A 144,179-nucleotide genomic window follows, 5' to 3' on the forward strand; every position below is an offset into this window, starting at 1 on the left:
CAACTTGAAGCAATGACGCAGCTTGAACCTTGGTGAAGGGTATATTTGCTGTGATCTTTGTAACTGTGATCTTTGTAATTCCTTGTGAGTCTTGAAGGTGACTTCTGCCTGATGAAATTGCACACTATATTCAGTAAAAATCGTCTTTAAGTTATTATAATTCTGACTCTGGGTCTGGTTCTTCTGGGTCTTTGACTGTAAATCCCCTTAAAGAAGCGACTGTCATTAAATCCTTTACTCAAGTGATCTGCAGCCATGACCTATTCTTGCTTATATGATATCGCTTTAATATTTCATTTATTTATTACATTGAGGGGTTTTTTTTTTCACATTATCTCCCTGCGGCCTAGTTTGCAATTCCCTGCATGCTTTAGTACACCAATGGTGTTCGTGGTGGTGTTGACGTGAGGGTGAATAAATGATGACAGAGTTTTCATTTTGGGATGAAGTATTCCTTTTAAACACCATTTACACACACAGTCATTCAAACTAGCAAACAATTTCGTAATTTGCCGGATTTGTTCGTAATAGCTTTTTTGTCACAGGAGACGTTGTAAATGTTGTTTTTTCACAGTTGACTGGATTGGGAATATTCTCTGTGTCTGTGGACAAATAACCAATTCCTTAAAGCTCAGTCACCACCGTAGGGCTTAAACAAAGCCTATCAAGCTTTCCAGGAAGACAGAACGTGATATAAGCGGCATTCAGACGGCGTGGATTACTTCCCCTCATGTGAGGGAAGAATAAACAAAACTCGGGCATGGCTTACTATATTCACGCCTCTAATTAATGAAGAGGCGTTGTGTGGCACACATGTTGTTGTGACAGGTAAAAAAAAAAAACCTTCAGGAAAAGTCTTTGCCAAGTAAGTGCTCAAGCCTGCAGGGATGAGTAGGAGGCCTCCATTTAAATGAAGTAATCTCAGTGAGCTTATTCATGGCTTTCATTCATCCGAAGCTTCTCCTTGCGGCTTGTGTTGTAGAGAAATGGGGAAGGGTTGTCGTCATTGTTTAGCTGTCATTTATCAACTACGCCATGCTATTTATTACAAATAAAAGGTAACACTTTACTTGAAGGGGTGTGCATAAGACTGAAACGACACTTCATAATCATGACAGGACACAGGTCATGAATATCAAGGAGGGTTTATGCATGTTTATGACAACTGCCATTAAGTGTCATTCGCTCAATTATGACATTTTTATAGCAAATATGATTGTTTAACTAACTAAAATGTTCTTTGTGAAAATCCAGCCTGTGCCGTAACGAGTTTGAAAGGGAAGTGATGTGCTATGAATAGACTATTTTTAAAATATAAGGCAAGGTTGGCATTGCCCATAAGGCTTCTCCATATTTCTATACTATATTATAATGTATGTTTTTTCTTGTCTGCAGTCTTTTTGTTGTGAGTTCTGTCTAAACTCATCCCTGACCCCTGAAGTGACCTGCTCAATGAATCAAGATTGCTGCTCTTCAAGGAATGACAGACTCATATTTGTGCTGTCTGGGAAATGTCTGGTGCAAGTCTGACAGAGAAACATGAAGTCGACCCATCGTTCAGAGACACTGTCATTCTAGTGAGATACCTTTATTTTGTTGGACAAAAGAATCTGAAATTCACTGTACAGTGAGCAGTGACTGATATGACAGCTAATGCCTTCTGGTTCCTGGCTGGAGCAATAAATAGAATTAAACCAACAAGTGTGTGTCATAGTTTATCTATTTATTGTTTTCGATCTAGTTTTAGCTATACAGGGCAAATATATTGTACTACAACAGGCCGATACATCGAAAGGAAGAAACAAATTGATGAAAAAAAATTGAATTAGGTAGTGTTTTGGATGATGGAAATACATTTTTATTAAAAATCAGGTTTTCTAATCCTACCACTAGAAGATACATTCACCTAAAGGATTATTAGGAACACCATACTAATATTGTGTTTGACCTGCTTACGCCTTCAGAACTGCTTTAATTCTACGTGGCATTGATTCAACAAGGTGCTGAAAGCATTCTTTAGAAATGTTGGCCCATATTGATAGGATAGCATCTTGCAGTTGATGGAGATTTGTGGGATGTACATCCAGGGCACGAAGCTCCCATTCCACCACATCCCAAAGATGCTCTATTGGGTTGAGATCTGGTGACTGTGGGGGCCATTTTAGTACAGTCAACTCATTGTCATGTTCAAGAAACCAATTTGAAATGATTCAAGCTTTGTGACATGGTGCATTATCCTGCTGGAAGTAGCCATCAGAGGATGGGGACATGGTGGCCATAAAGGGATGGACATGGTCAGAAACAATGCTCAGGTAGGCCGTGGCATTTAAACGATGCCCAATTGGCACTAAGGGGCCTAAAGTGTGCCAAGAAAACATCCCCCACACCATTACACCACCACCACCAGCCTGCACAGTGGTAACAAGGCATGATGGATCCATGCTCTCATTCTGTTTACGTGGAGATGAGTGGTACCCGGTGGGGTCTTCTGCTGTTGTAGCCCATCCGCCTCAAGGTTGTGTGTGTTGTGGCTTCACAAATGCTTTGCTGCATACCTCGGTTGTAACGAGTGGTTATTTCAGTCAAAGTTGCTCTTCTATCAGCTTGAATCAGTCGGCCCATTCTCCTCTGACCTCTCGCATCAACAAGGCATTTCTGCCCACAGGACTGCCACATACTGGATGTTTTTCCCTTTTCACACCATTCTTTGTAAACCCTAGAAATGGTTGAGTGTGAAAATCCCAGTAACTGAGCAGATTGTGAAATACTCAGACCGGCCCGTCTGGCACCAACAACCATGCCACGCTCAAAATTGCTTAAATCACCTTTCTTTCCCATTCTGACATTCAGTTTGGAGTTCAGTAGATTGTCTTGACCAGGACCACACCCCTAAATGCATTGAAGCAACTGCCATGTGATTGGTTGATTAGATAATTGCATTAATGAGAAATTGAACAGGTGTTCCTAATAATCCTTTGGGTGAGTGTATAATTCCCACCATGTGATCTAAGATTTATATATGTTTCTAATATATTTTACACATTTTATTAATATATATATATATATATATATATATATATATATATATATATATATATATATATATATATATATATATATATTTATGTTACAATGCAGTTAAATTAGTTAACATCAGAGCTTCATGAACTAACAAAGAACAACAAAGAACGTTACTCTATTAGTATATTTAAAAAAGCATGTTTTTAATGTTAACAAATTAGCTGCTAATATTAGGTATATTAAATATAATAATATTATTAAATGTTATTAGCATTAAAGGGCCTGATCTAGGAACACCGGAAGCTCTCTTCTTGTATTATCATCATCATTTCGTGCCATTGTATAGATTAAAGTGTCAGCCAGAGGTTGAAAAGTTTAGTTTCAAGTGTCCTTCTCTTTATTTCAGGGCATTTAAAATGACCCAGACATCATTAGCTTTGCTTACCTTGCTAATCTCGTGAACCACAAAACAACTTTTCAATTTTCACACTCATTGAGTATCATAATAGACTATCATAATAAATCTTCTGTTAACAAGTGATGAGCTGGCCCTTCAAGCTTAATGCGTTTCTTTGAACACTGTGTCGAATTTGATTTAACATTCTGATGATGTGTTGCATGAGCACCCTCATTTATGCTGCTTACAGATATTCTGCTAACAAACACCCAACACATACATCGCTGAAACAGTCCAAGGCCAGAGGTGAAGGCAGAGAACACCACCACCTAATAAATGAATAAAACAAGTTAATGGTGTGTTGTAGAAAGCAGCAGTGTCAGTGAAGTTGACCTTTGAGAATATACCGCCTTGACAGTCCTACAAACGAAGGCTATTTATTTGAGTTTTGCAGCAGGAGGACTATTTTATACTCCTTTTAAAGGAAACAGTAGATGCAAGCACAATTTATGTAAATATAAGACCTCATACAGTCCTTCACACAAAACAGAAATAAAAAGGTCTTTCTGAACAAATTGAATCTGTATTTTTCATTCACAGTTTTTGGCATGCTTGTATTAAAATGATCTAAGTACACACTGACAATATGTCTAATGTCTAATAGCAATATGAATGCATTTTTGAGCCAGCCAAGTCAGCTTTACTTGAGCTCAAGTCAAGACACCTTTATTTACAGTGCTTTATTCAATACAGATTGTTTTACAGAAAGCAGCTTCACATTCATAAACAGGAAAATAACAATTATGCAAGCCTCATCGACAAATTCTGATGTACAGAAGCTCTAGGAAAAAAAAACAATAGTTTTAGAATGTAAAGATCTAATAATTAATTAACATAAAACTAAAATAATTTTCAGATATGGTGAAGGTTCCCAGCTTTGCAGGATAACGTAACAGCATTTGTAATTGCAAAATATGGATTGCAAGCTACAGTATCACAAAAACACAATGCATAGCTTTTTTCCTAACAGAGTGTATTCAACTGCAACACTCATACACTGCTTGGAATAAATTAACTTTGAGATCTAACGTCCCAAAGGAAACATGAATCACCATAATAGTGACTTCTAACAACACTATACAGCTAAAAACTCTATTAATTTTGAATAAAGTACACATCTTCATAAATACCCAAATGCATTGCTGAAGCGTAAAGAATACAATATAATTGTGTAATTTAATGTAGTTAATTATAAAACTTATGCATAAAATTCTGAAATCGCATTTTGAGGAATGCTGAATGTTTTTGTGAAGTGATTAAACACAACACTTCACTTTATTTCTCTCAATACAAAAAAAGTAACTAGCTTACTTATTTGAAAAAGTTACTGTTATTTTGTTGTAAATTGAAAAGGAATGCGTTAATTTACTAGTTACCTGAAAAAGTAATCTGATTACTTAATCCAATAACATCATCCCAAGACGTCATATAACTGACTCTTTTGACCATGTCAACATCCGCCTTTTTAGGGTACCCTTAAATGTCAGTTTGATGACGATCCTGGGGCCTCATCCAATTGATGCATTACCTTTAACGTCAGTTAGGTGACGGGGTAGGTTTGGCTGTGCGGTAGGGTTAATATTAGATAACGTCATCTAACTGACGTTTAAGGGTACCTCAAAAGTGTCAGTTGTACGACGTCTTGGGATGAGACTGCGCTGAATCAGAAGTTTTAATGAGTTACCCCCAACACTGTTCAAGAATTTTGGTTGTGTGAATATTCCACTAATTAAGCATCCCACAGTTCAGCATTGGTTATTTTTGTAGTAATAGCCTGAATGGATTTCAGAGTAAAGTTATGAATAGAGTATTTATTGTAACAACCTTCTAATTTAGCCGTAATTTATTTTATTGTCACGTTTGATGTTCTCCATCTGTGCATCTTCAGCCCATTCTCACTCCCAAGGCGTCACCTAACTGACGCTTTGGGAAGCATTTGGACATGCTTCAATATCTGACGCTTTAGGCGCCCTTTAGCTTCAGTTAGATGACGCCCTAGGATCGCGTGTACCCTACCCCCACCCCACACCTAAACCTAACCGCGTCCTCTAACTGACGCTTTCCTTTAGCATCAGTTAGATGACGCCGTAGGATCGCGTCATGTAAGTGACGCTAAAGGGCGCCTAAAACGTCAAATATTGAAGCATGGTCAAAGGTGACGCCTTGGGGTGAGAATGCGTTGGCATCTTCAACAGTCCAGCCATCCAGTCAGAAACTACATTTCCCAGCATCCCTCCTGTCCCTCACCTGCATTCATTCGACTATCACCTGCACCTGTTTCAGCACACCAATCTACACCAGGATAAGAGCACACACCTCAAAGTCACTCTTGGTCTGGTCTCCATTATGGGTTATAGATGACTTACCCGCTCTATTTACCTGTGAAGTCTCCTTGTGATATTCCCTCTTTAAGCTGTTGTTTGAAACATTATACTTACCTGTCTACTCACTCTGCAAAGAGGTGTGCACTCTCTCCACTCTTCCCGTCACCACCAGTCCTCCTTTACCCTGGTATAAAAGGAAACCGACATTGTAATTCATTTCAATGTAATTCATTAACTTCACCCGCTTTACTGCATATCACCTCTGTCAATAAAGAACTTTTTGGGTTAAACTAAGTCTCTGTCTATGAGTCTGGTATTCCCTAACAAAAAACAGACCTACAACATCATGAACCCAAAAGCATATTCACCCGCTGACCTGCTCCTCTTCCTCTCACAAGATGGCCACCCTCTAGAAAAATAATATGTGGAGAAGTTCCTCAAGCTTTCCCACCTGGCGTCCTGGGGCTACAACACTCTGAAGACCATCTTCTGGAGTGGTTTGAATGATCAACCCTTTCCCAGCCTCACCAGCCCACGCCAGTCCTCCTGGTGCCGTCGGTCTTCATCTCAGAGACACTACCTGCCATGAAACCCCTCCCTAGTCCACTCTCCTTACATTGAGCCAAACCCAATTAATGCCAGAAACCCCAAGCCCAGACAGTCCCTTACCTAACACACCGTTGTCACAGAACCAGAGCTCACCGAAGACCCAGAACCTGAGCCAGAGCCAGCGCCTGCCAAAGACCAGCCAGGAATGGGAAAGGTCACCAGTCGTCGTGTCTGACCATTTGCTTCCCATGAGTACAATCAATATATTGGACTCTTTGGTTACTTCCTATTCCTAAACCAAGTCTCATTCATCTCCATTTGTCCTGCCCAGATCCAAGCCTCCTTCATTTCCGTTGGTCCTGTCCAGACAAGTCTCTCTCATGCATCTTTGCTGGTCCCTTCCTGCATAATGTCTCCTTTTTTTCTGATGATGGCACACCCAGCCTCCTCTACCAAAGCAAGCCAGTCCCTTGACCCCACCTCTGCTTCTTCCCATTACCCCCTCAGCTCCTCCTTCAGTGGCGCAGTACAATGGTTTGGATCTACCTTGGGCCTCCTGGTGCCCAGCTCTGCCTTGGTATCACAATACCCAATCCCCACCTCTTGCCTCAGAGCCCTGGATTCTACCTCAGCCCGTTTGACCCATCGGAGGAGCCACCTTGGCTCCATGCTCCCTCTTCTTTACCATGGACAATCATCCCACTGGGTTTCCAGGCCTCCGGCTAAGCCTTAGGTAGCCATCCCTTCAGGCTCCACCTTCCCTCTGAATCCACCATTGACCTCAATCACTTCAGCCCCACCGTTTTCCAGGTCCCCGCCTCAGTCCCATAAGCCGTTAGCTCCGACTTGGCCACCCAGACCAGTTGTGTCACCCTGGCTCTTTGTCTCCTCAGCTTTTCCTGTGTACCCACCTCCCACGCTCTAATCACCACCAGTCCTCTGATACCCTGGTAAAAAGGAAAGAGATAGTCATCATTCATCTGCTCAACATTACTCTGACAGCTTCATTACTCACCTGCTGAACTACGCATATCTCTGTCAATAAACACCTGTTTGGGTTAAAATGAATAATTATATTATTTTAATTATTTTAGATTTTGCTATTCCCTGACATGTATTTATTGTTTGTTTGTTGTTGAAGTGGTTTATAAATATGCATATGATACATTTAGATAATTCTTGCCTTTTATGTAGGCTGAACTGCAAAACTGCTTCACAGCAATTCACATTATCATTATTCATCCGGCAGATGCTTTAATTCAAAGCAATTTAGAAACTTGGCAAAGAGGCCCTTCAAAGAATACATTTATCAGTTCTGGGAGTTGAACCCATGACATTGGCATAGTGCCATGCAATTGTGCTATAGGACTTTAACTTTCAATGGTGCTCCATCCAGACAAACTGCTTTGTCTGCAACACATGTGTTTGGCCTTTTCTGTTGTGAAAATGTCAGTCACCCACATTGCTATTCAGTGTTTGGAACCAGAGGGTCTCAACGTCATAATTCAGTCAAATATCTCTTAGATCAGACTGGGGGTCACCCAAATGCAGAGGTGGAAAGTAATGAATTACATTTACTCGCGTTACGTAATTGAGTAGTTTTTTTGTGTACTTCTACTTTTTTAAGTAGTTTTTGAAATCTGTGCTTTTACTTTTACTTAAGTACATTTTGTTTGAAGTATTGTACTTCGCTAAATTTTAAATCATATCCATTACTGAGTAAAAAATAATAGTACACGGGAGAAAAAAAAAATCACACTCTGGAAACTACTGCATTGGTTCAAGGGCGGGAGAACAAATGCGCAAGAAAGGTGACGCAGACCCATAAACAGACCCAGCTGAAGCTGAAAACGAATCGCGCTCGAATTCTTATGAAACGAATTATGGCGCCCGTATGAAAATACTTTGAAGGAAAAAAGCGTGGTTGTATCTTGAGGATAGATATTTATTTGCAAAAAATGTGGACGCAAACTCCTGCAGATAAAGGTATGTGCCGATTATAACTTAAGGTCTCGTCAAGTGACTTGTCAAGAGGGAATCCCGAAATCCAGTCATGAAAGTGGATTTATTCACTTAACGCAGATATCACGTAAAACATGCAAAATAATGGATAGATACTTGGAAAGTAGAACTGTGCAATAAATTTTAATAAACAAAACAAACAAATGGTTTCAAGTTTATTATAATTAAAAGCATTTGTTCAACCAAAGAAAACCCCCGTTTTCATAATCATTTGAACTGATGATGATAATAATAATAATAATTTATTTAATAATTGATTAATACTGCAAACCATGGTATTTTCTGAGACGTTATCATACTGTGAAAATCTCATACCATTACAACCCCACACGGGGATTCCCCCACCCCGGTGTTAAAAAAGTAACTCAGTAACTTTTACTCTGAGTAAATTTTAAATGAGATACTTTTTACTTTTACTTGAGTAGATTTTTAGACCAGTACTTTTACTTGTACTGAAGTAAAATTTTATTGAAGTAGTAGTACTTTTACTTGAGTAGCATATTTTATTACTCTTTCCACCTCTGCCCAAATGTATCTCCAATGTCATTTGTATGTCCAATGTCATCACTAAAATTGTCATTTCAATGAATCGACAATAAAAGCTACAATGAAAAATCGACGCTGCATCATGGAGTTGATACAATGGGGAGAACACCATCAGTGTAACCGGTGTCTGAAGCACATGTAAACGCACACCAATAATCAGTGGTCAATGACAGTCCAGGATATCACAAGCGAAGCTTCTCTTAGGACAGGAGATTCTAAAGGTCTCTCCAGTTAATCGGTGATCTAACTGACGAGTAGTTATTGTAGCATTCTATATATTGGCCATTAACCAGTGGTGGAATGTAACGAAGTACAAATACTTCGTTACTTTACTTAAGTACATTTTTCACGTATCTTTACTTTACGTTGTCATTGTACAATAAATAGTGCCTACTTTTTACTTTTACTTCGTTACATTTTGCAGCAATTATTATACTTTCTACTCCACTACATTTCTACAACTTCTGTTACATTTTCGTTACATTTTCTGATCAGTTTTTCCCCTGCCAAAACGTAATCTGACCGTCCGTTCATTGCACGTTTGTCTCACCAGTGACGTTTGGTTGCCATAGATACAGTATATCAACCCGGTCACATAAAATGCGTCTCACACGCAGTGTGTTTATCATGCAACTCATACGCGAAAATTTTTTTTTACGTGCATAGGAAACACACCGTGTGTAATATATGTTTGGTTTGGTTAGGATTATGGCAAGCCAAGAGGTTCAGAATTACACCATAAATGAATCGCGTTTACTGCCAAACATAGTTATTAAAATATAGTAAGGATAAGCATGATATTGCCTAATTGCAAGCTTGTTTCAGAAATGGTGACATTTTTTTTCCATCATTATTGAACATCATTATAGGAGTAGGCTATTAGGTTGAATGAGTTAGAATTAAATGTTTTATTAATCATTAGAAAATAGACATTAAGATAATAAATTGTTATGCAAGTACTTTTACTTTTAATACTTAAAGTACATTTAAAATAAAGTACTTTTTACTTTTTACTTAAGTATGGTTGTCATTGTGTTACTTCTACTTTTACTAAAGTAAATATGTATCTGGGTATTTGTACTTTTACTTAAGTACTGAGATTCAGTACTTCCTCCACCACTGCCATTAACTATAGAGAGTGCTGGAGAAATGCCTTTATTCGAGTCAGGAATATGAGCTGCTCTCCCTTAATTAACTAAGGGTGTTTAAGTACAACGGGAGCCCACCTGTGGTGTGGTAACACTGAAAGAAGCTCCCTTCGGTAGGCTGCTCCCTAGTAAGATATACAGTACCTAGCATATAGCTAAGGGTCTTATAGCAATAAGGGTCTTATAGCGAAACGATCAGTCAGTTCAAAAATAAATAAAAAAGTTAAACTTTTATTAGCACAAATGCTCACCTTGCTCAGTTCTGTGATGCGCGTTCGTGATTCTCCTGCTCAAACTCGTTCATCAATGAACAAATCTTTTTTTCGAGTCATGACTCGAAGGGTCCTAGATAAGACCCTTATTCATCGTCTGGTGTCGTTTAAAGCCCTTTGAAGCTGCGCTGAAACTCTCATTTGGATCTTGAACTGTTTGGTTCCCAATGAAGTCCATTATATGGAGAAAATCCTGGAATGTTTTCATCAAAAACCTTAATTTCTTTTCAACTGAAGAAAGAAAGACGTGGATATCTTGGATGACGGTGGTGAGTAAATTATCAGCACAATTATTTTTTTTAAGGTGAACTACTCCTTTAAAGGGGGGGTTGACTGCTTTTTTTCTTTGCATGATTGTATTCATGGGGTGTAATATAACATGTATTCATGGTTTTTCTTTTTTTAAAAGTCTTATTTTTCATAAACTTCACCTTTGTCAGCCACGCTCTCATCTGTCCTCGAACGAGCGGTTGACTTCCTGATTCTATGAAACCACTCCCTCAGAAACAGGCAGTGGGCTCAGATTGGTTAGTTTGGCCCGGTGTGTTGTGATTGGCTAAACTGTCACTCAAGTTGTCGGTAAGGTTAACGCCCATTACCTTTACGGGCGAAACGTGCATGTCATGAGCTCCGGTCCAGATGTAAATAATGGAGTCGAACTGCAGTATCAGTTTGAGGCAGAATCAGACCGAGTAAAGCCGCGATGAAGAGAGGCAAACAGAACCTCACCACACACGGCTCTTAATAAACGTTTCTGAATGATAATTTGCTAATTTTTTTTTTAACTTTATACACGTTTGTTTTACACAATAGCATCTGACTGGCAACAATAGCAACTGACTGGCTACTAATGTTAAACACAAACAGCGTTGGCAAGTTTACGTTCTTGATCAAATCAAAAATAACGTCATAAAGCATATATACATAAAAAATACATTTACAACATTAGTACTTATACAAAATTCAGGTCTATAATGTTTGTACGCGTTTGTCGTAGACACAAAATAGCATGACTAGTAGCCTAGTGGCTATGAAGCCAGCGTTGGCATTTGAAAAAAATAAAACACGATTAAGGCTACGTCTGGAATTATACATGCAAATACATTTAAAATGATGAAGTCTTAGCCTACTTACAGGTTGTTGCCTAACAACTGCTGCCTCTGGTTTTAAAGTTGGAACTTTAAACTACGTTTAAACTACTTTCATGACAGTCTGAACGACACAGATCCGATCTATTCAAATGCGACCCAGGCCACTTGGGTATGTGGTCTAAATCCGATATGAATCCGATCTTTTGAAATGCGACTTCAATCTGAACGGCCAGGTCACATATATCCGACCCGCACGTCATTGCACGCACCTGTAGCTAGCCAATACACGCTAACTCCAACGCGTTTCTGCACTGTTATGGGCCGCTGCAGACGTGTCTCTACCTCAGAGTTGTGCCTGAACGCGTTCAATGAATGATAGTGCATGAACGCGTTCATATACTGTATTACTGCCTGATGAACATTACTGTGAACATGTTCATTCTGGTGTCTGTGAACGTGCGCTCTCTGTCAGTTTAACTTCGTACAGTAGGTTGCCAGATTTCTATAGAGCCTTCCAGGCGAAAACCTGGCTAAAACACATGTATACATGCCTTAAAATGTAGCGAAAAAACACCCAATCTGGCAACACCAGCCACCAGTGTCGCACCGCGGCCGCGGGTGACAAAGCAAGGAGCGCCGAGGATGCGCACTATCAATTAAACAGGTTTTATGACGAGGCCGGTGAGGATCAGAAAAATCTTACATTTATGCGCAAACTTTGCCCGTCGATAAAAAATTGTTTTCTGTGTTTGTATATGGGCTGTGGCAATAATAATAATAAAACAAAAGCTCGCAACAATGTGGAAAAAAAACTATTCCGCAAACAACAAGTGACGTCGTTGACCGTTGATTACTCCTCTGCGCATGCGGGTCACTTCTGGGTCATTTCACGTTCACACAGGAGATCTCAAAAGGTCACATTTAATTGGAAATGTGAACAGCCTTGCAAAAAAATCTAATTTTTTCAAAAAATCGGAATTGAGCATTAAGCCCTGCAGTGTGAACGTAGCCTTATTCATGTTTTAGTAACAGTTTCTTGTTGAATCCGGCATTGAACTCGTGGAGATTGTGGAAGCTGTCTTCCGTAAAATGCGCAGATTGTCATTTTCAGGAACATAATCAAACATAAATTGTATCCATTGTTGACGAAGTACAGCGTCTGTGGGAAGCTCGAAGACAGAAGACCTGACAGCTGGGTGAACAACACGCTCGACGTGCCGCAGAAATATGCACATGCCCTTTTTCGCATATTCCGGAGGGAGGGTTGATGCAAATGTGTGGGTTAGTGACGTCTAAAACCCAGCTGTAGTCCCAATCGAGTCGTTTTTGTAGGTAATATTGATTTTTAAAAGACGATATCTCTGCCTAAAGCAAATATGTAATATATAAGTAATAATACAGAATACATATACAATACCCCCCAATAGCAAAATATTTTGAACACTTGAACACTATTTGCTTGTCCCTAAAAAGCAATAATTTGGTGTGAATGGCAGTCACACAACTTTCTTAATGTGATGATCCCTGTGTGATCTTGGCTTTTTAAATCTATTCCACTTTTGCAACAGCCTCTCTTTTACCCTTCAGAAAATGTGCTCATCCAATCAACGAGGGCACACTCAAAGGGTTATGGGAGCCTGTGTGTTTGCCAACACACAGCTTTCATCTCATCAGGAAGAGCAATATCATCTGAAATCTGTCCAAACTCATAGCCCAATCAAATTTAGTGCAGGGATAGTCTCTACACTTTAAAATATCTACCCAATTGAAAAGTGATTTGTGCATTATAATAGTTGGTGTTGATGATAATAATTATTATGACAATTACTCTAAAAAAAATGTACAAAAAAACAAAACAAAAACATTGCACTGCATTATGGATTAACAGTGATAGTGTTACAGAACACAATTGCTTCAGTGGTTTTAGTCCTCATCTATTTTGGCTGATCTTAAAGTATCATGCCTTCCTCTGTTCAAAGTCAAAGTCAACTTTAATTTACAACTTTTGTCATTTTTGACAAATCACATGATAATGTATGAAAACGAAAAAGTGACACATAGTAGACAGCCAAAAGGACTAAAAAGACAACAGTAAATATGAACAAACAATACAACACAGAATTAACAGTTACTGTTAGCTAGCCTTAATTTTAATCGGCAGTATTTCTTATACAGGTTATCATTCATTTTGTACATTTTGTCATTTTTTTTATAGAAGTCATGTGATTAATTCATGTCATTAATTCAGGTTAAGGGTTTTTTTGCCAAAGGATCAAATGAAAATATAACATTTTTGATACATTTTTCCTTGTAGACGAAGCATTAAATTATGGAAAGCTTAATCATATCATCAAGAAAGAGCGCTGCCTGAGAGAATAGCGTGTGCACATCACTCTTACTTAATGCAGCCTGAGTCATGAGAAGAAAAACATAATTAATCCAGTGATGTCTCAAATGTGTTTTGACTAGAGGAAATGCACTGGTCACAGAGGTTTGAATCAAGATCTGATGAAAAAAATAAAAATAAAAATACTCTAAGCATTGTCACTATGTTATCTCAATTCCAATGTCTAATTAAAGAGCTGTGTTCTGAATAACAAAGATCCTCTTCGAAATTTTTACATTCAAGTTCCCTCGTTATGTTAATTACAGGAGTACCAATCTTTCCTGATCAGGTCAAAAGCCAGTTAATGCTTTATTAAGTTATGCAGATATCTAGAAATTAACTGGTCTTTGATTCAGTTCTGGAGAGTTATTAATTAGCAGGTACTTGGGCAAGAGCCCCTGTGAGAACACCCTGGCCCCATGTACACCCAATCCTGTGAGACTGAAACGTATTGCTGAAAGCTAACAGGGCTCTGTTAGTTCATTATTTTTGATATAGATTTGTACTGTCTCTGGCTAAGTAGACCGTGTAGTCTCTAATTGGTCATGAGTCACTTTGGGGAGCAGTAATTAGCATAATCGTGAAATATTAGAAATAACCTATTTCAAATCTAATACTTAGAACTTTTCAAATCATTTTATTGCCCAGAGATTTTCCACCTACCTTTTAAAGAATGGCTTCATTGACACTTAGCGGGCATTCCAGGGTTCTCAGGATGCTTAGAACACATCAGTGTTATCTGGCAACAAATTCAGTCAGCTAAAAAGGAGAGGAAGGAGCTTCATGTGACTTTCCTGGATTTGGCTAATGCATATGGTCCAGTGCCACATGAGCTTCTTTGGGCAGAATTAGATTTTTTTTCAGAGTACCAATGTCAATGACAAATTTAGTGAAAGCCTCTTTTGGAGATTTGCAAGCTTAATAGATAAAACATTCTTCATTAATGGCGAGGCAATACCAACAGTTTCTGAGAAGCCAGTGAAGAGTCTTGGGAGATGGTACGATGGGGATCTAAGGGACACAGTTCGAGTGGGAGAAGTTAGATGACAAGCAGTGGAAGGGTTGAAGAGCATAAACAGCTGTGCTCTACCAGGCAAACTGAAATTCTGGTGCTTTCAGTTTGGTCTACCTCCGATGTTGCTGTGGCCACTGACTGTGTACGAGGTTTCTTTGACAACAGTGATAAGCTGGAAGTGTTAATAAGTTCATACATCAGGAAATGGTTGGGAGTTCCATGCTGCCTCAGCAAAGTGAAGGACTATTGCCAGTAGCGGAGTGGCAATCGGGAGAGTCGGGAGTTTTCCCGGTGGGCCGGTAGGGTTTCGAGGCGGCGAGGGCCGGTCTGATAAAATGTATTTATTGGAAGTTCGCCATGTGCACTTTTTTTTTTACATTTTCTTTAACGGAGCATATTAAGTGCCTGTCTTTACAGCAAAAAGACGCCTGTCTTGAAACAGCTTCAGTGGCGTAGGTAGGGCGTGAAGTGTTTGAAAGCACGTTTTGATGTGCTGAACGCGAGTTCGAATCCGCCTTTTGCCGTAACACATATGTAAAGATGCATGTAAAACCTAACATTAAGATCTCTAGCGTTATATTTTGCCAACGAACTAAAATTGAAACCATGATATGGCGTTGCGCCATTATAATAACTGACATTAGAATAGCATCCAGTTTGTGCTGCGTGATTACTTTGCTCTCGCGATCATCTGGTGTTTTCTCCTAAATAAAAGCTCAAGGGTTTATTTCTTGCAAATGAAAAAATTAGGACAAAAGTATTTTAATTTTCCTATATTATAGTGTAATGTAGGTTAAAATATACTTTTGAAATACTCATTTTCATTTACAGTACATAGTAGCCTACATTTATAGGCTAAATGGATTTTACAGTACGTCATAGGAATAATTATAAATCATTATTACATTATTATAATAAATGTTTGGCATCCCAAATCACCATTGAAAATGTAACGCAGACTGAGACTCTCATAACTAAAAAGATGTTTGAGCCCTCTTTATTGTCCTGGTACAAATTAATACTTTTTCTTTGTTCAACGAGCAGTTCATGAGTTGAAGCTCTTAATTGTGATCTCTCAGAGAGCACGAGGTTCATGCATTTAACCTTAAAATGTCCAAAATTTTCTTGTGGGGGAGCATGCCCCCCGAGTCCACCCAAAATAGTTTTAGAAATTACTATGGGAAAGAACGACCATTAATGAACTTTACTCCAGCATAGTACAACAAAAGTTCCTTTTAAATCAATAAAACTGTAAATGCTATCGGCTATTAAAATCGTGCCGGCGACGAGGGCCGGTGGTCTACCAAATTTCCCGGTAGATTTTTTGGTCCCACTCCGCCCCTGAATATTGCATCTGCCAGACTCTGCTTTAACCGATGAGTTTAAGTGTGCCAAGGTCAAACTGGAAATGACCTAGTAGAGTCACGCTACAAATGTGTAAGGGAAGCGAGGATCCCTCTTGTCCCTTGTGTTCATCACCTGCCACATTAAGGCACATTTTGACAGGATGTAAGGTGGCTCTTAGTCAAGGTCGGTTTACTTGGCTGGCGCCATGACCAAGTACTGCGATGTTTGGCTTTAGCATTGGAAGGCAACCGTAGCATGAACAATAAGTTGCCACCTGTTCTAGCAAAACATTACATGCAGAAGAACAATATTCCTCCCCCAGGCGAGCAACCAACAAGAAAAGGTGTTAACACCAATTCTCGCCTAGGACAACTGGAAGCTGCTAGGGACTGGAAAATGCTGGCTGATCGTGATCAATGGCTTATTTTTCCACCTAAGATTGCCATCACTGACCTTCGACCAGATATTGTTTTGTGGTCTGAATCATCGCGCATTGTTCAACTGATTAAACATTGTTAACAGTGCCGTGGTAGGATGCTGTAGATGAGGCGTATGAGAGGAAGAAACTGCGGTATGCTCATCTGGCCACTGAAGCAGAACAGCGAGGATGGAAAGTCCAAGTTTATCCATTGGAAGTGGGTTGTTGAGGATTTGTGGCACACTCTCTACAACCCGGTTCCTCAGAGACGTCGGATTCAGTGGTCAAGAGTTGCGTCGCACAGTAAAGAACTTATCTGAAGCAGCAGAGAGGAGCAGAAACTGGCTGTGGTTCAGACGGAAATGTTCTGGGAGGCTGTGTACAGGCCGCCACGCTATGTTTTTTAAAAAAAACTCGAGTCTGTTGGTTTATTTGTATAGTTTGAAAAGTAATTACGTTCCTGTGTATATTGCGTGAATGAGGGTTGGTGTTTGGGCAGATATTGTGTTTTGTGGTAGGTAGTATCCCATACGGAACTGTTGCCACTGAACCTACTTTAATGAAGACAGTAGGGCTCGACAGCCTTAGTCAAACGGGTTGGCGCGTATGGTTGGGTCGCGGAGAGATTGTGAGATTGTGGTTACGTCACATGTGAACTAGAAGGAAGGAGAAACCTCAGCAGCAGAAGGGATGTAAAGGTCAGTAAGCTGGGCTGAGTTGAGTGGGGGACGGAGGGGGGTGACCCTGGGACGCCAGAGTCACTGTCGAGCCCTCTTGAGGTGTCGTGGGCTAGTCGACAAAACACTGAGGAGGGAAGGAGCCCACTTGAAGACCCTAGACATGTCCGCTACGCAGCTCGAATCCAGACGGTTGTGGTGCTGGTCCACTGGGGAGACCATACTGTAGTTGCAGCCTGTCGCGTGTGCTGACGCGCCAAGTACACTGCAGTCATTAACGCCGGACAGAAGGGGAGTCACACCACCATATGGAAAGAAGCGTAAATGGATATAGAAGCATAGGTTACTGTAAAGCTACGTCTGAGTTTGTGCTTATCTTAGCCAAAGCCGAGTACAAATCAGCATGAAGTTTTAACATCTACTCTCGTGTAATGGAAATCAAATCAATATCATTTCAATACTACTTGGGACTAAATTAGACCACTTTTAAGTGTATAAAAGTATAATTTTAGGTATACTTCAAGTGTAACAGTAGTAAACTTTAAGTACACAACTAAATGTTTTTTGTTTTTACTGCTGTTGCTTGAACTGTTTTGTTTGTTTGTACTACTAGTCAAAGTGAACTACTAAAATACTTGTAGCACTAATTTTTAGTTTATTAATAGCACACCTATGTCAACTAACTGTCATTATAGTATTAGTAGACTGTCAGCTTAATATCTTCTTACACTTTATTTTGTTGGTCCCCCAACAGACATTCAAACTTGGCGACTACAAGTAAACTTATTCTCCTAACCCAAAGCCAGTCTACTGACAGTCTACGATAATATACTAATACTCTAATGAGAGTTACTTGACATGTAGTTGAAAAGTTACTTATAATTAGTAGAACGTCTAAAGTGACTATCGAAATAAAGTGTACATTTATTTATTTTGTTAGGGATGTTTTAAAAAGTGAGACATCAATTCTGATATGCTTTGCATCTTATTCTAACAAAGAATAACCCACTTAGTCAGGAAGATACCAACATGTACAACAAGTTTGTTCTGTTTTTTAAGTTTCATTTAGTGATGGAAAAACCTTTTTTTATAAAAAAGGTATAAAAACAACCTCTAAATTTCCCAGACGGTTCATGTCATTTTTTCAACAAGGACAATAATATTTATGATAATTCCAAAAGTACTGTATGTGAAAGCAGCATGAGCAGTTCTTACGAAAACACTAGCGTTTCTTACTAATACAAATTATATTGTATGAATTCATACGTATTAGCCACCAATTTGCCAAAATGTAAAATAGTTACAATTTGTGTTTTGGGATACAAAAAAAAAAAAAAAAAAAAAAAAAAAATTGCGTCTCTCCGGCAAGGGTTTGACTTTTACTTTCACTTCAAATGAATGTGAAAAAAAAAATGTTTTATTCAAAGTTAAACTGTCTTCTTTATAACGTGGAATGGACTGTCAGTTGTCCTTGATCATGCAGAACAAAAAAAAGAAGAAAAACTAAATACAAATATAGATATGTTAACAACGGACAAGCCATGATGACAAACTGTGCAAACATTATTATGAGGCAAAGACTACACACACATGTGGGCACATTGTTTGTCATGGTTCTACAGTCCATTGATCGACCTACACAGTATAGCATGATTAAGAGCTTATGAAGAGAAAAATGGAGGATCATCTTGCAGTTGTGACCTTAGGGCACACTATCTTCTCTCTGGGGTCTGATTGGGTGAGGAATCATTAGCCTCTTCTCCTCTACTACCACCACAGAAATTGCCTCTTGAGTTTCAGAGGGACTGGAGATCATATATACTGTAAGGGGCTATATTAAGAACTGACAACCTATCCAACAGTTGTGGCGAATCAAACTGTTGTTCAAGAATCAATGTAGTCTGGGACGTTCATGTTTAGAGTCTTTACTTGTGATTAAACATCCAGTGTTGGGGAATAGCTAACTAAAAAACGCTGTAAGGTTTAAACCAACACAAGGGAGTCAGGAATACACTCAAATAGTCTTTAACTGTGGACAGAATTGCTCGGGAGAATAAACACGACTGAAGCAAAGACAATAATCGACAGAGAACTGAACAAAACATGAAGTGTATTTACACAGGTTTAACAAGGGAACTAAACAGGAAACAGGTGAAGATAATCATTGGCTCACACTAACAAATATCATTGGCTCGTACTAACAAGGTTAAGGTCCAGATTTAATAGGAAACTGTTACTAAAGCAAACAGTGACCATAATCATACTGAGGATGTGCAGTTTGAAAAGTTTGTATGCATGTATGCAAGTTATCTCTTCTACTAGTAAATGCTGTTTCTCCTAATCTACCCCATATCGCTTTTTTCGTTTGGGGAGGTGCAAGCGCAGTCAGCGGAGCCAGGTGAAAATATAAACAAGGCTTAAAGTCAAACAAGACTTCATTCGCCCCAATGGAAAGCATATCTGAATCGTTCCCTATCCCCTATATAGCACACCATTCATCATATATAAAATATAGTGATTGTTTGAACAAGTGACTAATTTCAGCTGTAGTGTCAGCGTCTAGTTATAATGTAAGGGACTCTAGACAGCATTTGATTAGTCAGGAAATCTGATGAGAAGCCAAAGTGCAGAGTGATGTCCCCAAAATCGTTGATCCCAGTCGGCAGAAGTGAGTGACAATAATCAATTTGGTTTTAAACCAAAACATGGTACGGATATGTGGATATATGTCCTGAAGGAACTACTAAGCAATTATAAGAGAAAAAAACTCAACTGCTTTTATGTTTTTTAGATGCATCTAAGGCAGTCGATCGGGTGAATCATTGGAAATTATTAAAAAAAAATTGGATTCCCTAAATACATTGTCAGAAACCTATCATATTGGTATGCAATAGACCATGCAAGTGAAATGAAACAACTGTATGTCGGCTTCTTTTCATATCAATAATGGAGTAAGACAAGGGAGCATCTTATCCCCCATTTTATTCAATTTTTACATGAGTGAGTTATCATATAAATTAAACCGAGGTAAAACTGGCTGTATGGTCGGTAATACAGTAAGGAACCATCTTATGTATGCAGATGATTGTGTGATTTTTAGCCCGAGCTCAACTGGACTGCAGCATCTTCTTAGTACATGTTCTGTATGGGGAAGAACATGATGTAAATTACAATGACCCTAAAAGTGTTATCATGATTTTCAGAACAGCAGAAGACAGACATTTAACTTTTCCTGTTTTTAGGCTCGCAGGTAATGTTCTTAATATCTGCAGTAAAGTGAAATATCTGGGTCATCTGATTACAGATCAGCTTACAGATGACAATGACATTAATCGTCAGTGCCGTATGCTGTATGTGCGGGCAAATGTTCTGGTACGTCTTTTAAAAACGAGTTTGTGTTGTGTATTTGTACTATTGTATTTATTTGTATTCTTTATTTGTATGGATGGACCATGTTTAGAATGATAAAATATTTTAAATGCAAATTCTGTCATTGTTTTATAACACAATAGCTTAATTAAGGCTAGCATATTCGTACTAAAACACAAACCAATACATCATAACCTGTCAGTGTCTTTGTCATGATAACTTGACATTACTCAGACAACACAACCTTTCATAAATATGTCATAAACATATGACATAGCAGATTAATTATCAAACTTAAGAAACCACTTAGCTTTATGGGTTAACATTACATTAATATTCATAACACAGTTATAATGTCAAAGCCAACCACATGACAGTTTAATGTAATGTTAACCCATAAAAATGGTGTGTTAAGATTGATTAATCTGCTATGACATGTTTATGGCATATGTATGACAATTTATGTTCTCTTGGTAATGTCAATTTGTCAAGACAAAGACACTGACGGGTTATGATCTATTGGTTTATGTCAAGGTGTCATTACAAAGACATCTCAAACAATGTCATATCTGCATTCAAAATGTCATTACTGAGTGAACAGTTGTCACAAACATGCATAAAACATCCTTCATATTCAAGACACGATTATTGGCAATATTGTTCTATATTGAGTCAGAAAGTTGAATTCTTTGAAGTGAATCATTTTGATTGGATAGTTTATGAAAAAAAAAAGGAATTCACCGACAATTCATAATTGAATAATTCAGAGTTTATTCATTTAAAACATCACATTGTTTTGTTGTTGTTGTTTTGCCAGCAAACATGATTCTGACTACATTATTAATTACATCATTGATTATTTTTTTAGGAATTCATACATTTATTTAGCATGTAGAAATCACTCTGCCCCATGAAATATCTTCTGTTGGTAGCTTATAGCGTAAGCTAATTAGCTAATTGATTTTCAAAACAGTAGTTTAACTCAAGTTTAACTAATTCAAATTATGATTAGCTTGAAGGAAAGCAATGCCGTTTAAAGAGGCTTTATGCAGCTTTTCCCCCAAAATAAACGTAACAATACCCTTTTTATTTTACCATTTATGACACAAACATCTCCTGAGCATACTGACAGCTTAACCCCTCACAGTGGGTGCACCTATAAGCCTGTATCCTATTTTTCCTATCTTCTGTCGAGTCAGACTTTTCCCGCGCTGTCTGCGGATGTGACGTCAAGCGTGTTCATGTTAAGCCCGAACACATCAAGCCGACAGCTGAAATGAGTCCTCATCGGCTTTGTTTCGCCCAATTCAACATGTTGAATCAGCGTCGGGCCGTTGGGGAAAGAGATAACTCTGATTTACTGTTCAGCTTAGTGATAGAATCAATGCCTAGAATAAAAGCAAAAATAGAAGGCTGTTCCTATGTTACGTCTTCTTACCTGGGGTGCGCTTCCCGTACAACGACGTAGTTCGCTGATTCACTAACATAGTACGATGCATCGTCGGAAAAATCAACTAGCTAGTCACAGCTGTTTCCCGAAACCCACTGTCGCAAAGTATCGTTCAACCACATGGTTTCGCACGTGGTGGAGTAATAACTACTTTTAATGAAACTGTTTGAGATACAATTAATGCTAGATTTGTTTTATATAAATTACAGACATGCCATCTGAGGACTATTTCTAATTGTTCTCAGTTGTTTTGCTTTATTACCAGACTCAATATTTGGCTCGTTCTTACATAGTAGAGCACGTTCGCACATGCGCACTCTTCAAACACGGTACTTCAAATCTTTTGACAAACTAAAAGACGTAAACTACATTTGTATATATTCTAAATAAAAGACACCGGTTGTACTGAATGTCAGCTTGCTTATTTTGCTCAAGATAAGGATTTATTACCTCCAAATGTCATGCAATATAGAAACGATGCTTCTAACCACAGGTCGAGAGCTGTCGTTCAAACCACACAACTTTGCGATGCTGTTTGCGAATGTTCGTTGGAACGATGGTTTCGGGAAACACCGACTCGTTGAACTATGCTGATAACGACGGAACTTGCGACCATAGTTGCCTAACGATGCTTTCGAGAAACGCACCCCTGAGTGTTCCTTGGTGAATATTTCAATATTAACATTAGCGGAGTGGGTTTAGCAGGATTGATGTTCAAAACGGTAAGCACGCGCTGCTTTGTTTACGGTGTATCTTTTTGAATGACGAATATAGACTAATATATCTACAGAAATACAGTTGGCTCATTACACGCAGGTGCAGAACACACATTATAGCTGGCAGTCGCCTGTAGTTCTCTCGGTGTGTTCAAGTGCAGCTTTTTACCCCGACGAGAGGCGACAACACAGTCGGCTTTCATCAGCGCTGGTGTGTTCCAGGCTTTAAACATTTCAGATCACTCTGCCACCACTGCTAGTCAGCAAGTAGCCTACAATCACAAGCAGAACACTTATCTCAAACAATATATGTATTTGACGGTTCTTACCTGTGTAAACGTAAAGTTGACCTCCTTGCAGCAGATGAGCACGTACGAGCGTGCGAGAGCGAGCAGAAAGGAAGAGCAGTTCTGTTTTTTGGCCACAGGTGTCAGTCGTGAGTTTCAATTTCAGGAAAACGCATGTAGCCTCTTTAAAAGTAGCTTCACCAACATAGTAAACATCCAGTTTTTCTTTCATAGAATACTTTTCCAAATCATTACAATCATCTTTATTAGTAATGTTTTTTGTCCTAAAACTGCAATACAACAAAATAACACTTTTTAATGGTTTCAGTCAGTTCAGAATCTCAGTTCATAAAAGTTTGAGTTGTGGTTCCTTTGGTGGTCTGTGGCTGATCTGACAGGACTGGGCTGAGCACTATTCAACTCCAATTCAATATGTCAGAATTTATTTGTTTCATTATTTATTTGAGTCAAATTAGGTTAAGATATACCCTTCTAATCCGCTTTGACTGGCTTATTATAGATCGGATTGCATTTAATTTATACCTTCAGTTCGGCGAGGGTTTGTAGAACTGAGTCATACTGAATTGTCAGAAAGAATCATGAGTACGCTCTCCCTTTAGGGGAACCCTCACCATCCGAACGTGTGTGATGCAATCATCTGACGGCCTTCAACCTCACGTCTTCTTTATTGCAGACATTACATCTCCCTATCAGCAGCCCACTTCTGTCATAAGAGCTCATTGACCGCCATCTGACAGCAGACAGGGATAAGACTGTGTTTTAGTACGATTCGTGGGACCGTCTGACACGATGAAGGACGGTTTGCAGATTCTCGTGTTTAAAAAATGGTGTCATTACAGGATTTGAGGCCAGCTTTGTTCCTTTTGTACACTAAGCTATTAGATTTCCTGTTTGTTGTCCCAGGGTCATCATAAAGATATTGGTCTCAGGACAGCTCCCACTTGGCAAAATCAGGACGTGCTTAAAGACACTGTAATGTTGGTATTGTAATGTTTAATTGCAATACAGTATAATTATATAATGTGTAAAGGAATTGTGAAATGGATCATTTAGTTTTTATATGGTCAAGTTTTCCTTTCTTGATTAGCCAAGAAAAAAATTAAATTAGGATTTATTTCTTAGGATAAAAAAGTCAATGAGGTTATTTATAGAAACTGTAAAAGTACAGTAATGCTGCACATTTGAAAATGAATGATGCAGCAAAGGGTTATATTATTGGCAGTTTTAATAATGCAATCCATTCACACCATTCACACACAAGGGTCTGTGACAAATGAAATGAATTGCTTTATTGGATACATTATTGATTGTTTTCAGAGTGTCTTACATCGACTTGAATGCATCCATAGCCTATTTAAAATGATTTGTACTGGTTATTGATCAGACCTTGGAAATTGCGAGTCTATCATGGGAGGCCCCGTTAGATCCATCTCCCTGTAATAAACCTGTCCGCTGACCCAGGATCAGTGCCGCACTTTTGCCTATAACCGGAAAGATAATGACCAGCTGGAGTCATTGATGCCAGACACACTGGTATTTCTCCCAGACAGGATTCCCTGTGAGTGTGAGATGAAAAGGGAGCATGATTAGCCAGTCGGATTTACAAATGGTCCAGTGGGGTTCCTGGACACGACATGAATACCGGCTCATTAGATCCAGAACGTTTTCCCACTGATGAATAGGAAAGGACTGTAAAAAAAAATAATAATAAAAATAAATAAATAACTTTTAATTGGTTAACTGTAAGTTACCTTACCATAAACTTACTGTGATTTTTTTACTGTTTAACATTACATTGTGTCATTTTACTGCGTGATACTTTACAATTTATGTTTTTTTGCAAGTAAAAATTATGAACTATCATATCATTTATGGTGAAAACAGTAAAAGTCCCCGAATGACACATTACAAATGATTATATTGTATTTCAATTGTTTAGTTTAGCAGCAATGTACGATATATTGCTTATCTTGCAGTTTGGACTTTATAACTCATGATTGCAAGTTCAGAATTGTCAGATGCAAGAATTATATCAAAACTACCTTTTTATTTATTTTTTTACATGGCAATAGCAGTACATTTTTATGTAAGAAGGAAAATTTTGGTAGTTAGACACATTACCATTACATCACTTAATAAAATATACAATTTGTACAATTTTGTAAAATATACAGGCACAAATATATAATCATAAGTCAAATTGTCACAGTATTTCTTACAGTGAACTTCTGGCAACCACAGCTGGCAGGTTTGTAACGGCTGTTTACATGACACCGTTTTCAACAAAATGTTTCAACGTCCTACGCGTTTTGGCCGTTCATTTACACCACAACGGCATTTTGGGTGCCTGAAAATGCAAACTTTTGAAAACGGGTTTCAAAGTGCAAGGTTTTGAAACTGTCTCCATGTAAACAACAAAAATGCAAATCTCTGAAGACAATCTGGACTTCTCAAATTGGACTCCGTAAAACTTCCAGGCTTCACTTGGAGGTCTTTTCCCGTGTCCCAGCCCCCTTCGAAGCGCCAGTCGAGCCCCCCAAATGAGTTCAGCGGGCGCCCCGCGTTCGATTGCTGGCGGGGCTTACCCATCTGCAACCCAGATAGCACAAGGCTGTTTCATCTCCTATTTACATCTGGAAGACGTATTTTAAAGAGTGTTTGCTCATCTGCAATACGTCTATAGGACGTTTCCTGCAGATGTCAAATAGACGTTTAGAAGATGTCTCTAAGATGTAATGATTTAGAATGCATATTAAACTGACATCTTATAAACCTCTATTTGACATCTTGACAGGAAACGTCCTATAGACGTCTTGCAGATGAGCAAACACTCTTAAAATATGTCTTCCAGATGTAAACAGGACATCGAATACCCTTGCTGGGAAGCATCCAAGTTCCCGTCGGATGCTGTGAGAGCCCTCCCGGTCGAACAATTAAACTCGTTCGCGAATCACGATCACATAAAATCTTGCGCCGTATTCGAGCTTACAGTTCAACCGCTGGCGGGGCTTAACCGTCCGATGCCACGAGCATCCAAGCTCCCGTCCGATGCTGTGAGAGCCCTCCTGGTCGTACTGTTAAACTTGAAATCTTATAAATACCTTTGCGTGCCATTCACTTTTTAGGGGGGTTAATTTTACATAATTTTACGAGTGCTGTCCTAAGAAACCAGACATTTATGGGGGAGTACTAGGGTTCGGGCCGAATTCCGAGCTCAAAGCCCTTCCCCAGGACAGCACAGTTTGGCGTACGCCAAACATGCATTAAAATTTCTCCCTCTAATTTTATGTAAGTGTGAACTAGTGAAATTATGTTTTTTTATTAACAAAGTTCGGGAGGAGCATGTGCAGAAAATTAAGCAATGAGCAATCAACGAGGAGAGGTGTATATATATTCCAGCGGCCTCACCTCGTTGCATTGGCAGCTTGCAGCATTCCTCCACTGCCCCTTTCTCCTCACTTCTTGTCATAAGCACTTACACACCGGGGGGAGTACTAGGGTTCCGCCGAATTCTGAGCTCGAAGCCCTTCCCCCGGACAGCACGCCAAATATGCATTAAAATTTCTCCCTCTAATTTTAAGTAAGTGTGAACTTGTGAAATGTATTTTATGTATTCAAATGAAATACATTTATAACTAGCATTTTAGTCTGTTTTTCGTTATGCTGCATAATGGTTAAATTGATATTCCCGATTATTTTGCTCAAATTTATAATCATAACAGTTGTTGTCTTTTCAGAATTATTGCACTTTCACAAGCACAAATCAAGAGAATGTCAAACCATACACATGGTTTATTTTACCTTATTTTCTGATTTATTATGCTATTTATCATAGACCTACTGGTAAAACAAAAAAAAATATAGCTGCGAGCAGCGATGGCGGGCCCAAGCCGGAGGCACCGCAACCCCGGTTCCTTTAGTTACCTAAAGGCACCCGGGTGGCGGTGCCGAAGGCTTTGGCCCTTTCATGATTAAATGTTAAAGCGGCTTGCCATACTCTGTCATTTCGACTAGTCACAATTATGTTACAGATATCTTAAATGATAATACAAACTATCCAAAGTGTAACGACTAGACAGAAAGACGTTGTTGATATCTACAATGTTAATTCCGGACAGGCAAACTTAGCTTTTAAATGTTAAAAGGGCTTGCCATACAGGGACGTAGGCTCAGAGAGAGGCTCACCATATTCAGACCAAAATATCTGACTTCCTCTTGGTCCGAGCTAATGACTATGTATTAGAAAGTTGTACGGCTTGAGGAGTACAATGTATATACCGATTTTTGTAACTGTAGATAAAACTAACAACCAATGTAGTAGCACTTCTCTTTTTTTGATTGGCTGATGCGTAGCAGGGTCGACTGCTGAACTCCAGGCGAGACGCGCTTGATTCTCACGTGAGAGCGGCGCGGCCAGAGAAATTGCGTATATTAAATATATTATTAATAGTTTTTCCGCATGAGAAATACAATGTGTGACGGGAGTGTGAGACAAAAGACTGAAACGAGTGACTGTCATGCTCAATGCGTGACACACTATAAAAAAATATTTCACACTGACTCCACATTTAGGGGGCCACAAGGGGGTCCAAGCTTGTTGTCGCAGGGGCACTGGCCCCCCCAGGCCCCCGCCTAGAACCGCCATTGCTCACACACACACACACACACACACACTTTCTCTCTCTCTCAAGAAGCAAAAACATGACTGCTAAAGGTTGTATCAGCGATGGCGGGGTAACATCACTTAACATCACGAGTGCTATTCCCTTAGGCCACGCCCCCTTGTCTCCCCAAAGTATTATAAGCAATCATGCGCATCCCGTGTGCAGAATGATGCACTTGAAGCAACACCAAGTCACAGCACGCAACGCTTCACATTGAAAAGAACATAGCGAAGGGATGGTATCTATAATCTATGCTTAGTAGGGCTGCACGATTTGGGAAAATGTCATATTTGAGCCAATATTGCAATTGCGATTTGCGACTCCGATATAATAAAATGGTTTCATGAGTCCAACTTGCTTGGTTCTAAAGTAAAATGCACACACAGATTAATGTTTATTTCTCAACTCAAACTAAAAACAACAACAACAATAAATGATTGATAACACCTATAATGATCAATAAACCATCAACCAAACCAACATTACAGTGATTCCATCAATTGAAAGCCATCAACTTTTTAAAAAATTATTACGCTTAAAAAAAATATATAACAGCTTTTAAATTAAGTGAACTTCAAACAATCCCCACATAAACCCATAATAAAAAACATATTTACCTGTGCCCTTCCTGTCTTAACAGGTACAGAAATTGAATAAAGTTATCAAACAGTCTGCGCTGCCTGAATCATAAATTATATATATAATAATCCTTATTAAAGCTACAAAAGTTCTTTACTCAAGATCAGTGAGTAATTTTCTAATTTCCCTTTGTTCTTTTAACTTTACTGAAAGAACGCTTTATTCGCTGCTGGCCCTTTAAGAGCACCCGTTGCCGAGACGCGGATCTCACACGCGCCTCATAGCACAACTCTTTTCATCCATAGACTTTTCTTATGTTATGAAGATACTAGACAAAATCACATTTTGGCATAATTGTGTGTGCTATTGTTCGTTCAAGCTCGAAAGAGAACTGTTTATTCTGGGCTGGCACACGGTCAGTGCATGCGCATTATGCGAGTCTCATCTATTCTAATCTAGGGCACTCACAGGCAGCTTTTCACTTCTTGTCGTGCAAAATGCGAAAAGGCATTTGAACCAATAAGAGGGGGATCTTGTAACACTAGTCAAAGGATGACAAAAAAGAAGAGATGCTGCGCTAATAGCCCTACTTTGTTTATTTCATATAAAATCGCGGCATTTTGCGTTATATAATTGCATAGGTTTGAGATCGCTATTACGACTGTGATATAATTAATCGTGCAGCACTAATGCTTAGTGTATTCTAAAGGGCAATAAACTCCACTCCAGCAAGATAGTCATTTTATGCAAATCATAGACCTTTATGCCTTATCTACAAATAAAGTATAATATTGGGAACATTGATCTTGAAGAGAGTGTCGTCGTGTTACTGTCGCAACCGAACGCGACGCGCTAATGCTGATGCATGGAGAATGACTGAGGCGAGATGACTTTCCGTTAACTTTAACTTAGAGACTAAAATATTAATTTTACCACACATTAAGCTATTGAATGACTTTAGAAGTCTTGGAATATAGTGTGAAAACTTGATTGTGCTTTACAGTTTTTTATGCCTTTAGTGGGGCTTAACAAAATAACACAATATGCAGAATGTCGGACGTCACTTATAGGCTAAACTGTTTTTATAGATAAAACTATTTACATTCGGCAGTCATGAAAACAAATCTCAGATAACGGTTGACTAGGTAACAATGTGTAATTTTGCGCCGGAGTTCTCCTTTAACTTACATTAGCTAGCTAACTACGAACGAGCTAACCAGATAACATTAACAAATTGACAAGCACTTACTGGGCACAGTGGGCAGAATGGCTCTTCAAATGACGGACGAAATTGGAGGTTGTCATCTGACTGTCCGCGATCTTAACGTTGCATGTCTTGCAAAGCGCTGTTCTTTTGCCATCTTGTTGTAAGAAATTCTTGAATCCAAAAGCGACGACGACCCTCGTTATCCCTCCGGCTGACATGTTGATGTGATCTGATGTAAGTGGGCGTGGTGTGCGCGTAAGGTATGAGAGGGCATGACTGATGATCTCGTGATCCAGTCATGACAGCGCTATTCTCAGCCTGCGCTCCAGCTGGATCAACTTTATTTTTTTTACATAATTTATATATTTTATATTCAAACTGAAAACATGATGTGATTAACACTCAAGTCATATTATTACATGCAAGTGTGTTTGATTTATGGACCAAATTTTCAGATCAAGTTTATGGACCAAGTTAATTTAATTAATAAACCTATAAAACTATTAATGCACTACAATTAAACTGGTTATATGCCTTTACTTATAAAAAATAAAAAACTTATTAAAAAAAATACCAGGCTTAAGGCATTTATTTTTTATGCAGGCCATACACACAGGAGTGAAATGGTTAAGACCCCTCCCCCTACAAACACACACACATACACAGACAGGCAAAGACAGAGATGTAGGCTCAGATTAAGCAAGACCACATTCAAACAAACATATCTGACTTTCTGTGGGTCCTAGCTAATGAGTGTCAATTAGAAAGTTGTCCGGCTCGAGGAGTACAATATACATACCGATTTTTGTAACTGTAGATAAAACTAACAACCCTACTTTTGTCAAAAGGTGGCGCTACTGAGCCCTCACCACGCCCGTTTCTGAAACATTGCACGTGTCTACTGGCTAATAAATGTGATGTGTCTGTCGAGTTTCATGCATTTTGAAGCATGCTAAGGGTCTCAAAAGCATCCTAAAAGCATCCTAAAAGAAGGGTAAAGTTTGATGCGTCGCCACGGCAACAGTTTCAAAGATATCAAGAATCCATTCACAGGTCTACATCTGCCGTATGTTTACATTATACATATGAAGTTTGAAGCAAATCGGGTAAAAATAAAAGGGTGATATCAAAGCATTTTGAAAGTGACACACTTCCTGCTGCCAGTTGGTGGCGCTATAACTTTGACTCACAATAGTCACATCCATGTGATCGTCCTCTTACAGCGAACATACTGCTGAAGTTTCATCAAGATCAGTTAATGTATGCTGAAGTTATAACAAACTTCCTGTTTCACGTTTCTCGCCATGATTTCGTTTCCTCGCCACGGCCAAACCGTTCGAGATATCAAAAATCCCCACACAAGCTTTCATCCTCAATGTCTTCACTTTACGCTGACCGAGTATCGTCGAATTTGGATCAAAGCTCTAGGAGGAGTATTTCAAATAACATTGCGAGCGTTTTACAAACAAACCTCAATAGCCGACTTCCTGTTGGGCTGGGGTAAAAAGTAAAAGCGCGAGGTATAGATGAAACGATGAGATCAACATGCGTACCGAGTTTCATATTATTACATGCAAGCGTGTTTGAGTTATGGACCAAGTGTTCGGACCCCATTCCAGGGGGCGCTGACGAGCCCCCCTGCCACGCCCGGGTACCATCTTCAGCCCGGCTCTGATGGCCGCGGGTTCTGACCCGTGTGCAAAGTTTCAAGAGTTTTCGAGCATGTTAAGGGCCCCAAAAGTGCCCGAATAGTCGTAAGAAAAATAATAATAATAATAAATATAGCTGCGAGCAGCGATGAAGGGCCCAAGCCGGTGGCACCGCAACCCCGGTTCCTTAGTTACCTAAAAGCACCAGGGTGGCCATGCCACTGGCTTTGGCCCTTCATCGCGGATCACAGCTATATATATATATATATATATATATATATATACTGTATATACTGTATATATACATATATATATGAAGCCGGTGGCACCGCCACCCTGGTGCCTTTAGGTTTATTGTGCACGACATGCAAAATGTAACCCTGCTTTGACTGATGCAAGCTCTACAGCACAGTTTATAGTAAGAAAGAATATAGTAAGAAAGAAAAGTAAGCTGTTACTCTGAGATGGTTTGGGAAACAAACATTCATCATGTCGCATTGGTTTTAGTTACTTGTCCTCAAACGGAGCCCTACTCTGTTTATATTTCAGTTACACATTCTACATTGATTAAAAAAGAAAAATCAAATGTGTTTTTAATTGATACAGAAATAAAATATTTATAATTCAGCTGAGAATAAAGTTAGTTCAAATTTTAAGAAAAACAAATATATGATCTGAAATATAGCACATTCATTTTTAAATTCATTCAGGTTCAATTACCAAAAATACAATCTTAATTTAATTTAAAGCAAATAATAAATCTAAAATATATGGGTTATATGCATATTTTGTAAAAAAAGAAAGAAAGATATATATCCAAAAACACAAGGCCTTAAACTTTAACAAGGGTGCTACTCTTTTCACTACAACAAACATAGTCACACACACAAGTCAAGTCACTTACATTTTATATGCAATATTGACTTTTTAGATGCAATATTGACTTTTTTCTGTTTCAGCAGAGAAAATAGTTAAACAAAGATCACAGCGACCCATCGCGCATCTCAAAGCAATGTGTTTTCTCATTACTGAATGATTCAGCATTTTGAATCCATGACTCGTTCATTAAGACGGTCATCTGGCGACACCTTATGGTGATTTAGGGTTATGTTTAAAAGTATCGTTCTTTACAGCGATTTTTAATTGACTCCTGTTAAACCAATCTCGTAACATTATTGTGTAACCGATTTAATTTGATCAGCCTTACCTAGGGTAACAGCCCTATAGTGTCTTATTATTCTAAATTATTGAATTTATTGATCAAATTTACTAATGAAAAATGAAGCATACATTTATTAAGACTAGGCTGCCCTGCAGATATTAGGCTACAATATGCAGATTTAAATATACCATTTATCAAATAATCTGTTTATTTTTAGGTTACACATTACATTGTTTAAAAAATAAAAATCAAATGTGACCCGCTCTGGCGAAATGAGTCGGAAGTTGCAACCTTCCATTTTAAGATATGGGCCGATTATGTGGAAAAACCATGAAATAACAAAAAAAATAAAAAAATAAAAATAAATTTTTTTTTGCTAATTTCAAAGAACAGACATTCAAAAATAATCTCACAGGGTTTCGTAGTCGAGATAATTGAGTAAAGGTATTTAAATAACGATTAAAGTTGTCAAAGCTTTAAATTCGCTGAAATAAACATTGCTCTTCTCAACTCCCTTCGTCACCTCTGAGCATTTCCTATCCCCTGAAACGTTGAACTCACTGGAGGCTTCTAACCTAAACTGCGTGAGTATATTTATCTGCAAGAAGAATATAGCCTATGTAAGGCTGTAACGATCGCGACACTCAGATCCACGAACCTGTGTCGCGGTGTGAGAAGACAGAATCACGACACCGACACGTCCCTTCAACTCCCGAAGTTATCCTTCACGTCCAGACCCAATGCTAGCTACAACATCTTTAAATTACTAGGCTATTAGTATTATTTGAAGTTAACATTATAAAATACGTAGACTTACACCACAAAACTTAAATTATTACAAATTTTTTTTTTTAAATTGGGCAATTTCAGCATTATGGAGGAGATCCAATTCCCAGATAATTAAATATTTTAATAAATTGGCCTATGTGAACCACACTGCACAAACCAAAAGTAATACTCACCCGATGAAGAAGGGTTGACTCTCTCCAGAACATAAAATCTTTATTTTATTTTCCGTGTTCGCATTTATGAGGAAAAACAATCCGAACGTGACCGTTCTCTGGAAGCAGCACTAAAACTTTCACATAGCTTAAACATGCAAGCACAAAGCCTTTCTTTAAAGTAAATTTCGTTTTAAAATAATTATCTTAATTTAAATCAATGTTTCATCAACCAATTACTAGGATTTAATAATAAGAAATAAATTGCAGACAATAGGCTAGGCCTAATCACGACGCGGAGACGCGCGGCACGTGAACTGAAGCTTGTCTCATGAACCGAAAGTCAGCGTATAAGGTATCCTCACAGACATATATATTGAAATGTCTACTTTTAAACACAACCATTCAAAATGAAAGAAAACAGACTGCTCTCTGCTTATGTGGGCTAATCCGTATGAAAACTGAATTTCTCTCTGACTCCTCTTTAATCTTTCTGATTTTAGAACATTTTTGTAAAAGTGACTTTTTAATTATTTATTTCAAAAAAATTAAAAATAAGTTGAGTTTCAGCCTCGTTAAATTGCATTTATATATGTTAATCTATTTGGTCAAATTAAGCTATATAAAATAAATAGTTTATCCCTTAAAATGCTATGGATTTTGAAAGATATCAAAAAAAAAAAAAAAAAAAACGGGCAAAAAAACTTTAAAAGCGATTTTCTTAGGTTTTCAATTGGAAAAAAAAGGGCAGACGACCAGAATTCAAATCTGTATATCGTTACAACCATTCAAGGTATGACCAAGGTATCATTTGAAAGCTTACAGTGTCCTCTTTCCATTAATATCAAAATCTCAATTTTTAAATTTGGGTCACTGTGACTAATTTTGCTGGATCAGGTCGGTCACAAATGTGTTTTTTATTGTAGTATTATTTTATACAGAAATACATTATAATTATATATAATATACAAAATATAACCGTGGGCGCGATTAAACAGTGTTACAATAAAACTCAACATTGTGTTTTTTAAAAATAAATTCAAATAATACAAATCCCGAAATTGCGCTAATTTTAAAATTAAACTAAAACTCATGGCTGCACAAGCATTCATAACTGTGCGCGCCAACAGCGAGGAACCAGCAGAACAGAGTGAACGTTCATTCTGTTTAGTTCAATCCTACTTAATAGGAATTTATTTAAAATGCTTGCTCTACTCCACAACATTAATGTCTTGTGCGGATATCTGTATTTTGACTTTCGGTTTTAAGTAAGCGATTTAAAAGTTCCCGAGTCCCAGCGGAGTCACACGTTGATTAACCGGTGGGAATATACACAATAGGCCTACCTGATATTGAACACAAGAGGGCAGTATAGCACTACGTATGACTCAGATTATTTTTTCTTCTTCTGAATTTTAAAACCATTCTGGCTGTTTTTGAACGTAAACATAATTCTTAAATGAAAAAAGGGAAAAACTGGTTTAATTATAATATTTGTATAATTTAATTTAGAAACAAATGATGTATAATTACATTTTTAGAAGATATGAGGCTTTTAGTGTTTACTGTTTACTTTTTTGACATTACTTTAATCTTTTGCCAAAGTTGCACATGCCTACTGGCTAATAAATGTGATGTATCTGTCGAGCTATCTGTATCTATCTGTTTCAAGCAATTTCAAGCATGCTAAGAGTCCCAAAAGTATCAAAAAAGAATGTTAAAGTTTGATTTGTTGCCACAGCAACAGTATCAAAGATATCAAAAATCCATTCACAGGTCTACATCTGCTGTATTTTTACATTATACAGATGAAGTTTGAAGCAAATCGGTTAAAAATAAGAGGGTGATATCAAAGCATTTTGAAAGTGACACACTTCCTGCTGCCAGTTGGTGGCGCTATAACTCTGACTCACAATAGTCACATCCATGTAATCAGCCTCTTACAGTGAACACACTGCTGAAGTTTCATCAAGATCAGTTAATGTATTCTGAAGTTATAACACACTTCCTGTTTCACGTTTCTCGCCATAATTTTGTTTCCTCGCCACGGCCAAACCGTTCGAGATATCAAAAATCCCCTCGCAAACTTTCATCCTCAATGCCTTGACTTCATGCTGACCGAGTTTCGTGCCGTGTGTTTGAATTCTCTAGGAGGAGTATTGCACATTCCATTGCGAGCGTTTTACAAACAAACCTCAATAGCCGACTTCCTGTTGGGCTGGGGTAAAAAGTAAGAGCGTGAGGTATAGATGAAACGATGAGATCAACATGTGTACCGAGTTTCTTATTATTACATGCAAGCGTGTTTGATTTATGGACCAAGTGTTCGGACCCCGTTCCAGGGGGCGCTGTCTAGCCCCCCTGCCACACCCAGGTACCATCTTCAGCCCGGCTCTGATGGCTGTGGGATCTGACCTGTGTGCAAAGTTTCAAGAGTTTTCAAACCCGTTAAGGGCCCCAAAAGCCGCTAAGAGTCTCAAAATCATAAAAAAAAGAATTTTAAAGTTTGATGCGTTGCCACGGCAACAGTATCAAAGATATCAAGAATCCATTCACAGGTCTTCATCTGCTATGTATTTACATTATACAGATTAAGTTTGAAGCACATCGGGTAAAAATAAAAGGGTGAGTTCAAAGCATTTTGAAAGTGACACACTTCCTGCTGCCAGTTGGTGGCGCTATAACTCTGACTCACAATAGTCACATCCATGTGATCGTCCTCTTACAGCGAACACACTGCTGAAGTTTCATCAAGATCAGTTAATGTATGCTGAAGTTATAACACACTTCCTGGTTCACGTTTCTCGCCATAATTTCGTTTCCTCGCCATGGCCAAACCGTTCGAGATATCAAAAATCCCCTCGCAAACTTTCATCGTCAATGCCTTGACTTCATGCTGACCGAGTTTCGTGCCGTGAGTTTGAATTCTCTAGGAGTAGTACTTCAAATTCCATTGCGAGTGTTTTATGAACAACCCTAAATAACCGACTTCCTGTTGGGCTGGGGTAAAAAGTAATAGTATGAGGTATATATGAACGATGAGATCTATATGTGCACCGAGTTTCATATTATTACATGCAAGCGTGTTTGATTTATGGACCAAGTTTTCGGACCCCGTTCCAGGGGGCGCTGTCTAGCCCCCCTGCCACGCCCGGGTACCATCTTCAGCCCGGCCCTGATGGCCGCGGGTTCTGACCCGTGTGCTAAGTTTCAAGAGTTTTTGAGCATGTTAAGGGCCCCAAAAGTGCCCGAATAGTCGTATAAATAATAATAATAATAATAATAATAATAATCCTAAGGAAAACAATAGGGCCTTCGCCCTTTCAGGGCTTGGGCCCTAATAATCGTTAGGAAAACAATAGGGCCTTCGCCCTTTCAGGGCTTGGGCCCTAAATATAGCTGCGAGCAGCGATGGCGGGCTTAAGCCGGTGGCACCGCAACCCCGGTTCCTTTAGTTACCTAAAGGCACCCAGGTGGCGGTGCCGAAGGCTTTGGCCCTTTCATGATTAAATGTTAAAACGGCTTGCCATACTCTGTCATTTCGACTAGTCACAGTTATGTTACAGATATCTTAAATGATAATACAAACTATCCAAAATGTAATTACGAATAGACAGAAAGACGTTGATGATATCTACAATGTTAATTCTGGACAGGCAAACTTAGCTTTTAAATGTTAAAAGGGCTTGCCATACAGGGACGTAGGCTCAGAGAGAGGCTCACCATATTCAAACCAAAATATCTGACTTCCTCTTGGTCCGAGCTAATGACTATGTATTAGAAAGTTGTCCGGCTTGAGGAGTACAATGTATATAGCGATTTTTGTAACTGTAGATAAAACTAACAACCCCACTTTTGTCAAAAGGTGGCGCTATTTAGTCCTTGCACTATGCCCGTTTCTGAAACTTTGCACATGTCTACTGGCTAATAAATGTGATGTATCTGTTGAGTTTCAAGCAATTTCAATTTCAATTTCAATTTGACTGTTGAAAAGAAGTGCGCCGATTAGATTCTCAGGATCGGTATCGGCTCTGACACTGCCATCTTTGACGAGGCTGATTCAAATTCTATATTGTGCATATATACTATTCTATGTTAGGCACAAAGGCACAAAAACTTTCTAAAGTACCATAAAGTTTTTGTGTACTGTATTATTAGTATTCTGAAGCTATTATGTGATATAGAAATTAATATTTAAGTCATTAAATTCAAGAACACAAACTTTTCCCTCTCTGCGCCTGTCAGTCATTCTCCATTCAGCATTCAAACAGCACGTCACATTCGGTTACAGTCAATGATGAAACGATCTTCAAGATGATTGAATGTTAATCCTATTATACTGGATCTTTAAGATAAAGGTCTAAAGGTCTATATTTTCGAATGAAGAAACTTTTTCTTGCTGGACTTTATTGCTGTAACTTAATCGTGTTACTTTCTACCGGGTGTCGGACGCTGTCGGTTAGATCACAACACTAGAGTCAGAGCACTATAATTGTTCTTCACGCACACAGTAACTGAAATTTAAAACCTTTAAAAGAAAAGGCTCAATAAACTATTGCATAGATAGATAATGTATAATACACTGTTCATAAATATGTATTTCCTTTGTGCTTTGAACTTTTCAATATGGACTCACTGCGCTGTAACTTCATGTGGCTTCAAGCACATCATTCTCCGCTCGGGATGCACATAAGTGCTTTGTGCTGCACCGTATTGGAGCCGTAATATCATAATGCAGTGACGTAATGACAGATTATTAATTGCCTTTCAATTATATGTTGCTGCGTCATTAAACATCTGTCCTATGCATTTCAAACATTTATAGCAGCCATGGCTATATGTTTTTATGATTTTTGTTATCTTGTTTTTCATGAATGTATTTTTCAAAAATAAGAGCAATGTGTATTATCTATTATTAATATGGTTTATAATAGCATTTTTGTCATAGATTATGACAAAGTAATCATATGATCCACCAGCGAGGAACCAGCAGAACAGAGTGAACATTCTTTCTGTTTAGTTCAATCCTACTTAATAGGAATTTATTTAAAATGCTCGCTCTACTCCACACCATTAATGTCTTGTGCGGACATCTGTATTTTGACTTTCGGTTTTAAGTAAGCGATTTAAAAGCTCCCAAGTCCCAGCGGAGTCACACGTTGATTTACCGGTGGGAATATACACAATAGGCCTAACATTACCTGATACTGAACACAAGAGGGCAGTATAGCACTACGTATGACTCAGATTATTATTTTTTTATGAATTTTACAACAATTCTGGCTGTTTTTGAACGTAAACATAATTCTTAAATGAAAAAAAGGAAAAATTGGGGAAGTTATAATATTTGTATAATTTAATTTAGAAACAAATGATGTATAATTACATTTTTAGAAGATATGAGGCTTTTAGTGTTTACTTTTTTGACATTACTTTAATCTTTTGCCATAGTTGCACATGTCCACTGGCTAATAAATGTGATGTATCTGTTGAGTTTCAAGCAATTTCAAGCATGCTAAGAGTCCCAAAAGCATCAAAAAAGAATGTTAAAGTTTGATTCGTTGCCACGGCAACAGTATCAAAGATATCAAAAATTCTTTCACAGGTCTACATCTGCCGTGTATTTACATTATACAGATGAAGTTTGAAGCAAATCGGTTAAAAATAAGAGAGTGGTTTCAAAGCATTTTGAAAGTGACACACTTCCTGCTGCCAGTTGGTGGCGCTATAACTTTGACTCACAATAGTCACATCCATGTGATCGGTCTCTTACAGCGAAAACACTGCTGAAGTTTCATCAAGATCAGTTAATGTATGCTGAAGTTATAACACACATCCTGTTTCATGTTTCTCGCCATAATTTCGTTTCCTCGCCACGGCCAAACCGTTCGAGATATAAAAAATCCCTTGGCACCTTTTCATCCTTAATGTCTTGACTTCACGCTGATCGAGTTTTGTCGAATTTGGTTCAGTGCTCTAGGAGCAATACTTGAAATTCCATTGCATGTGTTTTAAACACAACCCTAAATAGCCGTCTTCCTGTTGGGCTGGGGTAAAAAGTAAGAGTGTGAAGTAGGCTATATATGAAACGATGAGATCTATATGTGTACCAAGTTTCATATTATTACATGCAAGTGTGTTTGATTTATGGACCAAATTTTCAGACCAAGTTTATTGACCAAGTTAATCTGATTAATAAACTAATTATATAAAACTATTGTCAATGCACTACAATTAAACTAGTTATATGCCTTTACTTATAAAAAATAAAAATAAAAACTTATTTAAAAAATACCAGGCTTGAGAAATGTATTTTCTTTATGCAGGTCATACACACAGCAGTGAAATGGTTAAGCCCCCTCCCCCTGCACACACACACTCAGACAGATACACACACACATAGACAGCCAAAGACAAAGAGACATGTAGGCTCAGAGTGACCATATTCAAACAAAAATATCTGAGTTTCTGTGGGTCCTAGCTAATAAGTGTAAATTAGAAAGTTGTCCGGCTCGTGGAGTACAATATACATACCAATTTTTGTAACTCTAGTTAAAACTAACAACCCCACTTTTGTCAAAAGGTGGCGCTACTGAGCCCTCACCACGCCCGTTTCTGAAACTTTGCACATGTCTACTGGCTAATAAATGTGATGTGTCTGTCGAGTTTCATGCATTTTGAAGCATGCTAAGGGTCTCAAAAGCATCCTAAAAGCATCCTAAAAGAAGAGTAAAGTTTGATGCGTCGCCACGGCAACAGTTTCAAAGATATCAAGAATCCATTCACAGGTCTACATCTGCCGTATGTTTACATTATACAGATGAAGTTTGAAGCAAATCGGGTAAAAATAAAAGGGTGATATCAAAGCATTTTGAAAGTGACACACTTCCTGCTGCCAGTTGGTGGCGCTATAACTTTGACTCACAATAGTCACATCCATGTGATCGTCCTCTTACAGCGAACACACTGCTGAAGTTTCATCAAGATCAGTTAATGTATGCTGAAGTTATAACACACTTCCTGTTTCATGTTTCTCGCCATGATTTCGTTTCCTCGCCACGGCCAAACCGTTCGAGATATCAAAAATCCCCTCGCAAACTTTCATCCTCAATGCCTTGACTTCATGCTGACCGAGTTTCGTGCCGTGTGTTCGAATTCTCTAGGAGGAGTATTGCAAATTCCATTGCGAGTGTTTTATGAACAACCCTAAATAACCGACTTCCTGTTGGGCTGGGGTAAAAAGTAATAGTATGAGGTATATATGAACGATGAGATCAACATGTGTACCGAGTTTCATATTATTACATACAAGCGTGTTTGAGTTATGGACCAAGTTTTCGGACCCCGTTCCAGGGGGCGCTGTCTAGCCCCCCTGCCACGCCCGGGTACCATCTTCAGCCCGGCCCTGATGGCCGCGGGTTCTGACCCGTGTGCAAAGTTTCAAGAGTTTTTGAGCATGTTAAGGGCCCCAAAAGTGCCTGAATAGTCGTATAAATAATAATAATAATAATAAATATAGCTGCGAGCAGCGATGAAGGGCCCAAGCCGGTGGCACCGCAACCCCGGTTCCTTAGTTACCTAAAAGCACCAGGGTGGCCATGCCACTGGCTTTGGCCCTTCATCGCGGATCACAGCTAGCTATATATATATATATATATATACTGTATATACATATATATATGAAGCCGGTGGCACCGCCACCCTGGTGCCTTTAGGTTTATTGTGCACGACATGCAAAATGTAACCCTGCTTTGACTGATGCAAGCTCTTCAGCACAGTTTATAGTAAGAAAGAATATAGTAAGAAAGAAAAGTAAGCTGTTACTCTGAGATGGTTTGGGAAACAAACATTCATCATGTCGCATTGGTTTTAGTTACTTGTCCTCGAACAGAGCCCTAATCTGTTTATATTTCAGTTACACATTCTACATTGATTAAAAAAGAAAAATCAAATGTGTTTTTAATTCATACAGAAATAAAATATTTATAATTCAGCTGAGAATAAAGTTAGTTCAAATTTTAAGAAAAAACAAATATGATCTGAAATATAGCACATTCATTTTTAAATTCATTCAGGTTCAATTACCAAAAATACAATCTTAATTTAATTTAAAGCAAATAATAAATCTAAAATATATGGGTTATATGCATATTTTGTAAAAAAAGAAAAAAAAAAGAAAGAAAGATATATATCCAAAAACACAAGGCCTTAAACTTTAACAAGGGTGCAACTCTTATCACTACAACAAACATAGTCACACACACAAGTCAAGTCACTTACATTTTAGATGCAATATTGACTTTTTAGATGCAATATTGACTTTTTTCTGTTTCAGCAGAGAAAATAGTTAAACAAAGATCACAGCGACCCATCGCGCATCTCAAAGCAATGTGTTTTCTCATTACTGAATGATTCAGCATTTTGAATCCATGACTCGTTCATTAAGACGGTCATCTGGCGACACCTTATGGTGATTTAGGGTTATGTTTAAAAGTATCGTTCTTTACAGCGATTTTTAATTGACTCCTGTTAAACCAATCTCGTAACATTATTGTGTAACCGATTTAATTTGATCAGCCTTACCTAGGGTAACAGCCCTATAGTGTCTTATTATTCTAAATTATTGAATTTATTGATCAAATTTACTAATGAAAAATGAAGCATACATTTATTAAGACTAGGCTGCCCTGCAGATATTAGGCTACAATATGCAGATTTAAATATACCATTTATCAAATAATCTGTTTATTTTTAGGTTACACATTACATTGTTTAAAAAATAAAAATCAAATGTGACCCGCTCTGGCGAAATGAGTCGGAAGTTGCAACCTTCCATTTTAAGATATGGGCCGATTATGTGGAAAAACCATGAAATAACAAAAAAAAATATATATATATATATATATTTTGCTAATTTCAAAGAACAGACATTCAAAAATAATCTCACAGGGTTTCGTAGTCGAGATAATTGAGTAAAGGTATTTAAATAACGATTAAAGTTGTCAAAGCTTTAAATTCGCTGAAATAAACATTGCTCTTCTCAACTCCCCTCGTCACCTCTGAGCATTTCCCGGGTATCCCCTGAAACGTTGAACTCACTGGAGGCTTCTAACCTAAACTGCGTGAGTATATTTATCTGCAAGAAGAATATAGCCTATGTAAGGCTGTAACGATCGCGACACTCAGATCCACGAACCTGTGTCGCGGTGTGAGAAGACAGAATCACAACACCGACACGTCCCTTCAACTCCCGAAGTTATCCTTCACGTCCAGACCCAATGCTAGCTACAACATCTTTAAATTACTATTAGTATTATTTGAAGTTAACATTATAAAATACGTAGACTTACACCACAAAACTTAAATTATTACTATTTTTTTTTTTAAATTGGGCAATTTCAGCATTATGGAGGAGATCCAATTCCCAGATAATTAAATATTTTAATAAATTGGCCTGTGTGAACCACACTGCACAAACCAAAAGTAATACTCACCGGATGAAGAAGGGTTGACTCTCTCCAGAACATAAAATCTTTATTTTATTTTCCGTGTTCGCATTTATGAGGAAAAACAATCCGAACGTGACCGTTCTCTGGAAGCAGCACTAAAACTTTCACATAGCTTAAACATGCAAGCACAAAGCCTTTCTTTAAAGTAAATTTCGTTTTAAAATAATTATCTTAATTTAAATCAATGTTTCATCAACCAGTTACTAGGATTTAATAATAAGAAATAAATTGCAGACAATAGGCTAGGCCTAATCACGACGCGGAGACGCGCGGCACGTGAACTGAAGCTTGTCTCATGAACCGAAAGTCAGCGTATAAGGTATCCTCACAGACATATATATTGAAATGTCTACTTTTAAACACAACCATTCAAAATGAAAGAAAACAGACTGCTCTCTGCTTATGTGGGCTAATCCGTATGAAAACTGAATTTCTCTCTGACTCCTCTTTAATCTTTCTGATTTTAGAACATTTTTGTAAAAGTGACTTTTTAATTATTTATTTCAAAAAAATTAAAAATAAGTTGAGTTTCAGCCTCGTTAAATTGCATTTATATATGTTAATCTATTTGGTCAAATTAAGCTATATGAAATAAATAGTTTATCCCTTAAAATGCTATGGATTTTGAAAGATATCAAAAAAAAAAAAAAAAAAACGGGCAAAAAAACTTTAAAAGCGATTTTCTTAGGTTTTCAATTGGAAAAAAAGGGCAGACGACCAGAATTTAAATCTGTATATCTTTACAACCATTCAAGGTATGACCAAGGTATCATTTGAAAGCTTACAGTGTCCTCTTTCCATTAATATCAAAATCTCAATTTTTAAATTTGGGTCACTGTGACTAATTTTGCTGGATCAGGTCGGTCACAAATTTGTTTTTTATTGTAGTATTATTTTATACAGATAATACATTATAATTATATATAATATACAAAATATAACCGTGGGCGCGATTAAACAGTGTTACAATAAAACTCAACATTGTGTTTTTTAAAAATAAATTCAAATAATACAAATCCCGAAATTGCGCTAATTTTAAAATTAAACTAAAACTCATGGCTGCACAAGCATTCATAACTGTGCGCGCCAACAGCGAGGAACCAGCAGAACAGAGTGAACGTTCATTCTGTTTAGTTCAATCCTACTTAATAGGAATTTATTTAAAATGCTTGCTCTACTCCACAACATTAATGTCTTGTGCGGATATCTGTATTTTGACTTTCGGTTTTAAGTAAGCGATTTAAAAGTTCCCGAGTCCCAGCGGAGTCACACGTTGATTAACCGGTGGGAATATACACAATAGGCCTAACTGATATTGAACACAAGAGGGCAGTATAGCACTACGTATGACTCAGATTATTTTTTCTTCTTCTGAATTTTAAAACCATTCTGGCTGTTTTTGAACGTAAACATAATTCTTAAATGAAAAAAGGGGAAAAACTGGTTTAATTATAATATTTGTATAATTTAATTTAGAAACAAATGATGTATAATTACATTTTTAGAAGATATGAGGCTTTTAGTGTTTACTGTTTACTTTTTTGACATTACTTTAATCTTTTGCCAAAGTTGCACATGCCTACTGGCTAATAAATGTGATTTATCTGTCGAGCTATCTGTATCTATCTGTTTCAAGCAATTTCAAGCATAGTCCCAAAAGTATTAAAAAAGAATGTTAAAGTTTGATTTGTTGCCAAAGCAACAGTATCAAAGATATCAAGAATCCATCCACAGGTCTACATCTGCTGTATTTTTACATTATACAGATGAAGTTTGAAGCAAATCGGGTAAAAATAAAAGGGTGATTTCAAAGCATTTTGAAAGTGACACACTTCCTGCTGCCAGTTGGTGGCGCTATAACTTTGACTCACAATAGTCACATCCATGTGATCGTCCTCTTACAGCGAACACACTGCTGAAGTTTTATCAAGATCAGTTAATGTATGCTGAAGTTATAACACACTTCCTGTTTCACGTTTCTCGCCATAATTTCATTTCCTCGCCACGGCCAAACCGTTCAAGATATCAAAAATCCCCTCGCAAACTTTCATCCTCAATGCCTTGACTTCATGCTGACCGAGTTTCGTGCCGTGTGTTTGAATTCTCTAGGAGGAGTATTGCACATTCCATTGCGAGCGTTTTACAAACAAACCTCAATAGCCGACTTCCTGTTTGGCTGGGGTAAAAAGTAAGAGCGTGAGGTATAGATGAAACGATGAGATCAACATGTGTACCGAGTTTCATATTATTACATGCAAGCGTGTTTGATTTATGGACCAAGTGTTCGGACCCCGTTCCAGGGGGCGCTGTCTAGCCCCCCTGCCACACCCAGGTACCATCTTCAGCCCGGCTCTGATGGCTGTGGGATCTGACCTGTGTGCAAAGTTTCAAGAGTTTTCAAACCCGTTAAGGGCCCCAAAAGCCGCTAAGAGTCTCAAAATCATAAAAAAAAAGAATTTTAAAGTTTGATGCGTTGCCACGGCAACAGTATCAAAGATATCAAGAATCCATTCACAGGTCTTCATCTGCTATGTATTTACATTATACAGATTAAGTTTGAACCACATCGGGTAAAAAGAAAAGGGTGAGTTCAAAGCATTTTGAAAGTGACACACTTCCTGCTACCAGTTGGTGGCGCTATAACTTTGACTCACAATAGTCACATCCATGTGATCGTCCTCTTACAGCGAACATACTGCTGAAGTTTCATCAAGATCAGTTAATGTATGCTGAAGTTATAACACACTTCCTGTTTCACGTTTCTCGCCATAATTTCGTTTCCTCGCCATGGCCAAACCGTTCGAGATATCAAAAATCCCCTCGCAAACTTTCATCGTCAATGCCTTGACTTTATGCTGACCGAGTTTCGTGCCGTGTGTTTGAATTCTCTAGGAGTAGTACTTCAAATTCCATTGCGAGTGTTTTATGAACAACCCTAAATAACCGACTTCCTGTTGGGCTGGGGTAAAAAGTAATAGTATGAGGTATATATGAACGATGAGATCTATATGTGCACCGAGTTTCATATTATTACATGCAAGCGTGTTTGATTTATGGACCAAGTTTTCGGACCCCGTTCCAGGGGGCGCTGTCTAGCCCCCCTGCCACGCCCGGGTACCATCTTCAGCCCGGCCCTGATGGCCGCGGATTCTGACCCGTGTGCTAAGTTTCAAGAGTTTTTGAGCATGTTAAGGGCCCCAAAAGTGCCCGAATAGTCGTATAAATAATAATAATAATAATAATAATAATAATCCTAAGGAAAACAATAGGGCCTTCGCCCTTTCAGGGCTTGGGCCCTAATAATAATAATAGAAAAGAATAATCCTAAGGAAAACAATAGGGCCTTCGCCCTTTCAGGGCTTGGGCCCTAAATAATCCCAAGGAAAACAATAGGGCCTTCGCCCTTTCAGGGCTTGGGCCCTAATAATAATATGCGGTGCCACCGGCTTGGGCCCTTCATCGCGGATCACAGCTATATATATATATATATATATATATATACTGTATATATACATATATATATGAAGCCGGTGGCACCGCCACCATGGTGCCTTTAGGTTTATTGTGCACGACATGCAAAATGTAACCCTGCTTTGACTGATGCAAGCTCTACAGCACAGTTTATAGTAAGAAAGAATATAGTAAGAAAGAAAAGTAAGCTGTTACTCTGAGATGGTTTGGGAAACAAACATTCATCATGTCGCATTGGTTTTAGTTACTTGTCCTCGAACAGAGCCCTAATCTGTTTATATTTCAGTTACACATTCTACATTGATTAAAAAAGAAAAATCAAATGTGTTTTTAATTCATACAGAAATAAAATATTTATAATTCAGCTGAGAATAAAGTTAGTTCAAATTTTAAGAAAAACAAATATATGATCTGAAATATAGCACATTCATTTTTAAATTCATTCAGGTTCAATGACCAAAAATACAATCTTAATTTAATTTAAAGCAAATAATAAATCTAAAATATATGGGTTATATGCATATTTTGTAAAAAAAGAAAAAAAAAGAAAGAAAGATATATATCCCAAAACACAAGGCCTTAAACTTTAACAAGGGTGCAACTCTTATCACTACAACAAACATAGTCACACACACAAGTCAAGTCACTTACATTTTAGATGCAATATTGACTTTTTAGATGCAATATTGACTTTCAGCAGAGAAAATAGTTAAACAAAGATCACAGCGACCCATCGCGCATCTCAAAGCAATGTGTTTTCTCATTACTGAATGATTCAGCATTTTGAATCCATGACTCGTTCATTAAGACGGTCATCTGGCGACACCTTATGGTGATTTAGGGTTATGTTTAAAAGTATCGTTCTTTACAGCGATTTTTAATTGACTCCTGTTAAACCAATCTCGTAACATTATTGTGTAACCGATTTAATTTGCTCAGCCTTACCTAGGGTAACAGCCCTATAGTGTCTTATTATTCTAAATTATTGAATTTATTGATCAAATTTACTAATGAAAAATTAAGCATACATTTATTAAGACTAGGCTGCCCTGCAGATATTAGGCTACAATATGCAGATTTAAATATATCATTTATCAAATAATCTGTTTATTTTTAGGTTACACATTACATTGTTTAAAAAATAAAAATCAAATGTGACCCGCTCTGGCGAAATGAGTCGGAAGTTGCAACCTTCCATTTTAAGATATGGGCCGATTATGTGGAAAAACCATGAAATAACAAAATATATATATATATATATTTTTTTTTTTTGCTAATTTCAAAGAACAGACATTCAAAAATAATCTCACAGGGTTTCGTAGTCGAGATAATTGAGTAAAGGTATTTAAATAACGATTAAAGTTGTCAAAGCTTTAAATTAGCTGAAATAAACATTGCTCTTCTCAACTCCCCTCGTCACCTCTGAGCATTTCCCGGGTATCCCCTGAAACGTTGAACTCACTGGAGGCTTCTAACCTAAACTGCGTGAGTATATTTATCTGCAAGAAGAATATAGCCTATGTAAGGCTGTAACGATCGCGACACTCAGATCCACGAACCTGTGTCGCGGTGTGAGAAGACAGAATCACGACACCGACACGTCCCTTCAACTCCCGAAGTTATCCTTCACGTCCAGACCCAATGCTAGCTACAACATCTTTAAATTACTATTAGTATTATTTGAAGTTAACATTATAAAATACGTAGACTTACACCACAAAACTTAAATTATTACTAAATTTTTTTAAAATTGGGCAATTTCAGCATTATAGAGGAGATCCAATTCCCAGATAATTAAATATTTTAATAAATTGGCCTATGTGAACCACACTGCACAAACCAAAAGTAATACTCACCGGATGAAGAAGGGTTGACTCTCTCCAGAACATAAAATCTTTATTTTATTTTCCGTGTTCGCATTGAGGAAAAACAATCCGAACGTGACCGTTCTCTGGAAGCAGCACTAAAACTTTCACATAGCTTAAACATGCAAGCACAAAGCCTTTCTTTAAAGTAAATTTCGTTTTAAAATAATTATCTTAATTTAAATCAATGTTTCATCAACCAATTACTAGGATTTAATAATAAGAAATAAATTGCAGACAATAGGCTAGGCCTAATCACGACGCGGAGACGCGCGGCACGTGAACTGAAGCTTGTCTCATGAACCGAAAGTCAGCGTATAAGGTATCCTCACAGACATATATATTGAAATGTCTACTTTTAAACACAACCATTCAAAATGAAAGAAAACAGACTGCTCTCTGCTTATGTGGGCTAATCCGTATGAAAACTGAATTTCTCTCTGACTCCTCTTTAATCTTTCTGATTTTAGAACATTTTTGTAAAAGTGACTTTTTAATTATTTATTTCAAAAAAATTAAAAATAAGTTGAGTTTCAGCCTCGTTAAATTGCATTTATATATGTTAATCTATTTGGTCAAATTAAGCTATATAAAATAAATAGTTTATCCCTTAAAATGCTATGGATTTTGAAAGATATCAACAAAAAAAAAAAAAAAAACGGGCAAAAAAACTTTAAAAGCGATTTTCTTAGGTTTTCAATTGGAAAAAAAGGGCAGACGACCAGAATTCAAATCTGTATATCTTTACAACCATTCAAGGTATGACCAAGGTATCATTTGAAAGCTTACAGTGTCCTCTTTCCATTAATATCAAAATCTCAATTTTTGAATTTGGGTCACTGTGACTAATTTTGCTGGATCAGGTCGGTCACAAATTTGTTTTTTATTGTAGTATTATTTTACACAGATAATACATTATAATTATATATAATATACAAAATATAACCGTGGGCGCGATTAAACAGTGTTACAATAAAACTCAACATTGTGTTTTTTAAAAATAAATTCAAATAATACAAATCCCGAAATTGCGCTAATTTTAAAATTAAACTAAAACTCATGGCTGCACAAGCATTCATAACTGTGCGCGCCAACAGCGAGGAACCAGCAGAACAGAGTGAACGTTCATTCTGTTTAGTTCAATCCTACTTAATAGGAATTTATTTAAAATGCTTGCTCTACTCCACAACATTAATGTCTTGTGCGGATATCTGTATTTTGACTTTCGGTTTTAAGTAAGCGATTTAAAAGTTCCCGAGTCCCAGCGGAGTCACACGTTGATTAACCGGTGGGAATATACACAATAGGCCTAACTGATATTGAACACAAGAGGGCAGTATAGCACTACGTATGACTCAGATTATTTTTTCTTCTTCTGAATTTTAAAACCATTCTGGCTGTTTTTGAACGTAAACATAATTCTTAAATGAAAAAAGGGGAAAAACTGGTTTAATTATAATATTTGTATAATTTAATTTAGAAACAAATGATGTATAATTACATTTTTAGAAGATATGAGGCTTTTAGTGTTTACTGTTTACTTTTTTGACATTACTTTAATCTTTTGCCAAAGTTGCACATGCCTACTGGCTAATAAATGTGATTTATCTGTCGAGCTATCTGTATCTATCTGTTTCAAGCAATTTCAAGCATAGTCCCAAAAGTATTAAAAAAGAATGTTAAAGTTTGATTTGTTGCCAAAGCAACAGTATCAAAGATATCAAGAATCCATCCACAGGTCTACATCTGCTGTATTTTTACATTATACAGATGAAGTTTGAAGCAAATCGGGTAAAAATAAAAGGGTGATTTCAAAGCATTTTGAAAGTGACACACTTCCTGCTGCCAGTTGGTGGCGCTATAACTTTGACTCACAATAGTCACATCCATGTGATCGTCCTCTTACAGCGAACACACTGCTGAAGTTTTATCAAGATCAGTTAATGCATGCTGAAGTTATAACACACTTCCTGTTTCACGTTTCTCGCCATAATTTTATTTCCTCGCCACGGCCAAACCGTTCGAGATATCAAAAATCCCCTCGCAAACTTTCATCCTCAATGCCTTGACTTCATGCTGACCGAGTTTCGTGCCGTGTGTTTGAATTCTCTAGGAGGAGTATTGCACATTCCATTGCGAGCGTTTTACAAACAAACCTCAATAGCCGACTTCCTGTTTGGCTGGGGTAAAAAGTAAGAGCGTGAGGTATAGATGAAACGATGAGATCAACATGTGTACCGAGTTTCATATTATTACATGCAAGCGTGTTTGATTTATGGACCAAGTGTTCGGACCCCGTTCCAGGGGGCGCTGTCTAGCCCCCCTGCCACACCCAGGTACCATCTTCAGCCCGGCTCTGATGGCTGTGGGATCTGACCTGTGTGCAAAGTTTCAAGAGTTTTCAAACCCGTTAAGGGCCCCAAAAGCCGCTAAGAGTCTCAAAATCATAAAAAAAAAGAATTTTAAAGTTTGATGCGTTGCCACGGCAACAGTATCAAAGATATCAAGAATCCATTCACAGGTCTTCATCTGCTATGTATTTACATTATACAGATTAAGTTTGAACCACATCGGGTAAAAAGAAAAGGGTGAGTTCAAAGCATTTTTAAAGTGACACACTTCCTGCTACCAGTTGGTGGCGCTATAACTTTGACTCACAATAGTCACATCCATGTGATCGTCCTCTTACAGCGAACATACTGCTGAAGTTTCATCAAGATCAGTTAATGTATGCTGAAGTTATAACACACTTCCTGTTTCACGTTTCTCGCCATAATTTCGTTTCCTCGCCATGGCCAAACCGTTCGAGATATCAAAAATCCCCTCGCAAACTTTCATCGTCAATGCCTTGACTTTATGCTGACCGAGTTTCGTGCCGTGTGTTTGAATTCTCTAGGAGTAGTACTTCAAATTCCATTGCGAGTGTTTTATGAACAACCCTAAATAACCGACTTCCTGTTGGGCTGGGGTAAAAAGTAATAGTATGAGGTATATATGAACGATGAGATCTATATGTGCACCGAGTTTCATATTATTACATGCAAGCGTGTTTGATTTATGGACCAAGTTTTCGGACCCCGTTCCAGGGGGCGCTGTCTAGCCCCCCTGCCACGCCCGGGTACCATCTTCAGCCCGGCCCTGATGGCCGCGGATTCTGACCCGTGTGCTAAGTTTCAAGAGTTTTTGAGCATGTTAAGGGCCCCAAAAGTGCCCGAATAGTCGTATAAATAATAATAATAATAATAAATATAGCTGCGAGCAGCGATGGCGGGCCCAAGCCGGAGGCACCGCAACCCCGGTTCCTTTAGTTACCTAAAGGCACCCTGGTGGCGGTGCCGAAGGCTTTGGCCCTTTCATGATTAAATGTTAAAACGGCTTGCCATACTCTGTCATTTCGACTAGTCACAATTATGTTACAGATATCTTAAATGATAATACAAACTATCCAAAGTGTAACGACTAGACAGAAAGACTTTGTTGATATCTACAATGTTAATTCCGGACAGGCAAACTTAGCTTTTAAATGTTAAAAGGGCTTGCCATACAGGGACGTAGGCTCAGAGAGAGGCTCACCATATTCAGACCAAAATATCTGACTTCCTCTTGGTCCGAGCTAATGACTATGTATTAGAAAGTTGTACGGCTTGAGGAGTACAATGTATATAGCGATTTTTGTAACTGTAGATAAAACTAACAACCCCACTTTTAAGTATATATATGGTGCCTTTAGTGTTATTCTGCACGACGTGCAAAAACTTAACCCCCGCTTTTTTAAGTATATATATATATATATATATATATATATATATATAAAGAGGGTTATTTTGCACGACGTGCAAAAACTTAACCTCCGCATTGACTTTCGAAGAGAAGTGTGCAGAAGAGCTTGCATCAGTGAGGGCTTTGCAAAATATATATACATACAAACACACACACACACACACATATAAATGAGGTTAGTGTTTTACAATATTAAGGAAAGCAAATGTATTGAAATATAGCACATTAATTTTAAATTCATTCAGCTTCAATTACCAATTTGTAGTTTACCAATTTATCTTACTTTTATTTAAAGCAAACTATACATTTAAAAGATTAGGGTTATGTGCATATTTTGTCATTTAAAAAAATACAAAATTGTTATGCAAAAAGATAAGGACTTGCAGAAAAAATCTACAGTCAGCCACACACACACACACACACACATAAACGCAGACACCAGCAACCCCCCCCCCTCCCTCTTCCCCATACAGACACTGATAGAGACAAGATACACATCCAAACTGCAATATCTGACTTTCTTTTGGTCTGAGCTTCTTACTGTTAATTAGAAAGTTGATCGGCTTGACAAGAACAATATACGTGGCATGTTTTGTAACTGTAGGTAAAACGAGCAAAGTTAACACATTTTATGTGTCCTTTTTTAGTCATAAAATTATTTTCCTCGCCACGGCCAAACCGTTCGAGATATCAAAAATCCGTCCGGAATTGAGCATCCTCAATGTCTTGACTTCATGCACACCGAGTATGGTGGTGATTGGTAAACACATGCGTTGTAATTTGATGTATTTCTCCTAGGAGATTTATTCAAACAACACATAATTCCCAACTTCCATTTGAACTGTCTTAAAACTTAGAGCAGAGATGGGCGCAGGTCACGCAAGTCTCAAGTAAGTCTCAAGTCTTAACCGTCAAGTCTCAAGTAAGTCCCAAGTATTTTTTTTTGGGGGGGGGGGGGGGGGGGGGGGCAAGTCAAGTCAAGTCACAGGCTATGTCAAGTCAAGTCAAGTCTTGTAGTAGGTTAAGTCAAGTGCAAGTCAAGTCACCTTATTATTTTAATTTTACATGCAGAATCTGATCTTAATAAAATGAAAAGACAAGATAAGTATTTGCCAGTAAATTACAATAATTTGCATTGTAAATACTCATGTTCAGTAAAATACACCATGGAATCAAACAAAATTGTAACTTCATAAAATTATTTATTTTTCACTTCTGCCAACAGTGTGTTTGAAATGTTTTAAATTTTCAACATTGAGTCCATAAAACAAATAACAGCTTAACATCCTACAGACTCTCTGAACACCTTCCTCTCTCTCAAACACAGTTTACAAACAATATTAAACTTTGTTACATTTCTCCTCTCTCTCTCTCTCTCTCTCTCTCTCTCTCACACACACACACACACAGTGGCGGTTCTAGACCATTTCAACTGGGGGGGCCAAGCTGGGGCCAGTTGTACTGTTAGAGGGGCCAGTTACATTTAGACCTTATCATTTTCTGCACTGCACTGAATGCATAAATAAGCAAAATACCATGTTTATAATTATCCAACAATTTGCATTTGCATTATATTTTTACATTTGCATTACATATATCAGTCTGTATTTGAATTTCCATTTTATTTTTTTACATTGAATATACAGTATGTATATATATATATATATATATAATTTTTACAAATTAATCTACGATTTTTGTGGGTTTTTTTTTTTTTTTTTTGCAAAAAGATCAGCAAATTATCCTCTAAACTGGCCTTTTTAGGGGGCTTTCCTCTCAGGGTGAATGAGCTTTTTTATAATTGTTTTTTTCCTGACATCTTTGAAAGACAGAAGCAATAATTAATGCATCCTTGGCCAGGATATAATTATAAAATATGACATGATTTTAAAAGTGACCTATAATATCGACTATGCAATACACTTTAATTTATCTAGTGCTAATAAAATTATTAAGCCTATTTGGAGAGAGAGATGTTTATAATGTGACAATATGTCAGTCATCGTGATTCGTGTAATAAGATGACTAGGCCTAGACTACTTGTTCTGAGCAGGTGTTGTCAGTGAACAGGCTGTAAAACTGTTGTCTAAGTTACAGACTGATACTAATTAAATGGGAAACGAATCGATTACCTAACGTAACCTCGGTTCTCTCTAGATGAGGGAACGAGCATTGCGTAAGCTAGCTTACGCTACGGGAAAGATTCATCTTACATCAGTCAAGTTGTCATAGTTTTTGTCAAACAAGTTGTGAATTTGTTGTAACATTAAAACAGGAGATCATGACTTACTCCGTGCTCCAAGTGATGTTCGGAGCTCCAGTGATTAGTTTCATCTGTGGGACGGGTGAAGAAACTTTCGGAAGATGTTGTAACAGAATCATATGAACAATTCCAGGATATGCTTTTTTTCATTGGTTGTTGCGTTAAATTTTACCCAGATACAATAGTGCCCTTTTCTGATTGGCTATTAAGTAGCACTTCTCTTTTTTTGATTGGCTGATGCGTAGCAGGGTCGACTGCTGAACTCCAGGCGAGACGCGCTTGATTCTCACGTGAGAGCGGCGCGGCCAGAGAAATTGCGTATATTAAATATATTATTAATAGTTTTTCCGCATGAGAAATACAATGTGTGACGGGAGTGTGAGACAAAAGACTGAAACGAGTGACTGTCATGCTCAATGCGTGACACACTATAAAAAAAATATTTCACACTGACTCCACATTTAGGGGGGCCACAAGGGGGTCCAAGCTTGTTGTCGCAGGGGCACTGGCCCCCCCAGGCCCCCGCCTAGAACCGCCACTGCTCACACACACGCACACACACACTTTCTCTCTCTCTCAAGAAGCAAAAACATGACTGCTAAAGGTTGTATCAGCGATGGCGGGGTAACATCACTTAACATCACGAGTGATATTCCCTTAGGCCACGCCCCCTTGTCTCCCCAAAGTATTATAAGCAATCATGCGCATCCCGTGTGCAGAATGATGCACTTGAAGCAACACCAAGTCACAGCACGCAACGCTTCACATTGAAAAGAACATAGCGAAGGGATGGTATCTATAATCTATGCTTAGTAGGGCTGCACGATTTGGGAAAATGTCATATTGCCATTATTGAGCCAATATTGCAATTGCGATTTGCGACTCCGATATAATAAAATGGTTTCATGAGTCCAACTTGCTTGGTTCTAAAGTAAAATGCACACACAGATTAATGTTTATTTCTCAACTCAAACTAAAAACAACAACAACAACAATAAATGATTGATAACACCTATAATGATCAATAAACCATCAACCAAACCAACATTACAGTGATTCCATCAATTGAAAGCCATCAACTTTTTAAAAAATTATTAGGCTTAAAAAAAATATATAACAGCTTTTAAATTAAGTGAACTTCAAACAATCCCCACATAAACCCATAATAAAAAACATATTTACCTGTGCCCTTCCTGTCTTAACAGGTACAGAAATTGAATAAAGTTATCAAACAGTCTGCGCTGCCTGAATCATAAATTATATATATAATAATCCTTATTAAAGCTACAAAAGTTCTTTACTCAAGATCAGTGAGTAATTTTCTAATTTCCCTTTGTTCTTTTAACTTTACTGAAAGAACGCTTTATTCGCTGCTGGCCCTTTAAGAGCACCCGTTGCCGAGACGCGGATCTCACACGCGCCTCATAGCACAACTCACAACTCTCACATTTTGGCATAATTGTGTGTGCTATTGTTCGTTCAAGCTCGAAAGAGAACTGTTTATTCTGGGCTGGCACACGGTCAGTGCATGCGCATTATGCGAGTCTCATCTATTCTAATCTAGGGCACTCACAGGCAGCTTTTCACTTCTTGTCGTGCAAAATGCGAAAAGGCATTTGAACCAATAAGAGGGGGATCTTGTAACACTAGTCAAAGGATGACAAAAAAGAAGAGATGCTGCGCTAATAGCCCTACTTTGTTTATTTCATTTAAAATCGCGGCATTTTGCGTTATATAATTGCATAGGTTTGAGATCGCTATTACGACTGCGATATAATTAATCGTGCAGCACTAATGCTTAGTGTATTCTAAAGGGCAATAAACTCCACTCCAGCAAGATAGTCATTTTATGCAAATCATAGACCTTTATGCCTTATCTACAAATAAAGTATAATATTGGGAACATTGATCTTGAAGAGAGTGTCGTCGTGTTACTGTCGCAACCGAACGCGACGCGCTAATGCTGATGCATGGAGAATGACTGAGGCGAGATGACTTTCCGTTAACTTTAACTTAGAGACTAAAATATTAATTTTACCACACATTAAGCTATTGAATGACTTTAGAAGTCTTGGAATATAGTGTGAAAACTTGATTGTGCTTTACAGTTTTTTATGCCTTTAGTGGGGCTTAACAAAATAACACAATATGCAGAATGTCGGACGTCACTTATAGGCTAAACTGTTTTTATAGATAAAACTAGGCTATTTACATTCGGCAGTCATGAAAACAAATCTCAGATAACGGTTGACTAGGTAACAATGTGTAATTTTGCGCCGGAGTTCTCCTTTAACTTACATTAGCTAGCTAACTACGAACGAGCTAACCAGATAACATTAACAAATTGACAAGCACTTACTGGGCAGAATATGGCTCTTCAAATGACGGACGAAATTGGAGGTTGTCATCTGACTGTCCGCGATCTTAACGTTGCATGTCTTGCAAAGCGCTGTTCTTTTGCCATCTTGTTGTAAGAAATTCTTGAATCCAAAAGCGACGACGACCCTCGTTATCCCTCCGGCTGACATGTTGATGTGATCTGATGTAAGTGGGCGTGGTGTGCGCGTAAGGTATGAGAAGGCATGACTGATGATCTCTGATCCAGTCATGACAGCGCTATTCTCAGCCTGCGCTCCAGCTGGATCAACTTTATTTTTTTTTTTTTACATAATTTATATATTTTATATTCAAACTGAAAACATGATGTGATTAACACTCAAGTCATATTATTACATGCAAGTGTGTTTGATTTATGGACCAAATTTTCAGATCAAGTTTATGGACCAAGTTAATTTAATTAATAAACTAATTATATAAAACTATTAATGCACTACAATTAAACTGGTTATATGCCTTTACTTATAAAAAAATAAAAAACTTATTTAAAAAAATACCAGGCTTAAGGCATTTATTTTTTATGCAGGCCATACACACAGGAGTGAAATGGTTAATACCCCTCCCCCTACAAACACACACACATTCACAGACAGGCAAAGACAGCAGGCTCAGATTGAGCAAGACCACATTCAAACAAACATATCTGACTTTCTGTGGGTCCTAGCTAATGAGTGTCAATTAGAAAGTTGTCCGGCTCGAGGAGTACAATATACATACCGATTTTTGTAACTGTAGATAAAACTAACAACCCCACTTTTGTCAAAAGGTGGCGCTACTGAGCCCTCACCACGCCCGTTTCTGAAACTTTGCACGTGTCTACTGGCTAATAAATGTGATGTGTCTGTCGAGTTTCATGCAATTTCAAGCATGCTAAGGGTCTCAAAAGCATCCTAAAAGAATGGTAACGTTTGATGCGTCGCCACGGCAACAGTTTCAAAGATATCAAGAATCCATTCACAGGTCTACATCTGCCGTATGTTTACATTATACAGATGACGTTTGAAGCAAATCGGGTAAAAATAAAAGGGTGATATCAAAGCATTTTGAAAGTGACACACTTCCTGCTGCCAGTTGGTGGCGCTATAACTTTGACTCACAATAGTCACATCCATGTGATCGTCCTCTTACAGCGAACACACTGCTGAAGTTTCATCAAGATCAGTTAATGTATGCTGAAGTTATAACACACTTCCTGGTTCACGTTTCTCGCCATGATTTCGTTTCCTCGCCACAGCCAAACCGTTCGAGATATCAAAAATCCCCTCGCAAACTTTCATCCTCAATGTCTTGACTTCATGCTGACCGAGTTTTGTCGAATTTGGATCAAAGCTCTAGGAGGAGTATTTAACATTCCATTGCGAGCGTTTTACAAACAAACCTCAATAGCCGACTTCCTGTTGGGCTGGGGTAAAAAGTAAAAGCGCGAGGTATAGATGAAACTATGAGATCAACATGTGCACAGAGTTTCATATTATTACATACAAACGTGTTTGAGTTATGGACCAAGTGTTCGTACCCCGTTCCAGGGGGCGCTGACGAGCCGCCCTGCCACGCCCGGGTACAAGCTTCAGGCCGGCTCTGATGGCCGCGGGTTCTGACCCATGTGCAAAGTTTCAAGAGTTTTCGAGCACGTTAAGGGCCCCAAAAATGCCCAAAAGGTTACAAAATAATAATAATAAATAATCCTTAGGAAAACAATAGGGCCTTCGCCCTTTCAGGGCTTGGGCCCTAATAATAATAATAAATATAGCTGCGAGCAGCGATTGCGGGCCCAAGCCGGTGGCACCGCAACCCCGATGCCTTTAGTTACCCAAAGGCACCGGGATGGTGGTACCGCCGGCTTTGGCCCTTTATCGCTGCTCACAGCTATATTTATATTTAATATAAAGCCGGTGGCACCGCCACCTTGGTGCCTTTAGGGTTATTCTGTACGACGTGTAAAAACGTAACCCCCGCTTTGACTATCAAAAAGAAGTGTATTGTAGAGCTTGCATCAATGCGGACTCGATGCGCTGTGCGCTGTAACTCCATGTGGCTTTAAGCGCATCATTCTCCACTCGGGATGCGCATAAGCGTTTTGTGCCACACTGTACTGAGCCTTTCATATCATAATGCAGTGACGCAATGACAGATTATTAATTGCCTTTCTTGTTCTGTTCCATCTATTATATGTTGATAATAGATAGGACAGAGCACTAAAAACCTCAAACAAAGCACTAAAAACTTAAGCTGTTTGCTGTGTAGTCTGAGAATGAGCTGTTTGATTTGCACCCTCTTCCTCTTCACTGTCCTCCATAAAAACCAGCTATTCAGGTCCATGTTGTTCTAGAAAGTTTGTATGTTGCTGCCTCAATTAACATCTCTGCTATACATTTAAAACATGGCTATATCTAAAATAATTTATCTTTTTGATTTTTGTTATCTTGTTTTTCATGAATATTTTACAACAATACAAAGAGCAATGTGTATTTTCCAATAATATAGTTTGTAATGGCTTTTTTTGTCATAGAATATAATCATATATTTTTTGGATTTGTTATTTATCTTTATAATGAAGTTGTCTGTATTAAGTAGATTGTGTTTAACACACACAAGAGTGATTTATTAGTTCAACACATAGTTATAGAAATTCTACTTTATCTAAAAAAAACCCTGCACTTTATACACACACACACACACACACATAAATACATGTAAATAAAAATACCAAAAAAAATACATCAAATGTGTTTTTAGTCAGAGTATTATTTTATACAGAAACAAATATTTGTAATTCAGATAAGAATGAAGTTAGTGTTTTAAAATCTTAAGGAAAACAAATATATTGAAATATAGCACATGAATTTTAAATTCATTCAACTTCAATTACAAATACAATCTTACTTTTATTTAAAGCAATCTATACATTTAAAAGATGGGGGTTATATGCCTATTTTGTCATTTAAAAATATTGTTATGCAAAATTGTTATGCAAAAAGACAAGGACTTAGAGACAAGGACTTGTAGGAAAAATCACAGCCAGCCACACACACACACATAAACACAGACAACAGCCCTCCCCTCCCCACACACACACCCACACACCCACACACACACACACACACAGAGAGAGAGAGAGAGAGAGAGAGAGAGAGAGAGAGAGAGAGAATCGCAGGGGAAATAAATCCATTCAAACTACAATATCTGACTTTCTGTTGCTCAGAGCGAATGACTTTAAATTGGAAAGTTGATCGGCTTGACGAGAACAATATACGTGGAAAGTTTTGTAACTGTAGGTAAAATGAGCAAAGTTATAACACACTTTATGTGTCCTTTTTTAGTCATAAAATTCATTTCCTCGTCACGGCCAGACCGTTCGAGATATCAAAAATCCGTCCGGAATTGAGCATCCTCAATGTCTTGACTTCATGCACACCGAGTTTGGTTGTGATTGGTAAACACATGCGTTGTAATTTGATGTATTTCTCCTAGGAGAATTATTCAAACAACCCATAATTCCCAACTTCCTTCTCAAAACTTAGAGCACGAAAGTTGTTTGGCCTGATGTGATTTTTAATTGTACCGAGTTTCATATTAATTCATGCAAGTGTGTTTGATTTATGGACAAATTTTCGAATCCCAGTCCAGGGGGCGCTGTCGAGCCGCCCTGCCACGCCCGGTTACCAGCTTCAGCCCGGCCCTGATGGCCATGGGTTCTGACCCGTGTGCAAAGTTTCAAGAGTTTTAGAGGATGTTAAGGCCCCCGAAAATGCCAGAGAAGTCGCACACAGCAAATAAAGGGTTAAAATTAACCTGACAGGCGCCCCTCCTCTCACTCACACAGAGGGACACTGAGAGACTGGCAAAATTCTGAGATTTTCTCTACATTCAAACAAACATATCTGACTTTCTGTGGGTCCTAGCTAATGAGTGTCAATTAGAAAGTTGTCCGGCTCGAGAAGTACAATATACATACTGATTTTTGTAACTGTAGATAAAACTAACAACCCCACTTTTCTCAAAAGGTGGCGCTACTGAGCCCTCACCACACCCGTTTCTGAAACATTGCACATGTCTACTGGCTAATAAATGTGATGTGTCTGTCGAGTTTCATGCATTTTGAAGCATGCTAAGGGTCTCAAAAGCATCCTAAAAGCATCCTAAAAGAAGGGTAAAGTTTGATGCGTCGCCACGGCAACAGTTTCAAAGATATCAAGAATCCATTCACAGGTCTACATCTGCCGTATGTTTACATTATACATATGAAGTTTGAAGCAAATCGGGTAAAAATAAAAGGGTGATATCAAAGCATTTTGAAAGTGACACACTTCCTGCTGCCAGTTGGTGGCGCTATAACTTTGACTCACAATAGTCACATCCATGTGATCGTCCTCTTACAGCGAACACACTGCTGAAGTTTCATCAAGATCAGTTAATGTATGCTGAAGTTATAACACACTTCCTGTTTCACGTTTCTCGCCATGATTTCGTTTCCTCGCCACGGACAAACCGTTCGAGATATAAAAAATCCCCTCGCAAACTTTCATCCTCAATGTCTTGACTTCACGCTGACCGAGTTTCGTCGAATTTGGATCAAAGCTCTAGGAGGAGTATTTGACATTCCATTGCGAGCGTTTTACAAACAAACCTCAATAGCCGACTTCCTGTTGGGCTGGGGTAAAAAGTAAGAGTGTGAGGTATAGATGAAACGATGAGATCAACATGTGTACCGAGTTTCATTTTATTACATACAAGCGTGTTTGAGTTATGGACCAAGTGTTCGGACCCCGTTCCAGGGGGCGCTGACGAGCCGCCCTGCCACGCCCGGGTACCAGCTTCAGCCCGGCTCTGATGGCCGCGGGTTCTGACCCGTGTGCAAAGTTTCAAGAGTTTTCGAGCACGTTAAGGGCCCCAAAAGTGCCCAAAAGGTAGTAAAATAATAATTATTAATATAGCTGCGAGCAGCGATGAAGGGCCCAAGCCGGTGCCACCGCAACCCCGGTTCCTTAGTTACCTAAAAGCACCAGGGTGGCCATGCCACTGGCTTTGGCCCTTCATCGCAGATCACAGCTATATATATATATATATATATATATATATATATATATATATATACACTGTATATATACATATATATATGAAGCCGGTGGCACCGCCACCCTGGTGCCTTTAGGTTTATTGTGCACGACATGCAAAATGTAACCCTGCTTTGACTGATGCAAGCTCTACAGCACAGTTTATAGTAAGAAAGAATATAGTAAGAAAGAAAAGTAAGCTGTTACTCTGAGATGGTTTGGGAAACAAACATTCATCATGTCGCATTGGTTTTAGTTACTTGTCCTCGAACAGAGCCCTAATCTGTTTATATTTCAGTTACACATTCTACATTGATTAAAAAAGAAAAATCAAATGTGTTTTTAATTCATACAGAAATAAAATATTTATAATTCAGCTGAGAATAAAGTTAGTTCAAATTTTAAGAAAAACAAATATATGATCTGAAATATAGCACATTCATTTTTAAATTCATTCAGGTTCAATTACCAAAAATACAATCTTAATTTAATTTAAAGCAAATAATAAATCTAAAATATATGGGTTATATGCATATTTTGTAAAAAAAGAAAAAAGAAGAAAGAAAGATATATATCCAAAAACACAAGGCCTTAAACTTTAACAAGGGTGCAACTCTTATCACTACAACAAACATAGTCACACACACAAGTCAAGTCACTTACATTTTATATGCAATATTGACTTTTTAGATGCAATATTGACTTTTTTCTGTTTCAGCAGAGAAAATAGTTAAACAAAGATGATAAGATCACAGCGACCCATCGCGCATCTCAAAGCAATGTGTTTTCTCATTACTGAATGATTCAGCATTTTGAATCCATGACTCGTTCATTAAGACGGTCATCTGGCGACACCTTATGGTGATTTAGGGTTATGTTTAAAAGTATCGTTCTTTACAGCGATTTTTAATTGACTCCTGTTAAACCAATCTCGTAACATTATTGTGTAACCGATTTAATTTGATCAGCCTTACCTAGGGTAACAGCCCTATAGTGTCTTATTATTCTAAATTATTGAATTTATTGATCAAATTTACTAATGAAAAATGAAGCATACATTTATTAAGACTAGGCTGCCCTGCAGATATTAGGCTACAATATGCAGATTTAAATATACCATTTATCAAATAATCTGTTTATTTTTAGGTTACACATTACATTGTTTAAAAAATAAAAATCAAATGTGACCCGCTCTGGCGAAATGAGTCGGAAGTTGCAACCTTCCATTTTAAGATATGGGCCGATTATGTGGAAAAACCATGAAATAACAAAAAAAAAAAAAAAAAAAAGGTTTTTTTTGCTAATTTCAAAGAACAGACATTCAAAAATAATCTCACAGGGTTTCGTAGTCGAGATAATTGAGTAAAGGTATTTAAATAACGATTAAAGTTGTCAAAGCTTTAAATTCGCTGAAATAAACATTGCTCTTCTCAACTCCCCTCGTCACCTCTGAGCATTTCCCGGGTATCCCCTGAAACGTTGAACTCACTGGAGGCTTCTAACCTAAACTGCGTGAGTATATTTATCTGCAAGAAGAATATAGCCTATGTAAGGCTGTAACGATCGCGACACTCAGATCCACGAACCTGTGTCGCGGTGTGAGAAGACAGAATCACGACACCGACACGTCCCTTCAACTCCCGAAGTTATCCTTCACGTCCAGACCCAATGCTAGCTACAACATCTTTAAATTACTATAGTATTATTTGAAGTTAACATTATAAAATACGTAGACTTACACCACAAAACTTAAATTATTACTATTTTTTTTTTTTAAATTGGGCAATTTCAGCATTATGGAGGAGATCCAATTCCCAGATAATTAAATATTTTAATAAATTGGCCTATGTGAACCACACTGCACAAACCAAAAGTAATACTCACCCGATGAAGAAGGGTTGACTCTCTCCAGAACATAAAATCTTTATTTTATTTTCCGTGTTCGCATTTATGAGGAAAAACAATCCGAACGTGACCGTTCTCTGGAAGCAGCACTAAAACTTTCACATAGCTTAAACATGCAAGCACAAAGCCTTTATTTAAAGTAAATTTCGTTTTAAAATAATTATCTAAATTTAAATCAATGTTTCATCAACCAATTACTAGGATTAAATAATAAGAAATAAATTGCAGACAATAGGCTAGGCCTAATCACAACGCGGAGACGCGCGGCACGTGAACTGAAGCTTGTCTCATGAACCGAAAGTCAGCGTATAAGGTATCCTCACAGACATATATATTGAAATGTCTACTTTTAAACACAACCATTCAAAATGAAAGAAAACAGACTGCTCTCTGCTTATGTGGGCTAATCCGTATGAAAACTGAATTTCTCTCTGACTCCTCTTTAATCTTTCTGATTTTAGAACATTTTTGTAAAAGTGACTTTTTAATTATTTATTTCAAAAAAATTAAAAAATAAGTTGAGTTTCAGCCTCGTTAAATTGCATTTATATATGTTAATCTATTTGGTCAAATTAAGCTATATAAAATAAATAGTTTATCCCTTAAAATGCTATGGATTTTGAAAGATATCAAAAAAAAAAAAAAAAAAAAAACGGGCAAAAAAACTTTAAAAGCGATTTTCTTAGGTTTTCAATTGGAAAAAAAAGGGCAGACGACCAGAATTCAAATCTGTATATCGTTACAACCATTCAAGGTATGACCAAGGTATCATTTGAAAGCTTACAGTGTCCTCTTTCCATTAATATCAAAATCTCAATTTTTAAATTTGGGTCACTGTGACTAATTTTGCTGGATCAGGTCGGTCACAAATGTGTTTTTTATTGTAGTATTATTTTATACAGAAATACATTATAATTATATATAATATACAAAATATAACCGTGGGCGCGATTAAACAGTGTTACAATAAAACTCAACATTGTGTTTTTTAAAAATAAATTCAAATAATACAAATCCCGAAATTGCGCTAATTTTAAAATTAAACTAAAACTCATGGCTGCACAAGCATTCATAACTGTGCGCGCCAACAGCGAGGAACCAGCAGAACAGAGTGAACGTTCATTCTGTTTAGTTCAATCCTACTTAATAGGAATTTATTTAAAATGCTTGCTCTACTCCACAACATTAATGTCTTGTGCGGATATCTGTATTTTGACTTTCGGTTTTAAGTAAGCGATTTAAAAGTTCCCGAGTCCCAGCGGAGTCACACGTTGATTAACCGGTGGGAATATACACAATAGGCCTACCTGATATTGAACACAAGAGGGCAGTATAGCACTACGTATGACTCAGATTATTTTTTCTTCTTCTGAATTTTAAAACCATTCTGGCTGTTTTTGAACGTAAACATAATTCTTAAATGAAAAAAGGGAAAAACTGGTTTAATTATAATATTTGTATAATTTAATTTAGAAACAAATGATGTATAATTACATTTTTAGAAGATATGAGGCTTTTAGTGTTTACTGTTTACTTTTTTGACATTACTTTAATCTTTTGCCAAAGTTGCACATGCCTACTGGCTAATAAATGTGATGTATCTGTCGAGCTATCTGTATCTATCTGTTTCAAGCAATTTCAAGCATGCTAAGAGTCCCAAAAGTATCAAAAAAGAATGTTAAAGTTTGATTTGTTGCCACAGCAACAGTATCAAAGATATCAAAAATCCATTCACAGGTCTACATCTGCTGTATTTTTACATTATACAGATGAAGTTTGAAGCAAATCGGTTAAAAATAAGAGGGTGATATCAAAGCATTTTGAAAGTGACACACTTCCTGCTGCCAGTTGGTGGCGCTATAACTCTGACTCACAATAGTCACATCCATGTAATCAGCCTCTTACAGTGAACACACTGCTGAAGTTTCATCAAGATCAGTTAATGTATGCTGAAGTTATAACACACTTCCTGTTTCACGTTTCTCGCCATAATTTTGTTTCCTCGCCACGGCCAAACCGTTCGAGATATCAAAAATCCCCTCGCAAACTTTCATCCTCAATGCCTTGACTTCATGCTGACCGAGTTTCGTGCCGTGTGTTTGAATTCTCTAGGAGGAGTATTGCACATTCCATTGCGAGCGTTTTACAAACAAACCTCAATAGCCGACTTCCTGTTTGGCTGGGGTAAAAAGTAAGAGCGTGAGGTATAGATGAAACGATGAGATCAACATGTGTACCGAGTTTCTTATTATTACATGCAAGCGTGTTTGATTTATGGACCAAGTGTTCGGACCCCGTTCCAGGGGGCGCTGTCTAGCCCCCCTGCCACACCCAGGTACCATCTTCAGCCCGGCTCTGATGGCTGTGGGATCTGACCTGTGTGCAAAGTTTCAAGAGTTTTCAAACCCGTTAAGGGCCCCAAAAGCCGCTAAGAGTCTCAAAATCATAAAAAAAAGAATTTTAAAGTTTGATGCGTTGCCACGGCAACAGTATCAAAGATATCAAGAATCCATTCACAGGTCTTCATCTGCTATGTATTTACATTATACAGATTAAGTTTGAAGCACATCGGGTAAAAATAAAAGGGTGAGTTCAAAGCATTTTGAAAGTGACACACTTCCTGCTGCCAGTTGGTGGCGCTATAACTCTGACTCACAATAGTCACATCCATGTGATCGTCCTCTTACAGCGAACACACTGCTGAAGTTTCATCAAGATCAGTTAATGTATGCTGAAGTTATAACACACTTCCTGTTTCACGTTTCTCGCCATAATTTCGTTTCCTCGCCATGGCCAAACCGTTCGAGATATCAAAAATCCCCTCGCAAACTTTCATCGTCAATGCCTTGACTTCATGCTGACCGAGTTTCGTGCCGTGAGTTTGAATTCTCTAGGAGTAGTACTTCAAATTCCATTGCGAGTGTTTTATGAACAACCCTAAATAACCGACTTCCTGTTGGGCTGGGGTAAAAAGTAATAGTATGAGGTATATATGAACGATGAGATCTATATGTGCACCGAGTTTCATATTATTACATGCAAGCGTGTTTGATTTATGGACCAAGTTTTCGGACCCCGTTCCAGGGGGCGCTGTCTAGCCCCCCTGCCACGCCCGGGTACCATCTTCAGCCCGGCCCTGATGGCCGCGGGTTCTGACCCGTGTGCTAAGTTTCAAGAGTTTTTGAGCATGTTAAGGGCCCCAAAAGTGCCCGAATAGTCGTATAAATAATAATAATAATAATAAATATAGCTGCGAGCAGCGATGGCGGGCCCAAGCCGGTGGCACCGCAACCCCTGGCTCCTTTAGTTACCTAAAGGCACCGGGGTGGCGGTGCCGAAGGCTTTGGCCCTTTCATGATTAAATGTTAAGACGGCTTGCCATAGTCTGTCATTTTGACTAGTCACAATTATGTTACAGATATCTTAAATGATAATACAAACTATCCAAAATGTAATTACGACTAGACAGAAAGACATTGTTGATATCTACAATGTTAATTTCCGGATAGGCAAACTTAGCTTTTAAATGTTAAAAGGGCTTGCCATACACGGACGTAGGCTCAGAGAGAGTATTCAAACCAAAATATCTGACTTCCTCTTGGTCTGAGCTAATGACTATGAATTAGAAAGTTGTCTGGCTTGAGGAGTACAATGTATATAACGATTTTTGTAACTGTAGATAAAAATAACAACCCCACTTTTGTCAAAAGGTGGCGCTATTTAGTCCCTGCACCATGCCCGTTTCTGAAACTTTGCACATGTCTACTGGCTAATAAATGTGATGTGTCTGTTGAGTTTCATGCAATTTCAAGCATGCTAAGAGTCTCAAAAGCATCCTAAAATAATTTCAAAGTTTGAAGCTTTGCCACGGCAACAGTTTAAAAGATATCAAGAATCCATTCCCAGGTCTACATCTACCGTATGTTTACATTATACAGATGAAGTTTTTCATCTGTTTTTCATCATTATACAGATGAAGTTTTTCATCTGTTTACATTATACAGATGAAGTTTTTCATTCATATTATTACATGCAAGCGTGTTTGATTTATGGACCAAGTTTTCGGACCCCGTTCCAGGGGGCGCTGTCTAGCCCCCCTGCCACGCCTAGGTACCATCTTCAGCCCGGGCCTGATGGCTGTGGGATATGACCTGTGTGCAAAGTTTCAAGAGTTTTCAAACCCGATAAGGGCCTCAAAAGCCATTAAGAGTCTCAAAATCATCAAAAAAAAAAGAATTTTAAAGTTTGATGCGTTGCCACGGCAACAGTATCAAAGATATCAAGAATCCATTCACAGGTCTTCATCTGCCATGTATTTACATTATACAGATGAAGTTTGAAGCAAATCGGGTAAAAATAAGAGGTTGATTTCAAAGCATTTTGAAAGTGACACACTTCCTGCTGCCAGTTGGTGGCGCTATAACTTTGACTCGAAATAGTCTAATCCATGTGATCGTCCTCTTACAGCGAACACACTGATGAAGTTTCATCAAGATATGTTAATGTATGCTGAAGTTATAACACACTTCCTGTTTCACGTTTCTCGCCATAATTTCGTTTCCTCGCCACGGCCAAACCGTTTGAGATATCAAAAATCCCCTCACAAACTTTCATCCTCAATGTCTTGACTTCTTGCACACCGAGTTTGGTTGTGATTGGTAAACACATGCGTTGTAATTTGATGTATTTCTCCTAGGACAACTATTCAAACAACCCATAATTCTCAACTTCCATTTTAATTGTCGTAAAACTTAGAGCACGAAAGTTGTTTGGCCTGATGTGATCTATAATTGTACCGAGTTTCATATTAATTCACGCAAGTGTGTTTGATTTATGGACAAATGTTCGAATCCCAGTCCAGGGGGCGCTGTCGAGCCTCCCTGCCACGCCCGATGACCAGCTTCAGCCCGGCCCTGATGGCCATGGGTTCTGACCCGTGTGCAAAGTTTCAAGAGTTTTCGAGGATGTTAAGGCCCCCGAAAATGCCAGAGAAGTCGCACACAGCAAATAAAGGGTTAAAATTAACCTGACAGGCGCCCCTCCTCTCACTCACACAGAGAGACACTGAGAGACTGGCAAAATTCTAAGATTTTCTCTACATTCAAACAAAGATATCTGACTTTCTGTGGGTCCTAGCTAATGAGTGTCAATTAGAAAGTTGTCCGGCTCAAGGAGTACAATATACATACCGATTTTTGTAACTCTAGTTAAAACTAACAACCCCACTTTTGTCAAAAGGTGGTGCTACTGAGCCCTCACCACGCCCGTTTCTGAAACTTTGCACATGTCTACTGGCTAATAAATGTGATGTGTCTGTCGAGTTTCATGCGATTTGAAGCATGCTAAGGGTCTCAAAAGCATCCTAAAAGAATGGTAAAGTTTGATGCGTTGCCACGGCAACAGTTTCAAAGATATCAAGAATCCATTCACAGGTCTACATCTGCCGTATATTTACATTATACAGATGAAGTTTGAAGCAAATCGGGTAAAAATAAAAGGGTGATTTCAAAGCATTTTGAAAGTGACACACTTCCTGCTGCCAGTTGGTGGCGCTATAACTTTGACTCACAATAGTCACATCCATGTGATCGTCCTCTTACAGCGAACACACTGCTGAAGTTTCATCAAGATATATTAATGTATGCTGAAGTTATAACACACTTCCTGTTTCACGTTTCTCGCCATAATTTCGTTTCCTCGCCACGGCCAAACCGTTCGAGATATCAAAAATCCCCTCGTAAACTTTCATCCTCAATGCCTTGACTTCATGCTGACCGAGTTTCGTGCCATGTGTTTGAATTCTCTAGGAGGAGTATTGCACATTCCATTGCGAGCGTTTTACAAACAAACCTCAATAGCCGACTTCCTGTTGGGCTGGGGTAAAAAGTAATAGTTTGAGGTATATATGAACGATGAGATCAACATGTGTACCGAGTTTCATATTATTACATGCAAGCGTGTTTGAGTTATGGACCAAGTGTTCGGACCCCGTTCCAGGGGGCGCTGTCTAGCCCCCCTGCCACACCCAGGTACCATCTTCAGCCCGGCTCTGATGGCTGTGGGATCTGACCTGTGTGCAAAGTTTCAAGAGTTTTCAAACCCGTTAAGGGCCCCAAAAGCCGCTAAGAGTCTCAAAATCATCAAAAAAAAAGAATTTTAAAGTTTGATGCGTTGCCACGGCAACAGTATCAAAGATATCAAGAATCCATTCACAGGTCTTCATCTGCTATGTATTTACATTATACAGATTAAGTTTGAAGCAAATCGGGTAAAAATAAGAGGGTGATTTCAAAGCATTTTGAAAGTGACACACTTCCTGCTGCCAGTTGGTGGCGCTATAACTTTGACTCACAATATTCACATCCATGTGATCGTCCTCTTACAGCAAACAAACTGCTGAAGTTTCATCAAGATCAGTTAATGTATGCTGAAGTTCTGACACACTTCCTGTTTCACGATTATCGCCATAAGTTCGTTTCCTCGCCACGGCCAAACCGTTCAAGATATCAAAAATCCCCTCGCAAACTTTCATCCTCAATGCCTTGACTTCATGCTGACCGAGTTTCGTGCCGTGTGTTTGAATTCTCTAGGAGGAGTACTTCAAATTCCATTGCGAGTGTTTTATGAACAACCCTAAATAACCGACTTCCTGTTGGGCTGGGGTAAAAAGTAATAGTTTGAGGTATATATGAACGATGAGATCAACATGTGTACCGAGTTTCATATTATTACATGCAAGCGTGTTTGAGTTATGGACCAAGTTTTCGGACCCCGTTCCAGGGGGCGCTGTCTAGCCCCCCTGCCACGCCCGGGTACCATCTTCAGCCCAGCCCTGATGGCCGCGGATTCTGACCCGTGTGCAAAGTTTCAAGAGTTTTTGAGCATGTTAAGGGCCCCAAAAGTGCCCAAATAGTCGTATAAATAATAATAATAATAATAATAATCGTTAGGAAAACAATAGGGCCTTCGCCCTTTCAGGGCTTGGGCCCTAATAATAATAATAATCCTAAGGAAAACAATAGGGCCTTCGCCCTTTCAGGGCTTGGGCCCTAATAATAATAATAGTGAAGAAAAATAATCCCAAGGAAAACAATAGGGCCTTCGCCCTTTCAGGGCTTGGGCCCTAATAATCCTAAGGAAAACAATAGGGCCTTCGCCCTTTCAGGGCTTGGGCCCTAATAATAATAATCCTAAGGAAAACAATAGGGCCTTCGCCCTTTCAGGGCTTGGGCCCTAATAATAATAATCCTAAGGAAAACAATAGGGCCTTCGCCCTTTCAGGGCTTGGGCCCTAATAACTTAACTCTCAAATAACTAACTCTCAAAATTTCGAACAGTGAAATTCATAGTAATCCAAATTACTTTAATGTTTTTCTATAAAAACAACAGCAAAAGAGATGTATTGTCATTCGGAGCTTGTTCTTCAGCAACCGCAATCAATAGGCTAAAGACTAAAAACACATCTTTTTAACCTGGCATACACATAAATTATACATTCCTATTATTCAAATTAGTTAAATGATTATTAGGCTGCATAAAGTAGGTCAGCCGGATCTGGGAACACTTCCTACAGTCAAGTCAACTCAAACCACCTTCATTTATAACATGCTTTTAACAGTATGGATTGTTTCAAAGCAGCTTTGCAGTTAGAAATTTCCATAACAGATTGTTTAGGCTTTACAACAGCACCAGGACAAAGTTACTGTCCAGCTAAAGTTAGTTTTGATTGATTCACTTCCATTGCGAAGATCATTAGTTATTAACTTAGGGGCCGCTAACACTACACCGTTCTAACAGTTAAACAGTTTAAAACTGTGCTCGGGCCGCCCATCCACACATACCAGTGCCTGTGGTCTTGAGAACACACTTACCTTCTTGAGTTTGCTCAAACTAATCTTGAACTGACCAGAGGTGAGTTTCCCATACTACCATCCCAGATAGCAAACTGACATTGAATCAACGTGGAAATATGACATCGAAACAACGTTGATCTGACATTGTTTTGCTCATCGAATTAACGTTGAACCAACGTCAGACGCGTCATTCTTTCAAAACTAATGGAAAATCAACTTGAAATCAACGCGTTGTTTCAACGTTATGAAAGCAAAACAATTTTCGATTTTCATTTAGCTTTGAAGAATGCCGCGTCTGACGTTGGTTCAACGTTAATTCGATGAGCAAAATCAACGTTGTTTCAATGTCATGAGAGACGTCGTTTCCACGTTGATTCAATGTCAGTTTGCTATCTGGGATAGTATGATGTGCTGAAGAAATCAACTAGCTAGTCACAAATGTTTCCCGCAACTTGACGCAAATTGGTCGTTCAACCACGTAGGTTAATGTCACAAACTTGGAGTAATAACTTCTTTGTTATTATAATAGTGCCCCTATTATGGATTTTTGAAAATTGTTTCATGTAGTGTGCAACATAATTTTAAGTGAATGAAAACATGCTGCAGTTTAAAATCTGAAAATGTACCACATATTAAGTTAATGTCTCTCAAAAGTAAGAGTCAACTCTGTCAATTAAATTATTCACAATACAGATTGTATCAAAGCTGCTTCACAGTATCAATCAAGACAACATCACAGTGTTTGTTTATTCATGAAAAAAGACAATCAAGATTGGTAGAGCTGATCAATGGTATGATGGGTCATTTAATTTGAATATCCCCAACTGAGCAAGCCAAAGGCAACAGTGGCAAGGAACCAAAAAACTCCATCAAGTGACCCAATGGTGTGTCATATGTGTTGGGCTGTATTTTATTACATTATATCAGGTTAGAATACTTATATTGCTATTAATAATTATAGTAGCCATATTATAGTCTTGTCAAATTAATTAGATAAGATTATTTGGATTGCTTTGGATTTTTGGATCTGGAATGAACTGCTTTTTGTTTTGGGTTTGTTTGCTTTTTACGACTCTTCCTTTTTCCTGGGATAGACAATTAATTTGTCTGTTACATCTTTGTACAGTAGCTAGGTGTCACAAGTGAGCAATGCTGAATGAAGCTTCGAGTAATGAACCTTTAGGTGAAGCAATGGGCTGTGAGGTCTCAGTGATTTAAGAAGCCTTGTTTTGCCATCACTAGCAATGAGTCCAAAAACCAAAATGAAATGCAGCGCAACAAAACTTCAAAGTGAGTGATAGGGTGAACCACACTTTTATAGGCAGAGCTGATGAGCCTAATGATTAACAGCTGTATGTAATCATGGCTGATAAGTCAGGGCAAAGGATTATGGGGAATGGAGTCTGTGAAGCTGTGGTAATTGTCCAGGTTGGAGTGCCCTCTGATGGTAATCCACAGAATTACTCTCACTGGAGATTGTTTACAATTGTACTAAGTGTCAAAAGCACAATGGGCTCTATGCACGGCGGTATTTCCGGTGAAGCATTAGGGATGCTCGATAACTTCCGCCGATCGTAGAGTCCAATGCAATACCGAGAATTTATATTGAATTTTATACTCCATGGTTATACTAAAGAAACGTTAGTCACAAAAACAGATAAAACAGACACCCCTAGTTGTGTTTATGCTTCTTTTTAAAATTATATTAAATAAATATAACTATATATAAAATTACATCTAAACGTATGTACGTTTCATTTCAAAGACTGGAGGACAGTAAATTTTGAAGACTCTGCCATAATCCCGTTTTCCTCCGCTTTAATCTCCACAACCGGAAGTGGACGAGCATCCTTGCGTCAAATGCGGAATTTATGTGTGCATATAGCCCATTGCAAAAACAAGACACGGACGCCGCCTTCACACTGGCAGTTGAAATCAGCTCCGTAATACGCAATACGTTCCCAATGGACGTCGTACTACACAGTGAAAAGCGTCGGACGCGGGTAGAACAAAAATGGCGGAGAGATTAAAGTTTGATTCTGTCAGTTCTGTATGATCTCTCTGATTAGGGTTATGCTGCGTGAGGAAAGTTGCCCAGGACGTTGACATGTCAGGTCGGCTAAAAAATGTGATATAGTGGTCAATAGTTCAATGTCTACCTTCAATTTAATTGTATTATAAACGTTAGAAAGTCATGAAAATAAAAAAATGACATCACAACTTATCGTTATAAAATCAATATTTATTTTATTAAAAGTTAATAATTCAGGTTTGTTTATCAGTACCATAGCAACGGTCAACTTCCGCTGGAATTGTCGGATAGGAACCGTCCGTAGCTTTTCGCAGGAGTTCAAATTTTTGAACGCAAGCGGATGACCAACGGACACGATTTTCTTCGCACCGCACTTGGTCGGACCCGTTTCGGACCCATTCGCATGCGGTCTGCGAATCTCCATAGGAAATGAATGACTTCCGGTCGTTTCGCAGCCGCATCGGAGCTGATTTCAACTGCCAGTGTGAAGGCGGCGTAACTGTCAAGACAAAATTGATACCATGTCTGTTCATACACTGTATACAATTTTTAAAACTGGACAAATAAGCCATAATCCAGTAATGGGCGTTCAGTTTCCGACAACACGCAGTACATCTCTTGAAAAAGAGATTCTAAATCTCAATGGGACTATTTCCTGGTAAAATAAAGGTAAATAAATAAATAAATACCAACCACAATTGACTGTGCCATCTGACCAATCACAGCAGTTTAGCATCACGCAAAGCAGGGGTTTGGGAAAAAAGATTTCACCACCAGATGCCGTCGCCGAGTCTCCAGCTTCAGTGCGTGGTCGCCAGCCAATCCGTGCTGCTATACAAACTCCAGAACCTCAAAGACAGCCTCCACCAACGAAATGCACACCTTCTTCCTCGTCCTCATCATCCTCCTACTCACTGGCCCACCAACCATTCCTGAAATCGTGAAATGGACAGTGTTAGGTCTAAGGCAAGCTTTGACCCATGCGGACGTCCATTACACCAGACGGGTGAATAAAGCTGAATTATACCAGCTATACTCTAACCTAGAGTCAATGTGCGCCCCAATAAACCCTCATCTCCCACTAAGGTCTCCAATAAAGCGACAAACAAAACCAACAAAGGTAAAACACCACATACCTCCCAAATCCAGTATTCCTCCACAGCAAGACCGGCCCACCGTCGATCATCAGGTAGGGGCAGTGCGCCTCCATTTTCCATGTCAGTCCCGGATTGTCTCCCCTAAAACATGCTTACTCATGCAAAAACACCTTTTCTCTGTTTACAGCAACTCAGATGCCCATACCTAAAAATGGTGTGGAACCGCACCCCGTCGCCAGCAACATCTGAGCGCAGATTCTGGTGCGGATATTGATCTATCATCTCTCCTTTCTCTGCTTCCCCCATCCAATTCAAATTGCCAGGTCGATTGCGGCGACTTCTCAGTCACCCTAAAAAAATCCAAACAACCCATCATCTCAAACTTTGTCATTGTCCAAATTTTGCATCTCATTTGCCAGATATACAGAGGTCATCTGCACCGGTTTTCCCCATAGTAGGCGCAAGGTAAATGACCATCTCGAGATTAGGGATTAAATTACCATCTCGCGTTGGGGGACTGCCATATGGGGGATCCCATTTTTACATGTTCCATAATGCTAAGTAGCGCTAAATGCGCCGTCCGAATCACCCTATGGAATCAGTGCCCCTATTGTGGCACGCTGGACATGAATCACAATAAAATCTTCTTGGGCATTAAAAATATATATCCTGTACAGTCTAGGGCTGAACGATTATGGAAAATAATCTAATTGCGATTTTTTTAACCAATATTGTGATTGCGATTTAATATGCGATTTAAAAAAAAGTTCTTTACCTTCTGTATTAGTAGACAAAGACAAACCATTGTACAGTAGGGATGGGAATCTTTTGGCAGCTCATGATCTGGTCTACTTTTTTTTATTAATTAATCTTAATAACACTTAAAATATGTATTTAATTACATGTGTAAAAACACATACTTTAAAAAATAATTATTAAAAAAAACGTTTAATTAAACCAATGTTAAGAATTTTAAATTGGCTTTATAAAATAATATATCTTCAAAATATAAAAGCTAGTAAATAAAGAGAAACAAAAAAAGCATTACAAGCAATAAAGAAAGAGTGGTCTCAGTATTTAAAAGTAGGCTGTCTGAATGTTTATCATTCAAGAGCTGGAATGATTTTCCCCTAGATATGATAAGCTGCGTAAAGGTTAATGCCCGACGAGGTGTCCATTGTCAGGTTTTAATGTACGACGGCGAGGCGTGAACCGGCCGACGCGCAGCGGAGGACGGTTGCCTCCGCCGAAGTCCATTAAAACCTGACAATGGACACCTCGGAGGGCATTAACCCGGATGGTCACTTGCCAAATAAAACATTTTTAAAACATTAGTTTATATTTTAATTAGGCTAAATCTAGTTTTTACAAATAATAACTTGCCTGACGGTTTATTTAGCAACCGGAGATATTTATAGTCCGCTCAGCTTGTAGAACCCTTCAGGTTCAAAAATGCATTTTTTTTTTTCATGAAACACAAAGGTAGGCATAGTTATTTTTTTTATTACACATAAAATGATTAATCAAACAAAAATAAAAAAAAAAACACAACAAAAAAAAAAAAAGTTAGTTCTGAGCACCAGCGATTTGCGCTTATAGAGGGCAATAAATTAATCCGATCAAAGAGAGGGTCATTTGCCTACATGCTATCTTTTTTATTTACAATTAATTTCAACGTTTCCTTTTATAGTGCAATTTGAAAAAAGTCGGCCAGTCAGGAGGATCCACAAAAGCTGGGTATCGTTACTGCTGCCCATGATGGACACTTGATGCAGACAGTACGTTGCTCCAGCTTCGTCTCTCACGGAGAGACGGAGCCCAGTAAGCCCGCAGACTGCTCTTGTATCGATGGCCTGTCACCGACATTAGTTGACGGCTCTCCAGTCCAGCATCGGAGAGTTGACCTACAACATACCAGTCGTCAAAGTTGCCATATTCTCCATAAATGTTAAAAGAAATAACGATGTCGCTCATTGTTGTATTAGGCTATAGTATCTAACGTTAGATGTTTGTTTTGATAGAGCGTTTGACTGCCTGTTGCTATGGTTACTCACAGCTGTTGTAGGCAGCGCATTTATTTATAAATTTCGAATGGTAAACAGGCAGTTTCACCAGAACTACTTTACTAAATGTCCTCTATCACTTTTTAACGGACACCCTGCAGCCAATCAGAATCGAGTATTCACCCAGACCATGGTATAAATTCATACTAATGCACATATCTCTTGAAATTGTAAATGTGGTTTGTCCTGTTGGTTTAAGAACTGACTGTGTTTCCATTAATTTCGCATCATAAAAGCATTTTGACATGCAAGTTTATGCACATTTAACCAATGAGTCGCTCACGGCCGCATGCACGAGCGCTCTTCACAAAGCGCGCCCCAGATAGCAAACTGACATTGAATCAACGTGGAAATATGACATAGAAACAACGTTGATCTGACATTGTTTTTCTCATCGAATTAACGTTGAACCAACGTCAGACGCGTCATTCTTTCAAAACTAACGGAAAATCAACTTGAAATCAACGCGTTGTTTCAACGTTATGAAAGCAAACCAATTTTCGATTTTCATTTAGCTTTTAAGAATGCCGCGTCTGACATTGGTTTAACGTTAATTCGATGAGCAAAATCAACGTTGTTTCAATGTCATGAGAGACGTCGTTTCCACGTTGATTCAATGTCAGTTTGCTGTCTGGGGCGTTAGTATTTTAAAATAAAAGCAGCCTTCTTAGTGATTTTCAGATCTTGCAGACTGCTCCCGCGTGTCACGTGACCAGAGTAATCGCAGCTCTTGCGATTACAAAATCGCGTTTCATCATATCGCGATTTTATCGCAAATGCAATTAATCGTTCAGCCCTAGTGCAGTCTGTAGGTCACTCGTTCATTCCTCCATGTCTTGCCCTCAAGTAAATCCATTAATTTCTCCAATTCCAGTTCTAACCAAGAAAGATCAACTAGTTACGTTCCACGGCCAGCTCTTACAAACTTCGACTCCTCCGGAAGAGCCTCCGCCTTTTCCACAAGACGTCAGGTCTGCAACCATTTCAATATAGGCGCCTGCTCAAGACATCGCTGTCGGTTTCTGCACATCTGCAGTTATAGTGGCGGCACTCATGCCCGCACCGTATGCCCTGTAAAGAAACACAGCAATACAAATTCTAAAAATTACTCCTGTGACTCCTGTGAATATTTCACGTTTGTCATCAGAATTGTCTCAGCACCCTGATCCTGAATTTACCAAATATTTACTGTCTGACCTCGAGCATGGTTTCGAACCAGGTCTCGTAAGTATCCCCTCACAAAATTTGATTTGTGATAATCTACAATCCGCTCTCATAGAACCCTAAATAGTTGACAACCTGATCAAAAAGGAAGTTATTTCAGGCTTCATGAGCGGACCTTTCGATACCCTCCTTTCAAACACTTTTTCGCATCAGCCATATTGAAGTGACGACAAGGAAATTATCTGGTAAAACATTATAATAATGGCTTAATAATTGCCCTATCAGCCCTCCACAATTCTCAGTTTCCAAGCATAAACAGCCTCATCCCGCTAAATGAATTCTCTCTTCGCTACCACAACATTGACCAAGCAATTTCATTAATAAAAAAACGCCATGGAGCTTGGCTCGCCAAAGTCGACATTACTTCGGCTTTCAAAATGATGCCCATCCACCCAGATTGGTGGCATTTATTCGACATCCAATGGCACGAAAAATATCACTTCGCCGTCCGCCTAACTTTCGGCTGCAATTTGCTGGATTCTTTGAAAATTGTTGGATTCTTTGGATTCACTTGAACTCACCTCGTTGAACTATGCTGATAATGACGGAATTTGCGAACATAGTTGGCTAACAATGCTTTTGGGAATCGCACCCCTGGGAAGCAACTGAAACCGGATTTGTGCAACTGGCTCTCTCATCACAATGAAACGATGAATTCTGAACTCCTGCGCTCAATCAGCACACTTCAACACAGTCATTGTCTGGCTTTGATTTGGATACAGACTCTCCAGCAATTTCCAGTAATCCTGTGAGTTATTGCCAGTTCTCCTGTGAATGATCACTGCTGAACTTACCTGTTATCTCCGGTTGTTGCTCCCTGAGAAGTTCTCCTACTTCCGAGTTCCACTCGCCAGTCAGCCGCTGAGGTGTGTGCTTCCCAGACATATCTGTAAAACATTTCAAGTATTATCCATCCATCTGCACTCTGCTCCAGTCCATCCATTTATCCCTGCACCTGATTGAGTTTACCCTGTTGTGTGACCAAATAAAGTGTTGGATTTAAACTTACTTTCTTGTCCAGTGTGTGTGTATCTTAAACAGACTGAAGTGACGGAATCCTGACAAATGTGTGAACAATAATGTTTTTTTTAAAACATTCAAGCATAAAAACCTATTCCAGTTGACCCGAAAAAACCAAAATCAAATGTTTTAAAAAGGGCATAATAAAAAAAGGCGCCTTTAGTATCAGTTTACTTTTTTAGTATTTATTTCTGTTGTGGTTTAAATCACTTCTTTTTCTTTTTTTTAAATAGGAAGAACCATTGGATGTGAAGTTATCCCTAAAGGCGGGCATACACTGCGCGATGTCTGTGCGATTTCAGCAAAGTACCTACTCACACTGAACGAGTAAATCGCATGCGATGCAAAGCCAAAGTTCAGGATTTATGTGCTCACACTGTACGGTCCGATCGTCGAGCTGCGACTTCACTGCTCACACTATACGTGTAATATCTGCGATAACCCCCTGGATTGCGCCTATTTACTTGTATGTATCCAGGGATATTGTCAAAACAAGCATCTGCTAGTATCAAGATGATTTAGCATTTTCAATTTATACATTTAATTATTATTGGTATTATTGTATTATCATCATTAGGGGAGGCCTATAGGCTAATTTTATTATTAAATTGATCCGCTATTATAATTAATTTGCCACGCAATATTTTCACAGCAGTGAGGATAATAAAATATTACATAATCTTACTCATTAAAAATTGTCTAAAACATTTAGGTCGATTACAATGAATTATAGGCATATAAAATAACTATTAACAGTCTATAATATGTCCGAACATTGACATAATTAATCGTCAATGAAAATTAAAAACAGGTTTATTTCAAAAACATTGTTTGACAAATTAATAAAAGAGGTGTTACATCGCAGGTGGCTTGGAAGACGGTGGGTAATATTATCCATTTTGCAACACGAACTGGAGGTAAGCAACAGTAATTTGTAGCTAGTTTGTACCACATAACTTAAAGATCTCCCTCTTTTCGTTTTTATTTTACTTTTATTTTAGCTGCAGATGAAATGGTTAAACTTCTCCCAGACAGCAAACTGACATTGAATCAACGTGGAAATGACGTCTCTCGTGACATTGAAACAACGTTGATTTTGCTCATCGAATTAACGTTGAACCAACGTCAGACGCGGCATTCTTCAAAGCGAAAATTGGTTTGCTTTCATAACGTTGAAACAACGCGTTGATTTCAAGTTGATTTTCCGTTAGTTTTGAAAGAATGACGCGTCTGACGTTGGTTCAACGTTAATTCGATGAGCAAAACAATGTCAGATCAACGTTGTTTCGATGTCATGTTTCTACGTTGATTCAATGTCAGTTTGCTATCTGGGCTGTTTTCGCGCAGGTTGCAGTGAGGGAAAAAACACTGAGTTTAGGGCAATCGGTTCGTAGCTTTGCTTCAACTGTGCGATATAGTCACGAGGAGCGACCAAAATTTCTGACATGCCAGAAATTCATCCGACCATCCGATTGTCGATCGTGAGAGGTTAATCGCCTCTCGTTTCTCCCTGTACACTGCACGAACACTGCACGACAAACGACGCACGACAAAGCTGAAAATCGGTCCGACAGGAAAAAGAGTCGCACGAGTCAGAATTCGGCTCAAAATCGGACGAAAATCGCACAGTGTATGCCCGCATGTTACACATACTGTAGCTGCGCCCCTATTTGTGTAATGCAAATGTTTAACACAATACAGGATTTAAACCTACAACCTTGCCATTGTAAGTACCATTTTTAAGCAGCCAGTTTGTAGAAACAAAACTGCTTTCGCCTTAGCATGAGTCTACTTTACACAAGTAAATGACTATACAGTATATGTGCATATTTTATTGATCAATCACAAAGCCAATCGACTACTTATACTAAATCACGTTGCCACAAATCTTAGTAAGTTCTAAATATTAAGCTATTGTCCTGAATGACTTAAATTTCAAGATTTGGAGAACTGAGAAGACTTGGAACATTGTGAATACAAGTGGTATGGAGTACTTGTTTGAGGCTTTTTGCAGCCCTTGGTTACTACATATAGTCAATTTATGGAAATGAGTAGTGTGATCATACTGCTAAACTTCATGTTCCATAGAATAATTAAAGTCACACAGGTTTGTTGAATGATGAGGATAAAAAAAATCCTTTCTTTGTACTTTAAACAACAAGCTCTTGAACTGCAGCTATACTTTGATCATCAGTCTGAATTGCTACAACTAGGTCAGTATTTTTCTCCTTTGTGTTTTTTTTAAAGGGAAACTAAAAATCGACAAATCTCCATGTCATCTTCTGAGAGCAAGTCTACAAAAAGAATAGATGTGCCATTTGCCTGTGAACCTTTGGGAAATAATTGATTTTGTATTTTGAATAAAACATTCCTTGAGCAGATCAATCATTGATTAAATTATGTGTAATGCTGATTGAACAATAATGTATATTTTAGGTCATTCGTGATAGCTACTGCTTAGAAAGAGGTCATTTCAGAAAGAGCACTGATTATTTGGGGAATCGTTGGATTGGGGTTGGTATGGCACGTAACTGGCTCCACCTGTATTGTATTTCTTATTTGTAGCTTAGAAAACAGATTGAATACTAAATCATATAAAGGTCATAGTTACTATATCAAAAGTTTATATATCAAACAGAGTGTTATTGAACAGAGGCACAGAGTGGAACAACAGATGAGACTGGCGAGTATGAATTGGAGAGTCAGAACTGGATGAACATAGTTGGTATCTTGTTTGCAGGTGATGGAAGAGGATTTGGCGGATTTGTGTTTCGAAAACGTCCAATGTTGTAAAATGGCAACCGGAATGATTCGCCCATACATGTTCGACCCAGAGTCCTAGTGTTGCACCATCCCTGTCAGATCCAATATAGACAGCACAGCACCGTTCTCTACTCTTAATCGGTCTGCAAATCCAGTCTTGTTTACAAAACAATCCTCATTGAAGTGAAGGAAACAAACGGTTTTACCTCACCAATAGGAATGCAAGTTTTGCATTCCTATTGGAATCCAGAGGAAGCTTATGCAGCGACTGTCTTCTTCCACAACCAGGCACGCCACAATATTTTATATTGCTCGGTCGCTCGATCCGGTTTGTCATCACGAGGTAGGCCTATGTTATTTAGCTATGCGTGTAATGTGCAAATCGGTGGGCGGGGCTAAACCGGCGTTGATCATTTTCTGTGGAGGTGGTGTTTTATCCTCTTTGACGTCATAGTTCCCCACTTTGAAAAATGTCATTTGCTGAGCCTGGTGTCAATACAAGCTTTTATTGGACTAACAAGGACATTTTCAGTTCTGAAACTTACACGATATTCTCATAATATGATGACCTCTTAGATGTCAAAAGCTCAAGGAAATTTTGATTTCTCAGTTCATCACCCCTTTAATGACAAAAACTTGACAAACGTCTTGATATGCATCACTTGAACAATGTTTTGAGGTGTGGTAACTGTAGTATAAGCGGAATAATTGACTTCTGGCCATTGAATTATTAGAAAAATAATGCACACCAGAGGTGTAACGGCCACTCCACTTTACGTCGTGACTGCATTACCACCTCGGGTGTGCATTATTTTTCTAATAATTCAACGGCCTGTCGTCAATTATTCCTTACATAACCCATCCTATTCTCTCCAAGTGCAAGCTCCTACAATAAAACTTTTCCTCTCTTCTAGAATGCCCTCATTGTACCAGATTTTGTACTTGCCTATTGCTTGCTCATTTTGTGTGTGCAGAATCCATCATGTGGTCAGTGAAAAGACTCTAGGCGGTCCAAAGGTGTGCCAGTGGACACTAGCCATGAGCTATCACCATTGTGCCCTTGAGCAAGGCACTTAACCCCAGGTTTATCTCCCTCTAATAAGCTTGCTAACATTAGAATCATCTGCTAAATGACTGATGTTATTTGTACTGCACATTTTTTTTAAGTGTTGACCTTCATGGAATACCGTGAGGAGCAGATGTCAGCGCACTGATTGTTTAAATTATAACTCTGCTGGGATGCTGAAACTCAAAACACTTGCCAGTCATCAGGAGACTGACGGAAGCTGGCTGCATGGAAATAGCATCTGCTTATAAAGATTGTTAAGGTTGTTAGTGATAGTAAAGGTCATTCGTTTTTAATTATATTTTACTGAGATTTCAAATTTAGCTTCAGTTTAGTTTTTGTGGTATTTAATTAATGCAGAAGCAAAGCAGCAATGGAGTCGGAATGTTTCTAATTAAATATTCACAAGGACCAAATGATTGCACACTCTGAAATGTAATCTCATTTTGTGTTCATTTTTCACCTGTATTATGTGTGGCAGGGTGTGTTTTATGGGCAACATACTCCAGTATGTTTCTCTCTTTCTTGTTTTGGCTCTCAATGTGTACACAGGTGGATGACTTGTGCTGCATCCCAACATTGTACATTAAGTATGTACATTTTTGCTAAGGAAAAGTATATGTGAGTATGTATCAGAAGACTAGGCAAGCTTTGGGACATAAGCTACTACTTAGTCGTAATTGCATCTTTAACGGACCGCTCTGTCGCTTAGTTACTGTACATGCTTCCTGTCACCATTTAAACTGCCCTGTCAATCATCATGTCACGGTTGCAATTCTCACATTCAATTTCATTTAATTTCCTACCATATCAGAGAAGTGTAATAGCTCGATCTGCCAGTCGTTGGTCTTTCATGCAGAGAACTCTCCTCATGTGTTTGCTTGCAATTTGCATAATGATGAATTTAAAAGTTAAAAACCAAACGGGTCTTCATAAAAGTTCCTCATCCAACACTCAATGGGTTGTGGGAAGATTAGCAGATGCATGGTGTGCATGGATCTGCATTTCGGATTCTAACAAAAACAAAAAAACAAACTGATTTCAACATAAAAAAGACTCATTTCAACATACCACGATTTAGACCAATTCTAATTTCGTGTACTATCCATAAAAAGCACTGATTGGCAATGGAAGTGAGTCCTGTTGTTGTATTTAAACCTCCTGAAACCTGGATATATCATTTCCGACTCTAATATCTTCCTTGACTTTTAGGGTACATTTACACGACAGCGCAACACAGTCTCATGAAGATGCGTATCTATACCACGAGTGTTATTTCTCGTGGCATTTATACGCCAAAAATGTTTTTTCGTGTATATGGTACGCACTAAAAAACTGGTTTAGGTTTAGGGGGGAGGGGGTGGGTAGTTCGTGCGTATTATACGCAAAAAAGTGTGTATCATATGTACGCGAAAATCGCGTGCCATATACACGCAAAAACTGTTTTTGGCGTATAAATGCCACATTCGAGCCATAGATACGAACTTTCATGAGATCGGGCTGGACAGCGATGTCCTAAAAACAGAAAGGTTTTCTTTTGCTTTTTTCTATACAGACAACACCACTGTCCAAACGATCGTCGTTCACACGGATCCGCGAAAACGACGAAAATCGCTGTTTTATTCATGCCAGGACAAGTAGTTGGTGAACTAATTTTTTGGCCAAATTTTCACAAATTTGAATTTTTGTAGTTTACGCAGAAACGATAATGGTATCGTTTTCAAAAACATTGCTTTATCAGGCCCCCACGAAACGCCATTGTCGCAAAAATGTAGAAAATGGTGTTGTGTAAATGGCTCATTTGAGTTGATTTTTCCTTTCCAGCATGATTGTTAAAGAAAACGGTACACTAGATATTTGTTGTCAGCATTCTCTAAATGAAATCTCCAATAGTAACCAACTGCAGAACCGCAAAACCATACCTCATAGCAGTGTGAGGACGAGGCCAGCCTAACAGTCTGTTTTTTTTTTTAGAATTTTCATCAGTTTTTTATAATTTATTTTTATTTTTCAGGTACATCTAGTGTGTGATGCTTTTGCCATTTCAGAGGGGAAAGAAACATTATTTAATTAATAATTTGGTCTATGAAAAAAAAATGTTAGTTGTGAAATGGCTGACTATTAACAAACGTTATAATAATTTGTAAAAGTTAAAATTATACTTTATCCATTTGTTGTGTCAAATGATTAACAATATAAATTGAACAAAGCTTTAAACAAAAACAAGTAATAAAATCTATCTATCTATACAGTTGTTTATTCAACTGGTAATTGGTGTGTTCTACTGCTTCTACATTTATAGGCTTTTCTTCTGGGATGTTTTTGTAGGCCACATTGCTGACTTAGGGGCATTTCTTTCATTTCTTCAGTTCTTTTGAAGCTGCTTCTTTTTCAACAGTTCTTTTGAGGGAGCAAACATTCAAAGCGATATGTGTGGCTCACACCTCAATAAACTCTATACCTATACAGTGAAGTATGTTGGAGGAAGTGCCATGCTGTGAGGCATCTATTTATCAGCAGATACTGGGAATATTGTTAAAACAGGGGAAAAAAAATGGACAGAAAAAATAAAATAGCAGCAAAATAAAAAAAAAAATGTTTATATAAAACTTTCTTTACTGTAATATGCTCAAAAATAAAATCAGCAGGACAGACACAAATTAAAATACCAGCCCGATCTCATGAAAGTTCGTATCTATGGCACGAATGTCATTTCTCGTGGCATTTTTACGGCAAAAATAGTTTTTGCGTGTATTTGGCACGCGATTTTCGCGTACATATGATACGCACTTTTTTGCGTATAATACGCACGAACTCCCCACCCCCCTCCCCCCTAAACCTAACCCAGGGTTTTTTAGTGCGTACCATATACACGAAAAAAACACTTTTGGCGTATAAATGCCACGAGAAATGACACTCGTGGTATAGATACGCATCTTCATGAGACTGTGTTGAAAATACTGTATGTAAATATATATATTTTTTAATATATTTTGTAAATATCCTGTAAATATCCTGTAAATATCATTGCAGTTATTTTTTTCTGTTCTGGAACTTTTTCCATAAAACAACTTTCTGTTTTTGGTAAAGCTCCTTCAAGAACTAAATTACAACTTTGTACAACTTAGAATGAGCTAAATGTACAGTACACATGCAACTGACAGGCATTTATACCTTCAAGTATGTACTTAAAGCTCCAATTACAAATGGTTTTTCTGTTATTTTCATTAGTGATATATGAATAATTTGATGTGAATGTTGAGTCTAAATCAAGGTCTATTGTAGTGGATGTTTTTCTATGTTTATTGGAGTATTTTGAGCTAGCTACATGATATTCCACCAAGGTTTGATTTAGCTGTGCCTCTATCTCCCAGCATGCAGACACGTGGAGAAGCAAGCAAACCCCATGAATCACTAGGCACGCGTCACAACCGCCCATGTTCTTATGAACTGTGTCTGCACTCATGCATCATCCTCGGTGTGTCTGCGTCCCTGGATTTATAGACTAGGAGCCTGCACTCTGTTATTGTGACTGGCGGAGCAAATTTTGATGACCTTCCAGCGGAGGGGTTGAAAACAGAAAGGTGATCTACAGGAAGGGTGCGTACGATCATGGAGGTGACACACGGGAGAGATTAAAGACATTGTTAAAATAGTCCAAGTGACTACAGGTGCTCAATCTTAAGTTTATCAAACGACGAGAACACTTTTGTGCGCAAAAAAACAACAAAAATAACGACTTTATTTCAACTATTCGTTTATTTCTCCATGAGCCTGTAAGTCAGTTAACGTAGTGTGATTGCGTAGAGCTACGTCACACGTAGGCTCACTATTGGCCGACGCTGGTCATGTGTGTGTGATGCGTGTGACGTACAATAACAGAAGCTTACGCTATTAAACTAGTAACCTGACTCGCGCAGAGGGAGAAATAAACGAATAGTTGAAATAAAGTCGTTATTTTTGTTGTTTTTTTGCGCACAAAAGTGTTCTCGTCGTTTGATAAACTTAAGATTGAGCCCCTGTAGTCACTTGGACTATTTTAACGATGTCTTTAATGACTTTTCGTGGACAGCAAGAGCCAGTCCCTCAAGAAGCCTATGGACTGTATGCAGGAGCGATCTTAATATCTTAAATATCTTAATTTGTGTTCCGAAGATGAACGAAGGTCTTACGGGGTTGGAACAACATGAGGGTGAGTAAATACTGACAGAATTTTCATTTTTGGGTGAACTAACCCTTTAACATACATTAATAATCATGAAAAATATTTTTAATTGAACTCGAGTGGACTCGGGAATAATTCAGAGTCCTAAAAAAAAAATTTTTTTCGAGTACGAGTCAATTCCGAGTCCAAATGGACACGAGTCCATGACAAGACCAAGACCATTAAAATATGGTCTCGAGACCGAGTCCGAGACGAGTCCGAGTCTCGAGTACTACAACACTGGATGAAAGGTTTACCACCAAAAATTGTGCTACTATCAAGCAAGGTCAACTTGAAAATCATGAATCTAGTTTTAATTTTTTTTTTTTTTTTTTTTTTTAAATACTTCCCTTGATCTGAGCGGTACAAGGCTTGGCTACTTTTCCTAAGTTTTCCTCCTGAACAACACACACAATTTTTTTGACTCAATTCTACAATGTTAAGTGGGTGAAAAAACCTTGTATTTGGGTCAAAGATGGGCACCCATAGAAATGAATGGGAAAAACTGTAATTTAGAGCATTCTAAAATAAGCAAAAAATAAGACACCAGGTGACAGCAAAGTCACTTCATCTTTAGGTTTTAGCTCTAAGAACTTATTGGAATGATATTTTAATGTAGTTAAAAAAAAAATAAAACATAAAAATAAGCATAATTTACATAGAAAATATGGTACTTTTTGAAGTAAATAAATTGAAAAATACTCCCAAAATAATAATAAAAAAAAAAACACCATAAATGGATAGGCAAAACTTTATCAAAGACACTGATATAACATTTATAATAAATAAAAATTAGGATCACACCTGAGTCCTCTGTGCCCACCTTTGTCCACAATTACAGGATTAAGGGCTATAAAGTGAATACGGTTTGAGGGCTACGGAAACGAGATTTATCCAATCGCTGACTGTGAGCCAATAGCAGCCGCACATTCAAATTTAAGTAAATTCTAGGTGAAATTTTTTTTAAATGTTGTAATTCCTCAAATTTGCAAGTGAACATCAAACTAAAGCAGAGGGTGTGCACTTGTAACTTAAATATGTATTGGTGAACTGCTAAAATAACAAATTGTGCCTGTGTCCAAATATATATGGACCATTTTATGTGCATTTTATTTTCATTTGCATTTATCACCACTATTGTGTGCTCACAGAAAACAATTAAAGTATGACCCATAAAGAACCACATCACTGTAAAATGAATATGCTATATCTAAGCAATAAAATTGTGGCAACTGATTACAAGCAATATTATTAATTCAACTGAACAATTTAAAATTGAGTAATAATTAATCAAATGAATTTCTTAAAAGTTAACCAGTAATGAGAAAAAGTTAACCAGTCAAATGATTGTGAAAAAAATGATCATGCTAAAACATAACCAACACCATCAGATACCCTTTTCTATTTGTTCATCTGACTGTTATAACTCAGGTATAACAGCCAAACAAAACTTAAAGTGAATGACTTAAGGGTCAAGAGCACAACTAAAACAAACACTGATCACCATAATGGTGACTTACATTATGTTTTTCTCCTTCAGATTTTGGCTTGTTAACATCAGGTGTCTTCAATATTGGCAATATAAAATAAAGAGTTCTTCATTCATCTTTGATGTCCATTTGTTATTAAGATATTTTTTTTCGTGTAAATTTTACTAATTTGAATCAGATTAATTATTACTCAGTTCTAATTAGTCAAATTGAATTAATAATATTGCTTGTAACAATTTTATTGATTAGATATGGCGTATTCATTTTTACAGTGATTTCAGAACCACTATTCGGTTTACATTCATGGGAAAACATGCTGTATCCTTTAAAAATATTGGCCAGCCACCCACAAGTGAATGGACAAATCTAGTTTGTTTTCTTTGGTTTAAAAAAATGAAAACCATAAGCTCAGCCAATGTCATTTCTCACACACTATGACTTTCAGTTTGTTAAAACATCAGCAGCGATGCTCTCTATGAGTTGTCATGTATTGTAATATGTGAAATGGATAGAGCGGCTGTTCTATAATGTGACGTGGTCACTGGCCGCTGTGGTCACATTCATACCGAGACCCCCACAAAGTGACGAGCGCATCGGACTTCATGTGTGTGGGCATTGCTGTGAAATATCCCGCAGCCAAGAGCTGGCAAGATAGTGTCACTTTCCATTACCCCCATCCACAGGCGTCCAAAAGCAAAGTGGACGCTTCTGTAAACATTTCAGCCAAGTCCAACGGGCTGTTGCACAAGTCGCCACTGGGCTTCACTTTCGATAATGCAGTGTTTTAGTCCCCCGTCCATTCAAGAAGACTTGAAAAAATTGGGAGCGAGGGTTGCCATCTGTAAAATTTACAGCACAACGTTGTTAAAATGCTTACTCCCATTTGTCAACGGAAGTAGGTAGTCATAGGATTTATTTTTGCACACAGTGCTCGTGGCAGCACTTTTAATTACTCTGTGTCTGAGCCCTTAAAAGCCCCGCATGGCTGATGTTAGCAAGAGGCGGGGGGGCCATTCGCATTTACTATGCCTGCAAGTGATGGAAAGTGCATTTGAGCGAACTGCAAGAGAGTTTGTGTATGTGTGTTGGTAAAAGAGTCAGTTAGGGTATCTGGCTCCGTCCCTTTGCTTGTTGCTAACGGGAATCAATGGCTCGCTGGTTATTTGTAGAACCATTGCCTGTGTAGTGATGTTTCCATTTAGGAATTTTTTTTCAAGGTCACATCCGCCAGTATGTTGGGTAAGATCATAGAGGATGATGTCAGAACGGACATTTGATGTGGCCTCAAGAAGTCTGTGTCGGAAAATGCCAACTGTTGCTGTTTCTGAAACCCTGAATAGTAATTGCATGTAATAATGATAGCAGGCTAACTCTTAGTGGCAGTGGCAGCTTTGGAAAGAGGGCAATGATTACTTGCTTCCAAATAAAGTTTAAAAAGCAAGTGACGCTAGGAAATTTGCACAGTCCAAATGCAAGAAAAGCATAGATGTTACTTGATTTTGCATTCTACTGCACTAAACGCACCTTGTGTTTTTCCATTCCAGTGCCTTGAGTAAAAAAATTAAAAAATTATATGAGAGCGTAAAAAAGGGGTATAAACAATTGATGAAAAATATTTAAAGCCTGACATTTATAATAATAGAAGACCCCCCTGGGTACCACTCATCTCCACTACAAATAGGAAAAAGAGGCTACAATTAGCAAGAGCTCACCAAAATTGGACAGTTGAAGACTGGAAAAATGGTGCCTGCTCTGATGAGTCTCGATTTATGTTGAGACATTCAGATGGTATAATTTGGCGTAAACAGAATGAGAATATGGATCCATCATGCCTTGTTACCACTGTACAGGCTGGTGGTGGTGGTGTAATGGTGTGGGGGATGTTTTCTTGGCACACTTTAGACCCCTTAGTGCCAATTGGGCATCGTTTAAATGCCACGGCCTACCTGAGCATTGTTTCTGACCATGTCCATCCCTTAATGGCCACCATGGCTACTTCCAGCAGGATAATGCACCATGTCACAAAGCTCGAATCATTTCAAATTGGTTTCTTGAACATGACAGTGAGTTGACTGTACTAAAATGGCCCCCACAGTCACCAGATCTCAACCCAATAGAGCATCTTTGGGATGTGGTGGAACGGGAGCTTCGTGCCCTGGATGTGCATCCCACAATCTCCATCAACTGCAAGATGCTATCCTATCAATATGGGCCAACATTTCTAAAGAATGCTTTCAGCACCTTGTTGAATCAATGCCACGCAGTTCTGAAGACGAAAGGGGGTCAAAAACACTATAATACTATGGTGTTCCTAATAATCCTTTAGGTGAGTGTGTCATTGATGATTGATAGATGTACAAATACAGTACAATACAATTATGACTTCCTTATAAGTCTGATGTCTCATAATTGACTGTATAGATTTTTACATGATTTTTCAAAAACAACAACAACCTTAGCTTTAATCCAGTTAATGTTCATCTCAAAGTATTACTAACAATATTCTTACCTTTACGTTTAAACAATCAGTATTTCACAGCAAAAAGACATGAACCACGAAGGAGGACGTTTTAAGAACTATAATAAAATACCTTTTAATTGCTTTAAAAAATAATAATAAACTATCAATCAGATGACAGTTTGTATGCAGCAAATTGAACACAACAGTTTTTAATCAAGGGGCTTCAGAAATGTGTGTATCAAATATGATATAGTATGCTGTATAGGGGTTATCACGATTAATCTTCTGAGAAAAAAACACAGAATGAAGATAATTTTATTTTGGTGCCAAATATTAATTAGCTCTCCCATTCAATTACTCTGGTTTCAATGTGTTAGAGAGTTTCTAACATTATCAATCTGGTTTTGGTGATAGGATTGTTGGAAGTGGCCAATTATTTTCCAGCACGTATGCCCATATAATGAAGCCAGTGAACTGTGCCTGAAGGGCGGCTAGACCTGCACTGGGAGTCAGTCATTACAACCTACAGTCTGTGTTTCTGTAAGACTCTGTAATTTATTTATTTAATATTGAGAAATATGCTTGTTTTTTTTAAAAATGAGATATTCTGAAGAAAGGGAAAAATAAGTGAATTAATGCTATAGATATTGCTCTCACAGTACTTAAAGGAATAGTTCACTTTTCAAAAAAGTTTTGCTGATAATTTACTCACCCCCATGTCATCCAAGGTCCATGTCTTTCTTTCTTCAGTCAATTCGTTCGTTTCGTTCGTTGAATGAACCAAATGACTCGGAAAAAGATTTGTTCATTTTGATGAACGAGTTCGAACAGGAGAGTCACGAACACAGAACAGAGCAAGGCGAGCATTTGTTCCTATAAAACTTAAACTTTGTTATTTATTTAATAAATGAGCGATCGTTTCGCTTGATAAGACCCTTATTCATCGTCTGAAATCGTTTAAAGCCCTTTGAACAGTTTGCGGTTTTCACTGAAACTGTCATTCGGACCTTGAACTGTTTGGCTACCACTGAAGTACATTAAATGGAGAAAAATGCTGGGATCTTTTCATCAAAAACCTTAATTTCTTTTCGACTGAAGAAAGAAAGACATGGACATCTTGGATGACATGGGCGTGAGTAAATTATCAGCAAAAGTTTGTTCAAAAGTGTACTACTCCTTTAATTACAGCACTAAAATACTGGTACAGTGCTGATGATAACTGCAAGTCGATCACTAAAAATTACTTAAAACGGCACAAACATTCGTAGCAACAGCAGAAAATAAACATTAAAACAGCTCTGAAACAACCTTTTCACTTTTAGTTTGTTTATTTATGTTTTATTATTTTTAAATAACAACCATTTAATTGGTCATTGCTCTCTCAGGGGAGGATAACTCAAATACTAATCAATGAAAATGCAAAAAAAAAGTAGTCACATGACCCACAGGGGTCCATTTTGTGCATGTCACATGACTCCATATTTTCTCCAGTGAAAAGTGCATCACTCATTTTAGTCCATATAATCGCCTACACAATCGCCTTTTGTATTTTCAAAAACTTTGTATTACATCATCAATGTATCATAGGGCATTACACAAAATCTTTACTGTGTCATTCGCTCAGTTATGACATTTTAATGCAAATGTGACATTGTTTGAGATGTCTTGGTTATGACAACTTGATGTAAACCAATACATCATAACCTGTCAGTGTCTTTGTCATGACAACTGGACATTACCAAGACAACATAACTTGTTATAAATATGTCATAAACATGACATAGCAGATTAATTATCAAACTTAACTTTATGAGTTAACATTACATTAAACTGGTGGTCATGTGGTTGGTTTTGACATTGGCTGTCATGAAGCCATTATAACATTGGCTTTAAAACTCCTGTAGAACCACAACCGTCAATACTCGCTCGCTCGCTTTGATATATTAGGATGGTTCTGGTGATTTTTAATGAAACAACAATGATTGTAATGTTTTGATATGATGGCTTGATGAAATAATGTGTTGGTACTTGTGTTCCAAAATGGTACAATGTTGAAAAGCAAATTTGTATCTAATTTTGTGTAATACTACATTAAAAACTAGATCAATCTGTTTGTTCAAGTGTTTGGTTAAATAAAATGATGTTTTCAACAAATATATTTATTTTTTTTCTGTTTGAAATTGACCAACAAACCTTTATTAAGTAAATACATTTAAAAGGGATTCAGGCAGGGAAAACATCAGAAAATCATAATCAATCATATTGCGTAATAAATTCAATTTGATCATATTTGTTTTTACCTTTAATTCAAATTCAGTAACTCATTTAGTCATTTGAAAGCAATTGACAATTCAATTCTGAAAGATACACAACTTTGCACACAACATCATAGCCACAGTTATTACAGATCAGTTCCTGGAGCTTTTGGGTCAACCATATCAAATTCTGCCCTAAATTGAAGTCATCATTTCACCATCCTCGCGTGTTACAGCAAAATGACATTATCATGATGTAATCCGATGCAACTTCTCATAACCAATTCAACAGTTGGACATTTCCAAGGTCATCAAAGTTACAATCTATCCCAATAATGACTGAATATTGCATGTTACGATCATGCAATCCAATCTGCTCTTCATTGATGCTGCTTCAAAAATCTGTGCTTATTTAAAGGATGATTTGTAATTTTTTTTTTTTTTGGTAAGTTTTTTTCATCGTGGTCAATTACAAATTGCCCATTTGTGACCCTGCCTGTGAAAACCCAGCAAAGACTTAAATGTGTGCCTCAACTGTCTGGTTACCAGCATTCTTTAAAATATCTGATTTTGTGTTAAGCAGAAGAAAGAAACTCATACAGGTTTGGGAAAAACATGAGGGTGATTAAATTATGATAGAATTCAAATTTTTGGGTGAACTATCCCTTTAACGGGTCAGTCTCAAATTTTGTACATATTCTAAAATTATCTAGATGCAAAATATTTACTAATCTCATAGATTCTATTCTCAAAAGTCTGATCTTTTTTTTTTTTTTTTTTTTTTTGATTGATTGAGCGGTTTCTTCCCCACAGTGCAAGTGACTTAGTATTTGAGCTAAAACTACCATGTCTAGTACAGGAGTCAGCCGTTCTTAAAAAAAGGACTATCTTTTATCCTGTCACACTTAACCAAAGCAAAGGATAGACATACAGTATATTCGGAATCAAGCAAGTTTCACCAAAGAATGGAAAAAGCAATATATTTTGGAACCAGTAGCAACCCAAGACAAGCAGAATCCCCTTCACAGATCGGTCAAACTAGAGACCACCACCTCAACAATTACCAAACAACATTTGGGATTTCTTTGACGACAACGTCTTATCTTCTCTGGCCTATACACTAACATTGAGACTAAATTGGGACTAAAAGCGGTCAAAGAAACTTTCGAAAAAAATCAAAGATACCTCAAGACCGGATGAAGCAATTCTGAAACTAGTAGAAATCAGCTTAACATGTAATGATTTTGAATTTGCAGGGCAAAACTTCCTTCAACCCTTCATACGCCAACATATATGGCAAATTGGAAGGAAACAGTCTTTCCAAAATGTGCCAAACTGCCGACCACTTATTACCAATATTTAGATGATATTTGGGGCTCTTGGGAACATGGGAAGGAAAGTTTGCTGGAATTCATACAAACTCTAAATGACCATCATGAATTAATTAAAGTAAAAGCAACCACAAACGACACTACAATTAATTTCCTGGACACAACAATCTTTAAAGGCCCAAATTTTAATAGGCTACAACTCACCAACTGGACACAAATGTCTATTTCAAGGAGACCGATACACATGCCCCACTCCATCATAAAAGTTTTCACTCCAAACACACCTTTGAAGGTATTGTTCGTGCACAACTATTCAGATTTTCCAGAATATGCACTAGGGAAGAAGACTTACAGGAGGCTAAACGTACGCTTTTCAGATCACTCAAAAGGAGAGGTTACTCCAAAACAAAACTCAGGAGAATATATAAGAAACACGAGATACACAAACTAGTTCAGGACAACAGCAAAACTCAGAGGAACAAGTAATAGCCCCAGCTATCTTCACTTACACACGTGCATCAATCAAATTAAATAAAAAAATCAAAAACAACTTTGCTAAAACCTTCGGGGACACACAAAACATCACCAAACGAAATCCCAATCTAAAGGATATCCTGATCAAAAGTAAACTTCCCACTCAGGTACCCACACATTTAATCCATAGACCCAAAATTATCCGGCAAATGGGGCAGATAAGAGGATTTTTCTTTTTCGTTTCGTCCTGGTATATAATAAGGGGCTATTTACTTGACACTGCTTTCAACTAAAAACTGAGACATTTTAATGCGTTTTTGCCTATAACTTATCAATAACTGTGTGAAGTTAATTAATGACGTTAATCTACAAAGCAGCTCTGCAGAAAACAAGGATGTCATCCAGTTCTCAGCCAAATCAATAATGTTGAATATTAAAGGGTTTGTTCACCCAAAAATGCCATTATGTCATTAATGACCCTCCCTCATGACGCTCCAAGCCTGTAAGACCTTCATCTTCAGAACACAGTTTAAGATATGGTAGATTTAGTCCGAGCGTTTTCTGTCCCTCCATTGTAAATGTATGTACGGTATACTGTCCTTGTCAAGAAAGGTAATAAAGACATCATCAAAGTAGTCCATGTGACATCAGTGGGTTAGTTACAATGTTTTGAAGCATCGAAAATACATTTTGGTCCAAAAATAACAAAAACTGCAACTTTTCAGCATTGCATTGTCTTCCGGTTCTGTTGTGGATCCGCGTTCAGTGACGCTACTGACGTGTGTCTGGTGCGGCTGAGCTTTGGTTACAGTCTGAGGGAGACAACGCTGTACAAAACAATCTTCACAAATACATCTTAAAGGGGAAATGAAGCAGTGAATCAAGTTTACATGATTTACCAGATGGATTTCCAATATAATCAACAATTATATAAGAAACATTACAAATGTAAACATTTAGAAGTGTTATTGACGAGACGGGAATATCTGACGGCAGACATCACGAACAATGTTTCTATGTGCAGTTTGTCAACATATAACATGAGACGTCGTCTTTTTGTCTAATATCTGTACCTAACATTAGTCGTTCGCGGTCAAAACACTGGTGTAAACACAGTTTGATGTCGCGATTTTCAATGCCCAGAGCCTGTTAAAACTTGAGCCAACCAACCCCGTGACGTCAACTGCACAATGGCGGCGCCCTGGCGGCGAAAGATACAAAGTTTTTTTTCTTTTTTTCTTCTAAATGTTTACATTTGTAATGTTTCTTATATAATTGTTGATTATATTGGAAATCCATCTTGTAAATCATGTGAACTTGATTCACCGCTTCATTTCCCCTTTAAGGATTTCCACAAGGAGGAAGACTTTTTGCCCAGCTATATTTAATTGAACCCGAATACACGGACATACCAGATACACGTCAGCAGCGTCTTACGTCATCAGAGTCACTAAGGACTCGTTAACGCGGCTCGACAACAGAACCGGAAGAGAATGCAATGCTGAATAAAGTCGTAGTTGTTTCTATTTTTGTACCAAAATGTATTTTCGATGCTTCAAAACGTAACTAGCCCACTGATGTCACATGGACTACTTTGATGATGTCTTTATTTCCTTTCTGGATAACGACACTATACCGTACATACATTTCCAATGGAGGGACAGAAAGCTTGTGGACTAAATCTAAAATATCTTAAACTGTGTTCTGAAGATGAATGGAGGTCTTATGGGCTTGGACCGACACTAGATTAACTAACCCTTTAAAACGCGATATTAACTCATCATAAATCTAGCAACGGATTCTGGTCCTCAATCTGGCAACCCCCGTTGTATCTGAGCAGGAGGGGAGAGGGGAACCAAAACAACTCTCTTCGTTATTTTGAATTTGGACTGCAGTACCAATTTCAACCACTAGCTGTCAATCTCACATACTCACACATATAAACTCATGCAATTGGTTGAGCCAGTGTTGCTACCCTGCGAAGGTTGGTTTGCAAAAAAGATTGCTATATTTAGATAAAACCACAATGTTTAAACTTTTTTTTAGAGGAATCAATAAACCAATGTGCTTTAGTAAAAGCCAGAACAAGAAAATATTTCAGCATCCAATAAATCATGCCTCTAAGCTGTTTTCATTTGGAAAATCCAAGAACGGATATACTTCCTGAATTAATCTTGCTAAAACTTGATTTGTGTCATGCTGCCCATTGAGTTATGTGTCTCTAATTTAATCCAGCATCTGCCACGGTAAAGCTTATGGTACTGACAATATTGCATTAAATTCCTGCCAAAATATGCAAGCCTCTGCCATGTTATTAAAGTAGCAGCACCATTCATCTTGTGTTCACGTTCAAATCACGTAATCAAGTACAAAGCATCTGTTTGATCAGTCAAAACGTCTGAGCCCATTTGTCGAACATGTAGGAGAGATGTCTCTTCATTACGTCATTCAGCCCATTGTCAAGCACTTAACTTTCCAAACCAAGATAAAACAGGAAGATACCTTTGGTTTTCAAGCTGTTTCCAAAAATGAACTACCCCCCAACATCTAAAAAAAAAGGCTTTCGACTATATTCATAAACCCCACCCACGTCTTCATCGAGTCAATGCGACCAGCCAGAGCTAGAGGCCAATGGTTGGTCACGTGTGTCAAATGAAAAAAAAAAAAATAGAATAGCATTGCAGAAATAGCATTTGAGGGGCTCGGACCAGCAAGCAGCCGGCTAGCTCAGCCCTTGGCCCCGGCAGCGTTTTCATTGGGCAGCATCACAGACAGCTAAATATAGGTTGAGATTTGCCCTCCCAGGTCACACAACATCATGATGTCACTCAGCCAGGCCAGTCTGCCCCTCACTCTCTTGCAGTCTAGCTCTTTTCATTTCAATATTCCTCTCATGCGACAAATGCAAGGCGAGGCTGACAAATACTGATGTCTAACATCAAACCTTTTGTCATTAGTACAATTTCCTTTGATACATGTTTCACATAGTCAAAACAAGGGAGAGAGAAACAGCTGTCAGGGACTAACTTCATTTATTAACGAAGTGATGTCTGTCTTTCAAATAAATTTCAAAAGCTTTTTTTTCTGGGTGAAATTTAGAGCAGTTTTAAAACATAATGATTACAAAGTGTACTTACCGATAATGAACATAATGAACATACATACTACTTACCAATAATGAACCGATAATATATGTACTTACCGATAATGAACATGACAAACAAACTACTTACCGATAATGAACATAATGAACATACATATTACTTACCGATAATGAACCGATAATACATGTACTTACCGATAATGAACATATCGAACATACATACTATTTACCAATAATGAACCGATAATATATGTACTTACCGATAATTAACATATCGAACATACATGCTACTTACCGATAATGAACCGATAATATATGTACTTACCGATAATGAACATGACAAACAAACTACTTACCGATAATGAACATAATGAACATACATATTACTTACCGATAATGAACCGATAATACATGTACTTACCGATAATGAACATATCGAACATACATACTATTTACCAATAATGAACCGATAATATATGTACTTACCGATAATTAACATATCGAACATACATGATACTTACCGATAATGAACCGATAATACATGTACTTACCGATAATGAACATATCCAACATACATACTACTTACCGATAATGAACCAATAATACATGTACTTACTGATAATGAACATATCGAACATACATACTACTTACCGATAATGAACCGATAATACATGTACTTATCGATAATAAACATAATGAACATACATACTACTTACCGAGAATGAACCGATAATACATGTACTTACAAATAATGAACATACATACTACTTACCGATAATGAACCGATCATACATGTACTTACCGATAATGAACATAATGAACATACACACTACTTACTGATAATACATGTACTTACTGATAATGACCACATTGAACATACAAAGTGTACTTACCGTAGAAGTGTGTTAAGAGTCATAGTTATGTTAAGTCTTTAAGTGGCTTTTACTTCGTTATATCTGCTATATATATATACATATATTGTCAACCATTGATGATAAAACCATTATTTGCATAACAATTAAGTTGGAGGGGAAATGCATTGAATTCTAAACTATTTGGGCATTATAATACCTTTTGTGAATCCTTTATTGCATGATGATTTCAATTTGAAAGTGTATAACGTCAGCTGAGGTCTACAGCACAACAGATTGTGTTTTCGTTGTAAGTGTGTGTGGCCTGTTTAAACTAAGATATGAGCACTTGAGGCGTCACAAACATAGGTTAACAAACTTGAAACATTTAAAGCTGACTGGTTTGTTCACACTGGCCCTCATTGCTTATGTAACAGGGACCTGCCATTGCAGATCAGCGTCAGGGTGGACGTACAGAGTGAGGCAGTATGGCATTGTTAATGCTGACCCAGTTTCTTAGGTAGCAGCCCTGGCATGAGTCGCATGTGTCTCTCCGTTTTATCCGGATGGAAGACGATGATTTACAAGAAGATCCACCTGACACAAATATAGAGAGCTCTGTGGTGACTCAATAAACGTGACACAGACGAAAGCCGTAAAAAGCTGATTGATGTGAGCAAGCTGTCAGAGAGCGTGTCATTTGTCGCCGCTTGGTCAAGGCGAGATGGCTGTGATTTTTTGGAGAATGTCTGATGTTTACTGCCGAGCAGTCATTTAAATTGTTAGTGATGATTTACATGCATTATGGAAATAATTCGGTGTGCAGTGGAACCAGATATCCACCAGCTCTATAAAATCAATCAAAGATACAAAAGCAAAACCGAGAGGGAAAAGGAAATCAATTTTATCTTGCATAAAAGTCTATTTTTAGAACCATAAAGTCACAGACGTGTGTGTGTAGCAGTTTTCATTCGCTTCTTCGCACTTTAAAAAAAAAATATATATATTACAAAGTACTGGGATTACAAGTATGCTGGGGTTGGTCAGGGAAGAAAGCCTCTAAAGACCTGGATGAGACCTCCATCCTCCAATGTCATCTCGAAATTGAAAGCCAATGGCTACAAGAGGCTGGATTGAGAGGTTGTATACCAGTAAAGAAACCATTTATTAACTGTTTCTACTAAAACATTACGACTGGAGTATGGAAGATTGCAGCCATGAACTCAAGTCCGACAAGTCAAAATGTCACAAGCATTGGATGGAGTCAGGTAAGTTCATTGGAGATGACTGGAGTGTATTAATAGCAAATTCATGTGCACAGCTGGGGAAACACAATGATTTTAGCTATGTCTGCAACAGACGTTGAAAGGATCTACAAAGTTGCCGACACTTTAATTATGGACCAATACTTGGGAATCTTGCTGAACAAAATGTAGCCAAGTGTGGAGGATCTGATTTGAGATCAAATGTGCATTTTCCAACATGATAACGATCACTAACCAAACACACAGTGAATGCAACAAAGTTGGCCACAATAAAATTGTTCATTCCCAGCTTTTTGATGTCTTTAAGTGGGCTCTTCAGTCCCCTGATCTTTAAAAACCTTTGGGAAATTATAAACCTCAGTTGTGATGAGTCATGCTGGTCTTCCAAGCATAAATTAGGACTTAAGCAGGATTGAAAAGAAGTTGAGCATGACACTTGCACAATGTCAATGCCCAGGAGAATGGATGCTGCAATGAAAAACAAGGGTGAACCAACAAAATATCAATAAATGATTGCATTGTAGTCAATGGATGCTTTGTTTCTTTTTAGCTTTTTGTTCATCTGTGCCTTTGTATATTTAATTGTATTGGTAACACTTTACAATACAGGTACACTAATGTGCATTAATTCATCCTTAACTAATGCACAGATAATCATGAGTTAATGTATAACTAATGAAGAACTAAACCATTAATTGATGATTATTGCATCAGCAACTAATAAAGAGTCAATATGATTAATAGATTAAGTAATACACGAATTGCTATTAATTCAATGTGTCATTGTGTATTAATTCCTTAATAACATATTTTCTTAACTAATAGTGTAAATTAATGTGTTAATTATCACAATTAGTCAAAGCTATGCACTTCAACTTCCAGTTGTCTGCTTTAATTAATCATTAGCTAATGATTTGCAAAGGTATCATTATGTTATGACTTTACTTGATGGGGCACATCATTATTAACTAGTCATTTAGTAATTGTAGTAATTTGCACATGAATTTGCACTAATAATGAAGTAATTAATCATGAATTAATGCATATTAGTGTACCTGTCATATTATCTGGAAGTTGAAATACAAGGCTTTGGCTCATTCTGGTAATTAACACTATTAGTTAAAAAAATGAGTTATTATGGAATTAATCCACAATTAAATATTTAATTAATAACAATTCATGTATGAACTAATACATTAACCTTACAGACTCTTAATTAGTTCCTAATGTGGTAATCATTAATGAATAGCTTAAATAATCATTAGTTACACATTAATTCAGTATTATCTGTGCATTAGTTAAGCATGAATTAATGCTTATTAGTGCACACGTATTGTAAAGTGTTACCATTGTATTCTTCTTCCCAACGGGTAATCTAAATCATTACTCTTCTCATCTTAATAACGCCGTTACCGTTACTGCCAAAAAATGCAGCGCGTTACTATAATTGTTGAAGCTGTTTTTTTCTCCGTCCGTCATGTCCATGCACAATATGTTGCGATCATCCATCCACTAAAGAACAATCCACATACAATTTCTCAGTGTTATTTATTTGTTAGTTTCAATCTCAATGCGCTGGCATAACATAAGTGCACGAGGAAGCACGACATTCTAGGAACGACATTCTAGGAAAACAAGTTGAGTCAAAATAAAAGTCCCCATTTGTTCACACATGCGCACAATGAACTCTTGCACATTTTTAGTATACAACAGTCAATAGCATAAAGTAAAAACAAAGTAACAGTAAGAAATAGGGGTGTAACGATACTCTCATGTCACGATTCGATACATATCACGATACTGAACTCATGATACTATATTATTGCGATACTCCAAGACATAAGGTTAACCAAAAATCTACTGTTTATTAAAATGCTAAATTTGATATTACATTGTGGGTTTAAATGAATAGGCTTGGACTTGGTGCCTTGTAACCCAAGGACAATGGTGACACGAGAATAACAATATTCATGATTTTGAAGCTGAAAATACAGAATTATTTTAGATGAATATGCTTGCACGCTTCCATTGACTAGATATATTTAAAATAATGTCGGCCACTTTTTACTGGTAACATCAGACATTTGGCATTATCAGCACCTACAAATGTTCCCACATTGCATTATTATACATTATAACCAATATTATACATAGTGGTTTAATGTAAACTCTGAAAATCAGATTTTTTTTTCACACAGTAATTTTTATTTTGGGGGAACTATCCACGATACATATTGTCACTATCCACGGTACGTATTGTTGTATTTTTGTATTGCGATATATTGTGGCACGATATATTGTTACACCCCTAGTAAGAAACATAAAATAATATAGTTAATGAGAACATATAACTCAACAGCTTAACAAGCTTAAAGGGATAGTTCACTTTGAAATTAATTTTTGATATGTTTTAGCTCACCTCAAGTGCTTCCAAGATGTAGGTGTCTTTGTTTCCACAGTACTTTCCATTTTGATATTTTTTTAGATCAAACCGTTGTTGTATTTCAGTCATACACTGGAGGTTAAGGGGTCCTCCCTTGGTTCACCTCAAAGAGCATGCACAGAGAAGTCAAAATTAAACATGATGGCCTAAGACACGAAACGAGCGGTTTGTGTGAGAAAACGAACAGTATTTATATCGTTTTTACCTCGTGTAACACAGCCATGTCAAACTGATCTGACGGCACGGGCGCTTCGGTCTGCGCATGCGGCGGAAGTGATCGCTTGGGCGCCTACGTCACTCTTTGTTTATACAGAGATTTCGGAAGTTTTACCTTTCACAAAACATATCCGACAGCTCCGCCCTGGAGGCCCGATGGTCCGACAGCGCTCTCTCTCTCTCTCTCTCTCTCTCTCTCTCCTGGGGTGACACTCATCACAGAATTCCACAGCAGAACATTGTCACCTAAATAATAAGTACATGTACTGTACATAAACTAATTTCTGACATGCAATCACCATAATACAAACAAGCACAACATAAAGCCACAAAATCAAGCAGTTAAAATATTATAGCACTCATGTCTCTCTCTATTTTGAAAAATGGTGTGTTCTGGCTATGCACACTACCAGAGCCCACCCCCAAAACACTAGCTCAGACAGGTAAGATCTAACATGTGCTACAATATGCAAAATTACTCGAAATACTTTAAAACAGACAGTAGTTATCTAGTGATAATGTCATTGCCCAGGTTCATCATCACATCTCTCTCTCTCTCTCTCTCTCTCTCTCTCTGATAACTGCATTAGACTGTTACCAGCAGTGTTGGGAGTAATGCATTACAAAAGTAATACATTACAGTAACATATTACTTTTTGCAGTAACGCAGTAGTGTAAGGCATTACTAATCAATTTTCAGTAATATTTTACTCGTTACATGTTCAGTGAGGCTTGTATTACAGTTGTATTACAGTGTATTGTCTGCTTTTACTTCTTAAAGGCAACAGACTATGTGAAAGTTTTAAAGCAGTCTTTTAGTGCCCGTTCAGAGTGGTCGCGTCTGTAACATTGTTTTTTCCTCATAAATGCGAACACGAAAACTAAAATAAAATGAATATTTTAAGTTCTATGGAGACTGGAGAGCCAACCCTTCCTCATCCGATTTGCGCAGTGTAATTAACAGAATTACAAAAAATATATTTTACCTCCTATTTTTTTGTCACGCATGAATGTGTGTCTTTTCCCTAATATTAAAAATAAAACAGACTGATATTTGTCTAATGTCTGGAGTCCTTTAAGGAAGTAGCCTATACGTTTCAATAAATGCATTTTCTGAGAATTTTTTCTTCAAGTTTTGACTGCAAATGTCCATAATGCTGGACTTCCCCAATTTTAAATAATTTATCCTCAACTAGTTTTGTGGTGTAGGTCTACGTATTTTATAATGTTAACTTCAAATAATACTAATAGCCTAATTTAAAGATTAGGCAGCATTGGATCTGGACGGTAAGGAGAATAACGCTGGAGTCGTGTGGCGAATCGCGATTTCGGTTTCATATTGCATATCGTTACAGCCCAAAAGTTAAGTTCTACTTAGTTATTTTGGTGAAAGTAACTCAAAAGTAATACATGAGTAATGTAACGCATTACAATTCTGGGACAGTAATATTGTAAGGTAATGAATTACTTTTAAATAACAGTAACAAGTAATACCTAATGTATTACAGTTTGGAAGTAACTTGCACAACACTGGTTACCAGTGACTGAAGCCTTCGTTATTAGTTCTATAATAACGTAGAAGAGATGTCTAAAATGAAACAAGAACATTTTAAGGACAAAAACCTGACAAATATCTTGATATACATAATCTGACATAGGGTGAAGTCAGGTAAAGTGGGAAATTTTTTGGTAAATTGCATTTTAAACAACCTAAACCAGTTAGAATGGATTAAAAATGTATGTGCTTTCATTAAATAGATTGTAACGAAGGCAACTATGTTGAAATTTTACCAATTTATTTATTTATTAACAAACTGTTCATCTTTAAACACCATCTGACACCCTCTTCAGAAAACTGGAACGATCAGGTTGAGTGGGACACTTTGTTAGGAAAAGTGGGACACTGTTTTATGGTTAAGATGAACATGAGAAATACAACCCCATAAAGTCGGGTAAATAGTAAATAAAACCAGAATACATGCATTAAAAATTATGAAGCGCTGAAGCGCTAAATACAATAACAGAGACCTTCAATTCATTTAAACTTGGAAGGATTTTTAAAAAAAAATGCATTTCCAGAACGAATGCAAAAAAATGTAACATTGTAAACGTCATTCTACAGTCAATGAATGGAACTTTCATTAAGCCTAAATCTTTTTACCACAGCTTTTTACAAACTTCAGTGAATACATCCAAGACATATGAATTCATCATCATCCATAAGTCCATTGAGCTATCCGCAGGACTACAGCTAATCTTTTTATACAAATAATTCAATATTAATTATTAACTAATTATTAATGAAAGAGTCAAACCTGCTTGGGCATTCTCAACAGTGGCGGCCTTCTTCCAAGCGGGGCTAAACACAGAAAAAAAAGCTGTTTTGGAAGCTTCTTCCCACCTGTCTTCCCTGTCCACTTGCGTCCCAGTTCCTGCCAGTGGTGTTTCAGGCTTCGAAACAGCGATCTGTCTGCTGGCTGGAGGGCGTGAGTGGTGTGGGGAGGATAGCTCACTATATGGATATTATTTTTCTTCATGAGCTCCAAGAATTCCAGATTGAAGACATGGCTGTAGTGGCCATCTAAGAGCAGGACATGGGGTCTTGGATCCTCCTTAGGTAGCTGCTGGACAAACCGCTCCCCCCACTCCAGAAACAGCTGGGAGTTTATCCAGCCATTATCTGACACACGGATAATTGCATTTTCTGGTCGTTGCTCCAGCCACTCTACCCTGAGCCTCTTTCCCTTAAAAATTACCATCGTGGGGGTGTAAGTCCCAACCGCATTGAACCCAGCCAAGACTGTTGTCGTTTCTCCTTTTTTTACCCTGATGTTACCTAGAAATAGGACTTGCCAGTCACCCGACAACTTTTTTTGAGATGAAATGGTCCGGATTCATCACAGTTCCACAGGTGGGATGGCATATCCTGGATCTGTAGGCGGTGGAGGAGTGACGTGTATGTCTGAAACCATTGCTCAACTACAGTGAGATTCATCCCAGAGGCCCTTGCAGCTGAGAGTGATTCTGGCTTGCGGAGGTTCAGGTTTGGATTCCTTTTCATGAAGCCCTCAAACCAGTAGTGACCAGCTTTTTGCTTTTCCGCAGAAAAACCAGGAATGCCATTCATTTTGGCGTACTGGAACGCAATACGCCGTATCACTGCGTTCCAGGGGGAACCCCCTTTCAGCTAACAATTTAACGAGGCTAGCCAATTCACTCTCAGCTTGAGGTGAGAGCAGGGGGCTCTTACCTGAGGCATGGCGGTAGCCACTCACCAGCCCTGTCACTCGCCTTTGCAGGGTTGACTTTGGGATGTTCCATGCTCTGGCTAAAAACCTTAATTTTGGTTTGTGTCCTTCATTCACCTCCTGCTGATACTCTTCAATAGCCCCTGCCATTCTCTCTTCACTCCACTGGTTTAGTTTTCTTCCTTTTGTACTTTGCTGTCTTTTCCTTTTCTTTATTGCCCTGTTCTGTCTTGTATTGCTTTCTTCTCTCCCTCTCTGTCTCTCTCCTCTCTGCATGGGTGCCATCTTGTATATTTTGAAGTTAGCAACCTAAAATTTTATGTTTAAATACATTATTAATACTTATATCTTATAAATGTTGTCTTTTGTTCATGAAATGGCTGCATTGTGTTTGCTATAATTAACTTTAAAATTGTCCCGCTCAATCTGAAATGCACTGTCCCACTCAATCTAACACTGTCAGGTTGAGTGGGACAGTACTGTGAATCTAATTTTCACAAATATTTTATACAATTAGATGCTCATTGTTATTAATCTCTAATTAATAAAGTTCTATTGTTACATTATAAGAGACGGAATTATCAACCTTATTGTTCTAAAATAGATTTGCACTTGCCGGGTAGCTTACCATGTGTTCACAGGAGTCAAGCAATTTGAAAAATAACAACCAGACCACATCTGTGACGTCACACTAATCACAACCTTTATTTCATATCCAATAGACATTCAGCTACAACACAGTAACCATTGTTCTGATTGGCTTACAAAATTAACCCTTCACAGTACCTAAAAGCTTAAGTGTCCCACTCAACCTGACGTCCCACTCTACCTGAATTCACCCTAGATAATGTTTTAATGTGTGTTGTTAACTGCGGAATAATTGACTTTGCAGCGTTCGTTAATTGAAAAAGAATGCACCCCTGAGGTGTAACGGCATTCCCACTTTGGTTGTGCATTATTTTTCTAAAAATTCAACTGCCCGTCATCAATTATTCCTTATTTTACATGGTATACATATATTAAATAATATATAATTAACATTATATTAAATGTTACTGTATTATTATTATTATTTAATAATAGTTGTTGGGGGAGAAAACAAAAAAAAAATCCTCAAAATAGACTATCTTCATTACACAATTGAATTTATTTATTTTTTTATTTTGGAGTGAAATATCATATTTCTAGCAATATGTACAAAAATATAATATAATATAATAAACATAACTATTGTGTAATTATTAATTAAAAATGTTTGCAAACTATTACACTGAAACTTCAGTTCAGCACTGACACTATTGATTGATGCATTTGTTTATTCACTGATCCACAGGGAAAAAACAAATGATAAAACAAGCATTAAACCTGTGATTTACATGCACACGCTCTCATGCACACAACAGGACCACTAAAATAAAGTGTCGGGTATTTTAAAATCACAGTGGGATGAACAATAAAACATGGGAGATTATGGAGCATCCCACTATGAGGGAGGTGCTCATCCCTAAATCGCATTTCCACCTTTTCCTCGCAGTAGGCTGTAGGATGTGACTTGGAAAACAAGTCACTTTCAAATTCCAGCTCTTCAGGAATGAACCCTTATCACTCCTAACAAGTGTGAAGCCAAAGCTGTGATCTTTTACAAAGAGTACAGAGACGTCCCATGTGATCCATGCTGTTTAAAGCACAACTATCTGGACGCTCGAACGGAAACAGAACACCCAAGGCGATACAAAAATTTATTTTTGTATGTTTGTCATAACCTATTATAAATTCATACATTCTCTATAGACATAAACTATAGCCTGAGGGTCCATGTATAAAATTTGGTTGCTGAATTTGTTATGGATAACCCTTATAGCAGTGCTTTTGCACCTCTGGTGTTCCCATACAACGTCCCTACATTAATGAGGATAAACGTTCTCTCACCGTCCACTGTAAAAAAAAATATTTGTTTTACCAGTTTATATATCACATTTTGAGTTTAAAATACATAAACGTACCAATGTGTTGTACCAATCCAAATTTTTCCCCAGCATAGCAGTCTGAACAAATAGTTTTCTTGATATTATTAGAGGAACTTGTTTTAAAAGGTATAATGTTCCTTAAACATTCTTTAAACGTAATTTTGTATTAAAAATTCAACATGATAGAAATGTTGATTTCTAACATTCCAAGAACATAAAAATGTCCAGTTTCCTGAATGTTACTACACGGCAAAAACTCAAGAGTGTTAGTGTTAAAGTTTTCAAATTTGAATGTTAAATTAACACTGAAGAGTGTTAAAGTGTTTCAGGTCATATGATTGTGAAATAGTGATTATGAAATAACATAACCAACGCCATCAGACCACTTTTCCTCTTTGTTCATCTGGCTGTCAAAACTCATGTACAGCAGCCAAACAAAATCTAAAGTTAAACATGTAACGGTCAACTGCCCAGCTAAACCGAACACTGATCTCCATAATGGTGACTAAAATTTGAGTTTTCTTCTTCAGTGATTCTGCTTGTTATCATCAGGTGTCTTCAATAATGCTCAATCTTTTACCACTTAAACACTCAGACTGATCTCATGAAATTGAGTATGACACGCCAATTCGTATTTCCATTTTTGGAGTGCTATCAACACGCATAATCGCTTTTCAGTGTGTATATGCAACCCGGTCTCATCCCAAATCGTCATATAACTGACGTTTTGGGACGTCTTTTGACCATACGTCAATATTCGCCTTTTTAGGGCCCCCTTAAACGTCGGTAGATGAGGTTATGGGATCCTAACTCTAACCCATACCTAAACTTAACCCTAAACCTAACCCGTCACCTAACTGACGTTAAAGGTAAAGCGTCAGTTGTATGACGGCCCGGGATCGCCATCTACCGACGTTTAAGGGGGCCCTAAAAAGGCGGATATTGACGTATGGTCAAAATACGTCCCAAAACGTCAGTTATATGACTTTTTGGGATGAGACTGTGTTAGTATATGAACATCGCTGACTTAACGTTACATTACTGTATATATGAATATATGACCTACCCCAACCTCGTCCCTAAACCTGCCCGTCACTGGAATTAATCCCATTTATGAGTCTTCCCCTACCATCCTAGGAAAAAAAATATATCGCTTCGCAGATGTAGATCTACATTTTGTTTCGTTTCACTCGGACATTTAATGGTGTGTACATACACGCGGAACCACTTGGACATTAATGGCGTGAACATACACGCGGAAAGCTCGAAATGCGTATAGATAACACGCCACTTCACTTAAAAGTGGCGTGTATGTTCACGCAAAAGTCATGATGTCATGTTGAAACACTCTCGAGTCTTTAGCATTGTTGAGTTTTTGCTGTGGAAACTGGACATTTTTATGTTCTTGAAATGTTAGAAATCAACAATACTATCATGATGAATTTTTAATTGAAAATTACATTTAAAGAACATTTGAGGAACATTATACCTTTTAAAACACGTTCCTCTAACGTCAAGAAAACTGGACATTTTTTACGTTCCCAGAACCAACACTGAATATTTGGAGAACGTTCTTATAACAAAATTCTGTTTGCTGGGGAATCAGCCAATTCAAAATGACAAAGCAAAGTAGTGTTACAGAACTTATGATACATTTTAAAACAACAGTTGAGAGAACCTTAAAATCTAAATGCATACTGGAACATCAGCACTGGAAAAGTACACGATACACACTCAGTGGGTGTGTTTTGGGCGTAACGCGCAATAAACCAATCAGAGTCTCATCTCCCATTCCCTTTGGAAGCCAGTTGAGCTTGCGTCATGGTGGATTCGCTATTCACTGGCGGAATTTGCAAACTGAAATTCTGAACGCTTCTCTAGCGAGGAAACAGCTCTTTCTAACAAAGCACTTGTATTGGAATCAAATTATTTTTCAAACTTTAAGTAATTTTGAACTAATTTCAAACTTTAAAGAGAAACACATTTTGACACATTTTGTGCTGGCTGATTTGCCGATCCAAATGATTTGTTATGAAGCAGGCAGAGTTGAAAGCTAATTGTGGTTACGGCATGCAAACTACTTTGTTAGTTGGAGTTCTAACAGTCTAGGATGATCAATTACATTTATTGGTATAGTGTTAATAAATGGGCAGAATTTTGAGTTAAAAAGTTCTAGTATCTAGTATCTGTTAAGACGATTTCTTTCAAGGGCAAATATACAGAAACAACATTTTGTAAATTGAAAACATATCTTTGCCTCTCTTTTTATCACAAAAAGTTATCAGGCCGTGTGCTTCCTAAGGTTTGGCTTATATAAATAACACTGGCACTGAATCATTATTCACCATGTTTTACCATTCTGTTTATCAGCATGTTCGTAGGACCTTGGGCACTTTTAGCTTTCTCTGCCATGCCATGTTTTTTCTTACTTATTCTTTGTTTGTAACCCTATTGCAAGGACATTCTAGACAAAACCATGGGTCCTCCAGCAATGCTGTGCCTTTGTCAGGCTGGCATCTCTGTTATCAGCGAATGTACCACATCTTCGATTGTCTCTGTTCATTTGGGTATGCAAGTTGGCCTTGTTATACAATTCTGTTAACAATATTACATAGTCTGAATAATGCAATACAAATTTTGCAAGTGGATGAAACTCAAACAACCTGTCTAAGGTTTTTTAAATAGTGTTTACTGTGTGGCTTCTTAAAGGAACATGGCGTCCTTTTTGGGAACTTTAGCTTATTCACCATATCCCCCAGAGTTAGATAAGTCCATACATACCTTTTCATCTCTGTGCATGCTGTGTGCACCCACTGCTAGCCTAGCTTAGCAGAAAAAGACTGATGTAAATGGCTCCAGCTAGCATCCCAGACAGCAAACTGACATTGAATCAACGTGGAAACGACGTCTCTCATGACATTGAAACAACGTTGATTTTGCTCATCGAATTAACGTTGAACCAACGTCAGACGCGGCATTCTTCAAAGCTAAATGAAAATCGAAAATTGGTTTGCTTTCATAACGTTGAAACAACGCGTTGATTTCAAGTTGATTTTCCGTTGATTTTTTCAGTCTGACGTTGGTTCAACGTTAATTCGATGAGCAAAACAATGTCAGATCAACGTTGTTTCGATGTCATATTTCCACGTTGATTCAATGTCAGTTTGCCATCTGGGATACTAATCACAGTAAGTGACAAAATAATGGAAACATTTTCCTATTTACATGTTGTGATTTCTATAGTCACAGAGTGTATAACAAGGTCATATGCGACACAGACATATTTTAACCGTATAAATATTGGGAACTATATAGACACCTTTTCAGATGGTAAACACGGTGACGTTTTTTTGTGGGCGGAGCTTCGGTTGAGGCAGAACGATCCCTCTGGCCGCTTCACTAATGCTAGTTAGCAAGAATCGTTAGCTTGTTTTTTAACAATGAATGGAGAAAATGCGATTTTAATGTGTAAGGTCACTCAGTGTCCAGGACCCCGATTGTTATTTCCAAAAGTTATTTTTAACGGACGGAACCAGATTGGCCGACCCGTAGCCGCCTACACGCTCACTCAATGCATGGACGATCTGACAGGATTAACGTACGTTACCTCGGGTGAGTGGCCTGACTTCCACACCTACCTTATAGAGAAACCGATCGTAACGAGAAACTGAGGGCATATAAATCTTTAGAGGTCTATATGGTCCTGTACAAGACTTGTGTGTACGATCGTAGTTCTGCCGAGCCAGCGCCGAGACGACGACATTGTAAAGAGTGACATTACAGTGCGATTTTAATGATGTGAATATTTTGTAGAAATAAAAATTCCAGATACAGCATATTCATTTTTCATCAATTCTTGCATCAAACAACACAACAAGATGACATTTAGTAATAGTAACAATGATTTAAGCTCCTTATTATGTAGTCGAATCTATGCTGGTTTGTATTGGCCACCTCCAGTTTTCACTTTGTTTTGCCTCCAGCCAGCGCCGTGACGTAACTGTGACGTCGGCGCAAAAGGGGTCTATTCTCAGAAGGCGAAGCACTGCTACTTGGGTGGAGTGATTATCACAGCTCCTGAGACAGAAAGAGTTTGTTCAGAGTTGGAGTAGAGTCAGAGTCAGCAATTACTGAATAGTAAACTCATAGTTTACAATTATAGGTGTCCGTTGTTTTGTAAAGAGCTGCGACAATAAACAGGGGAGATATAAGGGGAGTGTAAGGGGAGTGGCACCGCTATTAGCATCCAGTGTTTTACTCATTAGAAGAGAAACACCCGTGTTGCATTAGCAATCAGGGATCAAAGTTATAAAGCTATGATGTATTTGTTGTTTATTTCCTTGCCGAGGCTACCGTGCCGGGACGTGGGTTGGAGATAGACGTGTGCGAATGGGAGGGATATTTTCCTGGGGTTTTCCCCTCTTAATTTTGGATATCAGTAACCAGAGAGTTTCTGGTCTCATCGACTTCCATAATAGGAAAAAAAATATACTATGGAAGTCAATGAGACCAGAAACTGTCTGGTTACTGATATTCTTCTAAATATCAAAAAATCGGCTGAATACATTCGAAAATGGTACAACTCAACTGTTTAACTCTGGGGGAGTGGTAAAATGAGCCTATTTCCAAAAAAAGTGGAGTATCCCTTTAAGCGTGAGTGCTATCGATGGTATGTCCTGATATTTGGTGTGGTATTTACTAGGGTTGGGTATCGTTTGAATTTGAACGATTCTGATTCCGATTCCTTGTTTCGATTCCGATTCCTAGCGATTCTCGATTCCGATTCTTCTAAGAGGCAGGGTCAAAAAAGTTTAGCTAACCTTGCTAACCAATGGCCTTTCTGAAGGAAATAATCCTTTCTGAAGGAAATACTCCTTCTGTAGAAATACTCCTTTTGTCACAAATTTTGCATTTTGCCGAGATTTCGTTATTTTTAGAAAAGTGAAGCCACACTTTGGATCGCCGACGTAAGGTACTCATGTTCGACTCGCGCTTTTATGCCAACACTTCCGGTAGACGCTTCTTCGTTGGTGTTGTTCAGCGGTTTCTTCTTACGCTCGGCGGACTGTGAATATCGAAACTAGGAATCGAAATTTTAACTTTTGAACGATTCCGGGAAAAACGAAAAGTTAGTCCCGGTTCCAATCGATACTCGATTCTCGATACCCAACCCTAGTATTTACATGACTTTACATGAATTTACATGATTTATATGACTTTGAGGTTTGCGGTGCAATGAAATTATGCATGCTAGGTGCACATAAATTGATTTAATGCATGTATTTAACAACCTTTGAGACCCGTGCTGAATATATTGTCCTGTTTTTTTTTTTTTTTTAATTGATTAAATGTTTAAGTTTATTGATTAAATGTTATCATTCATTACAAATACATGATTAGAATTGCACCTGACTTTGCATTAAACTGTCTAACTATGGGGGATACGGTGAATAAGCTAAAGTCCTAAAAAATCGGCATGTTCCTTTAAGGTTTAGACTTCCATAAATAAAAGGCCTGAATGTAATACATGATTCATGAAATCACGCCATGTGAAATCATGCAAGATGTGGACCACTCTCATCTGCCACCCTCCTCAATCTACCAATGCTAAGCTCTGAAAATCTAAAAATCTGCCACCCTTCCCAGTTTATTGACTGGGGGTTAAAGTAGGGTTGGGCTCCCTGGCAGTTATTGTTATGAGAATAGAGTTGGACAAGGAAATTTGAATGTGGCAAATGTCCATTTTTCAAATTAGGGTTTAAAGCAGGCTTATATTAATTACTAAGTAGTTGCTAGGGTATTCTGGGGGGGTTACTAGGGCGTCGCTATGCAGTTGCTAGGGTGTTACTAAGTGGTTGCTACTGTAGGTAGTTACCAGGGTGGTTTTCTCTCCTCGAAAAAACTTTCTATTAGAATATTCTCATTAACATGGCTTACCCATAACAGCATGTGTTAGCAGGCCTCACAAATTTCAGCTATTATTTTGACTCATGTTCACATCTTTGCCATGTTTTATGGTGTCTTTTGCTGAGACACCTCAGTAAAAAGGCTTAATTCTTTTTTTAAGCCTAGCACAAGTATACATAACCTCCCCTAAAAGCTCAAAGACACTATCCCCTATTGATTAGCTGTCAACAAAAGTTAGTCACTACACTTCCCTCTGTTCTGCAATACTGCTGATGTGGAGAGAGAGGGGGAGGGGGAGGGTATGGAAATTTATTTGACCATTGTGACTTTTCTCTCAGCCCGCAGTTTTTGCTCTTCTTACTGAAGTCTTTGCCAAGTAGTTGTCGAGAGCTGAACAAGTCATTGTAATGACACCAGGTATGTACTGGCCATCGGGACTACCGGGAGATTCCCGGTGGGCCGCGGTCTGGTTGGGCCGGCGCATTATGTATTTGGATTTAAAATCATTATTAATTGTAAATATATTCTATCGTAAGTACATTGTTGTATTGTCCAATTCCGGGCTCATGTGTCTCTCTCATGAAGCCGCATGAAGCTGACGCGAGCTGCGAGACTGACAGGTCTAACTGTGTGAAGAGCACGCATGACGTGTTCACTCAACATTGGCCAATCGGAATCAAGTTCAAGTTCTAGACTTGAAAAGTGGCCGCTTTTCAACTGCAGTGATGTGATGTGATGATATGCAACAAAATTCATAGTAAAGCATAAAATCTTTAAACGTAAAGGGGGGCCGAGAACTTGAGCGAGACAAAACGACAAGAACTTGAAGCAGATGCCACCAAATGTGTTAAAATAAATGAATCATTTGCTGGAAGGCCAGCAAAAGACATTTAATGATAGGCTACACGTAGCCTTCTGCATTGTTTTGTTTAAAAATGTTACAATATTCCAGCTGTAATAGGCCTCCACTCACTGATCTATATACAGTAAATGACATTTAAAATTCTCAGCTCTCAGGTTCTGTCCATTTTATTACGAAATACAGACAATACCATTTTGAAAATATGAAAACATGACGTGACAAATATGAAAATATGACGTGACAGAAGAGATCACTAAAACAGCAGGAGAACAATTATGTCACAGAACGTTACATTTAAAGGAAAGCCATTTAATGACCATAGCACATAGTTGAGTTGAAAAAGCTATAGAAATGAGTATTTTGCTAAATATGTGCAGTACATTACATAATGTTTATTATATTTTCACTTATGTCATTAAACAATTGTTATTATAATGAAAACTGCATTATAAATATATACAGTATACCCTAAGCATTAATATTTCTATTAGAATAATAAGCGGCACATAAATTAAGACCAGTTAATTACAATAAAGCCTTCTAAAATCATTTCTATTTTCTTTGTTTATTATTTTATTCGTTTTTTTCTTGGTTTTGATAGTAAATAAAATCTAATCAGTAATTTTTACATGCAGATTAATGCATATGTAGATGTGTGTGTGACTTTTTTTTAAAACACTACATGTTTTTTGAGTCACTTGATCTTCAGCACTTTGTAGTTACAATAGGAATCTGAAAATAGTCAATTTTTTTAGTGCAGTGCTTCAATTTAACTAAAATGCTTTTAATAAACAATATTTGAGGAGACAAATAATGTTCAAATACAATGATACAAATATAACAGATCCTGCACAGAAGAAGGAGATGCTTTATGGGTTCACATAGGACATATTCTTGTGTTATATTCGTGCAGCTCTAGAGAGCTCAAAAGGAGTGCAGTAGAATGAAACACAATCTGCCTTTTGTTCTAGGTTAAAATGCTTTCTAGTTCCCCAGTTTAAAATGTACAGTAAAGGCACCATGCCATTTGTAGTTTGATTCCCAGAGTAAGCACTGAAGCTCTGAAGTTCAATCAAAATATTGCATTGTCTGAGCATCCCTGTGGAAGCAAATTTCTGCCTCAGTGTACTTTTAGACCCTGTCCACATGGACATGGGTATTTTGTAACACTTTAGAATACGGTAGTAATGAATAACTACACAAGAACCAATAAGTAAAACAATCTTAAAGGGTACATATCATGATTTTAAATCATTAATTTTTACTTATAAATCATACATTTGTGGTCTATATAAAGCATAACTGCAATGCTTGGGTCTGAATTCCTCATTATTATAGCTCCACAGGCCCCTTTTCTACCCCTTTTCTGATGTGCGTCTGTGAGCGACCCGTTTCAAAGCGGCCCCTTTAAATAAAAAGGAGATGCCCCTTTCCCCGCCCGCTCTCCAGGTCACTGAGTTCTTGTTCACTGACAAGATAAATGACTACGGTCTAATCTTACCACTAAAAATCTGTATTAATAATGATATAATAACTTACGTTTAGAAAAGCATCAGAAAACACAGCAGCTAAATAATAGAAGGAATTTACCCCTCATTCAGACGAAATCGATCGGCAAACCCTTCTTTATACTGGCATATGTTGTTGTTGAAGTGGGAATCCTTGAAGTGCTTCAGGTCACTACATCCAACAACTGAACATTTTGTCTTGCCGTCTCGTAACTTCTGCATCATTGAGCTTGGACTACAAAATCGGAGCGAGAAATAACAATGGCGGATTGCTCGAAGTGTTGGACCGGTAGTCGATATCCTTATTTGGCAGTTCTGCTGCAAATACTGTGACGTAATTGTTTAAAAAACGTAATAGAGAACAGAAAAATCTGAACAGGTTGAAAAATATGACCAAAACAGAATATAAAGATATAAACGAAGCACCTGAAGAGAATAATTTTCATCTTTTCTGTACTTATAAACACCCCAAATATACAACAAAATGCATTTATGGGCTAAAAAAGTGGATTTGCATGATATGTCCTTGTTGTTTAACAATCTAGTATCTATTATTAACTAACAAGAAACTCTGATTAACGGACTAGTAAGTAATAGCGCACAGATGAAAGTGGTAGTTCACTATTAAATGATCAATAACTAAAATTTGTTGAATGCTTCCCAGAGAACTACTGAAAAAAGTTGAACAATCTAGTAACTACTATTAACTAAAAAGAAACTCTGATTAACAAATTAGTAAGTAATAGCTCACAGATGAAATTGTTACTTACTTCTATAGGGAATTACTAATTATTTGGATCCGTATTATAAAGTGATGATCATGTAAGCTAACTAGTAATGAACTAAAGAAATGTTCTAAAAGTATACTAAATTTCAACAAAAATCTCAAAAGCTTGAAATGACTTTAGTGTTTGGTTGCACAAACCATGACTAGATCATGTAGTAACACTTGAGACATTACTAATTAGTTCCAATGATCTTCACTTTATAATACGGATCCAAATAATTAGTAATGGGCTATATGCACGCATAATCCATAATCCATTTCCGGTTGTGGAGATTAAAGCGGAGGAAAATGGAGGAAAACGGGATTATGGCAGAGTCTTCAAAATTTACTGTCCTCCAGTCTTTGAACGTACATACGTTTAGATGTAAGTTTATATATAGTTATTTTTATTTAATATAATTTTAAAAAGAAGCACAAACACAACGAGGGGTGTTTTGTCCGTTTTTGTGACTAACGTTTCTTTAGTATAACCATGGAGTATAAAATTCAATACAAATTCTCGGTATTGTATTGGACTCTACGATCGGCGGAAGTTATCGAGCATCCTTACACCTTCACCGGAAATACCGCCGTGCATAGAGCCCATTCCCACAGAAGTATGAAGTACCACTTTCATGTGCTCACTATTACTTACTAATTCATAATCAATAGTTTTTAGTTAATAATATGTACTAGATTGTTAAAGAGCACCTATCATGGATTTTTTGAAAATGACTGTTCATGTAGTGTGGAATATAGCTCTAAGGGAATGATTACATCCTGCAAAGATTTATATCTGAAAGTGCACCGTATATAAAGTTATTGTCTTTCAAAAGTGAGAGAAATTAATTGTTTTTGAAACGAGTCATTAGCTGTTTCGTTGTGACGTAGATACAAAACATTAGCTCATTGGCCGCTCCCAACAACTGCGCCCACAGACGGAAGTGTAAACTTGAAGTCTAGTCTAGAAGACATTCAAAAACTTCAGCTGAATAGCGTCATGTCGAGATGACACTGTGTTCTACATTGCAAAGACAGTTCGGTAACGCTTCCTTTTACAGTCCAGTTACCTCCTAAACGACTTATGCCAAGTTCACACTACAGGATTTTAAGCCCGATTTGCAAATCGTTGAGTCGCCGACAGGTCAGGGTGTTATCGCGTGCAAATCGCGAGGGATTAGCGGACGATGAACGCTTGCCAATCTGTTAGTATGAAAGAGCCAACAACGCAGCGAAAACGCTCGCAGATGCCTCACAGACTCGTCGCCGAGCCCAGAAAAATATCTAGCCTGCTAGATATCCAGAGCCGTCGCGCGACTCCAATTCAGTGATGTCGTGGGTACAGCCAATCATAGCAACGCATAGGTTGAGGACACCAGGTAAATCTTCTCTTTTTTTTTTTTTTTGCATTTTTTTCCTCAGAGAAGATCGTAGCGCAAACAGTGTGCAGCACTAGTTTCTTTCTGACGTCCATATTCATGTGTTGTGTTCTCTTCTTCGCTGGGTAAAATTGGCACAATATTTATTTATTTACTGCGTGTTTTTTCGTGACAAAACGTGGTTTGTAGACAAGATAAAATTGTTGAGTGACAGAGTTGTTGTCAACTCGTTATTTATTTGATTATTTTCAGGATTTAGACCGTAGCATAGTACTGAAACAGCTCTCATTGAGTCACAAATGATTTGCTCTTATCATCCGATCGTGGTTGTATCTCTATGTAGTGCGTTGTCAACTCGTGTAGTGAGTTACCTCCTGTTGTGGATCAATCACGTTGTGTTGTGTGGTGTGAACAGCTAAAAACTTGAACACTCCTGATTTCACTGAGAGCAAGTTTTGTAGTGTGAACCGCACAGTTCAGCCCAACGTTTTAAAATCATGTAGTGTGAACTAGGCTTTAGCCAAATATGACTTCGCTCTATATCAGGGGTGCCCAATCCTGCTCCTGGCGATCGACTGTCCTGCACAGTTCATCTCCAACCCTAATCAAACACAGCTGAAGGTGATCCTAAAGACCTTAATTGGCTACTTCAGGTGTGTTTGATTAGGGTTTGAGATGAACTGTGCAGGACAGTCGATCGCCAGGAGCAGGATTGGGCACCCCTGCTCTATATAATAAGGACTTCCCCTCAAAAGCTGTCGCAATGTGAGTTTCGCCGGGAAAGCTTGCGCTTGACGGAGAAGCGAGTAAGGGACCGTGTGGAAAGTGCACTTTTTCTGACACACGTTTGTTCAAACACTATATACAATTTTCAACACTTGACAAGCTATAATCCTGGTTATGGGTGTTCCGTTTCCGACAATCTCTGCCTACGGTTTACCAATAACAACTGACTGGGTCATTTGACCAATCATCGCAGATTCGCGTCACTCAAAGGAGGTGTTTGGGAAAAGGAATCGTTGAACGAATCATTTGGGAGTCGTTGAGCAAATCGGGCACAAATAAATGCATATTATAAGACAAATAAAGTGTTTTTTTTATCCTTGCATGCACGTTAAACTGTTTTTGGGAACTCCCAAAACAAAAATAGGAACATTTCAAATGCTTTGATAGGGGTTCTTGTGTAGTTATCTATTAACGAAGGAACCGTATTCTAAAGTGTTACCAGGTATTAACCGTGTTACCGGGTATTACCGGGTATTTTAATAACCGTGAGTTTTTCTACGCAGTTCAGCCGTTCGTCCACACGGAAACGCAGTATCAGGACACTGAAACCGAACATTTTTGAAAACCCCTGCCAGGGTGAGGATTTTCTGAAACGCCGGTTACAGTTTTGTCGTGTAGACAGTGAAACCGGATTGTTTGCCTTGCGACGTTAAGAGTGTGCCGCATTTAATGTCAGATTTGCGCCTACCGGAACCGGTAATAACTTTTTGTTAAGCTTCTGATTGGCCAATGTGGCTTTACGGTTAAGGGTTATATCGCCGCCTGCTGGTGTGGCATGCTCTTGACCGGGCTTGATAGCGTGTTTTTGCATTTTGATGTAGATGGAGACATGCGTGGACGGGATTTTTTTTTTTAAACGCTGGAGGAAAAATTATGAAAATACCCATGTCCGTGTGGACAAGGCCTAATGTTGCTCACTTATTTTTAGTTTTTATATATATATATATATATATATATATATATATATATGAAGAGTTCAGATGCAAAAGCCTCTAAGTGCCATTTGAAATTTTCTTCTAAAATTATAATTTTTATCAAGCTTATATGAAGAGTTCAGATGCAAAAGCCTCTAAGTGCCATTTGAAATTTTCTTCTAGAATGGTCATTTTTATCAAGCTTGTATATTTAAGTTCAGTGATTTCACTTAAATGGCAATGATAATTACCTATTAATTGTTATTTAAGTGAAATTACTGAACTTAAATATACAAGTTTGATAAAAATCATCATTAAAGAAGAACATTTCAAATGGCATTTAGAGGCTTTTGCATCTGAACTCTTCATATATTTAAGTTCCATAATTTCACTTAAATGACAATGAAGATTACCTATGAATTGCCATTTAAGTGAAATTACTGAACTTAAATATACAAGCTTGATAAAAATGATCATTCTAGAAGAAAATTTCAAATGGCATTTAGAGGATTTTGCATCTGAACTCTTCATATATACACGGTTCATTTTGATTTCATTTTATTCTGTTCCCTGTATAGCTTTTCCTGAGTTCTGTTAGCTAGAGTTAGTATCTATGGGGTACAAAACACTGTGCATGTCTTTGAAAATCACATCATCTAATAAAGCACCTTAGTAAATAATGGACCTGACTTCCATGGCTTGTTTGCAGCCAATGTGTTGAGAAGTGTTTCATTTATATTCATTAGAAAGTCATTTGCATACACATGCTGTGTAAAAAAAACAGTCAGGTAGGGTGTAACCCAATGTTGAGTAAGTGGTAGTATCATCTGTTATTAATCTACTTGATGCATTAATTTGGTTTATATTCATTGGTTCTTTTTACTGAGGAATTAAATCAGATGAAGCAAAAACTATGTGAGAAACTATGGAAAATATGCGGTGGCAGCCATATGAGGTGACATTATGATGGAAGCTACATAAGCCAGGCTATTTATAAACGCTGTGGCTGGGATGGTGTTATAGCCCTTCCAGCGGAGTATGTTACTCGTAACCTCATACTAGCTGGAGCGCTCAGGTGATTGTCAGTGTAATGGATTAAACATGGAGTTATGGTTCACTTACTGACATTTGCAATACCACAGTCCCACGGATGTCATGAAGATAGATCAGCTGATGCATGTTTGCTTGTCTGTGAATGTAATTCTATATCTTTCTCTCTGCTCTTCCACATTCATGACTACAGCATGTGGCCAGCTACTGATATTTTGAATTCTTCAGAAGCAATGTACGTATTGTTGGACTTTATTGTGATGAAAATCTCCTGATCTTGTTGACATGAAGACATCCCCAGAGAAGAGTCCAGAGAAAAACTGTATTGCTCAAATGTGCTCTTTTCAAATTGCACAAGAAACAGATCAGGAAACCGCACAAAACCAATCAAGAGTAAAACCCAAACTAGCAAACTCAATGCAAACTAAGGGTGTATTCACACCTGCCTTGTTTGGTTCGATTGAATCGAACTCTAGTTTGTTTGCCCCCTTGGTGCGGACCTTTTGGGCAGGTGTGAATACAGCAATCGAATTTGGGTGCGGACCAAACAACCGAACCGAGACCCAGCTGAAGAGGTGGTCTCGGTACGGTTCCAAACGAACTCTGGTACGGTTCGTTTACGGTGTGAACATGAACCGACCCAATTGCAAGAAAGCACTGCATCGAAAGAGAATATTGCGCGTCTTTCTGCGCGTCGTGTGTGAATGTCTAATCGCGCAAAGATGAAAAAAAAAATCATTTGCAGTTCATAAAGCATTTGCAGTTCACCACCTTTTGGTGGTGGTTGACGAGTTTCCCCCTTAAAGCGAGTGCCGAAAAAAATTCTATATAAATGTAATGAATTATTATTATTATTAATGTAAGGATAGTTACAATACAAGGATGATGATGCGTTAATTTACGTTAAACTGGACAAACTTAATCGCAAGCGTTAACATTGACAGCACTTGTTAGTACACAATAAGAATCTCATTATTTGAATGAGTGAACATAGCCCCTCTCTATGAATGAAAACTTTATACCTTCTCCGTCTTCTGTGCAGTGCCACTTGTAACGCAAAGTTGAGATGTTGCCCAGAGATAAAAAAAAACAAAAAAAAAACAGTAGATGGTCGAATGAAAAGATGCACGAGAGACGATAGTTGTCGTATTTCCCCGTTACACTCGTCATCTTCTCAAAATCCGAATTACAACTTCGTATAGATAACATTGTATCATATGATACTCATTAGTTTATTCATATTGCGTTTGTACAGAATTAACACAAAATTAGTAAAAGAACAAATATTGCAGTATGAAATATATGGAAATATCTCCATGCTGATTTTTGCACTTCCTGATTTCCCTTGAGAATCCTTGTCCAATGAATGGACGACTTTAGCACACGTGTGGTTTGGTTTACAAATTTTGGTTCACTTGCAAAAAGAGCAGTGTGAAAGCGAACCGTACCAAAAAAAAAAAAAATAATAATTTATTTGGTCCAGACCAAAGCAAGTGAACTATCGGACTTTCCTGGTGTGAATACACCCTAAAGCTCAGGCCAAATGTGACACATTGCTAATTGAGAGTAATATTACTGGGTTTCCAGTTAATTTCAAACTACTGCAATTTTTATATCATGCCAATAAACGTATTTAAATACATCAAATAGGATTTAATAAAATCCATTGAGTTTCTGTTTTCCCAAAAATGGAGGATCTTGATGTAAACAGTTAATGTGCCACATCAGCCACAAAACACAAAATAATCAGTCTATGGTGTGTGGGGTGCTTACATCCCTTTCTCCACCAATCACTAGAATTAGAAACAGGTGTTAGTATTCATTCACTTGACCTCCTTATCACCACTCGTCTCTGCAGACTTCACTTTACCATTCCCCCATTTGCCACACACCCCTTCCACCAACTACAGTCATATGTGCCCAATGAATGGCCAATCACACTTTTTCGAGGTGTTGTATCTAGTCTCTCTGTTTGACAGCTTTCAAATACAGCGCCGGCCGCTCCTCTCCTCCGACCACCTGGGACAGGAATGCACCCAGCCATCTCTCCGATGCGTCTGTCAGCAATAAAAAGGGAGATTAAAGTTAGTTTGATTAGTCCTTGTCCAATGTTTTTTTTATTGAGATCAGTCAGCGGGCTGGTGAGGTCTGAATAATTAGGAATAATCCCTCTTAAAATATCCCGCCACCCCCAGGAACTGTCTCATCTCCTTTTTGGTCTCACCTCCTCCATGTCCCAAATGGAAGCCCTGGTACTCTACCTCCACACGCTCAGTTGCACGTCTCCACGGGTTCGCCGTGTGCCACCCTCAGCAACCTCAGGACAGCGGATAGATGATAGATGAAAATAGAAGCCATTAATACTTATTTATAACCAGGGTACAATGTAGTCTATTACTTGAGGACCAAAATCTTTTACTTCACAGTAACAAATATATCATGGTTTCACAATTCTTAATATCAGTTTTCAAAATTATAAAGTTGCAAAATGTTAAATTAGTACAAACTAGACACTTTTTACCTATGTTTAATATTCATATACATTTTTTTATGAATAAAACTAAAAGCTGAAGGTTTTTGTGGTGCATCATTCATCAGTGCTTCTTTTTCCACTCCAACGCTCCAATAATTCCTGCCCCCATTACCCGACACTACTAATCTTAACCAAGGGGTTTACAGCATGTGCACGTAAAAACTAATTTCCACATGTAAATTTCACAATAAATACAATGCGTGCTATAGAGACACATTTAATGAGATCGGCCTGGAAAGTCTGACCTGTTTTGGCGGGAAGACAAGTCAGAATTTGTCCTGTCTGTATATTGTCCCCCTGTTTCACAGACAATGCTTTTTTAACTGAAGCTGATATATATAAAATATGCCAGTGCCATTATGCACACCAATAATATATATATTTATATATATATATTTATTTTTTTTTTTTTCCTAAGGCAAATTTATAAAAGCCACTTAAATGCCCTAATTGAATTAAGGCTGTGCTATGTAGATAACGATACGATCACTGCCAAATTGAGTTAAGGACCAACAATATAAGCTTGTGCCATCTGAGTTTCATGCCAGAACATGGTATATAATCATCTTGTTTATGATCGCTAATCACTAAATATCCAATAATAATATCTAGTAATATTGCATGTATAGAATGTACTGTATACATGTGAAAGTCACAAATGGCAAAATATCATTGCTGGAAGCTGTGCAAAATGAATATTATTGCTTCCTATTTCATTTCGCAGTGATTCTTTGCAAATCTGTTTCAAAGAATGATTAGTCACATCACATTTTTATGGCTCAGGGCTCAAATAAATCTGGAACTGATTGCCCATGAGCAAAGATGGCATCATCAAGGGTGTATCATACTTTATCCAAGATACTGCCATTGAGATGAATGTTGTAATAACAGTCCCTCCAGAAAAACGCGATTATGCGATCGCTGAATTCAACGCAAAATCAGCCAAAGTCCGCATATTTATGCGGGGGCCGCATTTTTTCAAATATGCCGCACTTTCGCCGCATAAATTGCCGATTTCCGTGCAAAATATGCGGGGTTTGCATAATTTCATAATCCTCGCATTTTCGTTGCAAAAAAAAGTCACATGTATCTTAGCAGAAAGTTGAAAAATGTTGCGTTTGCTTCACATAAGAGCAGCCATTTCCCCCTGTTTCCATGGGAACGTTATGAAGTGACGCAATTACGCGACGCCAGACAGACTCACGGAGGCGATTGACATCTCACAAATCGAACTCGTATAACTGTCTGGCGAACGTTCTACTGTCACATCATTCCTTAACAACATAAGATAAAAGTAGTAGCATCAAACAGAAATTACCCGCACACATGGGGTGTTCGAGGCGCACATATAACACTGCAGAGAGTTCAACAGGGAGCGCGCAGCTCTTAAAGGGGCCACACCTTATTTACACTCTTACAGTCTGAAATAAAACAAGATGAGAAATTAAATATTCCCAGCACTTTCTATGATGTAGTATGCTTGCTTATCAAAGGAAGTAATAAGAAATGACTCTTATATTAACAGGATGTTGGGGGAATCACTTTTTTTCTCTTTTTCATCAAACCGCAATTTTTGCAAGTTCCCTCAATTTTTGCAAATTCCAGCAATTTCATCGCATAAAATTGCATAAATATCCCACATATTCCATCGCATTTTAAAAAGAAAACTGGCCGCATAATCAATCAATTTTTGCCCGCAACAATCACAAAAAAAAACTCCGCGTTTTTCTGGAAGGACTGAATACTATTATGGTAAATGTTAAATATAAATTGCACATTTTTTCACAAATTTTTGGAAATTACCACCACAAAATCAGTCATTTTGATCGCAAAAATCACAAAAAAAAATCGTGAAATCCTGGAGGGACTGTAATAAGCCATGAGCAACTGTTTCGTTGGACATCCCAAAACCCTCTTACTTTTCAACAACTTCTCTCATAACATCCACTTTTCACAATTCCATCAGTTATTTATTAACAACATCAAGTCCAGTGTAATTATTTACTTTATAACCTCACACATGGATACTGTTATGTAGAGGTTTCACTTTTGGCACCAAATTAATATTGTGGGCTTTGGTCATGTCACTTAAGGTTAGTGTGAGAATGTTAGATGGCATCTTACTCCTCTTACCTCAGGGAACCAGTGAAGAATTTCACCTTAACAGTGAAATAACTATCAAAGATTATTGTTGTTGACTAAATAAAATGATTTAGGGAGTTTGTCATCTGACCAATCCAAAGGATTTGTGAGGTAACATTCACTTGAAAAGCCTATTCTGCATTATCAACGCAAGGAAGACACAAGTGTAATAAAATACATTTTATAAGCAAAAAGATAAATGTAATAATGAACACCCTAAATGATAAAGGAATAACGTGCATAAGATGCATAAAATACAAGTAATTCAATTGGGTGTGGCTGTGTCAGAGTTTTCTTATGGAAAGATAAATTGTTGTACTCTGTAACTAATAAAGTAAAGAACGTTATTATACAACAAACATATTTAATGTAAATTAGAAAATGATATGCTGATAATATACTACAATGCCAAGGTCTCTGGAAAGAGGTTTGTTTGGTAATGTGGAATTTATGATCCATGTGGTCGAGTGATGTCTGATGGCGGGGATCCAGTTGCAAAGAAAAGGTAGTTTATTTATGAACAGAGAATAGTCAAGCAAGATGGTCAGGATCGTGGGTAAAAGATGGTGAATGACAGGCCTTGGCAGCGAAGAGACTGCAATGGGCTGAGTGTCGTCTGCTGGTAGATAGTTCAAAGAGAAATCCAGTGAAGTGATGCGGTGATAATCTAGACATGAACAGGGAGCAAAACAAACGGCACAGAGATCTGGAAACAAAACTGGATTGGGAGAAACAGCAGGCATGGGGACAACAATGATCTGACAAAAGACAAGAGCAAACACACCTTATGTAAAGGCAGTACTGACGAGCTTCAGGTGCGCTGAGATGATTAGGCCAAAGCTTTCTCATGACCAATTGGTACGAATTTGAACGATTTGTCTTAGGTTTAGGGGCGGGGTCAGGGGTAGGTCATTCGTACGAATTCATACGAAATGGGCAACTCGTGAAATATTATCAAAAACCCTACACATTCGTTCGAATTAGGCACCTCGTACGTACGAATTGCTTAAAGGGCACCTATAATGCCCCTTTTTACAAGATGTAATATTGGTCTTGGGTGTCCCCAGAATGTATGTGTGAAGTTTCAGCACAAAATACCCCCACAGTTAATTTATTATAACCATGAAATGTCATTTTTGGGGCATGTTTTAAAATCAGCTGTTTTGGTGTATACAACCTTAAATGCAAATGAGCTGCATATCGCCGCCCTGCCTTTGGATGAGGGCGTCACTTGCATACCTATGGCAGTCGGTAAGCAGAAGGGCTGAGAGAGTGAGAGACTCGCTGTCATTCAGCCGTACATGTTTGAATGGGAATATATAAATAGTCTCTGATCAGACCCAGATGACGAAGAGACTCAATTAGACGAGACTTCCTTAGATTTCCACGACGCATGCGCGAGAACTGAACTGAAGTAGTGTAAGGAGATCGCAATTCTCACGCATGCGTCGTGGAAATCTAAGGAAGTCTCGTTTCTGGCCTACAAGGAAGAAAAGGAATAGTCGAATAAACTCGTTATTTTTGTTTGTTTTTTCGCACAAAAAGTATTCTCGTCACTTGATAAACATATAGTTGAGCCACGGTAGTCACTTGGGATATTTAAACATTTTCTTCATTGTCTTTCTGGGCCGTCAAAAGGCAGTCCCTTAGGAGCCTATGTGGTAGTTATACAGCTCTCAAATTTAATCAAAAATATCTTCATTTGTGTTCCGAAGACGAACGAAGGTCTTACGGGGTTGGTACAGCATGGGGGTGAGTAATTAATGACTCCATTTTCATTTTTGGGTGAACTAACCTTTTAACATTTTTGCAATTGACTCTCTAGAGTCTCCCGGGCAAGAACACTTGGAACGTACATATTGTCTCGCTGGAGACTCACTCAGGATCTGTTTCTGTCTCTACGCTTACAGGACTGAAACTGAGAACATGAATCTGTTATACTTTCCAAATGGGAGACTGAGAACAGCGTTGTATCTATTCATATCTCACCATTAAAGGCCAGAGACTCAGACGCAGGAGTTTCTGTTGAGAGGGAACATTTATCCCTTTCCAATGAGGAGGGGATTGCAATCTGGCGCTTCTCGTTTCCAGTGCTGTGATTGGCTACAGTGTGGCCCGCACTTTTTTTCCCTGTGGAATGCATTTGCATAAAGCACACTGTTAGAAGTCTTTAACATTTCTTTGAAGTTTTGCCAATGCATTTCTCACTTTCCAATGCCACCACCAGAATAACTTAGGCAATGTTCCAAACAAATAGAGTCCAAACAAGATGTCATACATGCATTCATTTGTGCATTAACAACTGAATGTGTATAAGATGTCACTGAGAATACCGAGAAATTGTGAAAGCCATTTTCTGTTGACATTACGTATCAACTTATCTCAGATGTTTCTATTTTTATTTGAACATACAGTGAAAGTACAGAGCAATGGTTCAGTGCTTTTTGTTCTCCACTGTCCAAACCAATGTTCAAAGGCCTGACATTACAAGTACTTGTAAATTAAATTTCAGGATTACAAAAGTTTTTAAGAGATTAATATTGTTTTGGGATACCACTCTTTTTAAGCCAGACCAGTCATTAGTGATTTACTGGATAGGAATTTACAAATATTTGTATTTAATCACAATTTCTGCCTGCTAAAATATTTTAGAGCTTGGAAGAAAAAAAAAACATATAGCCATATACCCTATATAAAAAGATATACTAACTTACAGTACATCATTCATCCACATATTCTCATGAATCTGTCACATTATCCTGGAGGCTAGATTGCGCATATGCAATGAAGCTATATGCGCAATCCAAAATATATGAAGATCATTCAATCATCCTTAATGTTCCTGATGAAATGTATTGTGTCATAAGGTTAATTATCCTGTTTGCCTTCATTCTGGCTTCAATTAAATTCAAAACGTCCTAGCCAACAAAGACAATTAAACATGGCCGTGTTCCATAGCCTTGCTAGTTTGGATTCATTACGTGAAATTGGCAATGCACTTAATGAGTACATGTTTATCTGTCTGCCTCATTTAGGCCCAAAAATTGATGCAAGTGCCATGCCAAGCGTGATGCAAACATCCTGCCATCACAGATTCGTCGGTTGACCAAACGAAGTAAATGCAATCACAGGCAGTCGACAGCAGTGTTGGGGAGTAAGTAACTGAAAGCAGTGATGTTACCAACTTTACTATATTTGTTTAGTAGCACCCTGAAAACAATCGCTAGAACACATTTCTCAGTACTTTTTCAAAACTCTTTACAGTAAAGGGACATTTAATATTCAACAATATTACTGATCTGTGTTGTATTACTTTCATGTTATCACTGTGAAGCTGCTTTGATACAATCTGTATTGTAAAAAGCGCTATATTAATAAATGTGACTTGACTTGACTTGACAGTGGTCACAGTATTAGTCTATGTGAGCTAAACTGTGGGTTATCATTGCTTTGGAACAAAATGCATTCAATGATGGCATCTTTCAATTTACATTTATCATTATCTCACAAACACCATACAGTAAATTATATGATTTCATAATTATATATAAACATATTGCGCCCCTTAATTAACAGCAATTGGATTGAAAATTGAATGAACTGCAATATACTGGTTAACTGTTCTAGTTTGTGGTAGGCTACTGTATGAGAAGAGACAGAGCATATGGTTGAAATGCTAAGAGTATGGATGGCCAAGAAACAAACCGGTTAATTGTATTTAGTAGCGACAGAATTGTACGCAGGTGCACGTTGGATGCAGTTGAACAGATGATAGATTAAAAGCGATAGCAAAGTAAACGCACCTGTGCAATGCTCTGCTGTTATCAGGTTTTCAGAAGATACAGATTAACCAACCCGATCTCACGGGAATTCGTACGAATTTTACGAGGTGGCTAATTCGTAACAATTTGTACGACCTCACTCGTACGAATTAGTACGATTTAGCTAAATTGTACGTATTTTACGAATTAGCCAATTCGTATGAATTCGTACGAATGACCTACCTCTGACCCCGCCCCTAAACATAACCGTCACGTGGGTTTAGACAAATCGTACAAATTTGTACGAGTGAGGTCGTATGAATTAGTACGAATTAGCCACTTTTGAATCATTCGTACGAATTCGTCCGAATTGGTCGTGAGACCAATTGACCGTGAGGTCAAATACTTCCCAAAGGGTTTTCACAATAACACTGTTAGATGTACCTACAGCAATCTACCATTGCTACTGTATTGGGTTTCTTGGAGGAGCTCTGGAAGGATAAAAGGAGGAGTGAAGACAGTGAAGGACGATTCATGGAGGCTGACTGGCCAAAGCAGTTTATTAAAAGACAACTTCGGCGCAAAATGAACCTTTGGTCTAATAACACGGTAACATAATGAGGGTCCCACATGCAAACCAAAGCATTGAGAGCTTTGTAAAGGCGGGCATACACTGTGCGATTTTCGTCCGATTTTGAGCCGAATTCTGACTCGTGCGACTCTTTTTCCTGTCGGACCGATATTCAGCTTTGTCGTGCGTCGTTTGTCGTGCAGTGTTCGTGCAGTATACAGGGAGAAACGAGAGGCGATTAACCTCTCACGATCGACAATCGGATGGTCGGATGAATTTCTGGCATGTCAGAAATTTTGGTCGCTCCTCGTGACTATATCGCACAGTTGAAGCAAAGCTACGAACCGATTGCCCTAAACTCAGTGTTTTTTTTCCCTCACTGCACCTGCGCGAAAACAGAAGTTTATCCATTTCATCTGCAGCAAAAATAAAATTAAAATAAAAACGAGCTACAAATTACTGTTGCTTACCTCCAGTTCGTGTTGCAAAATGGATAATATTACCCAACGTCTTCAAGCCACCTGATATGTAACACCTCTTTTATTATTTTGTCAAACAATGTTTTTGAAATAAACCTGTTTTTAATTTTCATTAATGATTAATAATGGCAATGTTCGGACATATTATAGACTGTTAATAGTTATTTTATATATAATTCATTGTAATCGACCTAAATGTTTTAGACAATTTTTAATGAGGAGTAAGATTAATATTTTATTATCCTCACAGCACGTTGGTTATGTGCTGTGAAAATATTGCGTGGCAAATCAATTATAATAGCAGATCAATTTAATAGTAAAATTAGCCTATAGGCCTCCCCTAATAATGATAATATAATAATAATAATAATTAAATGCATAAATTGAAAATACTAAATCACCTTGATACTGATAGCAGATGCTTGTTTTGACAATATCTCTGGATACATACACGTAAATAGGCGCAATCCAGGGGGTTATCGCAGATATTACACGTATAGTGTGAGCAGTGAAGTCGCAGCTCGACGATCGGACCGTACAGTGTGAGCACATAAATCCTGAACTTTGGCTTTGCATCGCATGCGATTTACTCGTTCAGTGTGAGTAGGTACCTTGCTGAAATCGCACAGACATCGCACAGTGTATGCCCGCCTTAAGTGTACAGCCAGTTTAATGAGAAGATATTTTATAGAGACAGTCCACTTCGCGTATACAGGCAGGAGCCATCTTTGGAAAACAGTCTCAATAAGTCCAACCACAAACGACGATCTTGCAGTTCAGAAGTTCACTGAACTTCATACAGTTCAGCTCACTTGGCACAGCGTTCGTGGTTCGACTTGTCAAGACTGTTTTCCAAAGATGTCTCCTGCCTGTATACGTGAAGTGAACTGTCTATATAAAATACCTTATTAAACTGTCTGTACACTTAGAAAGTTCTCAATGCTTCGGTTTGCATGAAGGGACCCTCATTATGTTACTGTGTTAGTGTGGGGCTACAGTATTTTGAGCCTTGTTAGTGGTATAAACTAGCGATTTCTTTTCACTTATTCTATGCCCTATACACTAAACCATTTTTAGAGATAAAACTCTTTACATTTGATTATCATGAAAACAAATCTCAGAGAACGGTTGACTAGGGACCAATGTGTTATTAGACCAAAGGTTCATTTTGCGCCAGAGTTCTCCTTTAATCAATTAATAAATTTATATCACTGTGCAGCACCCAGAGATCAACTTTTACCCTATGTGTGTCTGTGTCAGTCAGAGCAGAGATTATATCTTTTCAGATAACCCCACTTGTATAGAATGTGATTTTCTATACATGTCAATCAAACGGTCTAAAAAAGTAGAATAAGCTGCGATCAGGACTTGACTTTATACTGTATGTCTTGAGTCTGGCAACATATGACTGCATTTTATCTATGGCAGAAAGAAATTGATGACTATTCATTTTTGGCCCTTATGTGGATTGATGTCGCTATTCTTTGAAAAGAACTGAAAAGTGATTGAACTCCTCATTGCAAAATCCCCTGCACCCTCGTATCGGCTTATTTAAGAGATGTTAGGGGTTGAGATTCAAAAAATCCTACAGATACAACTCTCCCCAGTCTCATGATAAAATATTAATCTGTCTTTGTACTATTAAAATCATCCAGAAAATTGCCCACCCAAATGGAATATTTGCACAAGAATTTTCCTCCACCAACCTCAGATAAGGGAGAAAGGAAAAGCCCACTCTTATTTTCCTGTTATGATTGTCTGCTAAACCCATGACTGGATTTTATGGTTTTCGGTAGATAACCGGAGGCATTTGTGACTTATGCTCTTGAAAATAATTGAATTTTTTTTTTTGGTCAGTACTGTCAATAATATTATATTGTAAATCGAATGACCATGCAATTTAGGTTCAAATGTTCTGACACTAGAAAAATAGAAAATACAATAGAAACACTTGCACGCTCGGTGTGATGTGCTATACATTCTATATTGACTCACAAAATCAAACCATCTCTGCTTTCTTTCAAGTCAATTTTATTTAAAGATACACATTGTTTCAAAATATCTGATAGAAAATCATGAAGTTAAACATACATAATATCTCAGTAGTTGTATGTAGCAAATTATAATTTAAACAATCCATCAGTTGAGATTTGCTATATGGTATGCCTATACTATACATCTCTACTCTATATAAACAATCACAGAAACGAGATATGCTACATAGTAGCAAATTTAGTGATAAAAGTAATACTGACCCAAATATCAACATTATCTTATCAGTATTTGTGAGCAAGATGTGGTTGTACATTTATGTAATGAAGTCCACTGGAGGCAAGCTGCAGAGAACCCAAGTGCAGTTTAACGTGAACAAACATAAAACAAAAGAATTACGTGGCATGAACTTAGACCAAGACTTGAACATGGAGACGTTACACAAATATGGGCAAACATGAGGGCTTAAATACACATGGACTAAATTACAAGACAAGGGACACCTGTGAAACAATGAACCAATGACAACATGATACGTCAGACAAGGGAACACATGGCAGGATCATATGACAGACATAATACATGACCAAAACGTTACAATTTTATGTTTGGATAGCTATGAAAATGTATAAATTTAACATACTGGCAGCATCAAAACCGTTAACCCTTATATATAATTAGAGAGTTTATATATATATATATATATATATATATATATAACCTTTATATAACTTAGAGAGTCTCTAAACTTAGGAATCAAAGGATTAATACGTATTTGAAATATTGAATTCATTGTTTCACTGCATTCGCATTTTATATATAAATATATATATTCGATAAAACACTAAAGGCCATTGCACACTGAGCACGAAATATTCGTATGCGTATTTTCGTGTTCGTCAGCTTAAAAATTCGTCACGCATAGAAACCTTGCACACCGAGTCCGTTGCGTATTTCTTAAACCTTTGCTGGAAAAAATGCAAAAATACCAAATGGATTCGTCAAGCAGTGCGGATGATTTTTGCCCTCTCTTATTGAAAAGGGAAGAAAGAGAAAATATTACGTCCATCCAATCCTGAAATTGCGCTGAGAGGAAGGAGAGTTCCTTATCAAGGAGTTGCGAATTTATCCTGAGCGATTCAAAATTTACCTCAGAATGTCAGCGGGACAGTTCGATGCTTTGCTAGCGATTCAGGAGCCACATATTAAAAACAAGACCACCAATTTCCGTGAACCAATCGATTCTGAACGGAGACTGGCAGTGTGTCTGAAATGGACCAGGTATGGACACACACACACACACGGACAAACACACACCCGCGCGCGGCCCGTTGGAAACGCTGGGCAGACAGAACAGCTAGGCTGTTATTGTGTATATATTGTGCCCAAATAATACATTAGTTATCGAATAGGCTGCTCAATCACACCTTATTCGATCCTAAATTTCAATCTGATTGAAATGGGAGGTTTATTAATTTCATAATCCAATATAGAGAAGAGAACATAAACACTTGATCGAATTGAAAACCGAAACTGAAAGCACGGCGCATATGTGCAATGATTTGAGGACGAGCTCCCCCCGGCCCTGAATTGTCAAAAGACCTCTCAAAATGCTGGCTCTGGATGCGAAAAACGCAGAAAATCGAACCCGATCCGATTAATTTTATGACGGACGAAAGTTTCGGAGGCGGTGTGCAAGCGTGACTGACATAACGTGAGGTCGAATTTTTTTTTTAACGTGCGAAAATTTCGGATGCGAATTTCGGACTCGGTGTGCAATGGCCTTAAGACAGCACATACAAAATTGCTACTTTGTCTCATCTGAATTTCATAAATTATTAGTTAATAGTAATTTAGCCTTTAAAGGGACACCAGGCAGGAATGCTGTTTTTGTCAAACAGCGACCCCTAGAGTAACTGTGGAGTACTTGTTTTTAACGTTACTGTTGTAAATACCAGTCACGGAGAGCGTGACGTGTTAGATAGGATACAATAGTACATTGTATTTAATTTGTCGTTTAATGAGATCTAATATATGTTGTTGGTGTTGAGAATTTCCACGTTATTTTCACTAACTTTTCTGCATCTTTCACTTGGTCCTTCGTTAGTGCAACAAGAGGGGAGACAACAACAACTATCGGCTTTGCAACCCTATCGTTCACTTGAAAATCAAACTTTTCCCGAACCCTGTGGGGAGGAGGTTCACAACATCATGGCCACCAACAAAACTTAACAAACATTGTTCTTGCTCCGGCTTAAAATTCTATATATTCGGCAGTTCTCCAACAACGGACCGAATAGCTTTTATCACGTCATTCTCCGCTGCCATTATTGAACTCCAACTGATGTGCTACATCAACATAATCGTTCTCAGCCACTCCCTCTATTCGCTGACTGGTCCTACAAAAAATTGATTTCTGGAAACCTAAGAATATGCAGCAGTCCCAGAAAGTTCCCAAAAGTTTACATATTTTTCCCTTATACTTACACATAATAGTTTATAGGTACACTATAATAACTGAGAGTTACGCTCTAAATTCGCCTTAATTACACAGTACTTTGCGGGCTGTAATCTAAAGTGTTACTTCTCATTCTATTGAATTGAATTGAGCCTTCGTTCGCTTTATGTATGATGAATTGGGTTGTTGCCCAATTGATTTCATTGGAGTTAGGATGCTGCCTGTAGAGCTGCTAGCAGACAGCAAAGCAGCTCACTGGGTTTTGGAACAAAGCATAATTCATTGGCTTTTCCAACAGAGGTAACACAAGTTCAGCTGCACCAACTACAGCAGAGATGGAGAAAAAAAAAACATCTGTCATGTCCGGAGGGTGGGTGTGTTTTTCGATCATAGCATTTAAACAAGGATGTGTTCTAAAAATAAACCATGTGGGAGTGCTCCTGCTCTGACAGTTTACGGTGAGATTAAAAATTGATGTGTGTGTGTGTGTGTTATGCTAACCTCTCACCACAGGTGGACTCCATTTCAACACTTTCCATCACTCTTGCCAAATTGAAGCGTTATTACATTATAAAGTTGACTGCCCACTGTAGTCGATGGCTGTCTGTCACTTGCCATTGTGCCAGATATCATATTGACATTTCACAAATGAGATTGGGTGTCATTTGATTAGATCCGAAGCGAATGTTTCATGCCCTTGACTGGCATGGACTGCAAACTACCCCAAAGGAGATATTTGCTTGTTGGAAAAGGTGTGTTGACATGAGGAAAAGGCTGATTTGGCTTGGTGTATGTGAGTGATATTGTCAGTGCATATATTCCATGAGAGTGTGATGTGTGGAATGTCACACAAAGAATTCTAAGAATGCAAGTTTATGGCTTTTCGATGTAAAGTGTAAAATGATTTGTTATTTTTTCCTTCCAAAAGCAGTACATTTACCATTATTTTACTATAAAAGTACACGAAATGTAAGGCTACATCATTACAGTTTTCTCCATAGTAAGGGAACTGCCTAGCCAACATTTGTATGTGGGGCCAATATGGGTATGAAATGGGCTGAAAAATGGGCCCAATGTAGGAATTTCCGCTTGTTACATAATGGCCCAATGTTGTTCACAAGACCCATTTCAGTCCCAGCTGCCCATATTTGTATGTGGGTTTGAAATGGGCTGAAAAATGGGCTCTGTATGGGATTGTCTGTGGGTTCCATGATGGCCCCGTGTTAATGCCCAGATGGATTTCATGTAGGATTGCACTTGGTACTAGGTGGGACCCGAGTGGGTACATCTCGTCTCTATACATTCTGTCTCCCTTGCCTCCCCTGAGCACATTGAGTTGCACAACTTACCCTCTAAAGCGTGCGCTGGGTTTAGTGAGGGGTTATTGAGAATGAATGGGGGAAAGTCACATGAGGAGCAATGCCTCCATCGCGCTATGATTGGATATGATCGGTTATGATTGGATATGATTGGCTTGTACGATAAATTGCCTCTTGTTTTCGGGCGAGTTTGCCTGAATGAAGAAATGGTAAACAGTAATGGGAAAACTACTTAAAAAGTAAGAAAACACCTCCCCCGATTATATATCAAGGCTTTATGTCACGTCAAAATACAACTTGAAATGACTGTGGGGGGTTTTAGTAAACAATCAGCTTGGTGAAATTAAAGGTAGCCGGACATTTTCGTATCTTTGACTTGTGTTTAAGGAAGCTGATGAATTACAAATAAAATATATTGTTACTGACTTGAGATATTATTTTGGAATAAACATAAAATGTGTAAAAACACTAATTTGATTTGATTAATGAATATACATTGATTAAACATGCATTAAACATTTGTTGTTTTTTTGTTTCATCAAGTATTTTTAGTTTACAGAAACGTTTATTTTTATATAAGAGAAGTCACAGACAATTTTGTGACAGGTAGGATTCAGTTTACACTACACGTCCATTTTTATGGTCTCCGAAAACAGTGATCGAAGACTGTTGTGATTGGTTATCGAAGTCACATGTGATCCAAGTTGGCCGTTACGCACATAGACATAATATATACATAGACGCCCTATTGGCCGCTTTGGAACGTTGCTGCGATACGTCAACGGGTCCGCCATTTTGCGGAGGTCAAGACTGCATTGTAATTAAATGTAAGTAAACGGGTGAGCTGCGTTTTTCTGGATAAAAACATTCTTGGATAAGAATGGTGAAGATCCCCATACTGAGATATTTAAGTTTTCTCATTGTGGAAAAAGCATTTTATGTGATTGACCAGATTTTCGCAATAAAATTGATAACTGATGGATCATTCATTTATGATAATACATATGTTGTGGTACAACTGGGCATGCAGTGCAATGCAAATAGTTGATTAAATTATAACATAAAGTGAAAAGTACTAGTAAATAGTTTAGTCAATAAAATAAACAAATAGTATACGGCAAATAAAATGGTAATGAATACATGTAAAAATATTGATAATAGTTTATTAATAATTCTATAATAATAGCAATAGAATAAGACATTTCAACTACAGAATAAACACACACAAAAAATATATTTAATATTTAGCTCTTTGTGCTAAATTTCAGTTTTATTGATCAGTAATAGGCTAGCCATTATAACAGAAGTAGCTTCAGTCAAACATACAATGTTAAAATAGCCTAAATATAAAGTTATGAAACTTTACTTTGCCTTCAGCCAAAACTATTTACCAGGAAACCATTTATAGATTAATGAGACCAAAGATACACACAAATTATACAAATTATATCTCACGTTTAACCTCTAGAGAGACATCCGAGCCAGCGGCAACCGTCAGAAGCACTGGCCGTGGTACGGCTGTTCCAGGCGGGGGAGACGAGCGCTGGGCGGGGGGCGCAGCAACTCCGAAAACTTAAGATCAAATTTTGAAATAGGCTCTATCTTTATAAACAAACCACATATTTGAGCTTTAAACAACTACATTGTCGACTGAAAAACTATTAAAACTACATTGCGTGACACAATAACAGTAGTATTTAATCTCTAAACGTTACTTACTAATTAATTCATGACCAAATACAACCAAAAAAAAAAAAAACGTTCAGTCTTGCTTGTGATAGGTACTTCCTCGAAAGCTGTTTTCAGTTGTGTGGCGATTTTTACAGCCCCAAGCAGCGCACAAAACAGGCATTTTTCTCAATTCCCGGTATGAGAGGTATGGGAAAGTTGATCTCCCCAATATGGCGGCGCCGTTGACGTACGCTCCAGCGGCCAATAGGGTATCTATGTATATATTATGTCTATGGTTACGCATTCTTCAGTGGTAGATGCATGGACTCAATGCAGCATCAGATAGATGCTATGGGAATGCTTGAGCTTGAGGAAGCAGCTTTGTTTGATGTTTTTCATTGTTTGTTTCAGATACCATCGATTAGGAGTTCTGATGGCAAGCAAACAATTTAAAAGATGTGTGCCTCTATGCACATGCTTTCTGAAAGAGGGTGATACACATTTTTTTTATTTTTTTATTTATCAGGGATACATTAGTCTTGCGAAGAGATGCTTTGTGCCAGAGTTAGCCGAAGCTAGTTTTCATCCGCAGTCCCCGGGCAGGTGCACACAATTTAAGACATTACAGTAGAACATTGGAAAACTACTACCAATAGTAATATATTAGTCTATGACAATCATATTAAAACAATCAGATACAAAATGAGAGAACATATTCAAAGGACCATCTCTACTCACAATGTATACATTAAACGCACTGATGCTGACACAGCTGGTTCTCAAGAATGTATTTCTTTAAGTTTTTAGAGAAATGGTTCAGACAGACAGCTTTAAACTGTTGGGGAGTTGATTCCATTGTTTTATGGTTTTAAATGAATAAGCTGTCTGTGCAAAGGCGGATGATCTTTTCGGGATAGCCAAGTTTTTATGAACCGTTGATCGAGAAGTTCGATTTTTTTGTTCCGAATAAAATTTTATGAAACTTTTCATTAAGGGTGGAGCGAGGTTATTAACAATTTTAAAAACAGTTCTTAAATTTGTAAATAAAATTAGGGAATCAAAACTTAATACTTTATATTTCAGTAAAATGTTGCAATGATGATAGTGCTGGGTTTTTCTGTCAAGCACCTTTAATGCCTGATTATAGACTGATCTAAGTGGTTTAATTGTGGTTTCGTTCGCCTGAGACCAACAGGACAAACAATATGTGATGCGTGAGGAAATCATAGCATTAAAATATATGAAAGCTGCCTCAATTGTCAAACGATTCCTAATGTGTTTAAAAATAGAAATATTATATTTAATAGAGTTAGTCATTCTTTTATTATGTTTTTTAAAACTTACCGTTTGATCTAGATGGACACCTAAATATTGAATCTCACATGATTTGTGAATCATTTGTTTGGGAGTGGAAAATGCACAGTCGTCTCTGGAGAGAGGCGGTTGCCTACTTTGCAAGCATTTTACAATGAAAAACTTAATTGCATACAGTATATCAATGTTCTAATCACCAGTGAGACAACCTTAGCAATGTTGCATTGCAATATTTTCTTTTGAAAGTGTAAAAATATTGATTTCCATACTATTAAAGCATTCCAGTTTATGGAGCTTTGCTAACAAATTACTAGTCAAAAGCGATTTTTTAGATTATTGCATTATACATAAGAGAATAGCCTACATGCTTCACAATGTACAGTAACTATGATTCATGCGTGTGTAAGTTCTCCACCTCTAGATGTAAATAACATATTCCTTCTGAGATATGGGTGCAATGCAAATTGTTATTTTGGGTGTAATATTGAATTGCATTTATTGTTAAATATGATTTGGTCTTACATGGGGTTTTGTGTTTTGCTTTAACTGGGAGCCCTTTGCACTTGTTCATGGCCATGGTTCATTAAACAATGTGAGTGAGATGGCCATGACACAACGCACACTGACATCACATGCACACACACACAATACGGTTTGCAGCAGTGCAGAGGACGCCCCATATGAGGGTTTGTCACATCATGTAAGCCGACTGAGGGGCTCCAGTGCAAGATGGTGACAGGTAGCAAAAGATCCAGCTTGTGTACAGGCCTTTCCCACAGATTTCAATCCGGTCCCCAGTCATCATCCCCACATGGCATTAAATAGGATCGTTGTGTTGATTAGATAATGCCCACAGCTCTCCCTGTCCAGCTTTATGCTAACCAAGCACTTCTCTCATTTGTATTCAGAGCAAGTCATTTACTTTGCTCTGACCTTTACTACACTGTATTGTGACAGTTGTAATTAAGGTGAAGAAGAAGAAGGTCATTGTGTCTAGCGCTCTTTACCTGAAAGGTTTACATTACGCTTATTGCGGGAAAATAGGCTTGGCAAAATCACTATGACAGTAAATGAATATTTTTACTCATACATTTAAAATGTTACAAAAGTATTTGAAGAGCTCTTTTCCAAAAAGCGATAAACGCCATTTTTAAAAAAAAATGAGTTTGTCGTGTCATTCTGCTGTGGACAGAACCCTTTCACTGCTCCATCAACGTTTCATACCGAATCGCTATATTTCCTTGTTTAAAATGTACTGCAAGATACAGTTTCTTTCCAAGCCGCGATAAGCGCCAGCCCTGTTTTTAGCCTAAACACGATAAATCCTCAAATTCAATGAGCGCTCTACACAATCCAGCACTGCGGCACTCTGAACAGAGATTTATTATGTTCATTTATTCCTCAAAATGAGTCCTAGTTTTCTAGTCGACTAGTAGTAGATCATTTAAGCCATTTGTATTATCAGTAATCACATATATTGATTTAATTAAATGGGAGAGAAACCATATGAGCGTTTTTAATTGCATATTCCGCATCTCAACGTATGCATAAAGCTTGCCACAAAGAACCGGCAAAAAGTAATGATTATGCATGAAACATTTGAATTGTTTATTAATAAACTAGTGTTTTCTGTCAGTGTCAGCAACAAAGATAAAGTTGATGATGCTTACTCGCCACCTTCGCAGTGAACGCGCATAGGCCTAAACGCATACTTCGAATTAGCCTACATACGCAGAGAGTTGCCAATTTATTTTAGTTTTTAATTGTTTTGTTTAAAAGTAGATATTTAAAGCTTTCTGTAGCTTAGTTCTCAAGCCTGTGTGAGGCAAGCATCGCGGTGTTTCGGTTCATATTATGAGACACGCTCCGGTTCACCTGCACGTGTCCTGATTATATTGTCTGATATTTACTACTAATGTATTAATCCAGTCAATTTGTCGATGAAACATTTATTAAAATGAAGATACAATTTATATGAAACGAAATTTACAAGCTTTCTACAAAACAAAACTTAATAAGTGGTCAAAATCATGTCTGACGCACTCCAAATATTTTCCGATATTGGGCAGCTTTTGAATTTTGATCCTATTTTACTCATCTCATGCGGTTCCCTTTTCATAGCCTACTCAACATAGATGAAATAATAAAAATAAGTAATGTAATATTATTAAAAAAAAATGTGAAACGTATGTTTTATGTTTATTTTTTATTTTTTATTTTTTTTTTTTTACTTATATTTAAGCGTCATGCTGCTCCGCTTTGCTCACATGTTATGTAGCCTGTGTGTGCATGTGCTGGAAGGGTCCCATCCCTTTTTTGAAAATCGTTATCATATATTGATCATTTTTAATAATTCGTTTTTTTCATGCATATGTTGAAATTGGTACTATGTGTTTGAGGTTTGACTCTTTACTAAAAATGACTTTACTAAAAATGATACAAAAAATTGATTGATTTATAGCGTTTTGGAAAAAAATTAAATTAACTTTTAAATTATCATTAACAATATTGTTGTTTGATTTAATAATTATTGTTCAAAATGTTCAGACTGAACCAATAAAATATTTAAACAGGATAATTTGAATATTCACAAAATGTGTGGGTCTAGGTAAAAAATGTAGTTTTCCTGAAAACTATTGAAATGGATTTATAGCGTTTTGGAAAAGAGCTCTTCATTTTATATATTATATATTTTTATATATTTTCATTCATATATATATATATATATATATATTAAATTGATCAAATGTATTTAACTTTTATTGATCAATGATCAATTATTGATCAATGAAAAAAAAAGTTTCCACATGATAATAAGAAGAAATGTTCCTTATATTTCCGGAGTAATTGCTGCTGAAAATTCAGCTTTGCACCAAATGAATAAATTATGATTATTTTAAAATATATTCAACTTAAATATATATAAAACAGTTATTTTATATTGTAATACTTTTTCACAATATTACTGTTTGAACTAGATTTTTAATCGAATATACAGCCTTGGTGAACATGAGCTGTCTGCTTTCAATCTTACCAACCAAAACATTTGAAAGATACAAATATAATTAGAATATTAATTAGAAAGAAATGATTTGTAACAAATGAGAGATGCTTACTTATCATTTATTTGTTACATTTGTTCCTTAGTATTTGTTATTTATTGTGTTTTATTGTATCAGTCTGTGTTTAATATTTTTGTGCTTTTTTTTTCTTGTACTTTGGTAGGCCTTGGCCTTGGAAATGTGCTATACAAATAAATGTGACATTGACATTGACATATATATGTCAACAATGCGTGTCAAAGGAGTAAGCACCACTAACAATGTCTAAAAGACTCTAAAAAAAAAACATCTAAAAGTGCAGTTGTATTCCATCCCATCCCTGTATTCCCAAGTGTCATATTTTGTTTTTTCAAGGACTTTTAGTTTTTTACCAGTATTTCCTGTGGTTTCTTATTTTTCCTTTAGTTGTCATAGTCATTAATTGTCTGATTGATTAGTACACAGATGTTTTGTGCCTTGTCCTTGTCAGCATCCGAAATTGTACACCTCCCTACTATACTGCGAAAAACTTGAATGTGAACGTTTGTTACAAAAGAAGCATGTCCAAATTCAAAGTACGAAAAGTACCAGGATGACCTAATGACTGCCAGTGAAGCGAAAGAATACATTCATAATATACACAGTACACACATTCGAACTATCCACATTGTACTTTTTTAGCGGCCGTGGAATAATTATTCAAAATAAGTACCTACTCAAGAGAGTATGCGATTTGTGACGCTGCCCTTCAGTTCAGTGTGTTCATTGTCATGTGTGTTTACAATGTACACATTTGTGTTCTTTCTAGTTTTGTATTTAGTTCTTAAGTTTGATTTAATAAATGTTTTACACTGTAGATACTCCTCTTCTCTCAACTCGTCTTCCCAGCAAAAAAAATTAGGTTCAGGGAATGTTAGTATTTGGTTCCCAGAACGTTCCTAGAGCTTTCCCTTAAGGTTAGGGGAACGTTCCCAGAACGTTCTCCTTACGTTATGAAAATGGAACCTAAAAATAACCTACATGGAACGTTCCTATAACTTTTTTTTTTTGGTTCCCAAAAAATAACCTCATGGGACCATTCGGGAACGTTAGGGGAACGTTCTGTGTTTTCTAGCCTGACTTCGTCATACTCATATTCAAGAGAGAATATGAGTCTGAAACTCCTCCGTTGGGCTTTGATTATGAGGCGTGTCGTAACCGAACCAGAAAAAAAACAACAACTCTGCACTCAATTGGATAGTCGGTAGACCTACAACCAATCAGAGCAACGCAGTAAGTCAACTCCTTTGCATAGCGCAGTTTTCAAATACAGAACGTAGCCTAACTTTATTTATTTTAGAAGTTAAATAATGAGTGTTGCTTCTTTTACTTACTTCTCCATGAATGCCACCAAAGGAGAAACCACAACGACCACAGGCTTTTCATTACGTCCCATCTTCTTAACGACAGTCAGACCCAGCTGATAAGTTACACTTTTCCCGAATCATGTAGGAAGGACGCCAAAAATATCTTTCCGATCGACAAATGCCTTAATTGCAGTTCTCTGTTTGTCTATTAAAATGAATGCGCTGTCGATTTATTTTACGAAAGACGCGACAGCGGAATCTATACATCTCAATTCTCCATCTTTGACAAGCGCTCTTTGATAGCGTGATGATTACGTCCCTGTCCATCATCGTTTAAAGCCCGCCCTGGCAATTTGATTGGCCTGATCATTTTTTGCCTGATCATAATTTCT

General features: G+C 37.8%; 1 pseudogene; it reads right to left on the reverse strand.

The window, feature by feature from the left end:
• Positions 1-7,136: 7,136 nt before the first annotated feature.
• On the reverse strand, positions 7,137-106,306 carry LOC148970709 (uncharacterized; annotated as a pseudogene).
• Positions 106,307-144,179: the final 37,873 nt, after the last annotated feature.

Source organism: Pimephales promelas, chromosome 19, assembly GCF_988280905.1.
Source record: "Pimephales promelas chromosome 19, fPimPro1.hap1.1, whole genome shotgun sequence".
Lineage (NCBI taxonomy): Eukaryota > Metazoa > Chordata > Actinopteri > Cypriniformes > Leuciscidae > Pimephales > Pimephales promelas.